This window comes from Panicum hallii, chromosome 9, assembly GCF_002211085.1.
Source record: "Panicum hallii strain FIL2 chromosome 9, PHallii_v3.1, whole genome shotgun sequence".
In the NCBI taxonomy this organism is placed as follows: domain Eukaryota; kingdom Viridiplantae; phylum Streptophyta; class Magnoliopsida; order Poales; family Poaceae; genus Panicum; species Panicum hallii.
Genome location: NC_038050.1, coordinates 15,146,131 through 15,285,068, shown reverse-complemented (window position 1 = coordinate 15,285,068; position 138,938 = coordinate 15,146,131). Strand labels below are relative to the sequence as shown.

Here is a 138,938-nt window from a genome sequence, read left to right as displayed (position 1 = left end):
ATCCTCCCCTCGCAACACTCGCAGCACAATATGTGTGACCTCCGAACCACATAGCTCCCAATGATGTTGGAAGAAGTGAGCTGGGTAGCCGTCTGGACCTGAAGTTTGGTCGGGAACATTTAGAACAAAGCCTCCTTCACTTCCGATTCCCTGAACGGTGCTAGCAGCTTCTCGTTCATCGTAGGTATTACTTTTACAGGGACTGTACTCAAGATTTCCTTCATGTGCTCAGTTCCTTCTGAAGAGTAGAGCGTCTTGTAAAAATTGATAGCTAGTTCTCCCATCTCCTGGTGTTCTCCGTTAACTGCCCATCTGCCCTCCTCAGACAAGTAATCTTATTTCATTGCCTCCGTTGGCTGGATCGTAGGTGGAAAAAGTGGGTATTTTTATCTCCCGCCGTCAGCCAATGGATTCTCGACGTCTGTCTCCACATAATCTCCTCTCTATAGTTGAGTTCAACTATTCTATCTTCTGATCTTTATTTCAGCATGAGTTGGTCCTGATCTCTGTGGATCAGATTGAAGGTGTTCGAGCTCCTTCTTCAGCTGTTTTCACGGTCAATGTTGCCAAAGACCGAATTGCTCCAGCTGTTACACCCTCCGACCACCGCCGTCAGTTTTCTCTGCAATCCATCTAGCGTCGACGCAACACCTGCATCTTGCCATTTTTGCGAGACCATTTGTGAGAAATCAGGATGGGTTTCCCACATAAGTTCATACCTGAACCGCCTCCTTCCCCGGGCTCGTCGTCGCTGCGTCAGGTCCTGGTCCCAACGTAGGAGGATGGGTACATGATCCGATCCCGCCGCCGTCAGGTGTCGTACCGAGGCCAGCGGAAAACGCGCACACCATGCCGATGTGGCCAGTAGTGCCCAGTCCAAGCGTACGCGGCGGTAGCCACCACCAGCTACCCGCTTTTCAAATGTCCAGCTTCTTCCCTCGTAGCCGAGGTCGCAAAAGCCACACACGTCCACCATCTCCCGGAAACCCTCCATTTGAGCGTAGCTCCTTTCTTGCACACCAACATATTCCGGTCGATGTAAAACTTCATTGAAGCCACCAAGGCACACCCACGGATGGAGCGACGGTGACTTGACAAATTTCAGCACATCGCGCTCGCTAGTCTGTGCTTCCCCATACACACAGGTTAGTCTCCAGGATTCAGACACCCCGGCCGTCTGACACAATTGCATCAATGTGATACTGTGAGTACGGTAAAATTTCCACGTTGATATTATTGTTCTAGAAAATTCCTATGCCGCCACTACGGCCAGAACTACTTACAGCAAAAGCATGAGCATACCCTAGGGTATGTTTAAGTCTTTCCACCCATCAGCGGAGGATCTAATGTGGCGAGGTATGGCAACCGCCATACCTACGCACGGGAATGGGAGAAAAATTTTTAGACCGCCGCCCCTGCCCTGCCCTGCTCCCCCCGCGCCGCCGCCCTAAACCCCTGCCCTGCTCCCACCCGCGCCGCCGCCCCTGCTCGGCTGCTCCCCCGCGCGCCGCCGCCCGCTGCTCCTGCTCCCCCCGCGCCGGCCCCAGCTCCTCCCCACGCGCCGCCCCTGCTCCCCCCGCGCGCCGACCCCTGCTCCTGCTCCCCTCGCGCGCCGCCCCCTGCTCCTCCCGCGCCGCCCCCTGCTCCCCCCGCGCCGCCGCCCCCTGCTCCTCCAGTCCTCCCCGCGCCGCCGCCGCCCCCTGCTGGCCTGCTCCCCCACGCGCCGCCCCTGCTCCCCCCGCGCCGCCGCCGCCCCCTACTCCTCCCTGCGCGCCGCCGCCCCTGCTCCCTCCCGCGCGCAGCCGCCCCCTCGCCCCCCCCCCCCCCCCCCCGCGCGGCCGCCCCTGCTCCCCCCGCGCGCCGCCGCCATACCACGATTTCGTCGCATCCTCCTCCATTGTTTCCACCCATACTTTGCTAACTTGTGTCTCGAGAACACAGAGCACGGTCGGGGCGTAACACTTCGCGAGCTCACGAAGTTCCTTTACAATCGTGGCGTTGCCCAAGCCGCGATAATTCCAGCTTAGGCAACTCATTGCTCCCGGCGGACCTCCTCAAGAGAGCTCGCCTGTAGCTTCATCGGTGACTTGCTGCCATCACTGCTTGTAGTGCTTCTCCTCATCTTCTTCCTCTCGGACGGAGTCTGATATTGTGGTGGAGGAGGTGGAGTTGCAGCGCTCCCCTCGTCCTTCTTCCCCCCAGCCCCTGCTGTCGCCATGATCAAAAGATGCGGACAGAACCGATCGCGCCCCGATAAAACCCTAGCTGCCCCTCGCCAAGGCCGGGTAGCTGAGTAAGGTCAGCCCCTTGGTCAGCCCGAGCGAGGAGAAACACGGGTCGTCGTGGGGTGCAGCCGGTCCAGAAACCTCCGGTGGCACAATCGCCGGCGGAGTCGCCAAACGCTGGCCGTTGGTTGGTGGTGATGCGCAGCAGGAATGGGCCTGCTTGGTAGCGTAAAGCCCAGTCTCTCTCGTGATCCATGCATGACCTTCATCCCTAATAACAACCATTTAAGCCCATCCGAATGCGGAGGTTGTTGGGCTTTCTTAATTAGCCTGTTCCGCTAACTCTGGGCTGGCCCAACTGACAACTACGGACTTCGCCTGCAAACGTCGCGGGCTTACCCCTAAGTTGCGCTGTGAATTAGCAACTCCCTGACCATGATGCCTGGGCATGGCGGATGGCGGCGGCAACGCTTGGTTGTCTTCCAAACTCCAAGCACCAGCTGCATAGTCGAGCAAGCAGACGGAAAGAAAAATAGCTAGCTAGCTGACGGAAGCAGTCCTGTGATCCTGTCCATATTGGGCAGTGGACAGAATGCATGGACGAGCTCAAGATTGACTTCCCAACTAGGATCGGAAGTCTACTCTACTGCCGCGAGTCGATCTGCAGCTTAGCTAGTAGATTACTTCCTCTATTTCAAATTACAATTCGTTTAGTAGATTATTTTCTCCGTTTCAAATTACAAACTATTAGATATATAATTTTATTTTATATCTAGACGTCGTGTATATCTAAATAGCTAGTAAAATATATGTACCTAAAAAAGTTAAAACGAATTGTAATTTGAACGGATGGAGCAGTAACTAGATACCTAGATTTCCTCTCGTTACTACTAGTATATTTATACCCTAGTCGCCGCACGCAAGGGATCGAGTTCGCCGGATCGATGTGGAACTGGTCAGAAGAAGATCGTTACAGACTTCGAGGTCAACTCCCCCACGCTTCTGATCGAGGCGGCCCGGTGGTGATGCTCCGTTTACTTATTAAATTAATTATACGATCTGCTCGATCAGAGTCGGGAACGGCAGCCGTTTCCCGGCTGTCATGCTACTGCCAAGTGCTAATTCAGGATTATAGTAGTAAATACGAATGTCTACGGCTGGAACCTCGAGGTCGTCTGATCTGCAATGCCAACGCCGCTGCTACTAACACTCGAGAGTGGCCGTGTGAACGATCCTTATCGGTGCATTCCAGTGGCTGCGTCGTCGACCGACTTCTAGACATGGAGAGTTTATGTACTCTGCATAGGAAAATCACCAATGGCGTCCATGTAAAGGACAGCTGCGGTGTGCTGAAGAACTGGATCCAGCTCTAGTAGTCATGCTATTAGGATATGATAGTCCCAATCCACGGTATCCATAGATGATATCTATCCTGCCATATCAGCAAGGCATTATGTTTAGAAATCACGTCTCCAACCCATAGTTTCCTAACTCTGATACGTGTGGACCCGTAGTAAATTCTCTTTCACCTTTCTCTCCTCTCTAATTGGGGACCAGGTTACTCAGTTGCATGTTCTAATGGCAATGACGCATGGTAACCTTGGAGACGGTCATAATGGTGGTAGTGGCGGTGGACAAGGTGGTGGGCGTGGATCTTGATGGAGCGATGGATGCTCATCTCTAGTTCGTCCATTTAAAAATAAATGGGAGCCTAATATACTCTACGGTTCCAAATATGGGTGGTTTGGGTACTGACATGGTCTACAATTTTACCATTTTCTTTTTGCGGGTACCCAACCCAACGCTTTAAATTATGATTTTTATAAAAATGTACAATTTTGAATAATAAATATATTATAAAGTGTTTTCTATGATCAGTTTAGTAACATCAACGACCATGCATTGTGAGTCTACGTAGCTTTTCATATACTGATGGGGCGAAGTAAGAAATGTTGTCCAGATAGAATCTTAACACGATAGCATTTGGGATCATGTTGTTCCTAGCATATTGTATGACTTATGCTATTTTCTTAATGCTTATTTTAGGCTTTTTGTATCAAGAAATTAATATAGAAATCAATTGTTCTAAGTGTAGCGTGCAATAAATGCTTGTTGGTGTTCTACGAATTGGAAAAACAAACTAACAAGCAAACTCGTCAAATTGCCATCTCAAAGCTTGGTCATCGATCCATTGTATTTCTAGCACACATGAATCAAGAGGTCCATTTGTGCAGGATACTAGTAAAATCGAGCTATATCAAGCGGTGGCGGTGTTGCTTCACACATATATTTCTAGCCGTCTATTGCAAAATTCGTAATCTTTTGTACGCATCGGGTTTCTATACTCCCAAGTCTCTGCAGATGTACGTAGCCCGGTAGCCGTGTGCGTGGTTCGGTCGCCACTTGCTACGAGCCTACGACTCACGCATCAACAATATCGAAGTCAATTACGAGTACTTCGAGGTCGCTTCTGCAATGTCAAACCAGCTTGCAGAATTGTACCAGTACTGATTAGTGGATGCTGGGGCCAGTTCCTGAACATGCGTTTAAGACGTACATATCCATAGTCAATCAAGTTAAACTATTTAAGTCTCATTAGTGATGATCATATCTCATCACTTGTTTTTTGCCCTCATGGTCGTTCAGAATGTAAAGCTAATAACGTACAGTGCAGTCAATTGCATTCGAACTCTTCCGCTGAAGCTTCATCAATTTAAAGATGGGATCAATCCTCAAAAATAAAAAATGAAAAATAAAGATGGGATCAAATCAAGCACTTCCGTCACTTCTTGATTGAAATAAAGCTAATAACATATACAGTCCAATCAACACTATTTTCCACTTATATACTCTCCACTTGATCCTCCACTTGATTGCCAAATGAACTTGTTGAGTCTATATCACCAACGTGCTATTAAGATAACAAACCAATGCGTGTCTGGGGCACTATAAATACCCATGCAAGCTAGCTCTCGCTCAGCACTCATCACATCTCACACTCTTAATCTCACACACAATGGCAGGCACCAAACTGGTAGCCCTAGGTTTCATTGTCCTCTTAAGTATGGGATTAGCTAATGCTGCGAGGGTGGCTAGGTACTCTAGTGCGGGAGGAACTGGTACGGGAGAGGGTGGCGGCGGTGGATATGTGAATGGCGCTGGCTCTGGGTCCGGTAGTGGTGCTGGATCTGGTGAGAGCAGTTCCAGTGGTGTGCACGCAAGTGCAGGAGGCGGAGGCGGAGGTGGTGGTAGCAGCTACAATGGTGGCTCTGGGTACGGTGGTGGATCTGGCTCAGGTTATGGCTCTGGCCAATATACTCAAGGCTCGTATTATGGCTATAACGGTGGGTATTCTAACGCCGGTGGTAATGGAGGTGGTGGTGGCGGAGGACAAGCTGGGGGTTACTACGGGTCTAGCGGCCAAGGTGGTGGCAGCGGAACTGGCTCTGGCTCTAGCGAAGCTGGTACATACTGGCATGGACCGAGTTATGCAAATGCTAATGCCAATGGCAACGGTGATGGAAAAGGAACAGGTCAGAATGGTGGCAGTGGCGGCGGTCAAGGTGGTGGATCTGGCTACGGTAATGCAAACCCCTAGAAGTTCCACATTCGAGAAGATGGAGCCCAACCTATATGGTTTTTGCAAATGTTGTTATATTAGAATTTGCTTTTTTTTATTTGTATCGTTATGCATGTGCTACACTGTATTAAATCAATAAAGGGCTCCATCATTGTACAAGTAAACGTAGAAATATGTATGCTGGCATGCAGCTTATACTGTCATACTGTGTGACAGGTGGTTGAGACTATTGTTATCCATGTGCGTATCCACCCTCTATCTGTATGGATCTTTCTGAAGTAATATAAGTAGGTCGATCTCCGGGAATATATATAAGTTTCATTGCAACATATATAACATTAAACGATAGGGTTCCATCTCCATTTAACAGCAAACTGATTGTTGAAACAGACAAATTACTGCAAGATTACTTTAATTGCAACCCAAATTATTCACTGCATTGCACGGACAAGGAGCCACAGCCTGAACGTTCCCTGGCCTGCATCCTTCGTGCGCACAAGATGCTTCTATTTGAGCCATTGCCGAGGGTTTTGTGTGAATTTGTGATTGGGTAAAGGCGAAATTCTAATCCTGAGAGGCTGCCAGTGTAGAGCTGTGGGATCAAGGCAAAAAAATTGTCCACCATCCCCATTCACACGGCCATGGCAATCAATATCTTAACTTGGGCGATGTTCCAAGCTTCTGTCTCAGATGGTACACGTTCTTTCTTCTGGACCGACAGATGGCTTCATGGGCAATTCATTCATTAATTGGCTGGCTCCTTGTCCGTGCAATGCAGTGAATAATTGGTACAGAAATCTAGGACTATGGCTCAAGGCCTCCACGATGGCTAGCGGGTGCGTAACATCACTGGCGGTGGCGCCCTCACAGTACAGGTGCTGGTCGACTATCTTCATGTCTGGGAGCTCACCTATCTTTCCTTCTCCGCATTGACACCCCCGACGGATTAATCTAGAACTCCACTGGTTCTGCGTACAGAGCTTTTTTATTGGTCAGGTGCCAATTCTTGGTGCCAAGATCTTATGTAAGATTCGTGCACCAGGCAAGGGCAAATTTTTTGGTTGGTTGGTCCTGCGTGATTGCTGCTGGACAGCAGAGTGATGGAAGAGGCACAACCTACAAGATGGCGATAGGTGTGCCCCGGGTCGCACTTTGGTGTGCTGTAATCAAATCAATTTTCTTTTCTTCACGCTTCTTTCTTTCATCCTCCTCTCTAAAGAGAGCTATATAAGAGCGGACAGAGACCCCCTTTAAACAAGAGATCACCCGATCACTACCTAAGACAATATAAACCACACAGGATATAGAGTATTACGCTCTCGGCGGCTCGAACCTGTCTAAACTTTATGTTCTTTGCACCTTCGAGTTCCTGATCTCGGTGACACCCTACCTATAAACTCACCACCTCGGGGGTATCCCTCGGTGGGCGTGGCGGTAAAACACCGAAAGCTAGGTACTCCAGTGCGGAGCAACTGGTATGGGTACAGGAGAAGGTAGCAGTGTTGGATATGTGAATGGTGCTGACTCTAGATCCGGTAGTGGTGCTGGGTCTCGTGAGAGCAGTTCTAGTGGTGTGCACGCAAGTGCAGGAGGTGAAGGTGAAGGTGGTGGTAGTAGCTACAATGGTGGCTCTGGGTATGGTAGTGGATCTGGCTCCGGTTTTGGCTCTAGCTAGTATACTCAAAGCTCATCTTATGGGCTACAGTGGGTAATCTAACGCTGGTGGTTATGGAAGTGGTGGTGGCGGAGGATAAGCTGGAGGTTACTATGGATCTACTGCCAAGGTGGTGGCAGCGGAACTGGCTCTAGCTCTAACGAAGCTGGTACATACTTGCTTGGACCGAGTTATGCAAATGTTAATGCCAATGGTAATGGTGAAGGAAAAGGCATCGGTCAGAATAGTGGTAGCGGTGGCGGTCAAGATTTTGGATCTGGCTTACGTAATACAAACCCTTAGAAGTTCCACCTTCGAAAAGATGGAGCCCAACCTATGATGATTTTCTTTCAAATGTTGTTGTATTAAAATATGCTTTATTTTATTTGTATCGTTATGCATGTGCTAGTTTGTATTGAATCAATAAAGAGCTCCATAAGTGAACAAGTGAATACAAAAATATGTACGCTGGTATGCATCTCATATTGTGTGACCGGTGGTTGAGTGTCATACCCGATTTTAATATAAAACTGAATGCAAATATATGTATGCCACGATCAAGTTCCATACATATAGTGACTTCATCAACGAATAATCATCAACAATATCACGAAAAGAGACTAAAAGACCATAAAAAATTATTAGAGTTATACAGCTTATCCGAAAAATGAAGTCTTCAGACTTCATAGGCAATCGACCGGGGGTTACGTAGGATTAGAACTCAGCATCATCTTCACGAGACTTCAAATCAACTTTCTCTTCTGGTTGGTACTCAGCAAACGTTGGGAATTATATGACATAAAGGCCAAAAGTAAGAAAAGGCTGACTAGCTTACTGCGATAAGCAATTTTAGTTGGTCATATTTTATTAGCATCTGATTACTAAGGTATAAGTTTATGCAAACCCACGTTAATACAGAGAGAAGAGATACAGCATAAGCATATCTAAAACCATAAATATGGTTCACGATTTAATTCATCTTCAAAACTTCATTAATTCTGTGAGGGTCCAAGCCACTTGTAACCGTGAGCACGACTGATATATCAGTTTTCACTCTGCAGAATTGTACACTTTACCCACAATTCGTATCTTCCGATTTGCCCGAGGTAGGTAGCCTTTTAAACACTTCTGAGATGAGCGGCAAGAGATTCACTACGAGAACTTTACAAAGATTCCCTAACTTATGACAATCAGTTAAGATTTCAAGTCAAAGCGATCATAACTCTCCCTAATGAGGAAGTGTCTTAGCCAAGGACCACATATCATAAAACCTCAAAAGGACCGAGCTGTACCCCGATAATGTAACCCCTCTTGCCCTTTTGGTAAGATTGTCATAAGCTAGTGTTTCTAATTAATCAGCCAAGATAGAGCCACATATAGTATTGTGGTTGCACTGTTTTCCTGGGTGATTCTCTATATTCTGATTAAACATATGATCTTATGATTAATAACACAAATTACCCGTGAACATGAAGTAAAATAGGTATATCATTATTTAGGTAACCAACCGTATCCCAAGAGTATAAGCAACTAGCATAACTACCCAACAAGAAGATTAAAACCCAGATTGATAAGGAATGATCATAAAGACTAGATATATCCTTAATTAGGATCCATCAGGTTAAGACACATGCATGCATAAAGAAAGTTGTATTTATTATGATTATTAGGATAAAAGAATGATCAAGGAAACACTTGCCTTTCTTCCAAAGAATTGCTGCTCAGAGTTTTAAATTCTTGTTCTTGAAACTCTTAATGTTCAAAGCTCTTGGATCGCGCTCCTTCTAACGTCACACAAGCATCGGATCCAAGCATACAAGCAAACAAACAAACAAGAACAATTAAGAATAGATACACCAAATAAAAAGAAAGCTTAAAAAGAGCGTACTAAAAGATAGGCCTTGTTTCTACGGTCATGAGAGCGCAAGAAACGTGGAAAACAGAGCTACGGTCGAAAAGAAACAGCTATCGAAGATTTATGTTATAAAAGAGAACAACAAAACTATAAGCTTCATTTATTTTAATTTAGAAAATAAATATAAAGGATGTTTAAAAAAATATCCTTTTTATAATTAACTCATTTATATTTTGCATCTGTAAAAATGAAGTAGAACTTAGTCAAATTTTATTTATAATTGTCAATGTTGAAATTACTTTAATTAAATAATTAATTAGCAAAGAAGACTTGTGAGAATATCTGAGCGTATAACTTTATGGTTCGTGTTGAACTAACAAATTATAATTGAAAATATATTTAAGTTGGTATTAATCAAGTTAATATTAATTATGAAAACCGGAATAAAGACTTAATTAGATTTTATTTAGAAAAACTAGATGAAAGAACATTGATCAAATTAAATTTATATTTAATTTTAAAATAGAAACTATGACACAACAACACTACTGTACCATAGCTTAGGATTTTAGAAGACTAACGGAAAATAAACGGATTAAAATGGATCTTAAACGAGGAACTATACATAAACAAGGTTGCAAGGACCCATACGCGTTTAACAGTAGACTTTAGGGGCTAGCTGCTGATTTTGGCAAGACACAGAAAATAATGCTTGCAAATAAATCAAGAGCTACGTTAGATCCATAAAGGACCACGGTTGGGGATGGGTTGAAAAGATGCAATAGATCTAGGGGATTTTCTACGATATTTGCAGGACACAGGAAAATACACTATAATTACAGATTTCACCAGGGCCTAATCTGCAAAAATCATGGAACAACACCTATGGAGGACCTGCGGGTACTGTAGCATGAAATCTCGATGTTCTAGGGCACAGGAGAGTGTGGGAAGATGGGGAAAAGAAAGAGGAGAGGGAGGGAGTTTCGTTTTACCTCTTATCGGCGGTGGGGAGGCACCGGGGCAACCGGAATCGACGGCGCAAAGAACGGCGACGTCTCTGTAAAGAAACAGGCAAGCAGGCCTGTGCGGCGGCATTTGGTAGGGCGATGCAGGGGGTTTGGCGCATGATGCAGGGGCAGCTTGCGCTCAGGGCCGAGTAGGGAGCCGCAGCAGCAGGCACGCAGGGCCGGCGCTTGGTCTTGGCACTGCCGAGAAATGCGCGGGGGCAAGCGGGGACTCGGGTGCTCGGTCCAGCAGCAGCACTGCATCCTTGCGCGTGGGCGACGGCGTGCTGCGCGAGGTGGAGAGGGCACGAGGGGGCGGGGCAACCGCGGTGCAGGGGCCCTCGGGCGCTCGGCTACATGGGCGGCGGCGTTATGTTCTGCTCTGTCGACCTTACATGGCCACGACGCTACACAACGCGAGGCGAGCAGGGGTGATGTGCGGGAGGGAGGGGTGGGGAGGCGAGGGCCGGTGATGGAGGGGAGGTCGTAGGGGTCCGGCCTTCTTTTTTTCTATAGGGCCGAGTGATGGAGGCGGGTCTGGACTCTGTTTTGAGTTCAGGTTGTTTACCAGAGAAAGGAGATGGGATGTCTAGCAGGTCCCATGAGTCAGCAAGAAAAAGAGAGGTTGGGAGAGGGGAAGGAGAGAGGAAACACCTCTCATCGAGATTTGAGTGACGAGCGAGTTCGGGTGAGGGCTGACAAGAGAAACCGGCTGGTCGAAGCTGAACGGGCCAGTCGACAGCATGAACAGAAGAGAGAAAGATGGATCAGGCACGCTAAATTTTTGCGCACACACCGAAGACAACAATGTGGGCCAAAAACAAGAACAGGCTGGTTAAAAACAGGCCGTTCGAGACCACAACTAAACGAAAAAAAAAGAGTGATCAGCGGGATGAACCTTTTTACTGGGCACGAATGACCGGCCCTGCATAGTATGCATGCTAACGACTGCAGTAAGAGCCATTCGGTTTCGAGACGAAGTCTGAACAGGCATAACAAGTCAGCAGGCCTAGCCTACAGGTGGGGCACGGGCACTCGAAGAGCGGCACATGCGTGGTGTGACCTCAGGGAGAAATTGAGACGACATGCCCTGGCTGTCACGGTGAAAATAAAAGGGAGTGGTAGAGGGATGACAATTGGGATCGCGACGTCATAAAGAGAAACGACAAGGGAGAGGAGCGATTGGCTGCCCGTTGTGTGGAAAAGAGAGAAAAGTAATTCGCCGAGAGAATGATAAAGATAGAGGGAAAAAGGCTGGGCGGCGAAGGGCATTGAGTGGGGTCTAGGGTTTAAGAGCGACAATGCTAGTGGTCGGTGCCGACAATGATGAAGCATCATCAGAAAAACACTGAAAACGAGCCACGAAATATTGTTTCGAGTGTGAGTTGATCAGAGAGAAAGATTAGAAGATGGGGAATTCAAATGGGTATTTTAGGGTGTCGGATACGACAGAGTAAAAAGGGAGGATAGTTTATAACGGCTTGGTCTATCTACAACAAGAAATGAGGAATAAAAGAACGAGGTAAAGAAAGGGAAACGGTTTGGGAGCTTCCTCATAGGAAAAGCTTCAGGTCTACTTTGTCAATGGAAAAGCGACGAACGACGAGATTGTCCTCGGGGTCGAGCTCAAACTTACTAGGGTTTAGGTTGGATTGGAGCAAACCTGGGTTGAATCCAGTCCAAGAAGAAAAAGAAAACAGATTCATTCTCCCATAATATATTTTTCAGGCTTAAAATAAATTAGAAAAATCTTGATAAATCATTTAAATACAAAGAATATATCCCAAAGAATCCAAAAATTCTAGGGAAATTCTGAAGAGGAATCCAAATAAAATATTTAGGACTCATGAAAAAAAATTTAGAGCATTCAAAAAAATGGATCTAGATCTAGAAAAATAAGAATAATTGCCAAAAAATCTGAAAATTTTTAGAAAACTCTATTGATAGATGAACACAGCCAAAAAGATATTGAGACTATAATATTATCCATATGCCTATCCACCCTCCGCCCGTATGGATTTTTCTGAAGTAATCTAAGGGTCCTATTCCACGGGGGCCGACGAGCTCGTCGCGGAGCTTGCCTCGCGCAGGCCCGGTGCCGTGTCCCGCCGCACATCGTGGTCACCAGCGCTGGCCCCCTCAACCCCAAGTACCCGGCGCTCGCGGACACAACCCTCGAGGAACATCGACGCCATGCTCGCGGCCGGTGAACGTGCGTGGCGTTCCTCGTGTGCCGCGAGGCGGCCAGGCGCATCGCGCCAAACCGCGGAGGCCAGATCGTGATGTTCTCCTGCCGGGGTACGCGGTGTACACGGTGACAAACGCCGACGTGGAGGTGATGACGAGGATCCTCGTGACCTGCAGGGGCAGAGCCAGGATTTTGACTTGGGGGCAAGTGAAGACCTCTTAGCATATGTGGCTATCATTTGCGATCTGAGTGAGAAGGGTGTGGCAAGCTAGCATTGTTTGATGGATGTGAAATCAAAAATTAATTTTGATTCCATCCAACTGCCCTCAGTGGAGTCGGCCCTGCTTGACCATTGTTTCAGTGAGGAGGAGGTGTGGAAGACCATTTCAGAAATACCGGTCGACAAAGCTCCCGATGGATTCACTGGGCTGTTTTACGGGACGACTTGGCCGATCATCAAGGCTGACATTATGAGGGCCTTTCGTGCTCTTTGGGCCCTAGATGGCAGAAGCTTATACCTAGTAAATCAGGCTTTTATGGTGCTGCTGAAAAAAAAAGGATGCTGACTCGGTGGGGGATTTCAGGCCGATTAGTCTCATTCACAGTTTTGCTAAACTGTTTACTAAGGTGCTAGCTTGCAGATCCGCATCCCAACTGGGCCGTTTGGTGCAGCCGAATCAAAGTGCATTTATACGAGGTCGCTTAATTCATGAAAATTTCAAAGCTGTCCAGTTAACAGCGAAAGTCCTACATCAGAAAAAGAAGCCGGCTGCCCTCCTCAAAATTGACATATCCAAGGCCTTTGATACAGTCAATTGGCGATTTCTAATTGACCTCCTTCAGCACATGGGCTTTTCTAGGAGATGGCAAATTTGGATATCTTTGATCCTATCAACGGCAAGCACCAAGATTATAGTGAATGGATCCCTTGGCCGTCGTATTTGTCATGCTAGAGGTCTTCGTCAAGGTGACCCATTATCCCCCTTGCTTTTCGTGCTGGATATGGAGGTGCTCAATTCCCTTCTCAAAAGAGCAGATGCTTTGGGCCTCTTGCTGCCTTTGGATGACAGGGTAAAGGATAGAGTTTTCCTCTATGCTGATGATGTGGTGCTTTTCATTCGCCCACATCAAGATTTGGTCGTATTCAAGGCAATCTTGGAAATTTTTGCGCGTGCTTCGGGGCTGAAAACAAATCTGGATAAATGCCACATCTCACCTATTCAGTGCAACCTGGAAGATACTGTCTCCCTGCTGCGCCACTTTCCAGGCAGATTAGACCCCTTTCCAACCAAATATTTGGCTGTCCCACTGTCTCTAAAAAATTGTTAAAGAAGGACTTGCAACCGTTGGTGGACAATGATCGCCTCCCCTCCTGGAACTCTGGAAGTCCAAGCTCCTCAGCAAAGCCGGCAGGGCTGTACTCATCAAGTCCGTTTTATCAGCGATTCCGACGCATACCGCCATGGTGGTGGATCTTCCCCCTTGGGCAATCAAGCAAATCAATAAACGAAGGAGGGCTTTCTTATGGAAAGGTAGCGATGAGGCGAAAGGAGGGAACTGTATGCTTGCTTGGCCCAAGGTCTGCCGGCCGCCCGAGCTTGGTGGCTTGGGGTTTTTGGACCTCAAGCTGTTCGGATACGCCCTGCGTAATGAGGTGGCTATGGATGAAGAGAACTGAGGATAACAGAACATGGTCCCAGCTTCCTGATAAATACGAGGACGTGGTGCTGTCCATGTTTCAAGCGTCCATTTCCATCGAGTTAGGTGACGGTACCCACTCTCTCTTCTGGACTGATTACTGATAGGTGGCTTCAGGGACAATCCGTCAGGGACATTGCCCCATGTCTTTTTGAGGCAGTTGGGCCTCGCATCCAAAAAACAAGAACGGTCGCTGACGGATTACATTCTGATTTGGGATCACACCAGGGCCGTCGTCCTGCGTCCGGGGATATCTGATCGCCTCCTTTGGAAGTGGACAAGTGATCAGACTTCACAACAGCCTCAGCTTACAGAGCTTTTTTCATTGGACAGTACTCCATCCCAGGGGCAAAAATCCTTTCGAAAACGCGCGTTCCTGGCAAATGCAGATTCTTTGGATGGTTGGCGCTGCATGACCGTTGTTGGACGGCCGCCCGGAGGAAGCGCCACAACCTGCAGGACGACGATACTTGCGCTTTCTCTGCCAGGAATCTGAAACCATCACTCACCTCCTGATCGGTTGCTCCTTCCCTAGGGAATTTTGGTTTGCTGCCTTACAGTCCATGGGCTGGCAGAGCCTAACGCCACCCAGCGACTCCTTCAGCCTTGCTGATTGGTGGGCGTCGGTCAGGAAACGTTTACTGAATCATGATCGCAGGAAGCTGGACTCCATAATAATTTTGGTCTCCTGGATACTCTGGCTTGAGCGCAAACAAAAGAGTGTTTGATAGGCAAGCCAGATCGTCTCAACAGCTCCTTTCACTCGTTGCAGATGAGCAGGCCCGCCGATGGCACGGTGCAAGTGGGGCTACTGCAGCGGGCCTCCAATTTTGTGGGGCCCAACACTAGTTAATTATCTGTTAGCTAATTAGCTTTTAGGTGAGTAAGAAGCAACGTCCTTTAAGACCAAATCCGCTCACAAGCGGACATGCCACATGTAGACACCACAACCCATGCACACCTGCTGGAATTTGAAGTGCCCGACGCCTCACCGCCCTCCGCGGCCTTGTGTGATGCTGTGCTCGTAGCATGTAGGCATCCCTCCACGGCTTTGTGTAATGCCGGATGTGTCTATAGCACGTAGCGAAGTAGACGTCCCACCTTAAGACGGTTCGACTTCAAGGCAGCCACGCACACATCGGACGTCGCAGCCTTCTCACCGATTGTCGCGTCGCCAACGCCATCTCGCCGAGCCCTTACAGCCATGCCCTATTGTAGATCGCGCTTTGGCACTCTTATCTTATTTTTAGTTATCAACTAAGATGCGGGGCGCTAAATTGGAGGTTAAAAGATATCGATGAGAAAGATTCTTCTTTTACTTTCTTAGCATCTATGCCTATTGTAGTTTGTATTGAAAAAAATCTTATTGTAGTTCTTAGTATTATAAAAAATATAATGTTTTCTTGCAAAATAAAGAATATACTATTATATAATGCAGTACTCTAAATTTTAATTTTATATATTACCTTTCCCTAGTATAGGGGCCTCCTTTGGTATTTCGTACTAGGGCCTCGAATTGTAGGTACATGCCTGCAGATGAGGCAATTCAATGGGGCCTTGCAGGCTACGCTCATGTCGAGAACCTTGCTGTAGCTCTAGTTCGCCGGCCGGGTCGCGCCTTAACTCAACTTAAACTTATTGTTTATTTTGGTCTCGGTGGGTATCTGCCTCTGGATACCGTAGACGTGTCTGTACTCTAAACTCGTTTGATTCTCCTCTTAATCAAAAGTTGTGGAACTGGCTACATAAAGCTCAATAACTAAGCCAATGAGCAAGCATAGTAGTTAGACCATCACTATTTTTTTTCCTTCATATGATATTACTAGATATTTGCTAAAAATTTGCAGCCTTGGGAGGGGCCATATGGCCCCTGCTGGCCACCCCCTGGCTCCGCCCCTGGTGACCTGGTCATCAAGGAGGCGCACTTCTAGGGTGGTACTACACCTATTAATAGTTTTCAAGATTGAACTTATCTGGTATCAATTATAAGTAGAGGTAGTAATGGATCATGGTGCTATTGCTATCTTCACAATCTAACTTGATTTTTATATATTTTTAACTCAAAATTATATAAAATAAGAACCCGGTCCTTTTTAGTCCCGGCCTTTAAATTATTACTATCCCTAATTATATGTTGGCAAACTGCATAGTTTTATCAGTGGTCGGTGGAGATGACCCAAGTAAAAAATATGGCGAGTGGGAATCTGGTCTTGTCTAAAGAGAAACAAAGATACCCCCATATTGCTTATAGAAAAGGGGAGAAATTGTTACATATTCAGGGGCTACTAAAGTTTCCACGAGTGAGAACCACCGAGTGGTGCTCAGTTGGTCAGCTACAACAAGTGGTAAGCCCACCCAACAGACCCAGGTTGTGATCCTTGAATTGAATTTGCGCATTTTTACATCCTTTGGATCATGCATGCACCTGTCACAAGATAGAAATCAAAATAAGTATCCCTGATCTGGCATTTGTTTTAGATTTGTATAAAACAGATGCCAAATCAATTTGGTTCCTGCTAACTGGTTGTGCTCTGTCACACCCTGTTTTAACAATAAACCAGATGCATCTTATATGTGCGCCAGGATCAAATCACACATATGATAGACAATATAAGTGTATATCCAAAACAATATCATGATGAAAGAGAGTATTAAAGTACTTTATTGCATGCCCGGAAGTCTTAATCTTAAGAAAAAAATGAACGTCTTTAACTAGCAGCGAAACTTCAACTTCACGGGCAGATAACTGGAAGACATACGCCTAGAACTCTTCAAAGTCTTCAGGGAACTCCAGATAATTATCTTGTTCCGAGAAGCATTGATTTTAATAAAGCAAGTGTGAGTACACTTATGATTGGTACTTAGCAAGTGGAGTAAATTATATCACATACAAGGCCAATTTCAAGAAATAGCTGAAATGGTTTGACTGCGATGAGCACTTTTAGTTGGTCAAGTTTTATTTAGCAAGCATTAATTAAGTGTAAGTATATACCATAAATCCTTAAGTAAGTAAAAGAGAGGTAAGTAACAATAACATAAATAAAGAACATCAATTTAGATCATCTTCAAGTTCAATTATCATATGGAGGTCCAAACCGCTCTTAATCGTGAGCACGGCTGATATATCAGTTACACTCCGCAGAGGTTGTACACTTTGCCCACAACTCGTATTTCCCTTGATGACCTGATTTGCAAGGCCCTTAAATACTTCCAAGGTGAGTGGTATGAATTTACTATAAGGCCTTTACAAAGATTTCCTAACTTATGACAATTCACAAAGGTCTCAAGTTAAAGCGGTCATAACTTTTCCTAATGAGAAAGACACCTTAACTAGGACCATATCATAACCTCAAAAGCACCAAGCTATACCCCGACGATATAACCCCTCTTGCCCTTTCGGTAAGATTATCATAAGCTAAAGTTTCTAATTAATTAGTCAAGACCAGAGCCACGTAGTATTGTGGTTACACTGTTTTCCTAGGTGATTCTCAATGTTCCAATTAAAATAATAATCTTATAATCAACACCATAAGATATTTCAAAACATGAAGTAAAATAAGTGTAGCATTGTTCCCAAGTTAACCAACCATAATCTAAGTAGATGAGCAACTAGCATAGCTACAGCATAAAGTAAACAATCCAGCTTTAATCAAGAAATTAGAATAGAAACTAGGCACATCCTTAGTTTGGAATCCATCAAATTATAGACTCATGCATGTATATAAAATAAAGGTGTGTATTAAGACTATTGGGACCGAGTATGATCAAAGACCAATTGCCTTCCTCAAAGCACTGCTGCTGCTCAAGGGCGTCTTCAAAGCCTTGGTCTTGCGGATCCTTGAACTGCGCACCGTCTATCGCACCACACAAGTTCAAACAAGCAAAAAAGTACAACAAATAAGAAATAGTACACCAAACAATATAAACAGAACAAAACAAGATTATAGAGCTACTACGCACGTCGCAAGGATCGCGTGAGCGCAAGAATCGATGAAAAGGAGTTAAAACGGAGAAGTTACGGTTAAAACATGATTCCAGGGGCTTATTTGAAAAAGATTTGAAACTAAAAGGGCTCTGACCAAAGAAATCGAGGACTAAAATATAAATAAACCTAAAACCTAGGGTTTAGATTGGAAAATAGAGAGGTTTGAACGGCAGGTTCTATATCAGAAAAGTTCAGGGGCTAAGATAGAAGAAAAAGGATGTTTTTTAAATACTTTTGAACTGCAGCAGACTGCAGGTTGATTCTAATAAAATCGAGGGGCTCTTATGCAAAAACACCTAGGGTTGACCAGTACGGGGTTGGTCTGACTCGGGGTAGATCGAATCTAGGCCATCCGATCTAGATCAGACGGCCGGCGGCAGGTGAGGCAGCTCGGGCGGCGGCGTAGGGCTAGCAGGTTTGGCCTAGGAGAAGGAGAGCGAGAAGGGGAACTCGAAGGCGGGCTCAACCCGGCAGGTTGGGGGCTGAGAGGTGGTCGGCGGCGGCGAAGGGCGACAGGGCGTCGGTGAGGAATCCTGGGCGCGAGAAGGTGAGAGAGAGGGGGAAAAGTGGCCGGCGGCGGTCCTTACCTCAAGGCGAAACTCCGGCAGAGGTTCGTGGAAGCAGGGAAAAGATGAGGTGGCAAGACGTTGGGCGGCCGAGGTGCGACGGCGGCGAGTTCGGCGCGGCTAGGGTTTGGGCGATGTAGAGGCGGCGGCTGCGACTTGATGGGGGCCGAGGGGCGCGGGGCGGCGCTTATAAAGGGGCGGCTGAGGGCCTTGGCGTGCGGGCGAGGTGGTGCGGGGAGGCGGCGTGGCCGCGTTGGACTCGAGCTCGAGTCCAGCTCGGTCGAGGGAAGAGGAAGGCCCCGACAGGTGGGGCCCACATGTCGGCGGCAGAGAGAGAGGAGGCAGGGCAGGCCGGAAGTGAGAGCTAGGCCGAGAGAGGGGGCGGCTAGGCCGGATTGGGCTGGGCCGTGTGGGAGAAAGGGATGGGAGAAGAAAGCGGGAAAAGGGAGTTGGGCCGGGCCAAAAGAAGGAAAAGAGGGGAAGGAAGGAAAACATATAAATTCATTTAAATTTACAATTAGAGAATTTAAATTAAACTAAAAGACACACAATAAATAATGCAATGCGGTATGAATGGACAAAACTTAGGTGATCTTATATTTCCTTTTATGGCTAGGTATATTAATTTATCATTCACGATAAATGTTCTAAATTTAAGATAAATTAAATAAAATCTTAAGGAGCCTGAAAAATTATTTTAGCCTTCTAAATTGAAAATTAGAGTGTTACGTGCTCTATCATAAACTAGGTGAGACTGCGCGCATTGCTGCGGGATTTGAGGGACCTGGCTAATGTATGGCAGCCCATAATTTTGGTAGATCACGCCCGCTTCACTTTTAGAAAGAAGGGCAACTCTGCATGTTCAGATTTTCTTTTCTCACAAATTTCTGCACAGCCCGTACAACAAAACAATACAAAATAAATATGCAAACCTCATTTTTACTCTTCGTTATCCCGGTGGGTGTGTGCATGTGAGGGGGCAAAGGAGAGAAGAAAAAAAGGACGAACGACGTAAGCACATGCATGCATGCATACGTGAGGGGAGGAAAAAAATAGATAGCTGTATGCATGCACATAATTTCTAAATAAAAACTGTAGTTTCAAAATCGAGCATTGAAATCAAAATTCGATTACACAGTTGTGTTTGTTTCAATAAGAGCTTCAAAACAAGAACTCACACCACAATATTTTAATAATATATTTTTTCAAGAGAAAATATATTTTAGTGTATTCTAATTTGTTTATGATGTTTGCAAAAATTGCTTATGGGTTTACAGAATGTTGCTTCACACGCCTAAATTCAATTAAGTGGATATTGGTGTTCATGTTGGGAAGATAGATTGTCTGGTGTGATTAGTGGATGAGGGTAAACAACTTTATTGTGTAGGTGAATGTTTATTGCATAATTAATAATAGGCAACTTTAGCATATCGGTTGAGCATTTTAACTAATTTATTTTGGTATATTTGCATTATATATAAAGCAATTTATGTGTTTTTGAAAAATATTATCGAAATATATATAAGTGGAGTCTTGTTTTGAAGACCTCTTCGAAAGAGACACAATTGTTCAATCGAAAATCAAAATTTGAATTTGATGGATGATTTAAAAACTATAAATTTTAAATTTTGGAACTTTTTGCATGTGTCTGCTGGCCCACTATGGTAAACACTGCGCGAGGTGGATGGCAAATTTAGATTGCCATGTAATAGCGCAAACACACGACCAGCCGGAATAAAGTCATTACCTACAAATAAACGGTTGCAGTTTATAAAAGAAAAGACACTGAACTTACGCTGCACGAAAGAAATCAGAGTGTTCTGACTTCTGAATAATAACAAGTCCATATCTAAGCAGTATGGTTAACGAGAAACGTGTTCACTCGCAGAAAATCCTACCCGCCATGGTATGCTCACCTCGTACGTCCACCAACCTGCTGCCGATGTCTCGGCGCAGCCAGCCAGCCACCCCGGGTGCGACCAGTCATGCATGTCAGGGAAAGACTATGGGGACGTCTTAGCAGTAACCTGGATCGACCGAGTCACCGAAACAAACACATGATGTCACACCCTGTGTCACGTTCCACCCGGGCCGCGCTTGCCTAGACCTCTATGATTCCACGGGCCACGGCCATCTCGCAGCGTGCGTGGTGCACGGCAAAAACTCGAGCTGAGACAAAAACGCAAGCACAAGACTAAAGTGCCTTGCCCACACCGTTGAGGGGATTAAGCCAAGCCACCAAGCAGGTAATAGCCATGGCACTCAAGTTCTTGTATAATTATATATAGGGAGAGAATCCCAGGCTATTAGCAAAGCCGTCTGGACAAACATTCAGCATCCTACAGCATCAGAAGACGTACCCACCTGTCTGTCAGTCTGCGCATTACATCATGAACATTTTTAAGTGTCTCTTGTTTAACTCTTTCCAATCAAACTTCCACTAGAAAAAAGGCCGCGAACTTTGCTCTGTCCAGTGTGCACCAACCGTCCAGCTCCTCTCATCATGTACGTCATCACACGAAGGAATCCACCTTGCGATCATGTGTTATCAATCAAATAAATATTAAAAAACAAGCGGTCGCAGCCTCCACGGACCGTGACTCGTCACTCTCCCTAACTCCATGCCGTCTCTGACGAGAGCCGTGACATCCGAGCACCTACAGAACCTTGTAGTATAAACCCACGGCCGTCTCGCGCAGTAGGAGCACGGCGAAACTCGCGCCCAACACGAATACACAAGGGACGTAAAGCAAATCACAGCGTTCGCCGGCGGACCACGACGGCAGCGAAGTCAGTTGAGCAGCTTGCCATGGCAGCAGCGTCGTCCACCGCGCCGCTCCCGCTCGACGGCCGCGTCGCGCTCGTCACGGGCGGCTCCCGGGGCATCGGCCGCGAGGTGTCGTCCCACCTCGCCGCGCTCGGCGCGCGCGTCGTGGTCAACTACGCCTCCAACCCGGCCAAGGCCGACGAGCTCGTGGCGGAGCTCGCCTCGCGGGGCCTCCGCGCCGTGGCCGTCCGCGCGGACGTCTCCGACCCGGACGCCGTGCGCGCGCTCTTCGACCACGCCGAGGAGGCGTTCGGGTCCCCGCCGCACATCGTGGTGGCCTGCGCGGGCATCCTGGACCCCAAGTACCCGGCGCTGGCCGACACCGCCGTCGAGGACTTCGACGCCACGTTCGCGGTGAACGTGCGCGGGACGTTTCTGGTGTGCCGGGAGGCCGCCCGGCGCATCCCGCCCCACAGCGGCGGCCGCATCGTGACGTTCTCGTCGTCAATCGTGGGCACGCTCCTGCCCGGGTACGCGGCGTACACGGCGACCAACGCCGCCGTGGAGGCGATGACGAGGATCCTGGCCAAGGAGGTGGCGGCGAAGGGGGTCACCGCGAATGTGGTCGCGCCGGGACCCGTGCGCACCGAGCTATTCCTGGCAGGGAAGGACGAGGCGTTCCTGCGGAGGGTGGAGCAGCAGTCCATGGGGCGCATCGCCGAGACCACGGACGTGGCGCCGGTGGTGGCGTTCCTGGCGAGCGACGCCGCGGCGTGGGTGAATGGTCAGGTCATCAGGGTTAATGGCGGCTTCGTCTAAGCGAGGGAGGTGTTCAAATTCGATTAAAGGTTCCATCCGCCGTGTGTGAAAAGTTTAAATTTGACCAGTATATGAGTGTAATAAGTTAGTTTTGTCAAAAAAATATTATACTATGTAACTCTATCCAAGGTGTTTTCCTGTCGAGTCTGAGTGGTTTGCTGCTAGTATCGAAATTCTGTTTCGAAGTGCATCTGTGCATTACCTCATAGTTTGTATACTCTACTCCTGGTATGCAGTTTTTTTCCGGGAAAAAACCGAATAAAAACTGAATAATGAGTTTTTTTTTCCGAACCAACGAATAAGGAGTAGACTGGCATACTCTCTTAGAGCAGCTCCAGCGTGTGTTTTCTTGAGGATGCTTGCATGAGAGAGAGTGAATTGATGGGGTGCAACACGCTCGAGCGGAACTTTTTTACTGGTGCTATTGTAGCACCCAGAGCTTACTTGAGCACCACAGCTAAGGAATTAAAAAGTGATCATGTATCAGAACTGGACATTACACTGGCCTCACATCTAAAGAGATGCTTTGAAGGAGAGTTTTTTTGGAGATATTTTAACAAGTTGTGGGACCCTACCTAGACCAAAACATGGTGCAAAACGTTGGAGAGGATTTTAAAATTTAGCACCTCCATGATGTGGCAGTTTGTAGCACCCTCTATAGATTTATATGCTAAAGTTGCTCTTTATTCTCCTCCCTGTTTGGATATGGGAACAAAGTAGGAACAATTGAGAGATTTAATTCACAATTTAATATTATTTTGAAGTAAATTGTTCTTGTTTTTTTGTTTTTAGGGATTTCTAGAGTCCGTTGGATCCGGGTGACTAAACTTTACTCCCGTTACATCGGATGTTTGGACACCAATTAGAAGTATTAAATATAGATTAATTATAAAACTAATTGTATAAATGGAGACACATTCACGAGATGAATATATTAAGTCTAATTAATCCATCAGTAGCACACGTTTACTGCAATACAATATTACCAAATCATGGACTAATTCGGCTTAATGAATTCATCTCACAAATTAATCTCTATTCATGCAATTGATTTTTAATTAACCTATATTTAATACTTATAATTAGTGTCAAACATCCGATGTTTCAGGCCGGGATATCAAACCCCCCCCCCCTTCGTGACCAGTAGACATGCCTTCCTCCCTTTTAGCTTTCTTTTCTCTTTTTTGTTCTTTTTCATGTGGACTGCTGTCGCTAAACATTCCAACCAGCATAATTTATCAGTGAAAAATGAAATTTGCACGCTATGAGCAAAGTACCAATAATGAAACCGAATCTTTTTTATAGTTAGTGGGGCTATGAAAGCCCAACCGAATAATTTCATACAAAGCGGAATGTACAAATGGGGCAACTATCCCGCGGCAGTCGTCACCAAAAATAACAATAGCAACAACCTTGAAGCAAATTCGAATTCTATATTCTAAAACTAGAACAGATTGGTGGAAAAAAAATCAATATGTGCTCGTTGCAAAACCTCTTTTCTTCAAACTTCCAACAGGGGAAACCAACCACAACCCAAAGGGAAGCAGAGCGCCCAAAATGGGGGAAGGAGACGGGGCGACAGTCGGCTTCAGGCTTCAATTCTTCATGAGTAAAGTGCATCGACGGTCCTTAAACTTATCGCGTTGTGTCATCCCGGTCCACGAACTGTCAAATCATGCCATTACAGTACCTAATTGTTGTTCGGGTCTCATTAGAGGTCCTAACGGGTCTAAACCCGTGTCCCCGCATCTACATGGCCAGCTTATGTGGCCGATGGGTAGAGTTTTGCACAGTAACCCCTGTGTTTTTTAAGTCGCGTGCATGGTCGGCCATCCTATTATCTTCTTTCGTCCTCATCTTGAAGCCGCCTTCATCCCCGCCGCCGCTCCCTTTCCCCTTCGTGAAGCTCGCCGCCAGGTCGCCATGTCAGGGATGTCGAGCTCGGCGGCGGCTGATAGCAGGCGTAGGCTGAGACCCGATCTCCTCTCCTAGGTTGCCTGGATTGTGGACGCCACACGGTCGCCGAGCGAGTGGTCAAGATCGACGACAATGGTAACAAGGAGAGAATCTTCTTCAGGTGTCCTGGTGGGAGGGTAAGGGTTTTGTGTTGGAATGGGTTTGGTTGCTTGAGGTGTTATCGATTTGATGTTGATTTTTGCTTGTTCTGCAGCGTGGCAGTAGATGGCAATTTTACAAGTGGGAGGAGGAGTATGTGGTTGTGGTGGAAGATCTGAAGAGGAAGGAACGACTGAAGAAGGAAGAAGAACTCAAGAAGGAAGAAGAACTGAAGAAGATATCTAATGTGACCACCTTAGAACTTGAAAGCAAGATCAATTAGCTTATAGCCATAGGCAATGAACTGCTTGTTTTAGTGAAATGTATTGCAATAGTTTGTGTGATAGGACTGATGTGGAATGTGTATGCTGCCATGAGGGAGTGCAATTTCACTGATGTAATGCTCAATCTGAAACATGATTAATGAAGTGGACCATTTATGCAGACATACTTGACAACCATAATTGTGCAAGCCATACAAGTTCATAGCATGTTCACAGCATGTCACCCACACATGTTCAGAGCATATCACCCATACATGTTCATAGCATGTCATTCATACATATTTAGACTTCAAAAGGAAGGTCACAAAATGGTAAGATATAAAAGAACATGTCTTGAACTCTTAGCATGTCACTCCTTCTTGGTTGTTGTTGTCTCCTTTTTGGCTGCTGCTGTCTCCTTCTTCTTTGTTGTTGCTGTCTCCTTCTAGTCTCCTTCTTCTTGGTTGCTGCTATCTCCTTCTTGGCAGTTGCTGACTTGCTAGTGGTAGGGTTGGCCTTCCTATAGTGCATCCTTCTCTGCCTTGGATTGGGTTGTTAGAGATACTGGTCTTTGGACAGATGATTGATTGGATATGATGAACTTAGAATCTGGAAGTGGCCCAACAGGTTACAGTAAAGAGAAGCCAATATTGTCCTCCTGAGTCATCTTACTTAACATGATGATGGTGGTGCTTGCCTGGGTCATTGTCTAACCAACTTCTGTAGCAATGAATTCCTGCACATGAGAAAAGTTGCATGAGAAAAGTCAGTGCAATACCAGGGTTATTTTGAATGATGTGCTTAGCAGCATATGTTACCTGACTAATATGCTCATTGGTAGTAGTTGCCTCCTCTTGTCTGGTACCTTCCGGAGATTCTGAAGCTGCCTGCATAGCTTGTTGTTTAGCTTCTGCTGCCAATGTTACTCTGGTAGTTGCAACTAGTTGTTTGGCCTCTTCAGAAGTGAAACCCAGCAAGGTTAGCAAGGTTACCATACAGACCGCTCTCTGGATTACTTCTTCTCAACTTTTGTCCATAGTCCCACAACATGTTGAACTTCTCAACTTCATCACTATGTATCTTTTTCATTATCAACCTTCTAGCCCTAGCCAACTTACTTCTAGAAGGAGTTAGGTTCAGGTCTCTTTGTACTGTCCTTCCAAAACTAGTAATACTCATCTTGTCATTGATTCTGAAAGACTCCAAGTACTTTTTGCTAGCCACTTGGATGTGCACTTCCTCAGGAACTATTCCTTTTGACAAGTGTGTCTCCCATAGTATGTCTTCACCACAAATGACTTCACCCTACTGTCCATCGAAGCATACAGATTCCATAGGCATCCATCTGCACAATGTGCTTTCAATCTTATCTTGTCATTCCTTGGCATCTTGATTTCAACCCTATTCCTTACACTGTATTCTGTAATTGCCTCTCTTAGCTTATGAACAGATGGGAATACCAGACTAACAGAGAATGTGGGTTTGTTCATATCCTCATCTCTGACTGACTTGAAGTTTATACTGTCACCTCCACTCTCTTCATTTGGTATGTCCAAAACTTCCTCATCAGTGTCTTCATCTGTTATCTGTTCAGGTCTGCTTGTGTGAAAAGTCTTGGGTCTCCCTTTGGTTTTCTTGTTTCCTTTTTCTAACAGTCCCTCATCCATATCACCATTAATAAAATCCTCAGAAAGATCATCATCATCATCCTCCAGCTCATAATCACTATCCACAAAGTCATCATCTTCACTATCATTGTCAGAAATATCTTCTTCTCCACCAGCATCTACATGTTCCTCAGTTGATGCTGTCATATTCTGTTCCACACTTATGTTCCTCAAATCAGTGTAGAACACAGCGAGCTTCTCACCGGCTACTTTGTTCACAACTTCAACTTTTTTAGGGCTGAAAACCTTTAGCAAAGAAGCCACTGGATTCACTACAATATCATCCCAATCAACACCCCCAATATTGTCCTTATGATCAAAATAAACCATTAGATTCTAGTACCTATACACTACAACAGATATCACATTAATGTCATGATCCCCTGCAATCACCCTAAGACCATCTTCTAATATCTTGCGTGGTAAAAGACAATAAACCTTCAGACTTGGGTTGGTTGGATAACCCAAATACTCATGAAAATCGTCAAACCATAGAAAAGACTATGTATCTGTCTCCATATAATCAAACCAGTCTACTTTCTCATCCACATATGACAACAGGTGACTATAACCAACAAAGAAACCGTCATGGTGCAGCTTGACGGTGAATTCCTCCCTACCCTCACCTACATTATGCGCAAAAAGAATCACCTTGGTTAAATGGCCGAAACCTTAGCACTAAACCCAAATCGACATCCAACCTAGCTAAACGAACATCATCCTACTCCACCAATGCACCCAAACCCAATTTCAAAGCCTAAATGGTGGGCGACGATGACGAGATTAGGCCTTGATCAACTCACCGGTGCCTCTCCCTTTCTGACACAATCGCGCCATCATCCTGGATCGTAGCAGGGGCGGACTTCTCCAGCGCTCACAGCGCCGCCACCTGATCCTATACCCTTATGGTATATCCAAGGGTTACATTACCGGCGATACAGCATTTATCAGTGAGATCCGGTAACGATAATCAGTTGAAAATCGGTGAAAAATCGCCAAAACCGATTGGTAAAGAGACCTAAATTCAAAAAAATGAAATTCAACAATTTATCATCGATAATCGATGCAAACTGAACGATTTATCGCTTCGCCTACTGAAAATATGTTTTGGCAGTGGAAAAAAAATAAAGGTTTGATAGCATTTAATTTTTTAGGTTATGTATTATATTATATTAGATAAATTACACATACATGCATAATTTTGCATATAGAATTGCCTAAGAAATAAACATGTTTACATATTTTGCCCATAAAATTGCATAAAGCACATGAATTTGCACATATATACAAACCACGAAGTGCATAGTTCATATAAACAAACGAGTGCATAGTCCATACAAACTTCATAGTTCACAGAAATAAAAGAGTGCATAGTTCATACAAACCTCATAGTGCATAGAAACAAGAGTACATAGTCTATACAAGCCACATACAAACTTAGCAAGCACATAATCCATACATGAAGGCATTCGGCATATCAATTTAATCATTCTTCGGTCTCTTCGATTATCGACGCCACGATCAACTCCCTCGCTCCCAGCTGCAGCATCATCGATAATTGCCGCATATATATTGATTATCGGCCTTAATCGTACGAAAATCGGCCTTAATCGCATGAGTTAGTGGATGGTAACGGGTAGTTAGATAAAAATATTTTTTTCCTAAGCAAACAATTGTTGCTTTCAATATGTGACAACATTCTGGAATCAAGAGAAGGTCTAGTTTTTTATAAAAATAAGTTCTCTACTTTTTATAAATTTTTTTAAATTTTTGAATTTTTCATTGAAATCTAACGAAATTCCAGTCGATTTACGTTCTCAGCTAGCATCGGTAACGATAAATTTCACCGATAATCACGATTATCGAGCGGTTTTGTATTCCCTGGGTATATCCTGGCACTGAGAGCTGCTATCACCACTGACTCCGCAAGAGGAGATGGAAGAGATGGGAATGGCCAGAAATGAAAGAAACGTAAGGAGACGGATTTTTTTGCATTTCCTTTTGGTGACTTGGATGTCCAGATTCATGTTAACTATCCTACCTGGCAAGCTACGTATGCACTAATCTCTGGTTTAGACCCGATAGGACCTCTAATGAGACCTGAATAGCGATTAGGTAATGTAATGGCACGATTTGACAGTTCGTGGACCGGGATGATACGGCGCGACAAGTTCAACCACAACGCACTGTACTCATTCTTCATCGACCGAAACAGAGTTGTGGAGGGTCACACCGACAGAGGCCATGGAGAGCTCGCCGCCCACCATCACCATCCAGGTCAAGTTCGCCGGGCGGACCATCCCCGTGGAGGTCCCGGCCGCCGCGACCACCGCGGAGCTGAAACGTCTCCTCCAGCCGCTCACCAACGTCCTCCCCCGCGGCCAGAGGCTTGTCTGCAAAGGCACCGATCCCCAAACCCTTATTACCTACCTACTGAGGGCGCCGATTATCTCCGGTAGTTGCTAATCCTCACTCCCTTGCGCTCGCAGGTAAAGTGCTTCAGGACGCCGCGAGCCTGAGCTCGATGCAGGTGGTAGACGGATCCAAGGTCATGCTCATCGCCTCGCAGGGTCTCCATCAGGGGGTACGACATCAACCTCCTCGATCTGAAATAATCTGATTCATGATGTTTATAGGTGAATTCGTCGGAGTTGGGTGCAGTCCTTAAACATGTGCGAAGGTTCGATTTTGGTCTGTGCTCAGGATTGCTAGCTGGGACTGGGAGCAGATCTGAAGTTTCTAGTTGTTTTTCTCGAGCATGAAGTTTTTAGATGTTAAACTTGTAGTGTGTGTTACCGACCAAAGATAACTGCCTTTATTTCAACATTTGATGCCTTTGCTGTTAATGTTTGGGATTGATGAAAGTAGTTGTGAAGCCACATATTCTACCATGAAAGGATTGCAATGCTGATAATGTTACAAGGGAGGAAATGGAAGCAGGGGACAAATGTTAAATATTTGATATGACTTACTTTTCTGTGCCTACTCTCAAATAGGATGGCCCCATCACAAAGAATAGCAGCAGTTCTGCAACAAGTGTAGCAAGGACCTTGAATGTTAAGGAACGTCAAACACAAAAACCAGAGGCAGTTGTTGGCAAAAGCCGAGCTGAGCGATGGAAATTGACGGGCGTTGTTGCGCTGCATGATTGCGACTTGAAGGTATCTGATTATAACTTGTTTGATTCACCTTTATGACCCTGTGAATGCATTCTAGCATAGCATTATTGTGATTTTTAATTTTTGGGAGATACCACATCTACAGATAGTCAACAAAAGTGCACCCTGTATATTGGTTCCAAAGAAACATGTCTCATGTTTTATTACTGCCTTTGTACCAAACAGAGCCTAGATGAAAATAGTCTAATAGCATACTTGCTTGAATTATTTTATAAATTGCTGCCCATGATTAGCAGTCTGACTTGTGATTCGATGCTACTATTCCCTGAACCATTCATCATTCACTACTTCAGCCTTATGGAGCTTGAAGATGTTAATTTTTTATTACCTTATATTCTCATAATAATTTATCACTTAAACATAAGTTACACTTTTTTGTGGATGTTTTTCCCTATAGGCAGTGCCGGAGGAAGTCTGGGACTGTGGCCCCTCAGTACGGATATTAGATGCCAGCAACAACTGTATCAAGGAAATTCCGCATAAAATCGCTGCTCTTAAATCTCTAAATGTAAGTTTTCTTTCACACTGAATGAATTGAGTTGTTTTCTGCTTCCGCAAGGAACTATAATTGTAACTTATAAGTGATATAATTATATGTTGCAGAAATTGCTCCTAACTGCCAATGATATAGATGATGGGAACATCAGCTGGGAAGGTCTATCATGCCTTCAAAAATTATTAAACCTGTCTTTAAGCCAGAACCGGTAGGTCAGATTCTGAAATTCTTGTCTTGTTGTTCATAGTAATCTATGAATTATCTGTGATGTTGCCAGTGGATATAAACAACTTCTATAATTATGTTCTTGAAAATTATTTTTTCTCTTGATTCTCAGTGTTGCTTTGACTTGCCCACTGTGAGCTAGCTATTGACCTATAGTCAACCAATAGCCAATAGAAAGCTAGATATTAACCAACAACTGTCACATGTTGACAAAGAAGAGAGATTGCATATTAAATATTTGCGGCTTGTAGTTTTTTTCTTGACGTTTGTAATACAATGCTGGAGGTGGGAAATATATCTCAATGGCTAATCTGGTGATGCTTGATTTCATGAATTTTGAGGTTAAATGGGATGATGGCAGCATAAAGGCTACCTTTCAAATTTGAATTGTCTATTGACTGTTAAACTTCATGACCTCGCATTCATTTTCACCTATGAATTCGCCATCATTAATAAAGAATTGTCAGTTGACTCTCCTGCCACCAAGATCCATATATATGATCACCTACATACAAAAAGGGGATATTCCATGGTTTATCTCCTCAATGTTATCTAACATGATCTCCAACCTGCATATTTTTGGCACACATGGTAACAAGACGATGTGATTATTCATTTTTTTTTATCTTGCAGACTGGTTAGCTTGCCGTCGACTTTGGGCTCACTGACTTCTCTGCGTGAACTTCGTATTGCAAGCAACAGGCTTGATAACTTACCTATCGAAATAGGATCGCTGAAGCATCTCCAGATTCTGATAGCAAATAACAATAGGTTGTCCTAGAACTCACCACTTGTTGGCTTGCAGCACCTTACTAAGTTCTTCCACATTTTGACATGTTTATCTCGTACCATGTTTATTCTATCTACTGCTAAACAAATGCTTTGGATCGAGAAGCAATGCAAGATTGCCGAGATGTGTGATCATCTGAGACTGGCATTGTTTGTCAAACATGATTAGGGTTGAAATAACCAGTGATAGATCAGCGTCTTGATTTTGATACCAGTCTGATGACAGCTGTTTTTGCTAGTGCCCATTCTATTTTAATACAATTAGTTATATTTGCGCTGAGAACAAATTTTTTACAATGAAACAAGGAAAAATAACATGGTCAGCTTTTGGTTTTTATCACATTCTTAGCTAGTGTACACATACCGGTAGGTTGTGACTGGTTCTATCATAGAAAAAAGTTGGTACAGGGAGAAGAGAACATCTTATGCGTCCCAAAAATAAAGTTTTTTTATAGCTTCTTACGGGAACTACATTAGTAATACTTTGTGAAGGAATTAAAACTTAAATTTATGGTGAATGTGACATTTGACTCATTTTCGCTTGTTGGCAGGATAGCTACATTGCCTTTATCTATAGGAGATTGTGAATCTCTCACTGAGGTATGTTCTTTGTATCATGTATTACCCATCCCTGCTTCATATGTTTTCCAGAGAACTATTTTGAACACATACCTATTTTTAGTTTTCATTGGCAGTATATATCATCCAAATCTTGAATTCAGGTTGACTTCTCATCAAATCTCTTAACTGAACTGCCAGAGGCCTTTGGGAAGCTTTATAATCTCAAGGTGTGTGACTTTAGCTATATGCAAAAAGCATGTACCTTTTAAGATATATCTCATCACTAACCTCAAATGAGGAGCTGAAGTAACTTAATGCGGTATCTTAAGTTGATAATATTGCAAATGTCCCATTGTCAGATTGCAACAATGTTCACACTATAGAAGATACCACAACATACTAATTGTCCAACTGCAACAATGTTCATATCACTGGTGCATAAATGAATATAGAGTTATTATTATTAAGTCTAGTGGATAGCAGCTGCTCCATAAGATGCATGAGATGCTAACTGGTGTGGATAGTTTCTGCATGAAATTTTGTGGCGGAACTAGGCTGAAGGTTGAACATCTATTTTCTTTGTTTCATAGTATTTCATTCAAAGAAATGGGTTTATGATTTGTCAGACTAACACAAATCTCTTGGATACAATTATTTCATTACACCTATTAGCGTGGATTGGTTTAGTTTTAGTTTGCTGAAACATCTCTGATGCTGCTTCTGCCTTTTGTATTATTTTGTTGAAGGAAATGTTTATTCCCTACGTATGTTTTATGCTTCAGATTTGTTTTCATTTTGCTTGAACGATGACTTATTGTTCGTTATTGTTGCACTGAAGCGAGCATCGTGTAACATTCTTTATATGAAATACCTTTTTTTCAATAGGTTTTGCATCTAAGGAACAATGGCCTTACATCCCTGCCTTCGACGTTATTTAAAAAGTGTATGCAGCTTATTACACTTGATCTCCATGGAACAGAAATCACAAATGATATTCTTCGGCAGGTACCATTTCCTTAAGAGTCATGTCTGCCCGTCAGTATGCATGTTTTCATTCACACTTTACTATGTAGTATAAATTCTTTCTTGCCATAATTACCCTATTACGTGTCTAATATCATCATTTGTACTAGCGGCCTAGTAGCTACATGCAGTTTTTCTTAACCCATTTTGACAAGTGCACTAGTTTGGTAGTAGGCTCTGCTAGACATTTTCTAGTGGTAAACGTCAATTTCACCTGTTCCGATTTCTAAACAGGTGGAGGGGTGGGAGGAGTTCGACGAGCGTCGGCGGCAGAAACATCAGAAGCAGCTAGACTTCCGTGTTGGCTCATCTGGTGTGTTCGATGAAGGCGCCGATGATGACAACAGGCGTAGGTAGTAATTTATTGCCTGTTGGGAGCAAGATCGTCTGCTCTGTATGAAGCTTTTGCCCCGGATAAAACAGAGTTTTAGACCTTGACATGAAAAACTTTGTTACTCAGTCACAGGATAGATGTTCTTAAGAAATGCATGACACTGCTGAATATTTTTTGTAGCACTCAGCCTAGACCAAAAAAAAAAATACCGTGCCACATGACAAATGGTCTCTTTCAGCTCATACAGTGAACACGCCAGGATCCTAGGGAATCATTGCCATATCCCAAACACAACATCATCACTGTTGAACGCCTGGCGCACTCACGCGACGCCACCGTTGACCCTGATTACCTGGCCGTTCACCCAGGACGAGGCATCGCTCGCCAGGAACGCCACCACGGGCGCGATGTCCGTCGTCTCGGCGATGCGCCCCATGGAATTCTTCGCCACCCTCTCTATGAAGGCCTCGTCCTTGCCCGCTAGGAACAGCTCCGTGCGTACGGGCCCCGGCGCCACCACGTTCGCCGTGATCCCCTTGGCCGCCACCTCCTTGGCCAGGATCCTCGTCATCGCCTCCACGGCGGCGTTGCTCGCCACGTACGCCCCGTACCCCGGCGGGAGCGCGGCGACCGTCGTGGACGAGAACGCCACGATGCGCCCGCCGCTGTGAGGCGGGATGCGCCGGGCGGCCTCCCGGCACACCAGAAACTTGCCGCGCACGTTCACCGCGAACGTGGCGTCGAAGTCCTCGACGGCGGTGTCGGCCAGCGCCGGGTACTTGGGGTCCAGGATGCCCGCGCAGGCCACCACGATGTGCGGCGGGGACCCGAACGCCTCCTCGGCGCGGTCGAAGAGCGCGCGCACGGCGTCCGGGTCGGAGACGTCCGCGCGGACGGCCACGACGCGGAGGCCCCGCGAGGCAAGCTCCGCCACGAGCTCGTCGGCCTTGGCCGGGTTGGAGGCGTAGTTGACCACGACGCGCGCGCCGAGCGCGGCGAGGTGGGACGACACCTCGCGGCCGATGCCCCGGGAGCCGCCCGTGACGAGCGCGACGCGGCCGTCGAGCGGGAGCGGCGCGGTGGACGACGCTGCTGCCATGGCAAGCTGCTCAACTGACTTCGCTGCCGTCGTGGTCCGCCGGCGAACGCTGTGATTTGCTTTATGTCCCTTGTGTATTCGTGTTGGGCGCGAGTTTCGCCGTGCTCCAACTGCGCGAGACGGCCGTGGGTTTATACTACAAGGTTCTGTAGGTGCTCGGACGTCACGGCTCTCGTCAGAGGCGGCATGGAGGCTGCGATCGCTTGTTTTTTTAACATTTATTTGATTGATAACACATGATCGCATGGGGAGTGATGACAAGGTGGATTCCTTCGTGTGATGACGTACATGATGAGAGGAGCTGGACGGTTGGTGCACACTGGACAGAGCAAAGTTCGCGGCCTTTTTTCTAGTGGAAGTTTGATTGTAAAGAGTTAAATAAGAGACACTTAAAAATGTTCACGATGTAATGCGCAGACTGACAGACAGGTGGGTGCATCTTCTGGTGCTATAGGATGCTGAATGTTTATCCTGACGGCTTTGCTAATGGCCTAGGATTCTCTCCCTATATATAATTATACAAGAACTCCTACAAAAATGTTAAGAGATATTTTGCAGGTTGGGACTTGGGAGAACGGTGAGGAGGACCTACGCAAGCAGGAGGATACTCCTTCCGTCAAAATTTACTTGACTACACGTATTTCGAAATTTAAACCTTGTATATCTCATTTACATATGTAACTAGAGTTTATGTTTATGAGTAGCAATTTTATATTTCAAGAGACTAAAGTAGTATTGGGCTTGAAACATCACCTAAAATTTTTTGGGATGTCTAATGCACTTAGAAGTTTCTAAGCTACCTAACAACCGAATGTCACGACGGCATGACGATGAGGAAATTATTGGATGTCTATTCACTCTCATGTGCGTCGCCAGGCACTTTGTACCCCTGGCTCGTTGCCTTTTCCTCCTCTGCAGGTGAATGGAAGAAGGAATTCGGAATGCCGTGAGGGCGCAGAAGAAAAATGAAGATGGAGGATGAAGGCAATCTTTCTGGGTTGGAGTACATGGTTAAGCATAGGCCTATGCTCGCCGGTAAAAAAATAGTTATATATTATCCAGGGAGGATCGATATAACTTTGACCAAATTTATACATATACTACAATTTTTTACAGTATGTGACTAGATTTTAATGGAAAAAGGTGTCTTTTCCGGTCACAATGACTAGCATTGTCAAAATCTTATTGCAGGCTAGTTTTTCTAAATGGCTTGTTATTTCCAGTTTTAGAAATAAAAGGGTTTTCAAACCTTATTAAAGGCTAATTTTCTCATATTGTTTGTTCTTCTAGTTTTGAAAATAAGCTTTTTCAGGTTGTGGGGTGAATTTTTTCAATCACTGCCGGATTTATTGGTCGGGAACATTAAATAGATATTTAACAACATGATTTACTTGGGAGAAATATACCAAGAGCGAGGTGGGGCTTCAAAGTGTATCAAATTCAAGTTTTTCACTATGGTGAATTTACATGCGCGCTAAAAGGGGGGGGGGGCATACCGACCATGGGGTGGAGGGCCCCTTAGCGCCCCTCATCCATGCATAAAACAATATTACTTTTTACAGTTTGTTTGTCAGTTATAAGGTGTTATTTAATCTAGGAAAAAGTTTATTTTACTCGCTTCAACAATTCACTTTATCCGCTTAACCCCCTGAGTAAAATTTAGGCTCAATTTACTACCCCAACAATTCCAATTAGTCCAAGCTACCCTCTAATGATATTTATCTTTTTTTGTTTCTCCACGTACGAATTGAATTTTAAGTTCAAATTTTGCGAGTAGATAAAGAACATGATGTCATATGTTAAAAAATACATTAAGAATTTTTCATGGTTATTTTCATAATTTGGGAATATTTAACACGAAATTTATCAAAAAATACAATTCTTCATGGAAAATATTCATGAAAAAAATCATAATGCATTTTTCTAGCATAGGGCATCATATTATAAGTTACATTACGAAATTTAAAGTTCAAATTACACTTGTAAGTGGAGAAATAAAAAAAGAGAAATCTCATTAGGGGGTAGATTGGACCAATTGAAATAGTTTGGGGTAGTAGCTTGAGTCTAAATTTTGTTTAGGGGGTTAAGTGGATAAAGTGAATTGTTGAAGGGAGTAAAATGGACTTTTTCCTTTAATCTATGTTGTCTCTATGTATGGATTAACTTAACAATCAAGCCTAATATGATAAAAGTGTTCCAAATACTCACTATTTCGCTAGTGCTCACTGTACGGTCTCCACTGTCGAGGCCAGTCCAATATCCATATTGTGGCTAACAAGGTAGCTTATCTTCTTTATTTAGAAAAATTAAATACCTACAATAATTTATCAAGAAGATAGATGCTAAATATGAGGGTTAAGAAACTTAGACAAATAGAGCACATAAAGTAAAAAAAATTCTAGTCATTATACCTTGGTACGTGCCCACCCATGAACAACCAGTGATTTTGTACAGCTAGGTCGCGGCTTGCAAAATTGCATGTACCTAGTGATTTTGTATTGAAAACAAAAGGTGTAAGATGTTGGAAGTAACCACCATCAAGGCACATGCCCCACTTAGGTTCTGAACTTGTTTTTTATTTCAAGAAGCCAACACAAAGTCTATACACTAGTAGGCACTCACTTAATTTTTAGGCTAAGTTTGTCCCTTACTACCACTAAGAGTGTAAAGAATACGAGTTCATATACCTCATTTGACATGTAAGCCATGTCTGGGTCGCTCATAATTGGCGACAACGTACCATCATAAACGAAAAATAGGGTGATTTTCTTCATTTTTGCCTATCATATGATCTCATTGAAGGCACATAAAGTGAAAGTGCATAGGTTTAACCTATAATAAAAATACGAAACATGTTAAAAATGATTCTCCAGTAAACACACATAACAAGCAGGCACAAAGTAGAAATAACAAAATAAAGTTCAAGAGTTAATGACTTGTACACATGTTTACTGTATATAAAATGTGTTTTAGATTTTTTGATAAATGGTAATTTAGAATTGAACAGTTATAAGAAATAATAGCATCTTGAACCTGTTGTCCAAATTAATTTGTTTGCAAGGTCCCTTGATTAGAACTTTGAACGGGACAGGAACCATCAAAGGGCCACGAGCTGGATTCGCTTAGGCCATAGCCATGGAAGAGTGTTTGAGTAGAAAAAAGTGTGCAAAAAGTTAGATGTACATTGATTATACTAATTTTGAGGTGGACCTTCCTCTTAGGTGACCACTGTTTATCCAAATAGTGGTCCACCACTACCTAGTAAGATCACAGATAAAAAACGACAGCTCTGCAAACCGGCACGAGTAAAACTTGTTTATCCAAATAGCGTGGTCCACCACCACCTAGTAAGATTAGAGATAAAAAACGATAGATTTGGCAAACCGGCACGAGTAAAACTTGATTGGACCATTCGAGTGAGGATGACCTACAAAAGAGGTATTTTTTCAGAAGAAAAGAGTGCTTTATTACTCAGAACGTTCATTACAAACCCGAGCAATAATCTGCTCAACCCAAATAGAGATCGCGAAACACCACATTGCGGACTGCTTTGTTCGCTTTGCCAATTGTGTCAGCTCATGAGCCGCACCATGACTCTCTTCTCGTGTGGACAGTCTTCCACTCTGGAAGCCTCTCGTCTACATCGAGCGCCTCCTCGATGGTACACCGAAGTCGTGATCGGAGCCCCTCGCGCTTTCCCAGCATTGCCAATCATAGAACTGCAATCAGTTTCAATGATCGTCCTTTGTTGACACCATTCCGCAGGCAGTAGAAGACCCGGCCTCCTTTTGGCTGTTCCCAGCAGAGTGCGGCAGCGGATACCCATTGAAGGACCGCTCCAGCGTGGACCCCGCATGGATAGGAAAGATGCTCTCCAGCAGTTTCTCGTATAACGTTGCGGAAATGAGTGGTCTGTGGTCCCCACGTCAAACTCTTCACTGCTGCTCACCCCTCTCCCTGGTCCCTCCACCACGTGTCGCTGCAAGAGGCCCTCCCCACCGATCCGATACAGGAGAGAGGCAGCGCCAGTTTGGGGTGCGTCGGAGGCTGTCCGGATTTTCGGAAGCTGGATCGGTTGTCTGCTGGGTGCATGAACAGTGGCTTTCAGCACCCTTTTACCGCATCGGATGCCGGATAGGTTCCCTGCTGGGAACAGCCTAGACCTCCAGATCCCCTACGCCATCCCCGTTCCTCTCAAAACGCCAGGCAGTGAAGACGATCGCTTCCATGTCGTCCCTAGCGACCACACCAATTCCTCCCTCCCCTGAGCTGCTGTCAAACACTCCATATACGTTGATCTTAACCCATTCTTCCTTTGGCTTGATCCATATAGAGTATCCTTGGTCTTCTCTCGATCTGCTTTTTTCCTGCAACCGGAGAGTCACAAACAACACTTTTACCTTTCCGATCGAAGACAGTTTGCTATTGTTGGACACTACACAGTTCCAGCCAGTAGTTTACATAGTTCTATGGTTTATGACTAGTGGTTACATATTCCAATAGAAAGCCACATATTTCAGAATTCAAACCTTCTGACTTCTGTATATCAGTTTACATAGATCTATGGTTTATGACGGGCGGTTATATATTCCAATAGAAAGCCACAGTTAGAATTGGACTTGAAACATCATGCGAATTTCTATTTTTTTCAGAATCCATGATGTATTAAGTAAATCGGTTATGGTAAAAATAACTCACCAACGGACTACAACCGCAGAAGAAATTTGGTCTCCAAGAAGGACATCACATTCCCTGGGAAGGGCAAGGCTAATCAAAGCAGACTAAACCATATTAGATGAGAAGGTCCACTGGACTGTATCCGAAAAGGAGGACTTTCATGCGATAGCGAAATGACGTTGGCTCCGTACCGGATGGCAATACAAAGTCATGGGACTCGTTAATGAAATAAAGCCAATTCAAAATGGATGGAATATATAGCTCAATGCGATGGAGGGAAGAAAGAAGGGTTCCCCCGGACCCTCTCCTCTGCTAGCAGCGCTCCACTGTCATTGTCTTCTGGCACTACTGTGTACTTCTTCCCACTAACATTTCTGGCCGCACTCCTCTACCCATCGTCCGGCTTGTGGCACATTGCCACTCTAGCGTTCGTTGATACCCACGGCTGCTGCATGCTAGGTTTCCAATAAATTAGCTTACACACTTTTTAGTACTTGAGATTCGTACTATAGCAGATTGGGTGACTAAGATGAGGTAGGGAGCAACCAAACTATTAAATAAGTATCTCATCTGTAAACTAACCATAAATAAATATCTGACCTCCGTAAGATGTAGAATCAGCCTATTTGAATTAGACTTCCCAGATTATTAAATTAGTTGTAAGAAAATGTTGAAATACACATTAGGCGTGGAAAATCTAGGTAAGATGGGGAAACAAGCCATAAATAAATATATGACCTTCACAAAATGTTTAAGTATCCTATTCAACATGTTAAATTATATTATTCAAAATGTTGAAATCGGATTTCCATATTGTTAAATCTGCATGAAAGGAATTAAACAACGTTGGCGGTGGAAAGTTAATGAACTGTAATTATTGAATTGAACTAGATGGATATAGGTTGGAAGATCCAGAACTTAATCATTATGTGGAAGAAGATGAATGCGGAGTCCCGGTTTGTCGGAAAACATGCGGAGTCCAATGGCACACATCAGGTCGACCTATCATGGAGAGAATCGAAATGCCATAGAAGTTAGAAAACAACGCCGCCCCCATCTTTCCCCAAGCTACAGTGGCCACTAGGCGATTTGGAAGGCGATCTTGGTTTTCCTGCGTTGATCCGCTGGCCCCCTCTCCTCCAGCGTTCCTCTAGGCGACGGTGTCGAGAGGGGAGCCCGGCCCCTCGGCGGGAGGACCTTGTATAGCTGTAGTCAATGTAGGTCTACTAGCTTGTATTTCCCGGCGATGGCTTCTTGGTTGTCGTGTAGGGTATGCTTCCTCCTGCCCTTCTCCGGTGGTGGTGGCGGCGGCGTCGACGCCATCCCCGTGTTGGTCGTAGGAGGCTTTTGTTCCTCCTCGGGCTCTCTGATAAAGACACTGGTGACGACGTCTTCTCCGGTAGGCCACGGGTGAGGTTACTCAGGTTACTAGTTCTCTCCCTATTTGCGAATGCGGCGGAGATTTGGTTATCCCCTTTGGTGGATACTGCTTCCGGATCGCCTAGGCATTTGCCGGCGTTTTGCGGATCCACTGGGTTGCTAGCGATGGTCTCCATAGCTTGCACCTGCAGATTTCTTCCTCCTCCTAGCGCGGCAAGAGATGGCCGATGTGCTTTCAGAGGCACCAGATGCGTCGCAGCGGGTGGCCGGCGGCGTTGGCTCATGCGGCATGTCCAAGGTTGGAAGTCTCTCGTCCAGCTCGTGGGAGGGTTTGGCTCCGGTTCTGGCGCTTGCCATCAGCATCGGCCATCGGAGAGGCTAACGAAGCTGAGGACCAGATTGCGCTTCGATGTATTTACCTGTTTCTTCAAGGTCCTTTTCTGTAAAACCGGGGATGTACTGTGCTCCAAATCAACTCTGCAAACCTTTTACAAATTTACCCTCTTCTAAGTGGTTTTGACTTCCACGCTGGATCCACTCGCCATGTCAGCATGCTGACTTATGTGGCCCCCACACGTCAGGTCATCACCACCCTTATGTATCCACGGACGGCCGCGTGTGCGTGGTGCTGGTGGCGGCTCTAGGGTTTGGGGACTGAGTGCCGGAGTGGAGGATTATGGCATCGGAGTGGAGTTGGTAGGGGACTCAGCGCCATATGGCAAGCTCGTGGAGCTCTAGCAGCTTGACGGGTCCGCGGGGAAGTAGGGGGAGGGGTCGTCATCCGCTCCCATCCCGTACAACTTGGTGGTGCAGCAGTGATGGTTGAGGAAGACAAAGGAAGATCACTGTATTGAGAGCAGAGCTGGAAGCACTTGCAAAACAAAAGGAAGAAGGGAGTGATGCTCTACAGACCGGTAAGACGTGTGGGGCCCATCTTAGTTAGCATGCTGATATGACGAGTGGATCCAGCGTGCCAGTCAAAATAATTAAGACTCAAGACCACTTAAAAGAGGGTAAAGAGGTGCGGTGGCCATTTGTAAACGGTTTGCAGAGTTGAGTGGTCAATAATTTCTACCCCTTCGAGAGAAAAAACAATGCCATAGAGGTCCTTCCATCCAGGCCCAACGCAGCTCGTCAGATCCCCGAACAACAGGCCGAAATCACAGGTCCGCGGCCCACAACACAGTCACCAGGCCGGCCGGCCGGCCGATACACATCTTGCTACCGCCGGCCGCGTGCCCAGTGAAAAAAACCGGAGTGGTAACCTCCACTCCACGCCCCCTCCTCGCTCGCGTCCTGTCGCCTTGTCGGCGCCCCACCTCCGGCCCCCCGTCTCCAGCCAGATCCCCTCCCCCTCCTCACTCCCATTCCCGCTCCACTCCCAATCCGAGCCCAGATCCGCCCGAAAATGCTGGGGCGGGCGGCGGGGCTGTCGGCGCCGCGGTGGCGCGGCGGGCCGCTGGACCTGCGCGCCGCGCTGCGCTCGGGGGGCAACCTCCTCTTCGCGCTCTTCGTGGCGGCCGTGCTCGCGTTCACGCTCCTCGCCGCGGTCCACAGCCCCGACGACCCGCTCCTTCACCCGTCCTCGCACCAGCTCACCGACTTCCTCACCTCCGCCACGTCCACCTCCACCTTCCTCACCGACGACTCCGTGCTCCGCACCGGGGAGGACTTCAACGCCTCCTCGTCCTCCTCCGGCGCCACCGCCGAGGCCGGCGTCGAAGCGGAAATAAAGGAGGCCGTCCCGTTCATCAAGCTCTCCGACGTCGCGTCCGAGGCCGAGAAGGCGGAGCCCGAGGCTGAGCGGGCCGTCACCGTCGACACTGATGTAGGCACGGGCGAGGGTGCGGTGGCGGCGGCCGAGGAGACCCCTGTCACCGAGGCGGTCTCCTGCGACACGGAGGCGCCGGTGGACTGCACGGGGGACAGGGACCTCTTCAATCTGCTCATGCGCACGGCCATCGAGCAGTTCCCCGATCTCCACTTCTACCGCTTCGGCCGTCCCGTGGCAGTGCCGGATAGCCCCATGGAGTGCGACCTCGCCTGGCGCTTCCGCCCCGCCGCTGACGCCATCGGCACCGGCCGGACCACATACTACAAGGACTACCGCCGCTTCACGCTCACCCGCGACGTCAACACCTGCACCCTCGTCGTCAGCAGCGTGGGCGAATACCACTCGGGTTTAGGCGCCAAGCGCAATGGCAAGCGCAAGGGAAAGAAGGGGAAGAAGGGCAAGCGTGAGGCACCCGTCACTGACTTCGTGCCGGCCAAGACACAGGTTAGGCTGGACGAGAACGCTGCCAACAATGAGGCTGCTGGGGCTGTGGCCGAACCAGTGTTTGTTGTTGGTGAGGCTGTCAATGACAGCTTGCCAGTGGTTGCCTCTGAGTCTGATTTCAGCCGCGGAAGGTACCTCATTTACATGGGTGGCGGCGAGAGGTGCAAGAGCATGAACCACTTCATTTGGGGGTTCTTATGTGCTCTGGGTGAGGCGCAATTCTTGAACCGGACTCTTGTAATGGACCTCAATGTCTGCCTCAATGCACGGTATACTTTGAGTGGCAAGGATGAAGAGAAAGATTTTAGGCTCTACTTTGATTTCGAGCACCTGAAGGAATCAGCATCAGTGATCGATCAAAGCCAGTTCTGGCAAGATTGGGGGAAGTGGCAGAAGAAGGATAAGCTGAAGAACTTCTATACAGAAGACATCAGGATGACCCCGATGAAACTCAGAGACGTCAAGGACACACTGATCATGAGGAAGTTTGGGAATGTTGAGCCAGATAACTACTGGTCACGTGTGTGTGAGGGTGAGACTGAGGGAGTGATCAAACGCCCATGGCATTTCTTATGGAAGTCCCGTCGCTTGATGGAGATTGTATCTGCCATTGCCTCACGGATGAGCTGGGACTTCGATTCAGTCCATATTGTGAGAGGGGAGAAAGCACAGAACACACAACTATGGCCAAACCTTGATAGAGATACCTCTCCGGACAGTCTGCTTATGACACTCAATGACAAGGTTGGTGCTGGCCGCTATTTGTACATTGCTACCAATGAGCCCGACAAATCGTTCTTTGACCCACTTAAGGAAAAGTATAAAACACGCTTCCTGGATGATTTCAAGGACTTGTGGGATGAGAATAGTGAGTGGTTTACTGAAACTAAGGAGCTGAGCAACGGTAAGCCGGTGGAATTCGATGGGTACATGAGGGTCGCAGTTGATACTGAGGTGTTTCTGAGGGGGAAGAGGCATTTGGAGACATTCAATGACCTTACGCGCGATTGCAAAGATGGCGTGAATACATGCCCAGCTTCCTCCTGAACATCCGATGGGCTAAGGTGAGCTGATATTCTGAAATATTATGCTTCACAGAATATTGCCAACATTGTTGTTGGTGTCTCTTAAGCACATGCCTTGTTGTAGTTAGGTAGGCAGTATCAGCTTTCTTAAACCACTATTGCTGATTTTGTGTGTCCAGATTACATTAGTCTGTTGAGTTCATGCATTGGACTTGTGCTGAAACAACTAGTTGATGGTACCTGCAGATGTGCTTTGTATCTCTTCTATATGGCTCATCAATTTTTGTCACCACGATCATGTTACCTTCCATTCTCTAAATATTATGTGTTTTGGCATTTGCTGTCTTTGTCTATAAACATAAATCCAGTTCGGTTACTCTAAACACAGACATCAATATTCAGCACACCTGTTTTGTAAATGATCAGTGCTCAATAGTCATATGAGGATTCATACCAGTTCTTTTTAGACAATGTGACTAATATCATTAAGAGCATCTCCAAGAGTCCACCTAAATTTGTTCTCCTACTTTCTCATATAGGATGCCATCTTAAATCTTTATCTCCCACAGCAGTTCTTTTTAGACAATGTGACTAATAGTACCATTTACGAGCATCACCCAGAGTGCACCTAAATTTGCTCTCCTACTTTATCATATAGGATGTCATCCTAAACAAATGTCCTTCCTAAATCTCTCTCCTGCAGCAGTTCCCCCATATCTCAACCTCCTATATTTTGAATGTGCTGGAGGGGGAGGGGGCGCTTGGGGAAAAAAAAAAGCACGCTAGGGCCCGCGTGAGGAAAAGGGCAGCAAGGGCAGATATGGTGCCAGGCAGATAAACCTAGATTTGAGAGGGAGGGGGAGGGGTGATTTAGGATGTCATCAAATATAGGAGTTAATTTAGAGGGACCGTTGGAGGGTGATTTTTCTCCAAGAATCTTAAAATTTGTCAATAGGAGGTTTAATAGGGGGACTCTTGGTGACGCTCTCACCCTTTTCTTTAAGGTGAGTGAACAATGTATTTCTATGTGTTTCTTGTGAGTGCTGCAAAACAGGAAACCTTTCTTTCGTGAGCTGGAAACTAGAATCTTGTGATGTCCATTTGGTTGCATTCATCGTGCATTATAGCTGTATACTTCCCTTGTCCATGTTGCATCTGCATTGCTCCTTTCTTGCCTTCTTGGCAGCTTTCTGTTAGCTCTAGCCTCTAGCCGATGCACACATGGCAGTGCCTTCCGGCCGTCGTGTGCATGTTCAGCTCGACGTGCGTCGATCGCGTGGGAGTGAGTCGCAGCCGCGGCTGTTCGATCGTGGCGCTGGGTGTGGGTAGGAGGCCAAACCAACAGACCACGGTCTGAAGATACAGTCCTTCAGATTCAGCGCTAGGAGTCAGAAAACGCTGCCCCATCGCAGCACAACGCCAGGTGCTCATCGTGTTCGTGTGCGTGCTCATTGGCTGATATTGGAGGGATCCGATCCAACGAGGCGTGCACCACACCATGCACACACGGAGCAGAGTATCATGGCAGCGGCACCATGCGGGTGCGCCCCACAGCCCACCCCCAACCGAAGGATCGCCCACATCCGGAACGAAAGCGCCCGCACGACACCAGCCGGCCGAACGGCCCCGGCGCCGTGGCTGGAGCATCCGGAGGTCGGTAGCTCAGAACAGCTGCCACGCCGACGGAACGGCTTTGGGCGTGATCACGGCGGCGTAGAGGGCGCCGCGCCGCCGGAAGTAGTAGCATCCGAGTGCGATCCGGGCGTGGTGAACGGCCTCTATTATGAAACATCCGCTTTAATCTCGCCCCCACCACCGGCGGCCGTCGATCGGGCCGATCGACTTGTCATCATCTGCTACCCACATCCACATCACATGCTGCTGAACAACTGGAAAGAAATCAAAGAACCTATCCGAGCTCCCGGTACCGAGGTCAAGATTGAGAGGCGGAGGCCTTTTTCAAAAAGAAAAAAGAAAAACGCTTTTCAAAAAAAAAAGAAAGAAAGAAAAAAAAGGAAAAAAGTCCATTTTACTCCTCTCAACAATTCACTTTGTCCACTTAACGCTCTAAATAAAATTTAGGCTCAACCTACTATCCCAAACTATTTCAATTGGTCCAACAAATGGAATTTAAACTTTAAATTTTGCAATGTAACTTATAATATGATGCCCTATGCTAGAAAAAATATATTATAATTTTTTTCATAAATATTTTTCATGCATAATTGTATTTTTATGATAAACTTCATGTTTAATGTTCCAAATTATGAAAATAACAATGAAAAATTTTAATATATTTTTTTAACATATGACATCATGTACTCTATCCACTAACAAAATTTGAACTTAAAATTCAATTAGTACGCGGAGAAAAAAAGAGAAATATTATTAGAGGGTAGATTGGACTAATTGGAATTGTTGCGAGAGTAAATTGAGTTTAAATTTTGCTTAGGGGGTTAAGCAGACAAAAGTAAATTGTTGAAGGAAGTAAAATAAACTTTTTTCAAAAAAAGGTCAGCTTGAGAGGTGGTTTGTAGTGCCATGTTTACCCGACCGCGGCCGCTCGTTCATCCGATCGTCCTCGTCCACCTCTCGCCGTTCAATTATAATTTTTGTTGGTTTAGGCCTCTTTCAAATTGTAGCTGTTGAAGCGGACTGCACGTGGAGTTGTGGTCCAGCAGGTCACGATTACCAGTCATCGTCATCCCATAATGATAATAATATCATATCTGGGCATATCCATCAGGGTGGACATTTTTGCAGGCGCCGACCACGACGCGCGAACAAGCTACCCGCCGCATAGGCGGGGCACTTGAATGGGGTTGGGTTTGGAGCGCCGTCCGCGCCAACAAAGAAATCTCTCGGCAGCTAGCTAGCTCGCAGATGGTCCGGACGACCTTGCGTGCATGGGTGTTGAGATGAGACTGCGACAGGCCGCCCGGTCGGGAGGGTCGTCGTCCAGTGCGGCGGCCTGGTACCAAGCTTGAGAGGTTGTTTGGATTTTTCAACTAAATTTTAAATTTTAGTTATAGATGCTAACTAGAGAACTAAATACGAGTTAACTATAAAATTAATTGTATAAATGGAGACTAATTCACGAGATGAATCTATTATATCTCATTAATCGCATATGTTTACTGTAGTACAATATTTGTTAAATTATGGACTAATTAAGTTTAATGGATTCGTCTCGCGAATTAGTCTACATTTATACAATTAGTTTTGATAATTAATCTATATTTAATACTTCTAATTAGTATCTATGGGACTAAACTTAAGTCCGGGGAAACAAACAACTTCTTAGTTTCCTTCAGTGGTTGATGATAAAAGAAAACTTGAAGCGAGGGCCGAGCTAGCTTCAGGCGTGAAAAACCGCCTTGGTGAACTGCTGACTGTGATTCGAGCTCCGCTAAACTCGGCGGAGCAATTTCTAGTTAGGTGATGAAAGAGGTTTGAGTTTCCTTTTTCTGCCAAAAAAATAATTTGAGTTTTCTAAATTGTGGCAGTAATCAATAAAGCCACCCTCCACAGTGTGGAAGTGATGTCCAAAAGTAAATGGAACCCATGACCAAAAATAGGCAACCCTCTCGGGGGCTGCAGTGCGAGAAGTTTATGAGGCATCGCTTGTGGGATCTACCAATAACAAAAAATCGTTTAGAAATGGTAAAGGATGACACAGATCAGTGCATGAAAGAAGCAGCTGTTTTTCTCCACGAGCATCGATGCTTGTACGTGCACCGCTTCCGTTGTTTTTTTGGCACTGGCGGTCACCGAGTATTGGCAGCTGCAGCTTGTGAAGCGACGCTCATGTTTTCTCTTGTTTTGGAGCATCACTCGGACCTCGCAGTGTGGAGGGCCTAAGCTGGGTGGCTGATGAAGCCACGGTCAGCACTCAGCAGCTCGTCAAGAGTTGATGTTAAGGTGGCACCACTCGTGACTTCGTGTGACCATAAAAAACTGGAATGCTCCGTTTCTGAGACCAGATCAGTCAAACGATCCGCTCCCTGGCCGGCACAACTTCCTGGACCCTGGCGCGCTGGCCCACATGTCAGCCACTCTCCCGTACCCGGTCGCCCCCGTAGCCGCAACGGGGAGCCCGCCGTCCGCGGTAGTTGGGGGCGTGCGCGCGCGGCCCCCCTGCTCCTCCTCCGCCACTCCCCGCTCTAGCTCCCCCGTCTCCGCGCCGCCGCCTATATAAAACTCGGCGCCCCGTGCCGCGCTCGCCTCCACCCCCAGACACAGCCACCCGCTGCAGTCAAACGAGGCAGCGAGAGAGAAGCGGCGGAGACCACCACGGAAGGGAGGGAGCGAGATGGAGGCGAGGTACGCGGCGCTGCGGCGCGCGACGGAGGAGGTGGCGGCGGTGGACGCGCACGCGCACAACCTGGTGGAGCTCGGCTCGGCGTTCCCCTTCCTCCGCTGCTTCTCCGAGGCCGAGGGCGACGCGCTCGCGCACGCTCCCCACTCCCTCTCCTTCAAGGTACGCCGCCGCGACTCCCGGCCGCTCCCCCCGTGCGTGCTCTCGCAGGTCGCGACTACCTCCGTACTGCTGGGTCCTCTCCGGTACCAGTTTATTCGAAATCGTGGCATTAATGGCAGGCTGGGCTACCGTGCTAGATTTTGTCGGTCACGGTGTTCGTTGCTAGCAGATTTTGACAATTTTGGAAGTTTTTGATCTGCTATATATGTTTTAAATACAAACCCCCGAATCTATTTCCCTGAATTTCACTAGCACTTTGGACCGGCTCTAAAAATGATTTAGAGAGGTCTCAAGCAGTCATGTTTTTTTGCATTTGCTCATACTAGTGCTGACTGAGAAAGAAGTGCATCTAGTTGGTATTTGAGGGTAGGTGCTGTGCCATGGCGCTGATAACTGATAAATGAAACAGGTATGTAAATTTACTGCAACTGGCGGCCTGTTTTAGCTTTATATGCCGAGCTCGTCGTTTTCTGCAGCGCGCCATGCAGATGGCAGCAGCTTTATGGCCTGCCTTGCCGTTGTGCGGTGGGAGTGGGACACCGCGACGTGGTGGCCGTGTAGTCATACGCCTTTTGCCCGTTCCTTTGCCTTGTCATGGATCATGGGTGGCGGAGTGGGGGCGGCGTACCTGGAAACTGGAACGGTGTTGTTGCAGCTGCTGCTGCTTGCTAGGCGCATGACGAGCTGCCGGTATCTTTGGCAAGCTTCTTGGTGCTGGCCTGGAATGCCCAGCCCAAGCGTCCATGGAGTCATGTGATGTGGGCCATTTCCCCGCCAGTGGCTACGGAGTCGGTAGACCTTTTTAGCTTTCTGCCCAAATTGTCGTTGTCCTTGCCATGGGACTACTGTAGCACTTGTACTGTAGTGTTTTGTTGGATTTTTCTTTCTATAGCGTATGGGGAGATCTAATTCAGGGCAGGTGGCACGTTGTTGTACTCTGCAGTTGTTGACTTGTTGTTCCAAGTCGCCTAAGAGTGCACTTTCATAGCTCATTACATCCTTGGAACCTCGTGAAATGCAGAGAAGCCTGAGGGACATCGCTGCATTGTACAACTGCGAAGCCTCACTTGAGAAGGTGGAAGAGTTCAGGACGGCTGAAGGATTGAAATCGATCAGCTTGAAATGCTTCCAAGCTGCCAACATATCTGCCATCCTTATAGATGATGGCATAACATTTGACAAAATGCTGGACTTGGAGTCTCACAAGGCCTTTGCTCCTGTAATTGGCAGGGTTCTGAGAATAGAAAGGCTAGCAGAAACAATCATTAATGACGTGAGTGTATTTCTCTTGTCTTTCTCTTGTGAAGGTATTAGTTTTTTTTCTATTCACAAGTTTTTGTTACTAAATGGCAAATGTTGTTTGGAAAGAATTTACTTCTTTTTTAACAAAATAGCACAATCATTTATTATAGAACTAGTGGACCTATATGACATTTTGATCCTGGAATTATCAGATCCTGACAAAATACCACTTTTTTTAATGAGCAATGTTTAGTCAACTTGCACAATTACCATTTTCAGGAGTCATTCAGTGGATCAAGCTGGACACTGGACTCATTCACTGAAAGCTATGTAGCTAAGCTGAAGTCATATCCTCCAGATTTTCCAATACCCTTTTCGGACCAATTGGATTATGTTTCTTTATTTCCTTTTGATTTAGGAATATCCTTAACATATCACTCACAGTGTCTTCCCAAATTGTTTCATTGAAAAGCATAGCTGCATATAGAAGTGGCTTAGAGATCAATCCCAATGTTAGCAAGACCGATGCAGAGGACGGCCTTCGAAAGGAGCTAACAGGTAAAACCCTTTTTCTTGTCATGGAGATAAACCACCTAAAAAAAGGATCACACAAATTTTGCAATTACATCCCTCCATGTTTTTCAGGTCCTAGGCCGTTTCGGATTACAAACAAGAACCTGATTGACTATATATTTACCTGCAGTCTTGAAATTGCTGTGTCAGTCAACTTGCCAGTGCAGATTCACACAGGGTGACGGCATTTTTGCTCCTAGTATAAAAGCAATGTTATATTTTTGGTTGGTTCAATATCTCAAATACATACACTCCTATATATTTTTCAGTTTTGGAGATAAGGATCTAGACTTGCGAAAGTGCAACCCACTACATTTGCGTGCTGTTCTTGAGGACAAAAGATTTTCTAAGTGCCAAATTGTTCTTTTGCATGCTTCTTATCCATTTTCTAAGGAAGCATCTTATCTTGCATCTGTTTATTCCCAGGTATATCATCATTTTATCCTTCTGTATATATTTTGGTGTCATGGATTTTAACCATCCTAAACAAAAAACAATCAGGTCTATCTTGATTTTGGCTTGGCAATTCCAAAACTTAGTGTTCATGGAATGACATCATCACTGAAAGAGCTGCTGGAGCTAGCTCCCATAAAGAAGGTAAATCATCATCTTGTGAATAGCAGTTTCTAGAAGAGTTGTCGAAGTACTGAAATAAATCCACATTTTACCTCATGATCCAGTGTTGCTGACAGCCGGAACTGAGTCTTATCCTCCCTTCACAGTTTAGCATATTGTTTCTATGTTACTGTGCACGCACTCTACACTAGTAGGACTAAGCGTAAGAGACACAGAAAATGCTGCAATAGCAGGAAAGATTCCAGAATTCAAGTTCTGATAATAGATACCTCCAGTTAGATATACTGGGCTAGATTAATTTCCCCAGAATTGACTGGGGCATGTTGTAAGCAGGCCTTCTTACTCTGAGTTTTAACTACTTATAAACAAGTTATGATCATTCTTTCTGAGTAGAAACTCTTGATTGTTGACATAAAACTTTAGCAATTAGTTATACTAAAATTATAGAACTCATCCAAATCTTCTGAGTTGCCGCATAAAGTAATATAAGCCAGACATTTTTGGCCATCTTGTTTTGGTTGTCAGATTTTGAGATACCTAGAAGTATGTATCTTCTAACTGCTAGTGCTAGTGCGCAACTGGTTCCTGCCAGTAGTGGTTCTTTGATCATAACAGAAAGTATCTATTCTGGAAGCTGTCTATAGAAATCTGGTGATGCCTAGTCAGACCTTCCATCTTAGGCATTTTAGGTTTGAAAGTATCTTGTTCAACCAATACATCTAGTTTACTGATGTTAGTCCTTTCGCTGATATTCAGAATCATGTCACATTACTCCATTTTGATGCATTCAGTACTTTTAGAGTATATTTGGTAGTATAGGAAATATACCGGGAAGGTGTCTTGCCCTTCTTGTACCCCCTATATATTCGCCCTCGAGGCTCAATGCAATACAACCCACAATTTATATGCAGTCTATCCTTCCTACAAGTACAAATATCCTGATATTCAGTATTTCCAATTTTGAAGGTACACTTTGCTTGGTATCTCTAATTTACAAACATTTTCAGGTCATGTTCAGTACAGATGGATATGCTTTTCCAGAGACATATTATCTAGGTACATTCATCATCTTAACTAGTTCATAAGATGATTGAGTAGCATTGCATGTAATTACAAATGTTAAATATCTACTCAGAAATCAAGGTGCGTGAATGGCAGCTTGCATTAGGATAAACAAAAATACTTTTTGACTAATAACAAAGGGATTAGAAAGGAAACTTTTGGTTCATGGGTTTTGATCTATAGATATGTTTGCAATGGTGTGTACTTCAAATCATGGAATGGTGTACCTAAATATTTGAGTATATATTTAACATACCGGTTTAATGTTTCATTTGTTAATTAATACTATGCTGATTTATAGGTGCAAAACGGGCACGGGATGTTGTTTATCATGCCCTAGCTACCGCATGTGAAGATGGAGACCTTAGCAGTCAGGAAGCCATTGAAGCAGTTGAGGATATCTTTAGAAGAAACACATTGAATCTGTACAAGTTAAATGTTACCAATGGATCAATTAATCATGAAACTGCCATAGCTGGTGGCGGTGTGTCATCATCTTCTGTTGAGGAAGACGTTCTCTTCGTTCGGATAATCTGGAGTGATGCTTCTGGCCAAAATAGATGCCGTGTAAGCATACCTTTTCCGATCACATACCACAATCAGCATGATGTGAAGTATAGATAACTTCTCATGGTTCATGGATCAGAAGTTATCTGTTCGTTTTTCCTTAGGAAATAAGGTTATCAGTTCGAATTTTTGTCTTGCACTGTCATCTGCTCCATATACAGTTATACTGTACACAGTTGTTATAATGAACGTTGTTACTTTTCTTTCTTTGTTTAGTTTTGCTTCTTCTTTTTTTCTTTTTCTTTTTACAAAATATGCCGCCAACTTAGTAACTATGTAGCAAAAGTATATTCTTAGAGTTGCAAGTGTTCTTCTTAGTCTTGAGAAAATAAGATATCATATTTTATTCATTTTTCATGGAATTTTGCTTTCAGGTTGTGCCAGCTGGACGGTTTTATGAGGTTACAAGGAACAAGGGTGTTGGTCTGACTTTTGCGGTAATGGGAATGACTTCATTTTGTGATGGGCCAGCAGATGGAACTAACCTTACTGGTGTAGGCGAGATCAGACTTGTACCAGATATGCCAACACTTCTGAGGCTCCCATGGTATTTCTGATTGTTTTAAACATTTCCTTCAGTACCTTTTTAAAACAAACTCAGCTAATCTAGGAGGAACAAGGTAGCATTGTAATTGTAAACATAAAGAAAAAGGCACCCCAATTTGTGTTGAAGAGGACTTGAACCAGGGTATGTACACCCACATTATCCACCAACTGAACGAGGCCCAGTTCCTTCAGTACTTTTCATTCTTATTTGTTTTATTGTCTTCCCAGTCTTGTCTCCATATCATTAGTATGCTGATTTACATTCTATTTCTATTCCTCTCTCGTATGTATACATTTGAAGTTCCTGTGCCATTTATATTGATAACTGCTAAAGAATAACATTTCTTAAAATATCAAGGAAGAAATGCAGCAATGGTCTATTGCAGGGGCTCGAGAATAACATTTCTTAAAATATCAAGGAAGAAATGCAGCAATGGTCTATTGCAGGAGCTCGAGGAGTTTCTTACCTCCTCACCCTAGCACCTCCTGCTACTTAAATGTTCTGGTCTAGTGTTTTTGGTCATGAGTGTCCCCTTCTGTAAGAGTCTATTAACTTGTTCTTAGGGTGGGTTGCAGACCCTTCATATCTGTAACACTTTGGGGATCTTTTCCCCTTTTCTTCTTAATATATTGATGCGCAGCTCTCCTGCGCGTTCGAGAAAATACAATGGCAGTCTCATTCCTTCACTAATAATCACTAATCACCTAATATATTATTATGAAATAAAAATCTAAATTATGTTATAGCTCTAAATATCAATTGCTACATCATGGCTAATAGTGTTCTACTTACTTGTTTAGGTGGCATCAATTCGCCAAATGCATTAAGACGTCATGTGTTATGATTTTTAATAATATATCTATTAAAATTGGCTTGACTATTATAATATAAATTTTCTTGTCTCAAGGTCAAGTCGTGAGGAAATGGTGATGGCTGACATGCAAATAAGGCCTGGAGAAGCCTGGGAATACTGTCCTAGAAATACCTTGAGGAAAGTCACTAAAGTTCTGCTAGATGAGTTCAATGTGGTAAGAATAAATCCACACTTTCTCTTGTCAAGATTTTCAAACGCCGTTTTGGTCTCATAGATCTAAAGTGCATTTGTTTTGGTATTTACGTTTAGTTATTTATCCTTTCAGACAATGAAGGCGGGTTTTGAAAATGAATTTTTTCTTCGCAGAAAATTAGTAAGGTAGCTTTCCCTGACTCTAGTTCATAATGAGAATATTAAAAAAAAATTATTCTTCATGGGATCCTAATAGAAAACTCTGCAGTGATGGAGTTGAGCAGTGGGTTCCATATGATAATACCAATTACTGCTCAACTTCCGCATTTGATGGCGCATCATCTATATTACAAGAAGTATATTCTTCTCTCAAAACTTCAGGCATTGTGGTTGAGCAGGTAAGTGATTTAAATTTTTGTGTGCAAAATATCATTTTAAAGTACAAAATTTGATATCAAATTTATTGGTTCATTTGCAAGATTTATGATTGTTTTTTTATGTTTATCTCTACGGCTCCCCTCAAAAAAAATGCCAGTTGCATGCTGAGTCTGGAAAAGGGCAATTTGAGATAGCCTTAAAGTATATCTTGTGCACTCTTGCGGCTGACAAATTGATATATGCCCGTGAGACTATTAAATCAATTGCTCGAAAGCATGGACTGCTAGCAACATTTCTTCCAAAGTAAGTTCATGGATCGACATGGATATGTCTGCCCATTTCAAGTTTCAACATATTATAGTTAGATGATGGGGACCAACTTCGTCTTTTTTCAATGATCATAGACGAAAAGTGTCAAGTGAAATTAAGTTAATGATTAAGTAGTAAACAGAAACAACTTATATACCAGCTCTGAAGAATGGATTTATCTGTGTACATTATTTTGTGCCAGTAGCAATATATGTGAACAGGTTGGGCAGGCAATAGAAGGTTGGAACTCTTTTGGTACCGATACTTGGTCAATACTGGATCACCAATCATTTGAAACTTATGTATCTGGTATCTGATCCTTCCTTCTGCTTCAACACTTTCCAGGCCTGATTTGAATGATATTGGATCTGGTTCTCACGTGCATCTGAGTTTGTGGGAGAATGATCAGAATGTTTTTATGGGATCAAGTAAAGATAATTTTTATGGAATGTCAAAAACTGGAGCACAGTTCCTTGCTGGAGTGTATCATCATCTTTCATCAATATTGGCATTTACTGCTCCTCACCCAAACAGGTAATGTCTTCTATTAAAGCTTCTAAGTGTTTCCTTAATTAAATTAAAATTTGGATAACTTGATACAGTGTTTGTTTCTCACATAAGCTGCATGATATTTACAAGATGTCTATCCATGTATTCCTTCCTTATAATCTAGAGGGCTTAATTGCCAGGATATTGATGCAACCATTTCAGATCAGTGTGTTATGTGCCACTATTTAATAATCATGTTCGCTTGATCTTTTGTGTATAGCTACGATCGGATTCAGCCAAATACATGGAGTGGAGCTTATCTATGCTGGGGGAAAGAGAACAGGGAGGCTCCATTGAGAACCGCATGCCCTCCTGGTGTGCCTCTTGATTTAGTCAGCAACTTCGAGATCAAATCCTTCGATGCATGCGCAAATCCTCACTTGGGTCTTGCTGCCATCGTTGCTGCCGGCATTGATGGCCTAAGAAGAGGCCTTAAGTTGCCTGAACCAATTGGTATGAATGTCGTTTACTGCCTGAGTTTTTTATTTTTGGCCATGGTTTCCAAATTTTGGGCTTCGCCCATGACATTTGGAGACAATCCTAACGATCAATTTTGAACCTTTGGTCTGTTAAATGTTCACTATAGAAGTATATACCGATAATACACGTTTTCTTTTTCCACATCATATGTCTAGAAAACACCATTACTTAAATGTGCCCACCAGTCACCACCAGATGCAAATGTCTCATGTGGCTCGTGTTGTTTGCAGAATCAAACCCTGCAGATTATGCTTCCAAACTCAAAAGGCTACCGCAGAACCTGCAGGAATCCGTAGAGTCGCTTTCTGGAGATAAGGTCTTGCATGAATTAATTGGTGATAAACTTGTCACGGCCGCTATAGCTATACGGAAGGTCAGCATTGTTTCATATCTTCATGTGTTGCTGTTCTTTCTTGTAGTAAGATATTTTGGATTTGCTCACCATTCTGCCATTTTTGTGTCCTGCAGGCCGAGATCGATCACTATGCAAAGAATCCAGGGGCATTTAACGATCTCATCTACCGGTACTAGGACAAAAGAACGAAATGAGGGGCTACGTTCTTTTAGACGTGGCAAGTGGTTTAACCTCATGACCAACTGAGAGACTACGTGGAAGAATAAATTTTGTTTGATTTCGAACCCTCTTGTCCATTGACTGAACTTTCCGTTTCTCGTACCAAATAAATGTTGTGCTAATTTCTGGTGTGTGCTTGGCACAGCATCCTCTTTGCATCCACCTCGTTCTGTCTCGTCGCACAACGCCCTTGATTCTCTTTGGTGGTTTTATGGCACTCACAAGTCACACCTCATGACGGCCATTTGTTAATAAACTTAACCCTAAAATAATCCCGGCCGCTCAAATCTTTCTGCGTGTCCCTGTAGCGGCCGTATGATCAGCAACGCAATCCATAATCTGCAAGCTAAACCAAGCAGAGCCTAAGCCTGGCTATAATCACCGGGATGAAATGAGAATTTGAGATATGGAGAAAACTGACTGTTTAACCCTACAACTAGTACCAAAGTGGAAAGTAACGAAAGATTGTGAAAAAGAGTCAGCTGATTCCATTTCAAGGGCCGCAACAAAACTGCTACACCAAACTGGATCGAAAAAATTGAATAACACCGAAAAGAGGCCGCACGTCCTTTGTACAAATCAATTATAATCACTACCCAAAGGACCCCACAAGCTGATTCTTTAACCCCCTTTTTACTCACAGACCATGTAGATACAAATCATTTACAGCAGAACATAAGGGCAGCTCACACGAAGACGACCAAACGTGCCGCGTGGATCGGATCATCTATTGGCAGCATCCACCACCGTGCTTTGCGTGATTTTCCTGCTTCTGTTTGAGGATGTTCCGCTTGACAACGGAAGAAGACCCTTCCTCCAGGAGACTTGGGACATCGAGAATCTGCATCATAATATATAGCAGATCATGAGTTGGTTCATGCAATGCGTAAACTAGGTTTTCAGCTGGAAAATAAGCCATCTGCGCTCTTCCACATAAACTGAAGAACAACAAGCCATCATGTTCCCCATAATGAATTTCAGCTAGCCATGTTCCTAGATGCATTAACATGCAGGTATATTTTGCACTTGCTTCGTTAGCAGTCTTTACACCTCACCAAGGATTAAATTGAGTTATGCATCAGCATGCAGAAAGAATCATACGCGAGTATGTGACAGTTAACTCTGAGAAATACAGTTTTTGTTTGATTACTTAAATTACTAGTTTAATCAGAACACAACAAATGTCACAAGCTTCGGTGTAAGTAGTGCTACAAATTATAGAATGAACATGGCAAGATTGGCAAATACATGCATTCAATTCAATATTGCAGGGCCAGGATAGAGCCACTTTGGGGCCCCATATGGCAGGACCAGGATATGAGCCCCCAAACAAGGCTTATGTGAATATTATATGGTGCTTTAAAATCCTACGGAAAGAAGCGCTCTAAGCAGATAACGTTATTGTGCCTACTATCAATCTCCAAGCATACCTTCAATGCAAGTTCTTCAAAACATTTCTCAACATTTTCTCGTGTTTTTGCACTGCTCTCGAGAAATAGACATCCAGCTTCTTCTGCAAAGGCAAGGCCTTCTTCTCTTGTGACCATTCTTTCATCATCCTGCAAGATGATGCCATCAAAATCAAAAATGAGAACTGTAGTTATTCTCCCATCAGTTCTACTTTCTAGAGCTACTAGCCTATGAATGTTAGGGGGTAAAAAGGATTAAAGAATGTTTAGATACCATACCACTACTTGTGTAGCAACAACAGGTTTATAGATTCTTAGATCAGACCACAATGTTTCCAGAAAAGCAAATAACAATCAAGTTTCAAGCAGAGATGGTACCTTGTCAACTTTGTTTCCAACAAGCATTTTTATGCAGTCTTTGTTTGTTGAGTTTGCTTCTATTTCCTTAGTCCACACATCAGCCAAATTTGAGAAACTCTCACGCTTTGTTACATCATATACTATGATGAAATATGAAGTCATTAGACCTTAAATAATTTTGAAGCACCAAAAGAACAAGATGAAGGACTGGCCTGAGAAATTCAATAGGCAAATTTTCCACTAGAAGTTATGACAATGCATTTCTACATCATTAATATAAGTGGGATTCAGATTCCATGAATGCAACAATTAGAGCATGAAAATAAGATATGGACCAAACACCTGAAAGCTCTCTAGACTGTTCACCATTAAAATATATCATAATGTATTAATGCATTGTCTATCTATCCCCAGGTATTCAGATCCCATAAATGCAACAGGTAAATGATCCATGGCCACGCAATCATTTGGAATTGTCATCCAAAGTTCAGTAAGAGATCCAATTCATAACATGATGAAAAATTACAAATACGATATGTCTTTCAATTGCAACAAACAAGATATGCTTCCCTGCAAAGTTGTGCATGGATACACGTGTTGAACATTATTTACAAAACATCATGGAGGTGATTTTTACTGCCATGAAAGGAAAACATCATACATCCCTGGACCAACGAATTTGATGAATTCATACACGGTAATCTATAACTACTGTACAGCATCAAGGCAAGATATATCATTAACATAAAGAAAGCATAAGGTACTCATTGGTGATGCATGTAAAACCCTCAACATTTAACCTAGGTTAAGATATTGCAACATCAGATGACAGACCTTATAGTGAGCTCATTTTTTTAGTCATGACTCTATGGCATATTTCAATGATATGACGTCAGGGTGACAAAAATGACACTAGTGTGATAAGACAATATATTTAAGCAATCAACTTGTAGTAAACATATTATATTACCTAGAATAATTCCCTGAGCACCTCTGTAGTAAGAACTAGTAATTGTCCTAAACCTCTCCTGGCCAGCTGCAAAGCAATGGAAGTATGGAACATAAGTTTTTTGAATATTGAAATGTCAGAAAACAACGTAACATAATTAACGCTGTTAATAGATAACTCAGAAGCCTTCAAGTTCTAGCAGTAGTACTATAGTAGATACAGGTAACATGGTGAGAGCTACTTTAGAACAAAGGAGTGGGGCTACAACAGAACTTTTAATATTGATGGAACCTAGGGTGGCAATGATTTTGGGGATGTAAGGGCTAACATTTTTTTTAGGCAGACATGGCGAAACGGCGAAAGTAGCCAGATATTTTAGGTGCAAAGCAGCACGGTGCAGCTAAAATCTGTGAATAAGAAACCCCAATGGCCATGATGTAAGGGTAGGTACGAAGAAAGAATCCAAATATATTAGCTGAAAAGCAAACTTTGATTCTCAAACCACAAACAGTAATGAGAGCAAAGAAGGGTGGAAGTGTAAAAGGTGTAGGATCAGAACTATTTAGCCACAGAGGGTGGAATGTTCAACAAGTTCTGACTCAAATACACAACTGTACGCAAAACAACTTTCTAGCATTGTGTATTCCCATCAGCAATCAGATATATAATAAGAAATACCAAATTATATGCTGCATAATCAAAGTGCATGCTTACCGGTATCCCATATTGTCAACTTTAGTTTCTTTCCACCAACTGTAAGGAACTTGATTTTAAAATCCACTCCTGGCAACAAGTGTGACACAGAAGTCAGCCGGCATGCCGTTTGATTAGATAAAAGTATGACACACCACAAGCATGCAATGCAGAAAAAACCTGAAGTGTCAATTGGACTTGCAGAGGCAGGTGTAACTGCCACCCTCAGTGGATAACAATAACATATAAGCTACAATGTTAGTTGATATTTTCTGAAACAGCAGGCTGCCAGGAAATAAGGATAGCAACTCCTATTTTAACATATGTGCACGATCAGATATTGTATAAGCTGTGGACTCTCTTTTTAATATTGACATCATGTTATACAGTTAAGATTATGAAGGATGCCCTATCCTTCTAACCTTTTTATTTGCAGGGGAAACAGGATTGTTCTTTTAAAGCATTAGTGATATAATAATAACATAGCACTGAGAGAAGGGAAAGTACAATCAGGGAGCTAATCTAACCAACATAGTTCATAACTAGTTGTTCATCTAAGCTAACTTAGCTACCAGTGAAATCACAAGGCCTAGTGCACGGTACAGCAGTAGCAGCATTGGCGATTTTTTCCAACTCCCCTCAACGGACAAGAAAGGTGGAACCATTGCAGTAACTCCCCAGTACAATCAAGAGCAGAAACCAGCTCCAACATTAAAAATGGTGGAAGTTTTTCTCACTAAACTGATCCAAGTCGCTCGTGCCCCTTAACCCGCCACCTACTTCACGCTCCTGGTCGAACCCACGGTGACACCGAAAGGGGAGAACAGGCGCACAAGGCGGATCGCCCCACGGGCTAATTTAATAGAGCTAGAGCAGCGGACTCGAATGATTAAAAAAAACAGAGGCAATAATTGAGGCGCGCTCCCAGTTTTCCTCCCGGTGCGTGTGATGGCGATGACACAGCGGAGCAAGCTTCCTGGTGAGCGAGAGAGAGACTGGCGCACGGACGGCGCCTTGATTTCTGCGTCCACAGCTAGCTTCGTTTCGTGCGCCCGGAAATCCTAGCGTTGTACCTCTGCTACGGCTACGAGCGTACGCTGGGCTCTACCGCTCTAGGTCTGGTCCTGTTCTGAGTTTTGACACAGCAGCAGCTGAGCACGCAGTCCCGCGCGGCTAGCGCTAGGCCAAATCGGAAACGACTTCGATCGGCGCGGTGGGAGTGGAGGATCGCAGGCGTGGCGGGTGATGGACGGCGTACCGATGGTCGGTGCGATGTCGTCGTCGAGGTGGGATGCGGCGACGAAGCTGACGAGGAGGCTGCTCTTGCCGACGCCCGAGTCCCCGATGAGGAGGATCTTGAAGGAGCACTCATGCCCGCCGCCGCTGCCCCCGGCCCCCGGCGACCCCATCCCCCGTTCGGCTTCCGCCCCCAACTTACCCCTCGGATTCCGCCCGATTCGGTGGTGGCGAAGCGGCGCGGAGAGGAATGCGGGGCCCCGAGGCGGCACGCAGGAGGCGTGGCGGGGGATAGAGGCGCGGGGAGCAGGCGCGGGCCGGCAGCGGGCGCCGAGGAAGGCAGGGAAGGGAGCGAGGGGGCAGCTGGGTGGACTGGTGTGTTGTCGTGCTGGCTTTGACCGAGGGGGGGGACGGCTGGTCCAGCTACTTATGGGCTTGGCGGAGCAGAGAGCGTCAGGGAAGCGGCGCGCGGAGCGCCGCTCGGGCCCGTCCGGGCGAAGCCGCCGAGTTGGCAAGGGCGCGCGGGGGGGCACAGGCCAGGCGGTTTTCGGCCGTTCTGCGGTCCGCGCGGTGCGTGGGGTGGTGGGGGTACGTGGACGACGCGTGCTCCGCCGCTGCCGGCCACGGGGACTCGGAGTTGGCTACGCTACTCCCGGTTCGGACGGAGGACACCTGGGCGAGTACGGAGTACCCGAGCTACGTAGCATGATGCGCCGGTGACGGCGACGGGATGAGGCGCGCCGGAGTTTACTAGTAGCACGGGTCTACGGCTGCGTCCCAATCACGCGACACACTCACGCACCTGGTGCCGTGCGCCCCCGGCACGTGGTCGACGCGCGTGATCGCGACGCTCGATCCGCGCCCGGCCGGCGGCCGGTCACCAGGTCCGAGCAAACAATACTGCTGGGTGCTGCTGGCTTGTAGTACGTACGCGTATTCAATCATACTACCTGTATCTGTCAGCTTAGTTCGTTATCCGGGGCATTAGATGCGATTTCGCGACTGTGTACACGCAACGGCGCTGGCGCGATTGTTATCCCTGCGGTCAGTACCACGCCATGCTCTATGGAGTATGCAGCTAACTTTACATCTCGTACACCTATATACTTGTTTGGAACGTATTGGTACAGAATCTACAACATGCGTGTGCCGTGTAATATTTCTTACTCTGCTCCCCAATTGTTTTATCATGTTCTTATCCAACTTCTTCTTTACTAAGATCGCCCATGTGTTCATTTACTAATATCACCCATATGTTATCATTTTTAAGCTATCTAACTTTTACATTGTCCCACAATTTGTTTTAATAGACATCATGTACCAATGTTACCACATATATGATGTATTAATATACCAACCACTAGTATATTTTAATAAATTTTATGAATAATAATAAATAGTATTTATATGTACCAATAAATTCCAAGTGGAAGAAATTTCATGAATAATGTTATAATATTCATATGAACCGAGGAGTTCCGGTTCAGCCTGGGCATTCGGTTTAACCGAATCGAACTGATAGGTTCTTCGGTTCTTGTAACAAATTCTGTTACCAAAGAACATGAACCGAGCAATTTTGGATTTGGTTCTTTCGGTTCGTTTTGATTATAACCAAACTGAACCCAACTGCATGCAGCTCGGCTTGCCGGAGATGAGGGGGAGACCGGCTAAGGCGAGGGGGCTCGCGCCGGTCGGGGTGGGCGCCTCCGCACCGCACCTAGGCCGGTGGCGCATGGCGCCCTGGAGCCTGGAGGGCCACCGCCAACCTCCGCACACCGCACCTGGGTGGCTGGTCGCCTCAGCCGGTGGCGCGTGGCGCCCTAGAGAGGGCGCCCACCCGGCGGCTCTGGCAGGTGGCAGTGCAGCCTAGCAGAGTGGCAGGCAGCAGTGCCGGATCAGGAGGTGGGTGTGCGTCGCGTGCGGGTGCGGCGGGCGGTGGTTAGGAGAGTGAGAGCAAGACGGTGGGGGTGCTGGGGCGAAGGAGTAGCTAGGTGTGAATAAGGTAAGTAGGCAGCCAGGCAACTCGCCTTATATACCTAGGGTTTCTCGGAAGGGTTATTAGACTGGGCTGGCATTTTTTGTGTTATTGGGCCTATGTTTTGGGTACTTTGGGTACCCGAGGTCCAGAGCTGAATAAACCGATATTAATTCGGTTCTTTAAAACTAGGAACCGAACCAGTGACTGAATTATTTGGTTTCAGGTATTTCGGTTCGGTTTTAGGATATTTTGATTCGGTTCTCGGTTCTTCATTAACTTGCCTAGAACGAGTTCTAGTTGAAATTCACTTATGTACAACCGACATAATTCAAATGATTTTGAAATGCTTCCCAACGGATCCGTCCAGGACATCCATATCATATCCTCAACTATGTATAGCACGGAACCCCAAAATACATATGCATATGACGTGGCAGAAAGTTTTGTACACCGGGATATAAATCAAACGAGGGTAGGTATAGCACACATCCCGATACAGGATGGACGGATCTGATAACACCTCTCATAGCTGCAAGGTGTATAGAATCTTAGTTTATCGGAGACGAGTGTACTTCCAGGTGAACCCATAATAAATACTATGGGTTGCTCTCACAAATCACAATGCAACAAAAACAGTAGTAAAACACACTACGGTTGTCAGGGGGTGCCACTGCCAGTTCGACTAGGGCTCCGTTTGGTCGGCTTTTTGGCACTGGCCGGAAAAGCCTGACCAAACGGGGCAGACCAGGCCTCCAGCTTTGTCCAAAAGCAGTTTCTTCGTAATAGAAATCTTGCATCCGGCCCAACGGTGCTTTCAGCGGCTGTGGGGGAGAACTTTGTAAAATTTACCCGCGCCTGCCACTCGTAACTGGATATCGGTTCTCGATTCCCCACCCGACGAAAAAGAACTCTGCGTGCGCACCTAGCGAGCTCCGCCGCCGACCACCATGCGAGTGACACCGAGGGTTGGGCTCGAGGTCACCAGCGGCAGCTCGATGCGGTGGTTAGCCAGCCGCGGCGGGGGTTGGAGGAATCGGTCGGGGAGGGCGCGGCCGTAGCAGATTTGACCGGCGGTGGAGCCCTGCTTTGGTCGGCAATGGCTTCTTCGGCGACCCCTCCCTCCCTTCTCCGGCGACCCTCCCTCCCTCCCTTCTCCGGCACGGGCGGGCGCGGGCGTCGGCGCGATGCGCGAGCGCGGAGCAGACCACGCGGCGGTTGTCTGAGCGCGGAGATGAGCCTGCGCGTGAGGTGCCGCGCCGATTGGGATGGGGAGTAGCCATGGGCGGAGGGCCCAATGTGGCCCAGTATTGCTTGGGCAATACCTTGGCCTAGTCCAAGAAGGGTAGCACTTAGCAGGGCTTAAAAAAAAGAACTTACCTGCTCGCACGCCGCCCCGTCGCCTGCACGCCGCCTCCGCCCGCACGCCGCCAGGCGCCCAGGCCGCCTCCGCCCATCCGCTCGCACGCCACCACGCGCCCAAGCCACCGTCGCCCGTCCGCCCGCACGCCGCAGGGCGCCACCGCCCATGCGCCCGCACGCCACCAGCCGCCAGGGCGCCGCCGCCCGTGCGCCCGCACGCTGCCAAGCGCCCAGGCCGCCGTCGCCCGTCCCAGATCCGGAGATCCCCCGTTCGGCTGTTCCCATGTCCGGAAACAACCAGAACCAGGGGAGGGGAATTGGCCAAAGAACCAGAGGTATATTTACCATTTGCCAGCAATTGTTGATTCCATTCCATGGGTTTGATTTCGGATTTGCTGTAATGTCTAATACATATTGTTGTTTGATTACAGGGATTTACAGCTATTTTACTTGCAGTGGAGTAACATTGATTACAAGGATTTCTTTGAGTATGTAACATTGATTGTGAGTAGCACTAGTGTTTCTTGCAAAAGGAAGGATTTATTGTTGCATAAGCATCGCTTGAATCTCTTATCTAAGTTGGAGAGTGGAGAAATTTCATCAGGGAGAGGCAAACAACAAGCAACAACATTGTCAAGACCCGGAGATACAAGATGGGGATCTCGTTATAAGACTTTGCTTCGTATTGAATCAATGTGGGATTCAGTAATAGAAGTCTTAGAAATTGTGCATCAAGATGAGCGCAATCCATCTGGTGCAGGTGGCTTTGTTGGAAAAATAGAGTATTTCAGCTTTGTGTTTATGATGAAGATGATATTGCAAATCCTCTGTATCACAAATGAGCTTTCTCTTCTCTTGCAGAGGAAGGATCAAAACGTTGTCCAAGCTATGTCATTGGTTGTGGATGTGAGAACACGTTTGATTAATTTGAGAAGTGAGGGTTGGGAGCCATTGTTGGAAGAAACCAAAACATTTTGCCTTGCAAATGATATTCCAATACCAAATATGTGTGATGCTGTGCCACGGTTTAGCCGATCAAGGAAAGGTGGGAGAAATAATATCACTCAAGAATATTTTTATCGTGTGGATACCTTCCATGCTGCTATAGATTCTATCACCACAGAGTTTGATCATCGCTTTAATGAGCTATCTTCAGAGTTGCTTGTGTGTTTTCCTTGCCTTGATCCAAAAAATTTATTCTCTAAGTTTGATGTGGAGAAGCTTGCTCGGATTGCAGGTATCTATCATGAGGATTTCTCTTTTGATGACCCCAAGACTATAAAAGATCAACTAAGAACTTTCATTATTCATATGCGAAGAGTTGAAGAATTTAAGGCTTGTTATGATCTTGCGAGTCTATCAAAAACAATGGTTCAACTTGAGAGACATATTGTGTTTTCATTGGTCTATCGTCTCATTGAGTTGGCATTGTTGTTACCAGTGGCAACCGCAACGGTTGAAAGGGCCTTCTCGGCTATGAAAATTATTAAGACTGATTGCGCAACAAGATGACCGATGGATGGTTGAATGACTTGATGGTGTGCTATATAAAGAGAAATATTCAAAGGACTTAATCTTCAACAAATTAAAAAGGTATTTCAAAATAAGAAAACTAGACAAATGCAATTGCCTAGGTCTTCTAGACCTAGACGTAACTAGAGGTATTTTTTATTTCACAAGTTTAACATTTTTTTTAGATTTCACTGGACAAATGCAATTGCCTAACTCATATTTATTTATTTTTCAGATTTAAGAGCTATGTAGCCTAATGTAAATGGATAATGATCACGATGATCTCTTTATAAGGTATTTTCCACTTTCATTGTATATTTTTTTATATTAGTTTGGTCTAGATTGTGTTGTAAATTTTATCCTCTTCGCGTTAGCAATACCTTAATTTCGTCGCGTCCTCCACCGCTGGGAGCAGCGTTGGGCTGGCTCGGAGGGATCCTGTCTTTTCTCGGCCGTCCCGTGCCCCTGTCCGCCGGCACCCCTGTCGGCATCATCGAGCTTCCCCATGGCCGCCCCATCGAGCTCAACCTGCCATGGCTGCTCCTTCCCAAAATCAGCCGCCATCTCAATATATTTGACCCAAAATTCCGCATCAAATGGTTGCTCCATAGCCCGAGATTCGATTCCCCCACTTCCTAGGCCCTATCTCTCCCTCCCCCCATGCCGATTTGAGGTCCCAAGGTCGTCAATGGCGCCTGGTAGGGAGGAAGAAAGCATTGAAATATGCTTTTGCAAAAAAAAAACCCTCACAATAGTTTGTACTTAATCATAGTATTTTTGTGTCTTAATATTTGTCCGAAAACCCCCAACACTTTATACAATTTTAACCTTTTCATAGTTGACAGCCCGTAGCAGCTTCGTCAACTAAATGCCTTTTAGCATTTCCACAATTCACACCTTATGGTAGTTTTTTCATAGCTCATAGCTCCTAACAACTTTTTCTTTACAGCCACAGTCCAACCAAATACACCTAAAGTGCTGCGTAACAACTAATATCAAGCGATTGAGGAAAAAAAGAGCTCGACCGGCTTTTTCTTTGTTATTGGTGAACAGGGAGGAGGAGCCATGATACCATGCCATGATGGACAATGCGTCACAGGAGGGATGATTTGGAAAGAGAAAGGCGCCCCGTTTCGTTGGGCGATCATTTTCGGCTCATCAAATCGGATTGATCCGGCAGCGGTGGTTCTGCCGCCGTGCGTGCGCGGTCGAGGCCCCATCATCCAGCACCAACGCCACCGCTCCACCGTTGGCCGGATTGGTCGTGGCAGTGTACCGCAAGTGGCTGACAAGAAAACAAAAACAAGTGCCGCCGCAAACTGCACAATGATCAGCTGTGCAAAGTTGCCATCTCTATTCTTCTTTTGAAACAGCTGTGGAGAAAAAAAACCAAAAGAGAGGGGGAAAACTGAAGAGTTTTTTTAAAAAGGGGATTAAAAAAAATTAAAATTCGAAAAAGGGGTGCCAGTTGGGAAAATTTAGAGAAATGGGTGCCTCCCGCCCGCTGAACGGGCGGGACGTGTGGGGCCGGGCACTTCCCGCCCACCCAGCGGGCGGGAGGTCCCCCGAGGGCCTCTTCGCAAATAATTTCTTCGCGAAGAGGTCCCTCGGAGGGCATCCCGCCCAACCAAAGGGCAGGATTTTGTGCTGAGGGGCATCCCGCCCTTTGGACGGGCGGGAGGTCCCCCACCGGCTATATAAGCCCCAACCAGCCCCGAAAATTCTATTTTATCCAGCAAAAATCAGAAAAAAGAGAAAGAGAGGAGAGGAAGAGAGAAGAGGAAGCGGCGAAGCCCTGTCCACACGTCAATTTGGAGATATATTCTCATTCTAGCCGTATAAGTATTTAAAAATAACTATAATTTAGGAAATATTTCTTAGAGTAGTTATGTTTTGAATAGTTTTTAGCATTTTCATTTGTTTTAGTATAATTTATAGTCTGAATAGTTTAGAATCTGTAAAATATAATCTGAGAGTCGCTGAAATTTAGGATCGTCGTTCGTTGTGTATTAATATGCAGTATAACTAGTTTATTAATGATTGACAGATATGTAATCAGATTGGACACACGTATAAACATTGTCCAACCAATGATGCTGGCCCCAGTTCTGCTGAAGCTGGCCCTACAGGTGATGCTACAGATGGAAGACCTCCGGTTGCATCAAGGAGTGGGAGACGTCACCGATCGAGTGCTAGTACGTCATCAGGCATCATTTAGTTGTAATTTTATTTGAACGTTGTTTACTCATATGTAATATTTGCCGTGTTGAGATTGTATCGGACCTGGATGCGTATTCGTAATATTTGCCGCATTGACTGAAGACAGAATATTTGGATTCATGTATTTGTAATATTTGTAATGTTTGTTATCATATTGTTTTATTTTTAATGGCTTCATGTATTGTACTATCGTAATATTTAGATTCTACTTTGCAAAACGTTATCATTTAATTATCTTCGTACGAGTTTTAGATACCGTAATCTTTTTCGTAAAATTTAATTAAAATTTTATATGCATACACAAGAGTATGACGAATAAATTTTGTATTTGAAAAAAGTCTGAATTTCAAATAGTTTCTGAAATATAAATTCTAAGAAAAAGTGTAACAGAAAACATAGGGAGAGAGAGAGAGAGAGCGTTGGGCTGCGCACGTGGGTTGGTTTTATTGGAGGCACTTGTTTGAGCTTGCTTTCATTTTCAGCGCTTTCATTGTCTCGTGAAAAAAAATAAAGGCTGAGTGAGGCCTCCCGCCCACTGGCCGGGCGGGAGGCCTCCCGCCCACTGGTCGGGCGGGAGGCCGGCTTCAGGGATCTTTTCGCGAATGAGAAACTTTTTTTATTCGTGAAGAGGCTCCTGGAAATTTTTTTGGAGCCTCCCGCCCGATGGTTGGGCGGGATGTCCATTTCCGCCCGTTCAAAGGGCGGGAGGTACCTATTTTCCTAATTTCTCCCATCCGGCTCCCCTTTTTCGAATTTTATTTTTTTTATCCCCTTTTTTAAAAAAAGTCGAAAACTGAATCCTCAGAGAAGCAGCTGTGGAGTGCATAAAGTTTCGAGTCAACTGCTCGGCCCATTCTTTGGTAGGTATGGTTCGGCCCGTATATTCATGGGCTGCCGCGGACAGCGCCATGCCCAGATTCATTCTATTTCCGCTTGCTTCTGAAACGATCAAATTTCTGAGAACCACGCCAGTCCTCCAGAAAAACAAATGAAGAAGGTAGAGAGCTAGTTATACTGAACTGCTTGGCATTCATATTCCTGTAAAATCCCCAATTTCTGTTTTGTACACGGTCATGGCCTAGAAGAGGCTCATGTAATTCAATTCACTTGCTCCAGCAGTGAGCCATAGCAAATACAGTGAGGCTATTGGCAGTCGGCACGCGGTGATTCTCTGAACATGCAAGCGTCCGGTTCCAACAGTGTCTCTCCTAGTCCTCTCCTGCTGTGCTGCAGCCAGCGCGCCTTCCCGGCAGGAACCGCGGGAACAGCAGCGCGCTACAGCTGCATCCTCGACCATGATGTCGCTGGTGATGGACTGACATGGACGCTTCGGGCTTCGACTGAACCGAACCTCCTCGACTTCTGTGCCGTCGTGGCCTCTGCTCAGCGCGCCCTCGTCTCCCGGGTGTTGTAGGAGCTGCACCCGGGGCACTTCTGCCCCAGCACGTGGAACCGCACGCTCGACGTCGCGCTGCAGTCGTTGCACAGGATCCACACCTGCAGTCAGTCGTCACAGCCGCGTTCAGCTTCAGCAATCGGCATACAATGTGATGGAGCGATTTCAGAGATAGAGAGCATCCGGTCTGCTGCTTACCATCTTCGTCAGGTAGATCTCAGGCATCGGCGTCGCCGCGACCTCCTCGTCGAGCTTCCGCCACGTGTCGGTCATGTCGCAGGCGGACCTCGAGCACACAGGGCACGAGAAGCTGCGAAGATCAAAGTCAAAAGGGCTTGAGATCATTGCAGGCATAGGTCGTCAGGTGAAGTTGTCTCTGAAGGACGCGAGGAGCTTACTGATGGTGCGCTCTCATCTCGTTCATGCACTCCAGATGAATCGTGTGCCCGCACTGCAGCACGCTGATGTCCTTCGTGGAGTCGAACAGATACTGTGAAGGAAGATAAGATGAAATTTTCTCAAGATCACGAACTGCAGAGTTCAGAATGATTTTTTTTCTTAGAATCATAGAGTGAACACACAGGCCACTCACCTCAAAGCAGACAGGGCAGTTGTGATGCATTGCTCTTTCCACGCAGCGGTGAGAGTCCTTTAAGACGTTGCTGTAGCAACACCCTGTCAGATTACAACAAGGGAAACAGGGGAGTTGGTGAAATCCTTGTGGCGAAACAGGTAACAGTATGAACAGAGTATTAGCAGAAATGATTCCACGCAGGAAATTACCGCATTTGTCGCAGTGAAAGAAGTTATCTGCACCACCAGTTCTGAAAAAAAATATAAATAGCAAATGTTTCAGAATTTTGAGCATAGCCGTAAGTATTTTTGGACAAAAACATAGCTCTGAATTTGGTACTTGCCTGCATATGCCACATCCATCACAGTGGTATTGGCCCTTTGATAGCTGGAACATAGCAGTATGTCTATCAGATTGGGAAGCATGGTTTTTTTTTACGAAGTATAGCACGACTATTTCCATATCTAAAGCCTATTAATATGTCAGGAGGAACTAAAAAAAGTCCTTACATCATCGTCGAAGAATTTGCATATTTCACAGAAGTACTCCCCCATGCAGGCCCCACAGTTAGAACAATTCTGTTGCACCTGTCAAAGCAAATGAACATTTTTCATGCAACTAGTACAACCAAAAGATACATTTTCTCAAAGCACAACTGTAGTAGGTTTTGGTTAGACAACTTACATCCTGTTCTTCAGAGCAGAGAGTGCAGATCACCTGTAGAATAGTTTCAGTAAGTCCACAGTATAAGGGGAACCGAATTCAGGTGAGTTTAGTGGCAAAAGGAAACAGCCACTGAAATAGTTGTATGATGCATGCTATGTCTATGTGACTCATATTTAATTATTGTCTTTAAATAAAATAAAAAGGAGAATAATATTCCATCTGTCCAAATAATCTATATGTATTATCAGAAAACTGTTCGAAATGGCCACCGAATTTGTTACTGTATGGAAATGGGATAGGACATTTATCGCCAGAATTCGAATTCTTTAGCCAATCTTTTATTTTTTAGGAAAGCAATCGTATGTGCGATGTGGACCTCATATACACTCTAGGCTTCAAAAAAAGAATCAAATATGATTGCTTTATTCCTATCTTTCTTTTAGAGAAGTCACCCCTACCTATTTTCATTAAATAAATCAAAAGAAAGAGTGTGAAGGATTGCATTTGCAAATCGATAGCTAATCCACTGCTATTAATCCAGGACAACTGTTGGCCACATCACTTGGTCTGGATAAGGTAATGCAGCAGCAATCATATTCAGGTCCTCAATTATGCAGTACTCAATCAGCTGAGTGCAGTTAACTCCTTTCAACTTGATGGTGAAATATGCCTTTGTCCTCTCTCCCTTCCTTGCTCCTCCTTTTTCACTATCCCCCAGCCGCCTTCCTTCTAATGGCACTCTTGCATGGGCTTAAAAAATCTTGTGGACCACAGTGCCCGCCGGCCACTAGGTGCCGGTCAGGTTGCAGCAGAAGTGGCCAATATTTTAGAGACAAGTGGAGCGTTCAACGGAAATATCAAGAAGGAACGATTCCCTAGAGCACTAACCTATGTGGCCTTATCTGATTCTTTTTTTTGAAAGACTCCTTATCTGAAAAATGGGTGAGAAAAATCTTGGGATCCATGGAGATATCAACAAGCTACTGTGCTGACATTATCTGAAGAAAGGGGAGAGAAAAAAAATCTGAGGACGGGCTGCTTTGGATTGAAGAGGCAACGGTTTCTTTGGATATTGGCATTGGACAAGAAGCGTTGGATTTCCCAAAGAGGAAAGAAACATGATTGTGCATGATGAGGCCAAAATTCAGAACAACTTCAAAAAAGGAAAGACAGAGCAAATGAATACTCCCTCATCCCAAAAATATAAGCCTAAATTCAGAAGAACATGAAAGAAAAGAAGGAGGTAATGATGAAAACTGAAGCACAAGATTAGCGAAGGAGCACCGACCTTTTTTATTTCGTGACGAGGGATCTCGTGCCGGTCGCGCGGGTCGACCTCGAGCGAGTTCTGCGGCAGAGAGCAAATCCCAAGGTTTCAGAGTTTTTTCTTTCTTTCTTTCTTTTTTTAAAAAAAAATCGTCTCCGAAGCCAAAGCGACAGAAGAAGCACGGTTGGATGCAGAGCGGATAGGGGGAAACGAACGAAATCGACCAATCAAAATGGGGTGGACCTTGGCGTCGTTGTGGCAATGGCGGCAGCCGAAGACCTCGCCGCAGCAGGGCGCCACGACCCGGCACCCACGCCTGTAATGCTCGCAGCTTCGGTCCCTGGAAGAAACAGAGCAGACAAGGTTATTTTACTACACCTTCTGCAACAAAAATGCTCTCTCGATGGATCCATGGAATCGAGTTAAATCGCCCTTGCTTGCTCGCTTACCCGTGCTGCTCCGTCCCGGAATCCATCCGGACGCGCCTCGCCGCCGCCGGTCTGGTTCCTTCCTCCGCGCCGGAGGAAAGCTGCGCCGCGGCGATGGCGAGAGCCGGAAGCCGCTCGTGGCAGCGGAAGCCCGGTCCGGGAGACGCTCCCGCCCGCCCGTCCGAGCAGAGCGCGCGGCGACAACGGGTGCTCGAGGAGAGCCGTGAGGGCGCGCCCCGCGCGGGCCGGCCCGTTTTATAGTTGAGGGCCTGGACCCTGGTGGTGCCTGCCGCGACGGCAGGGGCGGCCGCACGCGCCACGCGCGGGCGCGTCGCGTGGACGGACGGGCACACCTCGTTTTCGGCGCCTCGGCTCACGGAGTGCGTTTGTTCACCGAGTTCCTCTGCAAAATTAGGGATGGGAAGGTGAATGCGGATATTCGAAATATTCGATATTCGTATCTATTTAAATATTAATATAAATATTCGTAATCGAGATAAAGTGGATATATTCAAATCTAATTTTTATTATTATTTTTTATCCAATTCTATATCTACTATTCGTATCCGTTTCCAGTAATACTATTTAAAAAAATTATATTTATTTACTATAACCAATATTATTAATTTTTATAATAAAATTATAAGAAGATTAAGTTTACTCGTAAATATTCATATTTTATCTATTTATGGTTGCAATTATCTAATTTTATTTTTTATATATATTTATTTATTAAAATATTTATTGATAATTAAGCTATTTCTAAGAAGCTATCTTTGTTATATTGTCATACTTTAGTATGTACATATAATGATTTTATAGTTTAAAACTACCAATAAAGAAAATAGCTAAATGGTATCCTATATATTGAGTAAATATCCAAATTTGAATTCTAATTTGAGGTATTCATTTTGCATTCGTATTCGAGAACATTCGATTTCGTATTCATATTCGAGTTAAAATATGGTAACAAATGCAATTCGAATCCGATTTCCGTACGTATGGGTACCCCTTCCATCCTTCGGCAAAATCACAGCCTCGGAAAAGAAGGCAAGTGGGACGGCGGCCTGGTTCGGCGCACCTGTGGGCTGGGAAACGGTCACTCACAGCTGCCGCCGGGTTGAATCGGAGGCGTTGACGGCGTCAGCAGAGAGAGAATGAATAGGAGTACTCGTAATCATGCAAGCTGATGGTGGGCGGATTGACAGCGGCGGCGGCCCACGGGATGCCAGGCTGACGCCGGACGCGGTTCGGCACCGCAAGTCGGCTGGCGGATGGGGGGACGGGCCCGGGGCGGCGTGGGACGTCAAGCAACTGATCAGGCCGCCAGCTCGGCCGCGAGGCTTATCGATATCCCATCCCCTCCCTCCCGTCGCGTGTGGACCAGCGGATGGATCGGCTTGGTTCGAGTTCTTTTCTGGCATGCATGCATGTGAGAGTTCCGCTCCGTTGTCTTGCGTTCCCTTTCGACTCGAGGAGATCATAGGCAGCGAGTGACATCTCCTGGATCTATCCAAAGTGAGAAAAAGGTTCGCAGAGTCTATCCGGAATGTGCCTTGGCGAGAAGGAATACCTTTTCTTTTTAATGGCCGGTATTTCCAAAGCTGAGGAAAAATAATGCCTTTCGATGAGTTCAAGATCAGAAGAAAAAATAACCGTCACCATTGTTATCCCCGTCGATGGCCTGATTTTTTTTAAACAACAGGGGGGTTAAGGTTAACTGAGCGCACTTAAAACATTCTTGTTCTAATGGGGTTACAAGACCGGCAGCTGCCGTCATCTTCAGAGGACTAATCAATGCAAGGAGCACTCACTCACCTGGCACGGGATAACACCAAGCATGATGAATTGATGACCGTGCCTGATTGAGTCTAACTGTGATCATGGAAATCTGCTTTGCTCATGTACGTGACACGTTAGGCTGTCCGGTTGGAGGTTAATGACAACGATTAATTCGTGACGATGGATCCCACAGTCACTGACAAAGATTTTAGGATCTAACCAGTGATATTTGAGAGATTTTCTTTTAAAAAAAATCCCCCAACTAAATTCACATAGTACAATTACCATGCGGCATAAGCTATAATAGTTTTACAGGATTCTACTTCTCGTTTCAAATTATAGGTTATTTTAGTAAATTTAGATATTTAGTTTATTTATATACGTAGATATAGTGTATATCTAGATGAATAATAAAAATTATTTATCTTAAAATTTCAAACAATCCATATTTTTGAACCGAAGGAGTAGGCATCAAGTTGGTTTAATTGGTTGAGAAACTATAATAACTGGATTTAAGCTTCCATCTTCAAGGTGTTGGAATATTTGGGCTAGGCCCATTTATTTGAATGACAAAGTAAGAATTAATAGGCCCACGAGTTAATGCTAGAGAGTTATGATATGGTTAATACCGTGTGGATAATTGAAGAGAGTAATGACTGGGTTGTAAATGGTGATTAAAATAGAGAATTGACTGGTAAATGGTGTGACCTAATGGCCATTGTTGTGTCCAGATTTCTCTCCTATCATATGTATAAGGAGTCAGCCTCCTCTCATTCAAGTTGGCTGAACACTTTGCTATTCATGCCGAGGAGACCTCTCCCCCTCTTCTTCCCTTTTTCTGTTGTTAACATCCTCATCACTAGTGCTGTGCGCACAGTTCTGACGAGAGTAAACCTCCGTGAAAGTGCATTTGGTCCCCTAAGCGGGTTTTGGTGTTGATAACATACAAAATTAAGGACCTAATGAGTTTATCGAGTTTTGGACAGGTTAAGATTCAATTAAATAAAAAAAGCCAAATTTGCTTAAAGGATGGTGTTGGACTTAAAGGAAGATCTTTACTTATTTTATATTTTGAGTTTGAGTTTAGGAAACACCGTACTATTAAGAGGGATGCGAATGGATAGCATAAAGGTATCAAAGTACTTATTTGATATGTTGACCATCAAGAAGAGACACAAAATCACACACTTATGCACCTAGTTTTCTATCTGTTTCAGTGTGTGTCGGAAGTTCGAACCCTAGATTGGAAATTCCGACACTTGTCGGAAGAATCCAGTTTCTTCCGACAAGGGGTCCTCGGCCAGCTGTTTTAATATTGTCGGAAGTTCCGACCCTGTGTCGGAAGTTCCGACAATCACTTAACCAATGCACTAACGGCTAGTTTTTGGAGCTTGGATATTTACACCCCCTAAGCCCCCTTCACTTGCTGCTAATCTAACCCGAGATAAAGAACTTCAAGAGCATTTACTACTCCTCCCCAATTCCTCATTGAGCCAATCCTTTAGTTGATTTTAGCTAGGGCTTGAGTGAGAGTAAGATTGAGGTGTGAGACTTAACTTTTTAAGTGAAAGGGCAACCAAGTTCATCTCAAGAGCACTTGAACCATCTTCATCCTTTGATTCATGTTGGTTACTCTTGAAACTTGCTTCTAGACGGTTTGGTGTTGCCCGTAGAGCGTCCTCTCGTATGTGCGCCCCGGGAAGTTTGTATTACCGTATCCTTTGTGGATTTCATAGTAAGTGTTTCAATCCTCCTTTGTGGTTGATTGAGCGAGGTAAAGGGTTAGTGAAAGACCCGGCTCTTTGTGAGCTCCTCAACACAACAGAGACGTAGCTTTATTAGTGGAAGTAAACTTCGGAAACAAATCTCTTGTGTCTTGTGGTTATTGCATTTATTTAGTTTCTATTGACCTAAAGTTTGTTTTTTGCCGATCTACGTACTCGAGTTGCTGTGAGATCATCTGCAGAAGTCTCTTTGCAAAGATCATCTGCAGAAGTCTCTTAGTATCATTATGCAACTTTTGATTCAGTCAGGTTCTGTAGTTTCAAGTTTAACTTTGAATTTCATATAAAAATTTTAGTTTTGTCGGAAGTTCTGATCCAGTGTCCGAAGTTCCAATATATTTAATTCCTGCGAAGAATTTTTTAGATTTTTCAGGTATGGCTATTCACCCCCCCCCCCTCTAGGTATCACTAGGATCTTTTCACTCCGAAACCCTACACACTAAAGGTCCTGCACGGGATAGCGGACAATCAGAATTTTGGGAAGCGTTTTCACGTGACTGCTCACCTTCTCCCATTCGACTACATCCCCTTCAAGCCATACGACTACTTCTTGAAGTTGTGCGACTATTTCCTCAAGACATAGTGCTCCAATCGACTACATCCTCCAGCTGAACGACTACTTCGTCCTCGAACTGTATGACTTCTTCGTCATTGAACTGTACGACTACCTTCAGACATACGACATCTTTCCAAGTGAATATCAAGGTCGTCCTGGCTACTTTGAGACGGTCCTCTGCACCGCATCGACTCCGTTTGACTACATTAAACAATCAATGTCCAATACTGGGAATGACGCAACCGGTGTCTCCGGCACCGCTCCCGCCTCATGGTATTTTCCAAATACTCTCTGGTCTATCCTTTTGTCTTGTTATGTGGTAAAATTAACATGAACACAAGCATATGGTTTGTCGTCACAAGGTCACTAATTTGGGTTATGAATTTGCTAGCAATATTCGGAATTAAAATATACCAAAATTTGCCTATTTATCTAACACAAGGTAGATGAGCTCTTTTTTACAGCTCCTTCTAAAAATATGGTATGCACTCCTTCGTTTAAGCTTCCGCCCATTTGTACCAGATTACCAATCATTTGAGAGGAGCGCCATCAACAACAGTGCGTGCACATTGTTATCTCCGCACGCACATACTGCTGACTCGACAGGTCTGAATAATTAGCCCCCCATCTCAATGATTGCCAAGCAGCAGCAGCATGTACAGACAAGGTTTAAACCTGTTACGTCCCATTCCCCCTCCGAGCGAACTATATTTTCAGGGATCAGGAAAGCATCCCCCGATTAAGTCCACGATTCCGGCCGTGAACGTTGCTCATGGAACCTAAGAAAAGGTCGCGTGCATTGCCGCTACGAAACCACTGGGCAGCGGCAACAACCTCAGCTCCGACGCGACGGCATGGCGGAGGTCGCATCCCTGACCTCCGCGCACGCGGCTGATGGCTTCTGCTATGCTCCTCCGCTCCATGGGCTTGGTCAGGTGGAGGTCCATCCCGGCGAGGATGGTCTTGCGCCTCCTCCTCCACGGCGTGCGCGGTCAGGGCGATGATCGGAGTGCGGACCCCGCAGCGGCTCTCCGCCTCGCGGATGCGCCCTGTCGCCTCGTAGCCGTCCATCACGGGCATCTGGCACAAAGAAGAACAGATCCTAGTAATCAACAAACATCTCAACGGAAAATATGATTAGCAGGTAGTTTGATGGCAACTCACACAGAGAAAGAGAACGAAGTGCTCTAGTACAGGTAAAGAGAAAATGTTTTTTTTGGAAAAACTAAAGAGAAAATGTGGATGCTGTAAGATCCTTGGTGAACATAACCTGGCAATCCATGAGGATGACATCGTAGGGAGTGGACGCTGCATCCGTCTCCGAGCCAGCTGCGGCCTGCTCAAGAGCAGCTTCGAACATGCTGACAGCCTTGGCTCCATCCTCTGCCACTTCGACAGTTGCTCCTAGCTGGTGCAGTATCTTCTTCCCGATCGTCTGCAGAGCCAGAGTGTCCTCCACCAGTGTTGCCGTCAGGACTAGCATGAGACGGGTGTTGGGCGTGCGGCTTCTGGATGTCCTCAGGGCCTTCAGGAGAGCGTGCAACCGAGACCCGTGGATTGGCTTCTGCAGGACAAGCAGGTCGCAGCATGTACTATGCCTGAACCTCCTCAAGTCACTAGAAGAGGTGTTCGCATCAGCGAGACAGATAACTTTGCATGGAATTCGATTTTTGGTTTCAGCAAAGTTCATCTCTGAGCACATGTCCTCCATTTTTGCGTACGATGGGCAGCATTTGGGAAACCGTATCTCTGGGCCTGAAACAGTAGCCGTGCGGCATCCAAAACTGTCTGATGATGCCCTTGCAGGAGAAGTGTTGACACGGCACAGCTTCTCAACGGCAGAGGCAAGGAACTCGAGCTGTGGGACTAGGCAAACTTTAACCCCAAGGTTCTCCATCCAGGATCGAAGGATTCTTCGCGTTTCATCACCATGAACAAGAAGCACACAGTGGACGCCGTCAAAGCTACTAGCTTCTCTGAAGGCTGAGGCTCGGATGCAGCTTTCGCTTGTTTGGATCGTTGGGATCGAACTGCCTTCTTCTATGTCATGTTGCTCGTGGATTCCACCCATCTTCATGAACACATTGAACGCAACACAGGTTCCAGCTTCACCATGCTCCTTGTCCTTGACGAACCTGTTATTAACGGTATATGTCAGGTAAAATTCAGCAACTTCATAAGACAGGAATGGTATATCAAATCGTCAAAGACATCTGAAATATGAAAAATTTGAGCAGGGAAAATAGAACTTACAAAAGATTGAACAATTCCAAGCCCCAAACCAGTTCCTCCTTGCCCTTCTTTGACCTGGACATAGTCCTCAAACACCAACTCTCTCTTTTCCTTTGGGATCCCAATGCCAGTATCATCCACTTCAAAGTAGAACTCAACCGAATGTTGATCATGTCCATGGATTCTTCCAAAACGTCTGCTAGGCTGAACTCGACCTCGTCCAGCTGCATCTTCCCTGATTCAGCCTTGCTTGTGTCTAGTATCGAGTTAAGATTCCCTGCACAAATCACATTGAATTGCACAAATCAGTGTTGAGGGTTCCACTGATTATCTATCTACAAATAATAACAGTTGAAAGTATGGGAAGTTCCTGCTCACCGAGCAGTATGGATAAGATCAGACATCTTCTTATGGAGAAGTGGTATACAAGGAGAACAGTTTCTAAAAAGATGGGAGGCATTATTTTGCCACATCATGAAGAAATTAAAGGAGCAGAGTTTCAAAGGATATGCATTATTTCAAGTCTCGGGCATTCCATGCTTACATGCTATTGCCTTTATCACTAAGATGGGTCAACCTTTGGAAAAATATATTGACTCATATTATTTAGAGCAGCATATGACAATCTTATCCCTGCCCTTACTGATAAGGATCAGTGGCTGCAATCAAACCATGGTTTCTTCATGAACCCACCACTTCTAAAATCTACTGCTGGTAGAAGAACGAACTAGAGGTTCAAGGGGTGCACTGAAGGCAGCACAAGACACAAGAAAGGGCAGCATAGATGTCCTATTTGTCAATCATATGGACACCATTGGCACACATGCAAAGATGGTGAGCCAGATGACATAGCAGCCATGCTAGCTGAAAAGTAATGCATTCCAGATCTGTTTTGTTCTAATACATTAACTTTTTATAAATATTGTTCTAATCATTTGTTGCTCATGCAGGGGGCCTCCCAAGAAGAAGAAGAAAATAAATGAAGCTGCTCAAGAATCAACTGAGGATAGTATTGTACCTGCTGCTTTAAGACCCACAACTATGTATTTCCATCCCAGGTGAGTTCAATTCAACGAGTCTGGTTGTAATTCAAATCTGAATTCCATTAAAATATATTAACACATCTGTTTTGTGATGCAGCCAACGATTCTCCAGCCAGCCTGAACCTGAAGCACTCTCCATTGACTATCCTTTGCCAAGTTCTTGTGGAACACCACAGCCTGCTCCCTCCCAGCCAATAGAGAAGAGAAAGAGAGAAGGAAAGGCAGAAGGGAAGGCAAAAGCAAAGAAGCAATCTATGGTGCCAACTCCACCTGAAAGCCCTGCAATGTGCACCAGAAGCAAAAATCCAGAAAGCCCTGCAATGTCTACTAGAAGCAAGAGAAAATTTTACATTGAATGTTCAGCGAATGCTCGCTCTATTTATTTTGCTACTTCTTTGCCATGAGATCTGCATGATATTTTGTATGAGAAACTAATACTCAATTGAGAAACTTTGTACTCAAGTGTCCCATTTGATTGCATGATATTTTGGTATGTATGGTACTGGAGAAAATCTGGTCTATATGGTACTCGTGTTGTTCAGCTTGCTCAATCATTCTGGTAGCAAATCTGATCTCCAATTATTCAGCTTGTTCCATATGCTATTTCTTGTCATATTTTTATTTTGCATGTGATCAGCACAAATATATATATTGATAATCATCATCGGACAATTTATTTATTTATCTTGAGCACGAAATTATATCTGCAATGGCATCCAAGGAAAATAGCCAAAATATACTTCATGTGGTTACAAGGGCAAATGGGTCTTTTCCAAGGCTACTTGCCAGCAACATAACACCTCAAACACGGATGTGGCATAAGGGATAAAATTTTAGTTCAATGACACGGAGGGATTTTACAAAATTTTATGGCACCGAGGGAAGCTATACAAATTTCTGTGGCACTGAGGGAATTTCCCTCAAGGTTTGACATTACTCAAACCATTTACAAGGAACTGTGGTATACTTTTTACACAATCCGGCCTGAAATCAAAGAATTGCTGAGCCGAAGCAAAAAAAAAGAGGGGGGGGGGGGGGTGTCGACCCTTGTGAATCCTAACACCCTCAATTTGCCGTACACCCTTGTTAGTTGACGTCCCAAAAGGATCACTCGTTAGTACTCTGCATAAGCTCAAACCACTGCGCAGCAGAAAAAAAGGATACATGAGTAGGGCATCTACTTGCTAATAGTAAATCAAAAGAGCTAAAATGCTACGAGTACTTCTTACCTGTCTAAGCAGGTCAGCCAATGTGCGAGGAAGCGCTTCAATGTTCTGTAGCATAACATAGTAAGGGAACGGAAAGGAATCCATGTATTTTTTTAGTTTTAGTTCCTCCCCTGCTTTAAAGCATGCTTCCTGGAGATTCATAATAGAATCCTCAGGGCTATCCAGGAGCACATACGCGACCATCCTCTTTCGGTTTAGCACGTCTCTGACATGGCGCCTCAAGTTTTCCTGCTAGAGAGCTTACTTCAGAACCGTAGGGGGGGAAGGTGGGTATTGGAGCTACAGGCAAAAATGGACGACAAAAATAGTTACCTTTTCATGGAACTTGCCATCGGATATGATTAGTATCAGTTGCTGCAGTGGATTTTGCCCTGATGGTGTCCGTGCCTTTGCCACGGCGGTATCAAGCATTGTGTTTAGATGCGTCAAGAGATCAGAAACTGGTTGGTCCTCAATTTTGTTATCTTGCTCAAAGGACAAACTAGAGATCATCTGTAACCAGAGCAGGAAAGACAGGATCAGTTGTGTAAGTTCCAAAATAAAAAGTTAGGAAACTAGGGATTTATCAAGACAAATGAAACATATGTTAGGTTCGCCGACTTACGTTGACTCCAGCTTCACTACTGAATATCTGATCAAAATCATGTAAAATTCTAACATTCCCCTTCTTTCCAAAACTTGCAACTGCAAACTGTCCAACCTCAAGCTGTGACATAGCACGGCACACTGTGACTAATGCCTCAATAGCAACTTTTCCACATTTGCCCTCAGACATACTTCGTGAATCATCAACGGCAATAACCACTTGGTAATTCCTTTTATTCGGTTTAGTTCGCCGCAACCATATCTTGTCCCTTCGGAAATGACTTGCAATATATGGAATAACCTGAAAAGGTAACAGCAATGTCACATCATATAAGGGAACATCACTTTAGAGGGGAAAGGAAAACATTCATGAAACTCATTGGAAATAAAGTACCTTCTTCATGTTTATTCTCTTTCCAGTTCTATAATCCCCTTGAAGCTTACTTGCAAGAGTTGGTTCCATGACCAGTCGCAATTGCTCAGCTAGTTCCTGGGACAATTTCATAGTTGCCAGTTCGAGATTTTTCCAGCCTACAATAGCCCTTTCCGTTTCTGCATCAGGTATGTCCAGATCCATCTGAGTACACAATTCCATGTCAACAGTTAGGTCATCAGGAGCTATTTTGTCATCTGCTAGGGATCGTTTGAAGGAAACAAGATTTTGGAAAGAGCTATATTTTCCGACTTCAACTAAATCTTGAACGGGTGTATCAGTTTGAATCTCTGGGTCCTCTAATTCGTTTACATTTTCAGACTTGCTGGTAAGTGCCTGTGAAGCTTGAATATGAGGCACCTCAGGGTTATCAGGTGTTCTCTCCTCACTTTGTTCTAATTTCTTGACATGGCTTTCATCTTCCATGAAAGAATGTTTGATTTGAGTTTCATCACTGATCTGATCAGCTGTTGCAGCACCCAATGCCTGAGAGGTGCTCTGCTCACCCTCAGGGACATAACGAAACTGAGTAGCGTTCTCATCATCACTATGATGACCAGAGTCTGGTGGATGATCCTGGGTATCAGCTGAGACTCTAGCTCGTTCTTTCCAGTCTTCCATTGCATCTCCAATACTCCTGAAAGGATTTGCCTGCTTGATGTGCGATTGTGGAGCCTCATTTTGCACATCAGGCTTGGAGTTGGATAATCTTGAATCATCACCAGAATTTGGCAGAGATATTTCCATATTCGGCACTTCATTTCCTGAAAAATTAACTGAAGGAGCAACTGCACCATTCATATCGCTACTGTTGGCCAAATTTTCTTCAGATTCTCTGTTGTTATCTACTTGCATATTCTCAGGCTGACCTTGTGAAGGATGCTTAAGTGAGTCAATCTTATCCAACTGTTGTTTATCTATGTTACTTGGTTCTGTGTTTGCATCTTCAACATGGTCCCCTTCATTGTCTACTCCACTATCACCATGCTGTGCCATATCCCCTAACTCCATATCATCTGAATCATCTGACCTCTGGTCTCCTTGCTCCACCTCTTCTGAACCAATGTCTTCATGGTCAGCATCTTCCTCATCAGGTTCTTGTCTCTCCATGTCAATATCCTTGGAATCATTGTCTGGTTCAGGGAGTTCGGGTCCTGTTCGGTCATCATATGCATCTGCTTTGTCCATGACTTCCTCAGTATTCAGATCAGTTTCCTCATTTGTAATGGGTTCATCTTCAAAATCATTACTCTTGCCTTGCTCATCATTATCCATTTCCATGTGATCTTCCTCCTCAACAGAACCATCATCCTTAGCTCTCAATTCCCTATCATTCTTCTCTGTCCCTTTGACTGATGAACCAGAATCGTATTTCTCGGTTGATGTCTTAGGATCATCATCTTCATCCTTGTCCCAGGATTTCTTGCCAACCACTTCACTTGAATCACCAGTATCACCCATCTGACTATCCAAGTTCATGTCTTCCTCATCATCTTCACTACCTGAGTCCTTGCCCTCAGGATCCTCAGAAACATCAGATAATTCTGCATGAAAGTCCTCTTTCATTTCAATTGCATCATCATCATTTTTAGGAGTTTGATCCGGCTTTTGCGCAACATCCTGCTCAACATCAGGAAGGTTAGCGGCAATGAAGCTGAAATTGTTACAGTTAGAAGTATATACTTAAAAACACTAACCGTCGCCATGTCCTCAATTTGTGATGGATCATCTATTTTAGAGCTCACACTCTTTCCACCATCCCCATCACCCAATCCAGTTCCAGTTTCTATTGCACCTTGCTGTTCATCATCAGCATCTTCTGATGTATCTTCTGTGGAACCAAATCCCTCCCCGAATAGATAAATGAAAAGGTCCCCAAGTGCATCAGTAATTTCAGCAGTCTGAAACACAAAAAGAAAGGAAATTAGAGAAATAAAAGCAAACATTATTTTACCAGCCCAAAGTTTCTCAAGACATGAAATACTTACTGTTCCGTGTGCTTCTAAAAGTTCAGAAAGTATCCCTTCTGCTGATGACAGTATTACACCCAGCCAAGCATGAAGATGCATTAGGTGGGCCTCTATACTGGAATGTATCTCAGGTTTATGGTCAGCCAGTCTCTTCTGTTGGCAAACAATAAAAAGTCAGATGGTATAGCCCAAAGTTATACAGATAAGAAAACATAAGGTGTGAGAGGTGAAGGAACAAACCACTCTAATACAAAGCTTTTCACTGGCATCACATATATGGCTTAATTTAAGATTCATGGTATATGACTGAAAAACATCTTTCCATGATGTGATAGTCCCCTCTAGTGAATCTTCAGCTCCATTATTGCATATTTCAAGATCAGTTAACTTTCCTAAAACACTAACAGCTAGCATGAAAGTTTCCTCTAAAATTCCTTCATATGAAGCTTCAAGCTCTGGTAGGACATCAGAGCATATTCCATGATTGTCTTCAACTTCTCTGGGGTTCTCCATTGCCATCTTGCCCTACAACAATAATGCTTGTTTAAGCCAAAAAATTTCCGTACCAAAGGAAATGCCTAGTCGAATAAACATGTAACATGCAATATCTGGATAGGAGTAAATTCTTTAACAAAAAGAAAAGGAAAATAGTGATCTTGTGTTCCAATCAAAAGTAAAAAAGAGGGGACATGGGCTATATTTCCCACTTCCACCCTACTTTTCAGAAGAATGCCCAAGTGCCTACACCTTCTTCCTCACCTCTACCCTTTATTCTCTTTTCTCTCTCCTCTCCTCATCCATCACAAGGACAAGGTTGAGCTCTTCATTTTTTTTTCAATGCTTGTGACACCAACGGAGTCAAGGCCGCTTGGATGCAAAATCTGTTTTCGTGCAGCCTGAGAATATGCTGCCCTAATGCAGAAGCAGTCGCTGCCTAAACGTGTGGCACCTTGAGCATCCTTACACTTAAGCCCGGCTGCTCCCATGCAGGGCTTGCTGTCATAGCGGCGCGAGACAGGAGGCAACAATAGTCCAACTGCCATGACTAAAATTCAAAACAGCCTGATCTACTGCAAGCGTCCCACTTGTGATGCCATCACTTAGACCTTTCGCAACTACGGTGTCTGCCTGTACCACTCAACCAAGACACCACTGCCCAAGCGCAGGCTTCACCAAAGCACCACTATTCGTGGCACCACATTTGTGTGAGCACCGGTCATGCTCTAACCCCGTGGTGCTTGCATGCGCCTCGCAGCTGCAATGGAATGCAAAAGCCGTCCAGATCCAATCCCAGATGGTCTCTGCCTTTTGTTTCTCAAATCTTAGACAGGTATATCTGTCATTTCAGTATGAGCTGCCTATTTTGACAATGGGTGACCTTTACTATGTGGATGAAGTGGAAAAGGACCAAAATGGGATACCCCTAGGTAGATATGCAGTTCACAAATCAAAAAAAAAAAAAAGGAAACAAGCCTAAAATGGGAAGACTGAAGTGTCTGTTGGCATTACTGTTAACATATGTAACAGCACAAACCTTATCCAGCAATTCTTCCAGACGAGATATAAGAACTTCCTTAACGGATCTCATTGAAATTTCTTGCTGGCGCATAACCCGCATATCTTCTCTTAACAAATCTACAAGCTTGCAATTCTGAGAAAAAAGTTCCTCCATCTCTCTTGTAGCAAGAGGCACATTTTTATGTGCACCAGCAAACATATTATTAGATCCAAGCAAGTATTTATCTAATAAATCCTGCAAGGGAAAATATATTCAATAGACACATCACTGATAAATGTAAAATGTTTTGCTTAGTTGTATCTGCTTAATGTTTACCTTAGATTCAGAAAATCTCGAGATAAATTTTTCAAGAAGAGTTGACAATGCAGCAACTTCTTCAAAGTTGTTACAAGAGGTATGGTGGCAATCCTTAAAGCTTCTAAGCAACAGCTTGGTGTCCGTGGTCATGGTCAGTACGCTGTCAAACAATTTCTGCATTAAAATAGCAAAATGTGTCAACAATGGAAACTTGCAAATGACCCATCAAAATTGTAAAACTAACTTAAGCAGAAACCCTACCTTTTGCTGCCACATGGAACTCAACAGCACATTTTGGCATGATGATAGAGATCTCTCTCCTATAAAGAAATAATGTGAAAATAAATTCTGCTAATTGATTTTTAAGCCCTAAATTGAAAAGGTATAGTCGAGAAATACCTCCAGAACCTAATAAGAAAATAGCATTCTGAAGCTGGTTCAGCTGATCAAATAGTTTATAAGCAAAATGCCTTTGTTCAGACAAGATAGTCAACAGATGATTCATAAAGGATGTGGCCCTGTTAACCTGTAAGTTGCTCAAAGCATAAATGCAAAATTGATAGATCTTCATCAATTGTATCCAGATACTAAAAACAACAAAGAAGAACTGACCTCCTCTAGACCTAGATCCTTGTTGAACTTCAAGGAAACTTGTCGAAGTTGTTGCATCATTGCCAAACAGTTAAAGTATTTACGGTTTGCGTGCTTCCAGTTATCTGTGGTCAATAGTGTGCAATGAACAACGCTAACATCTTCCAGCTCTTTCTGCGAGCTCACTTGCTGGAGTAAATGTTTTGCATCATATGACTGCTCCAAAAACAATGAACTTGGTGCAGAAAGCTCATCTCTCCACTGAAAATAAGGTTAAAAAAATTTGTGTTTTGTAAAAAGCTCTCCTTTTCGGCATAGAGTAAGAATGTCAATAGACTGGAGGCATGCTTTCAGTTACAGAATTGTATTATAGAGCTATAAAAGCAGGGAAAAGGGAATTTTGTTTTATGGCATAAGAGTACCTCATGACCCATTGGCCTGTGCTTTGTTAGTCCACATTCCTCAAGAGTTTTGAACAGATTGGATAGAGCTGCTTTCTTCTGGTTCTTTTTCCCATGCTTCAGTGTATTAGCAAAACTAGCAGCCCCACATATTCTCTCAAGTGCGGCCCAAAAAAATTTCAATCTGTCATTGAGCTCAATTTCATCTCGTCGGTTGTTCACACTCTGTACAACATCTGCGTATTCTGTAAAGAGAATAATACGGATAAAATCAAAATCACACGAAAGATGGAAGAGCTAAATTTCCCTTTCATTTTGGGAGAGAGAGAAGAGAGGAGGGGGGGGGGGGGGTACCTTTGGCTGTAGGAACTCCAACAACATTTGTATGCTGCAGCGTTTGCAGCGATAAAGAAGTCTCACTTGCCCACTTGTCATACCACGAATATCTGCCAGAAAGGCAAAAACAACATAAATATGTGTAATTTAACATTAAAAAATATGATCGACTTCACAGGACCACCTTTTGTTAAATTTTTCAGTGTCAACAGGAAACTGTGACTCAGGCCTCTGAGGATCAAGCCAACATGGAACTTTCCTTGCTGTGATTTCTTCATTCAGTAGATCGATGACAGGCTTCCTCAAAGTATCCTATTAAAAACACATAAATAGCTCATCAAAGGTGTTATTCAAAATAGCTAATGAATATAAACATGTCACTTTTTGAAGCGTACAGATGCAAGTATAGTTCTGACTAAAAGGAAGTCAGAAACTAGTTCAATAATAATAAAACTTTTTCTCCAATCTTACAGAGCATTCATGTTAAAAATAAGGACATCAAGTAAACAGTGCGGTACATACATTATTAAACTGCTGCAGAAGCCTAAAAATCTTTTGCCTAGCCTTCTTAAATTTGTCAATCGAAGCTGTACTATATGGTTCTTGCTCCCAGCTGTAAAGCTTGACCAGATCTTTCAAATTGTCCTCGATGGACCGTTTACCAGCTTCAATTTTCTCATGAACACTTGAGGAAAAATTTATCAGAACTAACCGTGGAGAAATTGAACAGGGAAATACTTAACATAGAGTACCGGGTGACTTACAGTGACAAGAACTGCATGTAGTAGCCAAACACATTGTACAGAATGTTCCGGATTTTCTTCGTTATAGTACTGTTGAATTGAAAAGATAAAAAATGTACATTTATTTTTAAAAAAAGGAAAAGAAAAAGTAAATGTGAGCACGAGGAAGATGAGCTAATGGGAAAAGTAAAATCATATCAGTATTTGTACTCAACCATTAGCTTAAACAAAGCAAATACTACTATTATTGTCGAAGGAATACAAATCAAAGTCTCAATCTTACCTTGAATAAGCACCCAGGCTAGCACCATCCGAAATCTCACCATGGAAAGCCAGAAGAAGATGTAAGCGTCTCTTGAATTCTCCAAGATTTGATGTTTGAACAAATTCTTCAACACTGAATTTGTGGACCAGAATTACATTAGAGAAAAGATACACTGCTAGGAAAGGAGGGCAAAACATATGCATACCTTCTGATGATAGACAAGTCCTCATCACTTGAAACACCACTAGTCTGAGTAAGTAATGCTCGCAATGGAAACCATAGCTGCACAAGTGAAAGAATATTCTGTTAGCCAAAAATTAAGCAATAAAAAATAAGCATGCATAAGAGTTATTAAAACTCACTTTTACAGCATCCATATCATACTTTTCCTGGACTTCCTCAAGCAGCAAAGGCCATGAATCTAACTCAAGCCTTTGCCATGAATACACAAGCAAGAATATAGGTGGAAGATGATCTGCAGCAAAAATGAGATCAAAACAATAGGACATGTGCTTTGCCAAACATAGATTTTTAAGATGTTGGGCATCTCACCACACAGAACCATATAAATCAAAAACAAATTATGATGCCAAACAGATTATTGATGAGAATTTTTAAAAAAATTAGTAAATAGACAGTTCAGGGCCTTTTTTAAGATGAAGCGAGGACAACGACATTGTAAGCTGCAACTGCGAGACATAGGTCAGTAAAGATTCGACCTTACCTTTTAGAAAGAACTTGGTGTCATTTTCCTGCAATGTTTGAGCTTTCCCAGCCAGCAGTTGCAATCCAAGCAAGGCCTTAAGAATAAGAAATATAAGAGAAACATTGAACAAGTCAGTACTTAACAGCATGTTAGTGTTACACACATTTATTCGATCTGTTACCTTCGAAATCGGAGTGCTCAGGGGCATCGCTAAAAGGGAAGCAATTGTGTCCAGTATTTTCATAAGACCTGGATGATCAGGCCATTCCTCCAAATATTTTCTAACTTTCTCTTGAAGTGTAGTTAATGGCTCAACCATTTTAAACATCACAGAAGGATTTGGGTCCTGCAATACGCAAAGCTTAATGCATGAAAAAAAAAACAATGGACATCAAGGTATAATCAATGATGCCATACCTTGTAGGCGTTATAACCATTGCAGGCAAGAGATGTTGCACAAGTTCGTCGATATTCCAGACAAACACGAAATAGATGCTCAGGCATGAGCTTCTCATCAAACACAGAACATGTTAATTCTGGCAGGTCTGGAAACATAATAACACAAAGTAAGCAAGCTATACAGACAGTGCTGTTTGAAATAGTAAGCCATAGTATTACCTTTCAGAATTCTAGTTCCCAGCTCATATGATTCGATAAAAGATTGAATTTTCTGAGCATCACTAATTGGGCATTTGCTAGGCTGAAGGAAATACAACAAGAAAATTGAGATTAGCTATTAAATTGTACAGAAAAATACATTTTACATAGTAGTCCCTTATTTATCCTCGCTATGTTTACTACATTCAAGATAATAAAAATTGGAGAACGCATTAATATGCATCATTATTCTCAATTTCTGTTAAAATGCATAAAATAGAATATCAGAAATGTGTTTTTTTTTGTTACTTTACAACCAATGATGAAGAAAAGGTGGCATTTCTCTGAGTTCATATTTATCATACCTTCTCAAAAAGATCTGGAGAACCAAACAATTGGTTATGTGTCATTACAATACATTTCAGAACACACTCTGGTATGGCATCCCAACTGTCTTCAACAACACCATTATCCCCATTGATTCTCTCCTGAAATAAATAAGACTTACATCAATATGCAAAGTGAAATAGGCATCCATAAATAAGAACTAGCATATATATAGGGATACCGTGATTTTAAAAAACTCCTGCTCTATTTTTTCTTCATTGTCTGGTACAATATGGTCTTCACTATCCATATCTGAAAGTAATGGCACATCTTCTTTAAAAATGTCTTCTATATTGATCGGCCGTGATTTGAACTTATAATACTGCAAATCATTATTTTCTTTAGCCTTCAAATGCGATTTCATGTCGATCCACATGCTTGTAAAATGATCAAAGGTGCCCTTCAACGACTGGCAAGAGAAACGACTGGTAAGAGAACCCACCTTCTTTCCCTTAAGGATTATAAATCATGAAGAGATGAATATAAAATACATACCAGAAAAGATGATGTATCCATGATAAGTGAACAACTGACACGATATGCTGTTCTTACTAGAAACATATGATGTATTGAAACTAGCATCTCAGAGTGGGACTTCTGCAATTAGTACACAAAACTTGTCAAAAGTCAGCTCCATAGAAACGAATGCGTGCGACAATGAAGATGAATGAAATTGAATAATAAAGTAGAAATTTGATGCACTAACCACTTTGTCTCCCACTTTACCAACATTCAACTGACTTGACACAACAGCAAGCTTCTTCAATACATCAACATCACCAGAACAACTGTTTTGGGTTGTTAGTTTAACACCAACTGCATAATCCGTAAGATCTGTCATGTCAGTTACGACCCTTTCGGTTATTCCTGAGGGAAACTGCATAAAAGTACAAATTGTGCCCTGCAGCAAAAAAGATAACAGAAGAATCATTAGCATCATAAAATCAATGAGAGTGTCATAAGCCAAGGGCCATTGTATTGCTTCTTTACAAGGGACTGAATGCCCTCTAATTGTTCTAAAAAACATCTACATCAATGTGGTAAGTATAGCATCGACATCAATGCATCACCAGCTATCATTTGATACAATAAAATGTATTTGTAAAAGGACAGCATCAATATCACCAGCTATTGTTTAACCATAGGTGGTGTAAAGCTAATCATATATTTAGATATATTGTTGATGGAAATATGTGGAAGAACCATACATAGTTCAACTTTTAGCTGCAAAACTATACATACCAGAACTCTTTCAATATCATCTTCTTTAATCTTCTTCAAAAACTCTCTCTGAAGAGAAGCAGATAGAGCCAATGCTAAGCCAAGCTTCATTTCATATACAGCAACTTGAATTGGTTGAATCAAATCAGTATACTCCCCATACTCTTCTGTCAGCCTCTTGATAAAGTTCATGGATGTTATCTGCAACAAGACAAAGGCAAAGTTAATCAATACATCAGCAGCTACTGAACATCAAATGAAGAAAATGATGTTAGGTGGATAGGCTCTAGCCAAAAGACATCACAATCAGTACACATATATCAAACCTGCCAATTGCAGACTCTGTCAACCTCTAGTTGCCCGGCTCCATTGCAGTTTAAGTTTGCTAATAAATCCTTGCAATCGGACAGCCGGTTCTCAAACTCAGAGCACGCAGCAACAAGACTCTTGTGCTTAGATTGTTGTGGTCGAAATACAACCTGCAAAACGCCCACATGGTTAGGTACACCAGTTTTCAACCCCAGTTCATGCATGAACAAATTGCATCAGGCAGATGATCCCTCATATTGGATATGCAGGTGAATCTCAGACATACAAACCCCAACGCGACCATGGCCAGAGCAAGGGAAAATAAATTTAGAAAGTCTATAACTATCATCATCCACAAATTGGAACCTAGTATCTAGACACGACATTCACTAACAAGTTGCATTGATGTTAGCACGGAACATAGAAAATTAGACTTGTTCTGCTCGTCTTATGCCTAGAAAATAATATTATACATTATTAGAGGAGTATAACCCATTAGAAAAGAATTAACAACAAATAAGTTTGAAACTTTTGTAGAATTCTGATGAGTGATGAAGTTACAATTTACATAATGCAAATGCAAAGAAGTAAAACTAAAACCTAGAAACGAATAGCAATAAAAGATAATTGGATGATAAACAATTGTAATAGGACCTTTGCTCGAATGCCTTTCTCTTCAGTTTCCAGATCTTGCAATAACTTATAATCGTGACTATCTTCAGGGGAGCTAGAGCCAGCCAATTCCTCACAATCATGACGAACCTGTAACAAAATAGCTTGCATTAATTTGCCAGCCGTCTTCTCTTTCTTGAGAGAAAAAGAAAATCATAGATGTTTTACCTTCCCCTCAAGCTTCACAAGAGAAATTTTTTCAAGGACATGTGAATGAATGTATGCAGATTCAAATGCAGGATCTGGACTGTATGAAGTCAACAATAACCGGAAGCGCAACATTCCAATACGCATCCAGGCAGCCCCAGTATGCAATAAAGAGTCTACATGAAGCAAAAGTATAAATCATCAAGTGAGATGCGCAAACTATAAGAAACAACAAATAAAGTGAAAGCAAAAAAAAATATATAATAAGATAGGCCTTTCTGCATGGTGAGGAAAAACAAGTACACAGTAGATGTAGGTCGCGTTAATCATTCAGGATATCCCGCAGCTTATGCTACAACTTTAAAACTAAAAACATTAACCAAATCAATAAATGAATGGCATTTACGTCAGCATAGTAACACAACGAACGTCCAACATAACCATATACCACCAAGGGAACAAAGTTACTTTAACTGGCAAATCAATCTTTTGTGGAGTGGAAATAAAATGGAATACCACATGAGTAGGATGAATAGCAGAATAAGAACATATAATCATATATTATACCAACAACTTTAGGTACTTTAAATGACAATCAATCATGTGAAGTCTAGAAAAAAAAAGAATACCACGGGAGTATGATGAATACAGATCCATAAGCAATGACTCTACGAGTTCATCAGATCCTGCGAGTGAAGCCAACACTCCATGACTAGAAGATGATAGCAGAGCACAAGTTGTGCCAAGATCTTCTTTCTGTAACAAAGAAGTGTGTGTCAAGAACAATGCAAAGCACCAGCAAATATAGCTCCCAAAAAGATCACGAAATTACAAAGGAAATAGATAGCCACAAAGTTCAATAATTAATCTTAGCATATAGATCGCATTCATACACTAAATAAAGTCGGCCCAATTACTCCAAAGGATACAACAATACCAAAAGCCTACTGTTGTTTCAGCATAGCAGGTCAAAAGCCCAGATAAAGGAGGGGCTCCTATCCTGAAAGGGGGAGGGTTGCAATAGGCTTGATGACCAGGTTTTAAAGAAAACACCAGCAATTCATACAGAGATAAAATCCAATACAAGAACTACTCCAAAGGGTGCTTAATATATTACAAGAATAGCTAAAAGTAATCACAGTAGAAGGATGATGCACAAACCTCTATATAATTTTTTGTTTGTTGGAAGAGGACGGCCTCTAAGCGGTGGAAATCATCCTCCTTGAAATGATTCTTATGGGCAAATATAATCTGCGAAATTTTACAAGAATAGACAATTCAAGAGGGTGCTACAACACAAAATAAAGATAAATTGACTATTACCTGCTTGAAGAGAGAATCAGCAATAGAGTGGAGACTAGCAACAAAGTTTCCCACACACGAGACACCTTCCCAGAGGTTTCCAGATGAAATTCTAAGCATTAAACAATTCTTCTGGTAGTCCACCACACGTAAATCCTTTTGGCTGTAGAGACAGGGATAGAAGTTTGTGTGATTGCCTTACCCAACATCAGGTTAACTTTCGAGGAGATGCTCATAAACGCGAAGCAGAGCAAACGCTCTATTCGAGAGCCATTAAAACGAACTTAAAAAGGATGTTTCCAATCATGTGTATTCAACAAAAAAGAGAAGGGGGTTAGGGGAGGAGCAAAAAGTTTCAACAGACATACATAATAGTATCAATGGCATCTATTTTTGTCAAGTGTGCCAGGTCACAGGTTTCATCTTGTGTGACTGGGAGAATCTGAAAATGACACAAATCATATAAGAAAAGAATCATGGTTGTCATAATACAAATACAAATCTGTAGTTTATGACTTAGCGCAAGAGACCTTTGGGCTTCCTGAGCAATAAGTCCACAATGACGAGTGATAGTTGTACCACATTTCAAGAATAGAATTGGCAATTTCTACATGCACTGCATAACATCAAGTGTCAAGTTGTAAGCTACAATACAAAATGAGATGAGCTGTCACAAAAATACAAAGGTCACTTTTCTACCATTATCAACAGTAGCCCAGGCATCACGAATCCACCAAATCATCTGATGTTGAGTATACTCCAGTGGAGATCTTGAAGATGACCCCAGTGAGTAATTCTTAGCATAATTCAGCAGGTACCCAGAATTCACAATGATCTGTACAGTAATAGAAAAATTCAATCAATCCAAAAGATAGTAGTGTCTAATTTTTTGTGATTGTTTCAAATATAATGCATGCATGCATTTAATATCACCCACACTAGAAATAGTCAGGCCTTGTAGAAAAATATGGACAACAAATGAATAAAACGAGGTTCAGAAACCAGGATAATATTAAGAGACAGACCTTGTGAGCTTCAGAAGGATCTTTTTGTGCACATTTGGATAACCGTTTAAGTAATAGAGCATCCAAGTTTATGCTCTTCAAGTTGAGCAAAGGAAGACTTTCTAACCAGGCGGTGAAACCATAAATATTACATAGAATGTCAGAGGACACTGAGCAACAGGATTTTACTTCAGAGACTGAAGTTTTGGACGATAACTTGCTCCTCTCAAAATCAACCTTCCTACGAAGCCTCTACATGAAGAAAAAACAATAAAACCGTTATAACGGTAGGAGAAATTGTGTCATAAAAAATACACAGGTCCAAGAAAACCTGGTCAACGTCATCCAATCGGTCAACAATAGTTGACACATCTTCCTCAGTTTTAGTTGCAACAATAGCCATAGAGAGACCTTGACAGAAAAAAAAAAGGATCAGAAAGAAAAGTTGGAGTTAGATTTTCAAAATATTCCTGAAAAATAATTACCATCAAACAGATTAGGTCAGAGATATTTAGAAAGGACACCGAACATGAAAATGTGTTCCAGTGTAACAAATATAACCCCTCTCCCAAAAGAAAAATTAGGCATCCTTGGAATAGAAATATCAATTGGCATCGTTTACACAATATCTAATACAGTTACAAGAAGAAATTGGATAGATATGAGCACCTTCCATTGCAAGGCATCTAAGATCCTGATTGGCTGACAGCATTGCATCAGTCAACTGCTGTTTATCTGCAAGCAATAGATGGCAATACATTCTAGATTATGTATCTCAGGCATAGGTATTTATTAAGGAGCAATCAAAATGCATGCTAAAAAATACCATCGAGGTGTATATTCAAAAGATTCTTCTTTGGCCACACAGCTGCGGAGACGGCCACAATTGATTGAATTTTGTCAAATACCATGCTAGAGGATGGCACAAAAGGATGGCCACCATTGATCCACAAAGTTGGTTTTCCATATTGAAAGTTGAAATCATGGAGATTGTTGAGATTCACACTTTCCATCTGTACGAGTAAGATGTCATTTTGCAATCGCTCGGTAGTATCATAAACGAAAGAAAAGGATGATAACTTACCAAAAAGACACCGACCTCTACAGGGAACTTTAGTTGCAACTTCAGTATTTCTTTCCTTAAAAGATTCCAAACAACTGGTAGCCCCTCAAACTGAGATGAAATCATCATCTTCCATATCGACCTGTGATAATCAAGAATGCGAGAGTATATGTGCAGCACCTCCTGAGATTTCACAATCATCTTAAGTAACTCGCCCTCTAAGCATCTGAGGGACTCCAATGCTGGTAAAAATGTAGATTTCAGCACAGCAAGATCAGGAAATTTTGTCTCAAATTGCCATTGCTGCAACGTAAGGCGCAGCAACCTCAAACCATTAAAAGAATTGCAAAGCCGGTCCTGGTAAGCTTTAAGGGCTTCACAACCCGCCATATCTAGCAACTTCTTCGAAAGCAATGGAATAGGCTGAGTGACAATATTAGTCTTGTGATAGCCAACTATTACCCTGTAACATTCTAGGATGCTATGCCAAATAGGATGCTCGCTTTCTTGCTTGAGAATGTAGGCATAGTGCTCAAAGAAGTTGCAATAAGGCTGGACCAGGCGATGATACCATTCAAACCATTTGGCATACAGTTCATGATCATTTTCAGCTGATTGCTCCATTACCCAGTTTGCAGCAAAGAAAAGCATCTGATCAGCTAAATCTAAATCAAATGCCCCAGTTACACGAGTTTTGACACTCTGACCAGAAACTGTAGGGAAATGCAATTGCCGTAAGCTTGCAGTAGGAATAATAGACGGGTGCATGTTACTAACAGGGACCTCTTTAAAATGGCTTATCTGATAAGCAGCGTAGTGAGCACTCAAGGACTGTAAATACATACAATTTCTCTTGACACAAGTTTCTTTCGAATACCAGATGAAGTCCCTTAGTTTTTGCTCAATAGGCCAACCACCAGGCAACATCAATGAAAATCCAGAATTCAAACTAGTAGAATAACCATCAAAATCTGTCAAAAACTTAAATTTTCTCTCATCCACAATTTCAGATCCGTCAAAATTAGTCAAAAACATAAGTTTTCCCTCCTCAACAATTTTAGATCCATTAACTTCACCCAAAGATGGCAGGTACGTGTGTTCCCAACTCAAATGCAGGCTCCACAGGAACTGGTTTCCTTTAATAATAAGTTGTTGAAACAATTGTACCCATCGTGTGATCTCAAGAAGGGTAATATTTATACCAACACGTAAACCTTCAGCTTTTGCATACATATGTGCTTTACTCATTGACGATATCAGTTCCATTCTTGGTATGCCAGAAGAAATTAAAAACCTTATCACATCCTTCTTTTCACTATTCCCAGGCACATTGCTGCATCCCTTCAAATCCCAACTTTGGTCCATCAGAAAGATCTCAACTCCTCTGTTTCGCATGGCTCTTGAAACTTCACCATAGTTTGCATTGACTGTCAAAAACATTCGGAACTTAGGGTGGGCCTTGATAACAACAGGATTCCCATCAACAAGACCACATTCATTAACTACAATGGACCTTTCTTGCTCAACCAAAGAGTTTATCCTATCAAGTACCTAAAAGAACAAATAAGATATAAATAAGATAGTAAAATTAACAAAAGAAAACAGCAGGACAGAAGGCATAATATGTGAGAAGCAGAGAGCATACAGTAGGATTACAGAAATTTGCATTGTCCAAAACAATCCATTCACCAGATTCAATGGCCCTGATCAAATCTCCGGCAACCCATTCAAATTTAACTGGTTGGTGTGCAGTTCCATTCTGCTGCAAGTTGTAGATGGATTTCAGTGTTTTACACAGATCATCCTTAGTCAATGATATAGGCAAGTCAAACATTTCCAGATCACACTTCATCTGCTCGACAATTTCAGCAACCAAACTTAATGATGGTAAAGACGCATTCCCCCTCATTTCAATAAATGTTGATGTACGAACTGAAGAGTATCTTTTTTCAGCCACAAATTCAAACCATTTTGCAAACAAATCCTTCCTTTCCACAACAAGATTCTTCCAGTTTAAATCCATACTCAAGCTGAAATACACATTAACATAATGCTCAACCTGTGTTACAACTGCTTTGTACTGCCTAAAGAAGTTATACTGCTCAAAGCATCCGAGCAATTCTGACACATCAGTTGCAGAAGACAGATTCAACTCATTTAACGTATTTCCAGACAACTGAGCCAGCAAGCGGATTAATGATGTTTTCCCAGATGAATTTTGTCCAATAAGAATGCACAACCAGCCTTGATGGATACAGTGCATTGCAGCTTCAAGGCTATTAAGGATACCAGGAAATATGTTAAGTTGATTATTTTGCATTTTATATGATTGGAAGTTATTTCTTCTAATTGAGGCATTTCCAACAGTCAAGCAATGCGGATTGACATATAGCATTTTTGATTGATGAATGCTTGGCTTTTTCTCAAAGACCTCTTCAAAAAGCTCAACGACTTTGTGGCGATCATCTACTGTTCGCATTCGTTGCAGATAAACAGTATTTAGAAAGCAGTCATCGTTCAAAGTATCTGGACAACCTGCTACTATCTCACATGACCTGATAATATCACGAAGATTAAATTCCCAAGGAGAACCTTGTTGGCCATACTTCCTATGTACCATGGTATCCATGTGCAGTCTGTTATTAAAGCGAATAAGATTTCGGAGGAAACTTTCAGATATCAATGGATGGTATCGTGATTTACAAATGAACAAATAATCTTCCTCCGATAACTCATCAACATAAACTTTGGTAAACCGGTTCAGAAAGGACTTGGGAAGGCCTTTCCTGCCACCACCTTGTGATGAAGGATTCTGGCATGCAAAGATACGAAAGGACGGTGGGCACTTATAGGTTCGACCAAGCTCAGGTATAAAAACCTCAGCACGGTGGTCTAAAATGGCATTGAGACCTTCTAGGACGGATTGCGGGGCGAGATTGAGCTCGTCCAACAGAACCCAGCTTCCATTCTTTAAAGCCTGAAGAAGAATACCATCAGACCAGGAAAATTCCATTCCATTCCTCCCTTCAGTTGGCAGGTCTGAACCTAAAAGATCCATCATGTCTGTCTGCTCAGATAGATTTATCCGCACAACATCATGACCCGAAAGTCCAGCTAGTGCAACAATTAAGCTTGTCTTTCCAACTCCAGGACTACCTTCCAGAAGAAGAGGTTTAGGTAATTGCATACCACGTAAAACTCGCAAAACATTCTTACTGGTGGTGGGCGCCATAATTTCAAAGCCTTGTTGCTTACAAGCAAACTGACCTTTAGGAATATAAAATGGTGAAATGCCGAAATGACCTTCCAAATAATCATGATCTGTATCTCCTTTTCTCATATTTTCACCCCAGCCATAATTGTTTAGATCATTTAGATACGAGTCTACATTCTTCCCCTCAACCTTCTGTAGCTCTTCCAGGAGGAAAGACAAGCAAGTACTTCTCATGTCAGTAGCCTCAGATTTAGAAACATTCACACCTAATGAAAGCCCATCAAGTAAAATAAGAAACAGGCCATGTATCAACGCTTGTTGCGGCCCAAGATTTTGCTCGGTAACATTTATAAATGAAATCCAGGACAGCAGGTCCCGTATAGTGAGTGTTCTTCCGATGTCCAATTGGTTGAACCACTTCCAGAAGTTAACGATGCAATCTCCAAAGCAAGATAGCTCGGCCTTGGTGAACTTCGCTAAAGTAATGTTCTTAAGTTCATCACCATCAGTAACAGCAGGAACCCACAACTCAGTGAATCGATTTCTCAAAGCAGGAGATAGCTCTTTCTTTCCATAGTCACCACCTGGGTTCATTGTTGCAAGGATGAAGAAGTTTGGATGTGCTGAAATCTTCTCTAGCTCTGAACCACCTTTCTCGGCCAGTGACTACGGCAATAGAAGACATGCATTTAATAAACTGAAGTTTAAAAAAATAAAATGAAACTATTCGACAAAATCTTCTGAATAAACATGAATTGCATCAGATTAAGTGTAAGCATGATGGGATGAACAAAATGTACACTAATTCGGAACGGCGCAACTAATATCTGACAAGTTAAGCATTTACCATCAACAGGTCATATTAGCAAGCAATATTCCTTTGCATATTGGAAGTTGTAACTGTACAAAACAAGGATGCATTTCCGCATGCTTTTACTTTTCTAAAGCGCATTTATCTAACTAATTATTTATACTACTCCCGCCATTCCTAAATAGATGCCACTTTCAGATTCCATGCAGTCAAAAGATTAAAAACTAAGCACCAATATAGATAAAAGTATTTATACATTTTTAAACAAAATAGGCCTATCCTATAATGACTACAGCGCATAAAGAGGGACTTAACACTTAGAAGGGAATCACCAAAGGGAATGAAACATGGATAGATTTATCACCAAACCTACCCCCATATATGATAACATATTTAATAAGGTATAGCTAGAAAAACTAAAAGTCAAAGGTATTCTGGGGAGCGTGGCAGTGACCTATCTCCTAATGGCATCTACTTAGGAATGAAAAGAGCAACAAACTGGAAGTATTTTTTAGAGTTACAACGGATAATTTACCAGTATTAATAAGGGTTTCTACTACTAGGTTGCACTGCAGATCACAGCAATGCCAAACTGGCCCAAGCACCCCTTTAAGTCATGCATCTAAGCCCAATTCTATCAGCTGTGCACACACACAATTTATGTCTAAACTGAAGTATAAAGTATGTCCCCAAAAGTAGGTAAAGTCCCAAATTTATCTATTTGGCACCAACCACAGTTGTACCACCACCTGTAGTTGGATCAATCACGCCCCAAAAATTGCAGTTCTGCTCCTGTTTGTGTGACCTTACTATTCTCGTGTTAATAAATAGTAAAGCATTATTTGAACATTTTCAAATAGAAGGGAGCTTTTCCTGCACGAGGTTCTAGTCCCAACCATCTAATCTGCAGTAATATAAGCAGAACAGCAGGTTAAGGATCTCGCCCCAAATTCCCTATGGATGTGCCCTCCAACATTTTCACATAACCCTTTGTCCTTATCATAATTCACTATGCATTTATTCTGACTGATGCAGCCCGGGGTGTCTTTGTCTTAATAAAATGAAATCGAGGTGTACTTCTATACAACAACATGCATGACATTAAGAAGGACAAAGGGTTGTCAACGAGACGCCAATCTGCAAGCTGTAGAATTTAATGCTAATATCAAACGAAGTTTAAAGGCTTAAGCAGGGAGAACACAACTAAACTATGGCAGTTCTGACATCTATGTAATGCGCCCCATTTGAGGGTAATCTATATGAGCAGGTTTAGAGCAGCAAAGCATAAGGAAACAATATAGCAGCACTCGGCAACAAGATCCAAATATAACCAAACAGGGAACCACCACAGTAAGGGTTTACCCTACTGTTTCCCCTCAAAAAATAAACAGACAGGTTAGATTAAGTCTAGTCTTTTAAGAACAAGATACAGTACCGGTGTTACTGATGTTTCTGTACTCGGTATTCAAACATAAGTGGCTAATGAAAAAAGAGCGTACCAATTTTCTTTCAGGTTCTAGAACACTGTTCAAGCGTTCAAGCACACTGTCATCAGCTAAAGAAATTTCATCAATAAGGAAAAGATCACCATTCTTCATTGCTTGAACAAGAGGCCCATCCTGCCAAACAAAAATTGCCTGCCACCTCTTTCTAAGATGCATCAGATCCAACTTAATTTGCTCCATAGTGTCAAGATCTCGAGCTGGCACCTCCGGGAACAGATCTTTTTCCTTTCTATATCTGTCAAGTATTTCATTCAGATGACTCATGACACTATCAGCTCCAGATATGTCAGTTTCAAGTGGCTGTAAATCATAGAAAAATTAGTAAGGCAACTTTGAGATATCTATACATAAGCTATTTCATAATGCCCCAAGCCAAGACCAGAGAAATACCATATCCCCTGCAACATAAACAAATATTTTCATCTGTTTGATTTTTGCAACAAGATCTTTGAACTCAAGTGCTATTCTTGACCTATCACGTATAGGACAAAATCCCTGCATGTAACAGCATATTAGCGCCACGTCTTTAAAGAGCAGAAAGGTAACTAGCAAAACAGAATACACAGACAAAATTTAGAAACAGCAACGAACCCCAATGAAGTCTGATGTTTCAGTATACTGATGGCAGTTCAATATGTGTAACCTCGATCCAAGAACAGCACTTAGGACCTGGCAAACAGTTGTTTTCCCACCACCAGTCTCACCAACAAGGAGGACAGGTTCACGCGATCTGTAGCAACGCTCAATAAGGAAGTATAGCCTCCACATACTTTTTGTCCAAGTGATACTGCAATAAATTTTAGAAATATATTTGTATCAGAACGGGACAAGCACATTGTATTCAAAAGTGCACAGGAACTCACTTTCCAAAGCATTCTTGTACTCTCAGTCTGATAGCATCAAGAGATAAGTTATCTTCACGGGTGACTTCCTGCAAAGACAGAGAATCCAGCACTTAAGTTACCTTTTCCCTTTCTGAGCAAATTTTTCACCACTTTCCATTAATTAATGCCACAAAAGCCATAGTCCAAATGATCTGGCATTATTATAGTATCAAGATTCCAAATGTGTTGTGACACACAAGAACCTCTACCCTAAGGTTATCATCTCATCATGGATAAAATGACTCAGTTAGGTGCGTTCAGGAAAATAAAACGATACAGTTAGGGCACTGCACAGGAAAACAGTACAAAATTGTCAAACTGCAGAGCGGAATAGAAGCCGTAATTTAAAAAACTACAGAAGTAAGCAACTAGCTTCCAATATACTGCCTCCATTCTATTTTACTCATTTAGGACATGTGCCAATTGCATCTTTGACCGTTGCCTTTTCTAAGCTAGATATAATCATCTGGAAGAATTTCCATGACAAATCTACTGATATCATTTTCATGTGACAAACCTTATGCATATCATTAGTAATAGAAGTTTGTAAGTTTGACTGCACGCATCACAGAACATCTATTTGAGAACAGAGGGAGCATATCCTTCCGTTCAATAAAATTATGATCATGAATGTTCATTTTTGGATGATACATTTTCATCCTTCATAGGCACAAAACAGAACCATTAAATTACTAGGAAGATATCAAAGAATGGTGAACATTACCAAGTTATATAGATCAGCTATGTTGAGTTTTACACGTAGGTGACGCTCCAAAGCTTCTTGAACAACAGTTTTCTCATTGTCATCCCTTAACCTCTCTGCCAGAAGTAAATAACCATCTTTTGCAAGTTCTTCGTATGACTTCCCTTCAAATGTTCTGTACCGACTGGCCCAGCGAAATAGATCTCTAGGCGTAATGAAACCATGTTTGCCAGCAAACACTCTACTATTTTGTCTATGTGTTTGCAAATCCTTCATAACATCAACCATTTTTTTGGCGTAACTGGGAGCAATTCTACACCGCTGCTCCAAGATTGTGACTAGCTCATCTTCTGGTATTTCATCAACATGCACTTCGATGAAACGATTGCGGAATGCACGAGACAGCATTTTACGCCCTCCATAGAGCATGGGTGGATTTTGTGTAGCGAAAAGCATAAAATTAGGATGCGCAGGTATTGTCTCTTGCAGCTCTGGCACAAAGAGCTCCCTATTGTCATCTAACAGCCGATTTAAAGCTTCCAGGACATCAGATGGTGCAAGATTTAGCTCATCCAACACAATCCAGTGCCCCTCACGCACAGCCTTCACCAAAGCACCCTCTTGGAACTGAAGCTTCCCTTGACTGTCAGTGACATAAGTACCCAGATATTCTTGAAGATCCGTATGCTCATGGTTGTTGATTCGGACAAATTCATGGCCAGTTTTTGCAGCAAGATACCTCACAAGACTAGTTTTGCCACTTGATGTTGGCCCTTGTAGAAGAACAGGATACCTTTTAATATAAACAGCTCGGGCAAGGTTGACTATGTGCTCAGTGACACTGTTGGTTAAAACATAGCTCTGCAAAAATTCATCCGATACACAACCATCTATCTGCACTGGCTTTTCAATGAAGTAGTCGGCAAAATAAATGCTAGGTGGCATTTTCCCATCTAACAGAAGTGAAAGTAGTAAGTTCTTAATGATTTTTGCACTAGGGGCATCCAACATTGTAAGAAAGAACATACAGAAGCCATCATAAAGGGCTTTCCTGAAACCAAATCTTTTCTCTGCACTTTTTATGTAACCTAGCGCACGAGAGAGAGATCTGAGACTGAATTGAGGCTTCTGATTAGCTCCATCCTGCAGTCTCTCCTCAGATTCCTTTTTTGCCGCTTTATAAAACCGAACAATACCATCTGTGACTCCATTCGCAGCATTCAGGCCATCCAAATATTTATTGACAAAAAGACGTAGATCATCATCATCCATAAGATCATCAACAAAGTACTCTGTAAAGCGGCTCCTAAAAGTGTATGGTAGGTCTCTTTTTCCAGCGTCAGTTGCTGGATTCATGCAGGCAAACATCCGGAAGCAAGGATGACGTTCAACATAATCAATATCACCCCTTTCAGCCAGGCAAAGTGTCCCCTTCTCTCCATCCAGTACAGCACCAATTCTTTGAAGTGTCTCTGGAGGTGCAAGATTGACCTCATCGAGCAAAATCCAATGGCCATTCCTTAAAGCTGAAACAAAAGCACCCTCCACAAACTGAAATGACATGCCAGTTGAAGAACCAATTTGTCGGCAAGCCACATTCAACCTGGAAGAAAAGGTGTCCCAATCAGAAACAACCTGAGCTGGCAAAGCCCTTTTTCTCTTTGAACCACTTGAAGACTTAGAAATCCCTTCAATTAGCTTCTGGGCCTTCTCAACACATTTTGCCAAAGTGTGCAATAGTTTTTTCCAACTCTTTTCCATTACACACACATCACAATGGCGTAGAATAGCTTCATTGTCCTGAATAAGTGAACGATTTGGTCAATAAATATCAAGAGAGAAGGATTTTTTTTCTGTATGAATTTGTGTAGCTAAGATTAGATTAATCAGATAAATGAGTTCATCTAACACCGAAATCCAATTTTTATTACACTTCATTCTCAAGCCCTCTCCAGACAGCAGGCATGGAAGGATACAGACTTACTATAAGTTAAATTAGTATTCCCCCTGCTTTTAAATATATGACGTTTAGGACAAGCTAATTAGTTCCTTTTACGAACTAATTTTGCCTGTCCTAAACATTGTATAATAAAAATGGAAGGGGTAGCATTTTAAATTTATCGAATAAGCAAGCATGCCAACTTTTTATCAATATTAGAGCATATAGGCCAACCCAAGAAGTTACTTCCAGATAAATGGTAATATAGGCCTAGGAAGATTTTAGTGTAGAACAAGCAATAGCAGCACCTTTGCAGGAAAACTTCGACAAAATAGATCCTTGAACTCTATGTAAAGAGGAAAGCATATTGACCAAGCATCTGTCGGCTTGAATCCCCCAAGGAGATCAGAAATATCACTTTGCTGGCTTAAGTTCTGAAATATAAAGAAAAATATCAGCTCAATATAAATATAAATGGTGAACATTGTGAGATGAATACAAAAATGATTTGCATATTTGTCACTGCACATCCTGGACTTTCAGCGTTTGCCACTCTGACTATGACAAATGTGTAAAACTGTGGCACTTGCATCTGAAGAACAATCTATTTCTAGTGGCAACTGATAAGAATCAATTTTACGAGGCAAGTATGTAACTGTTCGAATAGAAGATTATGTTACTGATCAACCATACCACCACAGTCAGGGGTCGTTTAAGCCAGGCAGCAAGATTCTGAACAATAGTAGTCTTCCCAGTACCAGTTTCACCAACAAGAAGGACAGGCTCATTGAACTTTATTGAACATGCAACCCTCTCAAGCACTTCTAATGCACGCCGAATATCAGCAAAAGGCCCCTTCTGGATCAATGCCTACACATTCGAAACCAAGAGTTACCAAACAAATGAAAGCCTGACAAAGATGTATGTATTAAGTAAAGCATGATTATTTACTGGTTTGTCGCTGCACTGCAATGTAACTCTACCAACTTGCAATTCAGTATGTCGAGCCTGTAAATTAGAAGTCATTGACCATATGAAAATTGAATAAGACATTTTTTGAAGAACAAATGAATAAAACCATGCCTGGATAATGGGCTTGTCAGTGCGTTGCACAGTTTCTCCTTGGTAAGGAACACCTAATATTCTAGCAATTTCTCCTGCTACATAGAACCTTTTCTCCGGAGATGATAAGGAGCCAGCAAAAATATCAACAGCCTGGATTAAAAGAAAAAGGAAAGAAAAAGAGATAAAGGTGCATGAGATGCCAGGAAAACCGTGAGTTATTACATGTTTGTTCGCTAAAATCGTAATAGCATCATGAAGCTTCTCACAAACCATTGTTCCACAAAGACAATAGTAAGAGAACTCACGTAAATTCTCCCATGTTGAACACAGTATATAAATATAGGTTTTTTAACATTTACAGGCAGATTTTTAGTGGCAGTTACAGCAACGTAGTATTCATATGCAAAATTATTAAAAACAGCTCCTTGGGCGTTGGCTATAGTGCCATGAAATTCAAATTTAGTTCCAACAATAATAGTGGTCTCCATGATGTATACAAAGTACTTCATAAACCCAGCCTTGAAAATGAAGAGCTATAACAATGGCTCACTTCCCTAAATGCTCTATTTCAAAAGCAGAATAACACCAATTTCGTGGAAGCAGGCTTTCAACTATTCGCATCATAAATGCGTTATTTGTATGCATCTTTTTAGAGCATATTATGGCGAGATACTTTGATATGGAGTGGTTTCGAATGTGTAAAGCCCGGAAGGGAGCTGGACAGCAAAAACTTGTGGTAGAACGGCACTGATGAAGGAGAGTGTTGGAGGTAGAAGGGGAGTAAGAAGACAGGGGCATTGAGATGGCTTAGTAGATTTTTTTTCCTCGAACCCGCAGGAGAGTTGCGCGTCATTGTATTAATAGGAAGAAACGCGGTCCGAGTACATGCCGACTCCACGGCCTAGGTTAGTTTTTTGTTACATAAGCGCCGGGAAAGAATAAAAACATCCTAGCTAAGACAAGAATCCTTAGCCTAACAGAACCCCCAGGGCCTTCGCTCCGGCCAAGACCCATAGGCTTGCCTGTTCAGTGACCTCTTACAGCACCAACTGAGGCCTTGGGAGACACCCATCGAACACGCAACAGTTGCGGTGCTTCCAGATCGACCAGGCCTTGGGAGATGGCTTAGTAGATTGCTTAGTAGATTGGATCCGTAGGGTCAATGGCTGCAGCATACCCTCCAAACTACAGAGAGATAAATGACTACTTCTGAAATAGGGCCCCTAATAAATTAACTAACAATATCTCTAAGAAAATTACAGGATAATCATTCAACTAATTACATCCATGCTAACAAGCCATATGTATGCCTAATAGTAAACAGCAGCTACTAGCATTTTTTTAATTAATGTCATATACTGTAACCAATATAACGGGTTACGTCCAATAGGTACTCCATTAGAAGGAATAGAAAACAACATACCTCATGATAAATTAATTTGAAACAACTGGATGCAAATCCCAGACCCTCAAAATTGAGATCAACCCTTAATATTCTCTTGCACCATTTGAGCATATCCCTACAATGTAATATAATTAAGTATACATTATCATAGATTCTAGGCAATATGCTGTAGGAATGATCTATGCACCTTAAAGAAAATCTGTGCAGAACACCATCAGATAAACCTCCAGCTATGTTGGGACCACCAAACTGATGAGATCCCAGAGAGTTGACCTTTTCAAAGGTATCTACATCGCAGACAATGGGTTAATTACACAACTACACAGCAGATAAAACTATACAAGTTTAGACCTACCAATGAGCTTGGAGGAAATGGGCCCCAAGCTTGGGTAGCACCCTTTAATTATATTAACCATGTCACTCCGATTAGGTTCTCCCACCATCACTTTTCTCCACAACGCACTAAACGCGAGTCTCCCTGTCCGATAAGGGACAAATAAAGCACATGAATACATGCTACCATTTTGCACCTTAAAACAAGGGAAATTGCAAGAATAACAAATTTTATAGCTCTTTATGTGGGATTAAAACTTGAATGGCCTGTTCTTATCATGAGTGTTACTTATGCAATTTTTTGGTGCACAGTTACAAGCAGATAAATATTGTATTTTTGTAGCACGCAATACAGAAAGACTACAACATCACATACAATTAAGTCCAAATGAACAGACCTTCCAGCGCATGAGAAACATCGCTATTTGAAGTCGTGATGGTAGCAAATAAACGGAAGCTCTCAGCAACTTCCACAGCCTGCATTAGACATTCCATGACTAGTAAGAACCGCAAGTATAGTTGCACCCATGAAAATTTACATAGGCATTTTCCAAATACAAATAGAACTAAACGCAAAAAGCTTCATGTATGGTAAGAAATCAAAATGCCAAACACATATCATACCTCTGCATGACCAACTGAAAAGGCACTCGAACCTTCCAGTAAAGGTAGTAAGATTGATTGCACATCACTGGGTGCCTTGTCTATGTCTTCAAACACAATCCAAAACCCTTTGACAATGGCCTACTCATCATAAGACGAAAAAGGCATTAATATGTATAAAAATGACTCTGACATGATTAGGAAAACACTACTCCGATACAGACCTGTGTAAGCGAACCGGGAGCCCATTTGAATTCACCAGGTTTCTCTGTGCAAACATAACTTCCTATTAAGGTCCTACCATCCATTTGCTCATCCATGTGGATAAAAAGTACTGCATCAGAGCTAGGGGTTAGCACATAGTGGAAAATATGCTTAGATGATTAACAGTGTAAACAAAGATGACTACGAATACGCATCGAAGATTAACGGGGATGACAAAGTGGTTCCAAAAACTGCGATGATAAGCAATAAGCTTACAGTGGATAATGAAAGATGAAACTCAGTAAAATGAATTTTTGTGAAAAGCTGCAAACCATGGGCTAACTTGTTAAATGGCAGAATTTAGCAGAAACTTCACCCACAGGAAGGCAAATATTGTGAGGGGTCTACTCGGAAGTGCACTAATTTAACAAGGTAACCATACCTAACTCAAGAGGACTTCCATGTAGATAATTTAATATGAACAAACAGTGAGGTAACAATCCAGCCAACCTTTTTTTCTTCTGCTATAGGACCTACTGAAGCTGATGTCATCATCTAACAAACCCATTTATTTTTTCTCTATTGACAAGTGCAAAACATGCAAATAAACAGAGTGTCTTCTGTACATGTACATACTAAAATCTGGCTGGGCATGCTCCTCTGGAAGATCATGTATGAGGCAAATTTAAGTTCAGAAACTAGTAAACAACAGTGTGCTACTGTGCTTCACCGCACAATTAAACAGAACAAAATGGTATGCAACATATCTTATTCTTATGAGGCCATATCCTTTAATACATATAAATATGTGACCCTAAACCCTATCAGTTGGATAACCTTCAGAGTAACTAGCATAAATCTTCATAAACATAGACAGATACCTCGATTTCCACCTATCCGGGCCAGCTTATTAATGAGTGCAGTTTTCCCAGCACCAACAGGACCATAGAGAAGTACAGGCCACTTCTGGCTAACTGCCATCAAAGCTACCTCATAACTCTTTCTTAAAGTGGCAGTAAGCACAAATGGGCTAACAGAGAAAACAATCACGAGTAAGTGTACAATACGAATAAAGAGAGAAACATGAAAGAATGGGAAAATGAGGGGAATTGCTCACACCATTCATAAATTCCAATGCTACGATCACTGCCTGTTGCAATCTCTGGCCAATCTGACAAACAATCAGCCAAAGTAGTAAGCCCATCCACAGTACTTTTCGAATTCCCATCTTCGTTTTGAAGGTACAAAGAGGCTTTCTCTAAGGAAGTGTCAATGCAAAACTCTTTCCATCTAAAAGCATAACAAGTTGTTATCAAAGTATTGTTGTGCTCTCCATACAAAAGAAACAACAGCAAAAGAAAGAGAAAGTAAGAAGGAACCTCAGGAAACATTTAAATGCTTCATCTGCTCCCAAACCAAAACTTTCAATGGCCATATCACTTGCTTTCAGAACTACCATAAGAATTTGTATTGTGCACCATCTCAAGTCTGATCCAACACTATCAAGTGAGTTGTCAACTAAACTATAATCAGCAGTACTATATACAAGGTCTAAAAAGCAAGACCAGTCCCATTGTTCACAAAATACTCTGGGCTCCAGTTGTAGAAACCGATATGATACTCGTGTGGCATCAAGAAACAAATGTAGTTCCTGAAAATAATCAATATAAATCACATCATCACAATGTAAAACAACAAATTTAATATATCAGCAGAGATTGTTCGATATGGCCACTCCAAAGTGCAAGTCAAGATAATATAGTCAAATGATGAGCAGGTAAAAATAGGAAAATAATGGTTTGCAAAAAAAACGTGGGTTTTCTTTCAACCCATGGTATAGCTCAGGAGCTATCATCAGATCATTTTTCCATGCTCCAGGATCCATACTAGTAAGAATTTATTTCGTTTCATGCCCCATTAACTTAATTCAGACCTGTCCCTATCTACTCAACCCTACCAGGGTCTCCCTCACTCTCCATCTATTTCCTCACCTCCACAATTCCCTCTTCCACCCAATCAATGAATCAAACAATAGCGGCGTCCACAAGAAAAAAGCAAAACAATCTGAATGCTAACTTAATTAAAGTCAGCATGTAACATGAATAATAAATAAGTACTCAACCAACTCCAGGGTCAGAAGGAACAAGTGTGCTTCCTAGTACATAAATGTGCAGGAGTCCCTGCCACGGAATGATTACTTAAGTACTTGCATTTGTTTAACAACTGCATAATTTACTAGAAAGAAAAGCAGAAAACTGATTATGCTGAAATAAAAGAGAGTTTTAGAAGCACACGTGCACGATTGATGCAACATAAAATAGGAAACATTCCTGCCACAAGCAAAAGGAAATGAAAGAAATGTGTTAGCTCATCCTGCACCAGCTCATCCTGCACCACTCATTCCTCAAAATGACAAATTTACAAGTGTGAATAGTAACGGTAAAAAACAAAAAAATAACAAAGTGTAGCAAGGGTCCTCTGACTCGAGATCAAGTCACTGAAAAGGGCAACAGCGACACTACTTAGCATGTTGCTGGGAGAGCATAGAAGCATCAATTGACCCTATGCAGGAATCCATATGTTTATGAAGAAATATACCTTGTTCTTTTTTGCTTTTGTGCGTGCAGATATCTTGGTGGGCAGGTTTAGGATAAGCAATAATAACTATTGAATTCTAAAGTAGTAGTAAGTTACAAAGCAATTAGGTGAATCGTATAGTGGAGAAGAAGTGATACAACCATGTATTTGGAACATGTGAATAAGTAGTACCTTGGAAGAAATTTGCGACGGGAAACTTGCAGATAGAAGCCTTTGGAATGGTGGTGGAGAAAACTTGAAATAGCTCAACACAGATCTGCCACAAAAGATAATGGTAAGCTAATTGTATGCCATAAAGCTCCAAACCAAATGTGTGTTACTGTACATTAGCATAGTGGGCAGTGGGCACATGTGAATTTAAAGCATATAGCTCAGATAAGAATAGATTTTAGTTCTGCCAGAAAATTACAGCATCTACGAAAACAGCGACCCTTTAATCAAAAATTTGTTATAGTCATGTTTGGATTTCTTGCCCACCCAAAATATTGCCCGACTGAAAAAAAAAATCCTTCTAGGGAAAACTTGATTCCACAGACACCAGATGCGCGGACTTAGGGGGGTGGCGGGGGTTCAATGTAGCCATCCCTGTCCAGCAATATTGGCCTTCATAAAGCAAGCTTGAAAGACAACAATACAAAGTTTAAGCACTATGGCGTACACAACCTAGAGGTTATTCTTCTTATGCCATTTTGTGATGGCTAGTGTTTAACTTTTGGTACTACTCCCTCCATTCCAAATTATAGTTTGGATTTTCTAGATACATAGTTTTTACATGTATCTAGACATAGCGTATATCTATATGCATAGCAAAAGATATGTACCTAGAAAAGCCAAAACGACCTATAATTTGGGAGGGAGGGAGTAACTTAGAACTCCAAAAGAATACATTAAGTAATAAACACGGTAAGTTGCTGTGTTGGAAACTGCTACCCATAGAACACTGCCTTTGTTGACATAGCCGAAAGGAATTCCAAAATACACTTTAGGTTCGACAGACTGAAATGGTATGGTTGTTCTTGTAGGACACAGAGAAACTTTGCATAATGGAATTTTTTTTTGTCCCTAAACCGGGCTTCGGAGGTCTACGCTAGGATCAGGGCGGTCACCACTCAACACATGCTGATCAGAGTCATTAAAATAGGCAGATTGCAGTAGCCGCAGCCCACTAGGACAGCTATCTCTATAACATCAGCTGTGAGAACTGGCCTAAACAAGTTAAGCCTGAGCAAGTTGAACCACCACATGCATAACAGTGGTGTCGTAGAGCCTAACATGAGATGCATCCTTCAGGCCTCGCAACAACTCCAGCCAAAGGCAGAACAGATAATTTCCAAACATTCTCTGACCTGTCTCAGCAGGATATACTACTTTCATGGAAGATGTAGCCTACAGTAACAATAACAAAGTGGGGTGTCGTAGAGCTGAATGAAGTCGTTAAATTGTCTTTGAGCAATAACCACAAAACTACAATGCCGTAGAAATCTGCACAGTGTTTCTATGCAATGAGAAAGACCAAACAATCCCACAAGGCAGAGATGAACTTGCAAACAGAACAAAGTCAAATTCAAAAAGAATTGCCAGCTTTTCTACATCGTTGAGACTACAGGAAATCAATTCAAATTGAATACTTGGTTGTGGAGGTGACAACATTTTCATGGTTCAGTCTGTTAAGGCAAATTAAACATTGTACAGCAAGCGATTTTCATTATTTTCTGCATGATACCAACAGATGATCAGTGCTTAGTGCCTAGCAGAAAGCTAGTTGTTGTGGTCAATTGAGCACACGAAAAAATGGCGAGTCTGATTTTGCACCGAACTACAAGCTAAGGAACAGGTTAATTGCACTCTCCAAGATTTAATACTGTCAAATTGTGAGCACGAACAAGCAGAAAAGTGGCGAGGACCGGACCATCAAACGCTTTACCTGAGCAAGTAGGGGGCGATGTCGAGAGCGCGCGCTAGCGCGAAGCACGCGAGCTCGTGCAGCCGCATACCCCTGCCCCTGGAGAGGTAGAACTCGACGACGCGGACGTCCCCCTCCTCAGCCTCCTCCTCCATGCGGGCGGCGTCATCGGCGCGGAGCGCTTGCGGTCCCGCGGAGCGGAGCAGCGCGACGGCGCGGTCGACGAGAGCCGGCGCGAGCGGGAGGAAGCAACCGAGCACGGCGACGGTGTAGCGCGGGTGGAGCAGCGGCTCGGCGAGCGCGGCGGCGACGTCGTCGCGGGCGGGGGGCGCGGCGGCGGTAGACGAGGCGAGCGCGTAGAGGCGCGGGTCGGAACGAAGCGCGGGGCAGCGGGCCAGCAGCCGCGCGGCCGCTGCGACCGCGGAGAAGCTGCCGTCGAGCGACATGGCGCGCGGTGCGGCAGCGGCGGGCTGGGAGCGAAAAGAGAAGGACGGTTTTGGGGGAGCGCATGTATATATCGGGTGGCTGTGGGTTTAGGGTTTTAGGGCGGCGGTGCACGGGACGGGGAAGAGGGAAAGGGGGAGAAAGAGAGGAGCTGGTGCGGCGACTCGCCTTGGTGATGCCCTGGTGTGAATCGGTCGGTTACTCTGGCTGGCTCGACCGTAGGTCTTTCATCTTTTGTTTGGGTGGACACGGTTGGAAAAATATGTTGAATGCGTTTAATTTTTTTTAGAAAATAAATGAATGTGTTTCCTTTTTAAAGAAATTCATCGTGGTCTCTGATTCAAATAACAGTTACATATGTACAGTAATAGAGTTTAGTGGTTTTCAACACAATATAACTTATAAAATTGGTGATTCAGATGAATAGCGGCTTCACTAGCTAATGCATGAGCTATAAGATTAACCTCGCTTATATAATGGATGTAAGTTATTTAAAAAGTTCTTAAATACAAATATCAGGATACGTTGGAACTGTGACCGTCGTAGAAAGTCTCCCATCCTTCATGGTTTCAACGACTTGTATGCAATCATATTGTATTAACATCTTATTGCCTCCCATATCATCAAATAGAGACCATTGCAGAGTGTTGTGGCTACAGTTGTTGCTACATCCAAAGCAAAATCAATAAAATGATTAGATGCTGCAAAAGAGTTACCATGGTCATCCCTAATTAACAACTCAAGTGGTACCTTTTAATGTGTCCATATCAAAATTTAGCATTGGCATTAACCGAAACAAAACCTTTAGATGCTTCAACCAACAGCTCTTTTTTCCTAATTTCTTAAAGCTCAAATATAATATTATAATTAGCAACCAAAACTTGAATTGACATTTGCACTGTTGGATGGCGCCACTATTTTTCTTTCATTCATAAAATATCATCTCGCAACCAGAACACGAGCGCAACCATTTAAGGACAAACTCCCACATGGATTTATTTCAAACAAGCATTCTTGTTTTTAAATGAAAATCAAGCGTAAAAAATATTAGAACTCATCACTACCAGAATCTGCATTAGATGATATGACACACAAATTAAATATACATCCCGAATAAAGATCACACGGCTTAACTAGAACCCTTAGCCGAAATCCAGCAAAAACTCGTATCTTTACACCTAATACATGCTCTATGTCTACCCATCCACCAACAAAATATACTACTCTTAGAGATAGATATTTCGACTTTAGGTGAAAGCTAGTAGATGGAGAAGGGTGGGGCCCACATGAACACAACTTGGTCCAATTTTAGCTACAATTCAAAAAAATTATAATCACATTGCATATGCCATTGGAGTCTTGTATTTCAACTAGATGTGAGCTCAGCAAGGCTTTGGAGTAAACTGGATGTTGTGAACTAAGTAGGGAGAAAAGCAATTGAGTAGGAAACATGAACGATAAGGATTTGAGAATGACAATGATATGGAGCGAGATAGAGAGGATGAGAGGGGGAGGAGGGGAGGGCTTTATATAAGGTGAGGGTTAGAAAGAGATCGACAAGGAAGGAGATGAAAAGAAACGGAAGGGATATGGTGGAGAATGAGTGAGGTAGATAAGAAAGCGAGCAGAGAAAGATGGTTAGTATCGTAGAATGTATCTAAGTCTTTCCTAAATGTAGACTATGCATGCCATCTAATAAGCTTAATATTTCAAAGTCAAAAGAGTGATTGGCCTACAGAAATAAAAGATTTATTCTTGTTTGTTTTGTACTCTAATTAGAACAAACATAAACTAATTGGATAGAAAAGGAGCGGAAAAAGATCTATGGATTAGACTCCCTTTCTTTCTAGGGTTTGTATTATGTAATACCTTTAATACGTTGATCAAATTGGTCACATTGTAGGCTTTTGTAATATATAGGGAGAGGGGGAGAGAGGGAGGGATGTGGAGAGGAGAAGGTGAGGGAGTGGGAGAGGAGCAAGGGGAGAATAAGGAATTGAAAGAGAGGTTTAGAAAAGAACAATGAAAGAGATATAGGGTGATATGGAGAAGGATACATGAACAACGGGTGATAGGGAGAAGGATACATAAACAGGGGATATGAAAAAAAATGATAGTATTGCAAGAATACATCTAGGTTCATTCTGAAGGCTAATTTATACATGTGTTGCACATTAAGGGGCCTTTGGCATCGCTCCAACCCAGCTCCGCTCCACTCCGCTCCTTGCTTCCCGCTACTCTCGCTTCTTGCCACTCTGGCTCCCAAAAATGCTATCTGGTGGCGCTTCTTGTGCTCCAACTCCAGAAGATGACGGTTGTTTTAGGTTCAGCAACCGGTAGGTGCATAGTGCAACAAATAGCAAATCAGGTTCTGTACCTCTCAAATTGATCTCGTTGGGCCTTGAATCGAGCTCTCCTTCTTGAAATCAAGTTCCTCCTTCCTCAAATCGATCTCACCAAGCAGAGAATCGAGCTCCTACTCCTTTGAATTGACCTCAACGAACCACGAACTGAGCTCCTCTTCCCTCGAATCGACATCCAGAGCCATGAATCGAGCTCATCCTTCATCGAACTAGCCTCTCCTCCCATGAATTGAGCTCCTCTGGCCGGAGCAGGAAGATGAGCTTGAGCAGGGCAGGCAACATCGGCGGAGGGTGCCGCTAATGTGAGGAGGAACCCACCTCGTGGACTCCTGCGACGTGCGATAGTGACATGTTGGAGTCAAGCGGCGAGCAGAGAAGGATGAGCGGACGCCGGGGATGAGCAGCGGACTAGCACCTGCAAGGCTGGGGACGAGCAGCAGCTTGGCATCGACGGGTGCGGGTGTCGGGGACGAGCGGCGGTCGGCACACGGGCGGACTGGGCGAGTGGTGGCCGGCGTACACGCGGAGCAGTCGATAGCCAGGCATAGCAGATAATCGGCGGGCGAGCATGAGCCAGGCGGAGCGGATAGGGATCGGTGGGGAGCAGGTTTTTTCCGCTCCCCACTTGATGTACAAAATGCGAATCGATTCGCTCCGATTCACGGGAGGAGCGGACGCCATTTTTCCCGTTTGGCAACGCTCTACGGAATCGAGCGCGGAGCGGAGCAGCGGGAGCGCTGCCAAACAGGGTGTAACTCACCTCAATGAATTGTTTGAATAATGTTATTGCATTGACATACCACACATGCTCGATGTGGTAGGGCAAAAAATATCAATACATGATGTTCTATTTTGAATGTTAATACTTTGCATGGCAACTATTTCACATGGTGACATGGATAATTTTCAAATTTTCATGTGAAATGAGAACAATAGATCAAGATCAACGTTGGGAGCTAGTTGGACCCATTATACATTTATATGCATATCTTTGACACCTTCATCATTCTTGAAGTGTCTCACCAACAACGTGAATACGGACTACATTTTTTATTTAATTTCTATACTTATAATTAAGATGAATGGAAACAAATAAATATGCCACTTGTATCATATTATGGTATAGTAGGGACAATTTTAGCTGTTAATTTACTAGTGTTTCCGAAATACGCCACCTTACCATATTTATATGGTATTAGTACTATAAAGTTATTATTTTACTAGATTTTTCGAGAAATATAATATTCTTATTTACTAGGTTAGCAAAGCACGTGTCTGCAGTATACATCGCCCGCCAGTTCAGTTTTAAAAAACAAAAAATTTCCTGGACGAGTTCCCCAAAAACATCAAGATTACCAGATATCGATTAGTGTGCAGGCCGGCCCATGGACCATTATTGTCTGCTGCAACATGCAAACTCTCCTCACAGCCCGGCCCAGTCTCTTACCTCCTCTCTGCGTGCAAACTCCGGAACTGGAAAGCAAGCGAAGGCCCTGGCCCGACCCGGGAACCTCAACTAAACCTCACCTCGCCACCGCCGCGAGCGCCGCGCCCCGTCAATAATTCACCTCCGCCGCCACTCGCCGCCCGCCGCGCCGCCGGCGCCACCCAGCCATGACGACGCGCATCGCGCCGGGCGTGGGCGCGAACCTGCTCGGACAGCACTCGGCAGAGCGCAACCAGGACGCCACCACCTACGTCGGCAACCTCGACCCGCAGGTTAGGGTTCCCGGCTTCCCGCCCCACCTCGCCCCCTCTCGTTACTCCCGCTAGTGCGACCATATAGATCCCCGCCTTCCCTTCCTAGCGGGGTTTCCGTGTCCATGCTGTGGTCGGTATGTTTGTCCTCCGTGTCCATGCTGCGGTCAGTAGGGTTGTCCTCCTGTCCCTACGGTTGAAACCGGCCTGAGGCTGGTAGTATCCGTACTACCTTGTGTAGATGTAAATCTCAGGCGGTTTCGCACAAGTGTTTTGCTTAACTCATAGTTGTTTGCACTGGTTGCTGAATTAGTGGGCTCCACCTCCTTAATCGAAATTGCCCTCGGCACATCCCTGTCCCAGGATTGGGTCAGTGGGTGTTAAGAGCGCGATTCAACTGTGATGGGCTGATGATAGGGTAGTTTTGCAAATTGGGCACATTTTCCGTGGTCTCATTATATGTCATGAAAATTTGAAGCATATTTCTAGACCTCTGAATCCTAGATGTACAATATACTGCCTATTTGTGATATCGGAAATTCAGAATGAATATGGTTGTTCCAAGTCATTGTTCAAATTTGACTCTTTTTTTCCCCTGGCAATGTTGCCTGTGGTTCATGGTTCTATCCGGGTATGTTCCCTGTGTTATCAGTCGGAAATAAGAAGCATGTGAAGTTCTTCATGAGCCTACAGATGATTTTAGCTCCTTTTTATTGAAAAAATAAACCCTGGAACTTGTGATGTGTTTGTGCAGTGTACACCCATATATTTGATATCTTCAGTTATTCAGTATTATTACATGCATGCACCAGTGCTGATAGTTCTCTATTATCTGATAGGTTTCTGAGGAGCTACTATGGGAATTGTTTGTCCAAGCAGGCCCTGTTGGTAAGATTGTTCTTCTTTTTCTTGAAGTGAGAATATTTGATGTATGTCGTGCTTCTTTCATGCCCTTTGATATCATGTGCGACTCTTGTCGTAGCAGTTTCTTTCAGTATCCTTTTGTTATTCGTTTTTTCTTTTCGTTTTTGGGTTCTTATGGTCCATTTTTAGCTGCCTCTTCTCATAGTTTATGGATTTGAAGTTATAACATCTTATGTCGTCCGAATACATTTTTTGGGGGTTTGGCTAATGAAGTTTCCTTACTTTCATATCTAGTTAATGTTTATGTCCCAAAAGACAGAGTTACAAATCTACACCAGGGATATGGATTTGTAGAATTCAGAAGCGAGGAAGATGCAGATTATGTAAGTTTATGATCATGCAAAGGCATTGTTTACCTTTGATGTTCTCTAGCAGTCATACCTAGATCAATTAAACCAGGTATGCATTGACCTAAACTGTTTGCTTCTCGTAGGCCATTAAGATTCTGAACATGATCAAACTATACGGAAAGCCCATAAGAGTAAACAAGGTATGTTTCGTTCACTCATTTAATCATTTGACTAGGAGCATTTGAGCATCATTTGAATGTGACATGATTATGTTTTCTTGTTCCAGGCTTCCCAGGATAAGAAAAGCTTGGATGTTGGAGCAAATCTTTTTATTGGCAATCTTGATCCAGTAAAAGCTTAAATCCTACTTTATTTTATCAGTTCCTCATTTGTACATCAATTACTGACTAATGGTTTCCTGTTTCCCTTGTCAACAGGATGTTGATGAGAAGCTCCTCTACGATACCTTCAGTGCATTTGGAGTTATTGTGACTAATCCTAAGGTGACACAGATTGCCTGGGTTTTAGGGATTATGTTGTGTACTAATTTATAAATTTCTGCTTAGCCGAACAATAGCATCTGATTATGAGGAGCGGTCTTATGTAAACCCCAAGCAGTGAGAGTTATGCTTAAGAATAAACTAAGATCACTACACCTAGTTCAGCTACTTTCTAGCAGGCCTTGGATCATCTGAACATCAGTATAACCGTGTTTAGTCAATTTCAAATCACTTAGTGATTAACAGTTCACCCCAGAGGTTGAGTGAGCTAAAATCATGTGTATCATTATACCTTCTTACATTGCACGTAAATCTGTCTGTCTATTCTTAATACCATTCTATGTATGTGTGTTCCTACATTAACTCACCCTATCAATTATCCTGAGTCTACAAAATAATAATAATAACTTTAAGACGGTTTTAGGAATTTTACACCTCTTCTGTATACACTTCCTGTTATTTTGTGAAGTCTATCACAGTAACTTACTGGATCTCCCTTTTCTTTTCATGAAGATAATGCGAGACCCTGAAACTGGAAATTCTCGAGGTTTTGGCTTCGTGAGCTATGACTCCTTTGAGTCATCTGATCAAGCTATAGAGGTAATGTTACTATCATTGTAATCTTCTGTGTTTCAACTTGGTGGTTCTATCATTTATTTTAACTGTTACCTTTTCTTCTGTGTTTTCCAGGCCATGAACAACCAACATTTATGCAACAGGCCAATCACTGTTTCTTATGCTTATAAGAAAGACACAAAGGGAGAGCGTCACGGTACACCAGCAGGTAATATGTTTTGAAATCACATCTTCTGGCGATCAACGTGTGTTGCTATGTATATTCCAAGTCAAATTTCCATTCTGGATCTGGAAGTGATTTATTTTTATTTTGCAGTAATTCACATCTTGAAGCCTTGAAATTTTAGGTTATAACAAGAAGTTAACCTTATTTTTCTGTTATTTCTGTTATTATTATGATTATTGCTGAAACTAGGTCCATAGTTTTATATATTAGGTTCCCATTCAGTATCTTACAGTTGAGCAGAAAGCAGGAATATGAATGTTGCAGATTTTAGGAAACTATATGTTTGTATTTATCATCTATATTTTAGAAGTTATGCTTGCTTTATCTATTGTGGCCTATACCATTGTCGGCTGTCTACATCTGAAATTCTTGAGCTAACCTGGTCAAATCTTTGCAAATATCTTTACAACGCATAGTGATCAAATCTGTCTTTTGCTGTTGACAGAGCGACTGCTGGCAGCAAACAACCCAGGATCTCAGAGGAATAGGCCACACACTATGTTTGCAAGTGGTCCACCGACCCAAGGACTGCCAAATGGTGGTCCACCCGTGCCACGGCCCTATGTCAATGGCACAGTTCCAGGACAGATTCAACACATTCGGCCACCGCCACCAGGACCTGTTGGACAATTCCCTCCTCCGATGCAGATGCACGGGCAGCCTGCTTGGCCTGCTCCTCCACACAGTGCGCCACCCCCCATGCCACAACAGCTCCAGTACAGGCTTCCAGTGAGGCCACCGCCACCAAACATGATGCCTCCTCCAGTTGGCATGGTAAGGCCGCCGCCACCTCCCGCCGGTATGTCAGCGCCACCTATGTGGATGCCACCCCCACCCCCGCCACAACAAAGTGGTGGAATGCCCCCACCTCCCATGTCCATGCCACCACCACCTCCACCACCTTCTGGCTAAACACAAACAGGGAAAGGTACCATCCAGTTGGTCCATATGCACGCCGTAGCTGTAGGCTGAGGATGTTGGTGCTTTGGTATATCGCCATGTAACTTGCAAACACTAGGTGAAGATGAGAATTTAGCTGACAGAGATACAAACTCTCAAGGTTAACAGTTATTTGTGGTCTGGCGAAGATGAATGAATTTTTGTGATTATATGTACCATCTTTTTTTGGTCTCTGATGCTGTGCTATGTTTAGAACAGTTACTATCCGTGGTCTTTCACAATTGCATTATTGAAGATGGAAATTGGAATTGGCAACCAAGTCCTTGTTGAATGTGATTGTAGCCAGCTTTTTGCCCAATCACGGTTGTCATGCACTGATAGGAGCTAGAGAAGAAGTTCGAAAGGTGGTGCCAGATTGATTCAATGTGTTTGAATTTATAGTCTTAATCTGATTTAGACGATCTGAGCGCAATTCTGATAAATTCAGATACCATAGGTTTTATAGTCGACTTAGCAGCGAACGTTGAAAACTTGAACAAGTGTGATTGGAGGAAACACCATGCCACAATGTTGTATTGCATCACTTCGTTGTTCTTTGTAAGCACAACATTTGTTGAACTTGCGTTTCTTTTTCACAACCACTCACAGAATCATAACGTCCGCGATAGAGATTCCAGAGAGGTTAGAGTTAGTTGAAGTTTAGAATGAATCATCCCATTCCCTTTTGTAAAGAACTACAGTGACTACATTCCATGCAATATGCCCCAGCCATGTGCAATGCTGTGGATGTTGTGGTCTTGTGGACACATCACTGTTGCCTACCTGACTACTGACTACCTCCTCCCCTCCCTACTACTGCTTCCTTTTCCCCTCCCCTTTTCCTACTACCTTTCCAATTGAATCGTAACAAAGCATCTCAGCCGAGCGCGCGTCACAACAAGCGCAAGCATCCGAGCGCGACGAGGGTGATCACCGAAGAAGCCAGCGGCAGCGTCGACAGCGTTCTGCGTCCCCGACCAGCGCCGTTGGCGTAGACCATCCCGAGGTAGCCGTACCCGTCGCCGCCGCCGCCGCCGCGGCGCCCGTTCCCAACTCCGGCGTAGTTGATGCCCGCGTACCCGGTCTCCGCGGCGTCGTTCCTGCGAAGAGAAGAGGCAGCAAATCCAGAGGTCAGAGGTGAACCACGAGGGTAACGAATGTTCTGCAGAGATGCGAACTGGATGCGAGTTGTAAGACTACGCTTAAGTGCCGGTGAAGCTGAGATCTACCACCGCTGTCGCGGGCGAATAAGAACTCGATTCCTGAGGAACGTGGTCTCAGAGAGCGTGATGAACCGAACGGCGGTAAAGGTCTACGGTTTTTTTTTTCTTTCTTTCACTAGATGCACCCTCAGCCATTGGGATGCGGTGGGGACGCAGACGTGACCGAACCCTCGGTGCTCTTTTCGGTTGGCTCGTTCCCAAAAGGGCCCTTGTGGTAGAATCAGAATTATTCAACTAGCAAGTAGCAGATGTTGCGACAAAGAACACTATTGAGATCCAGAACGCAAAAAATATGTCCGTCCCGTTTGGTATAGCTCAACTTCTCCTAAAAACGGCTCCTGATGAAGCAGTTTCTTTCCCGAAGGCTTCAGTTTCTCCGGCGAAGATGAAACTATTTTTAAAATCGTTTGACGAAACGTGGATCTGCGGTAGCGGTAGAAGCTGGACGAAACTACGATTTCCGGCTTCTCCTCCCCAGTATAAGTTAAAAACAACTTCACCAAGTGCTTTATGGATAAAACTGCTAGAAAAATACATCTTTGGTATAGCTTCATGTGAAGTTTTTTTAAACTCTTCAAGAAGCTGTGTCAAAGAACTACCGTACCATGTAATGCTCGGCTCGTGTCTGCTGCCTGTTCTGATGGCAGGCCTATGACTGTCTGAATAGCCCAAAATGACAGCTGATCTGGTCGACTAAATCATGCGCCTCCAGTGACAGTGCTCTCACAGAGCATCCTAGCGCTACCCCAGAGGCCAGAATCATAACCAATCTCCAATCATACCGCCGAGACCAGCCTCTACTCAAGTGGCAACTATGCTGGCCTTGAGCACAAGGTCACACCAAACAGGGGGGCCAAGACGCAAAGTGACTAGACCACCAGACAGGTTCAGAAAAGGGCGTCCTCTGTTTATGCGAGAAAGCGCAGGATCCGGGGACAGAACCAGCGACCAGTGGCGCGCATGTGGAGACGAAGACTGACTACGACCGCCTACCGCACCCATGCCCCGCCATACTACCCGGCGGGCCACTAGCATTTCTTCTCGCTCGCTTCCCGGTACCACAGCACGCACGCCCCTGAGCGGGCGACGGCCTTTTTGTCTACGCTCCTTTTAGCCGGCGCACCGATGTCTGACAGGAGATCAGGAGTGCAGGAGTCGCCTACTACTACTGCTGGTCTCCGCTGCTCTCTCTCAGCTCTCGCGCAGGCAACACCCGCAGACCAGAGCCCGGGGATGCAGCATGTCGATGACTCAGGACTCCAAAGGCAGCAACCCAATGACCCATGATGCCATGAGACTGGGAAAATAAAAGATATTCAAGTTCAGACAAGATCGCTTCGTTCTGGTGTTTATAGTTAACCCGCCGCTGTCCCAGCAGGAGCAGTATTCTAGTACGCCGCTTGCCTACGCTACTCCGTTTGTACACTGACTGAACTGGTGCTCTAACGTGGTACGGTACGGTACATTCTAGGTAGTTTAATCCTCTGCCACTGCCAGGCCTGATCTGCCTCGACTCTCGGCTCCTAGAACACTAGTACTGCAGCCTCCATTCAGAGGAGCACGGCCGGCGGGCCGGGTTAAACTAGTTCCGTGCACAAGCACGACCGGCCCCCCGTCCGTGGCCAACTGGCCATGTCGAACGCGCATCCAGTGATCTTAGATTTGCAGGCTAGGTTTGCAGTGAGGATTCTTCTCCACGGAAATGAGGGCAGGGGCGAGTTCCGCCGGAAATCTCTCTCTCTCTCTCTCTCGCAGACCGATGGGCCGTGATTCCGCGCCGGCGAGCACGGGGGCCCCGCAGTCCGGCGACCGGTGGCGCCGTTGGAGGAAGTTAACAAAAGCGCCCGCGTTATTAAAAGACGCACCCCCAAGGGCCAAAGCGTCCTGCGCGGGCCCACGCGCCAGCGATCAAGGTACCCTCCATGTGGGCCCCACCCCACGAGACATTTCGCCACCAGGAGAGACTGATAGCCTTCGCTGACGCGGCACCAAAGCGGCCGCACCTGGCGCCGGCGGGCGTGGACATCCTCGCCACGCATGACGCGACGTGAAATGCCATGGAACGTGAACCCGATCAAGACCAGAAGAGGCCGCGGGAGCTCGGGGGTGAGGGCAGGGCAGGTGCGCCGTACCTGGGGTCACCGAGGACGCCGGCGTTCTGCGTGAGCGCGTCGACGAGCGCCGAGGACTTGGGGTCGGTGCTGGAGGCCTTGTCGTAGATCTCCTCCATGCCCTCGCCGGAGGGCACGAAGAAGGCGCCGTTCACCATCATGTCGCCCTCCGTCCGCCAGTTCCACCCGGACCACTGCCCCTCCGCCGTGTCCACCCGCTTCGTCACCTGCGCCGGCCAAAAAAACAAACCCAATCAATCACGAGCGCCGCGCCGCCGCGTCCAACCCCCCGTGCCACGCCGCCGCGCGTGCGCGCTCCTCCGCCCAGCCAGCCCAGGACACCGGCAGTGGTGGGGTGGGTGCCAGCTGCTCGCACGCGCCTCGGATGCTCCCTGGCCGGGGCGGGGGCCCCGGTTGGGCAATTGGGAAAACATGACGCGAGGCGTTTGTTTCGAAAGCGTGAGCAGATGCTCCGAAACATTCCCCACAGCCCATGATACCAGTTTTCACATGGCCATTACCACCAACGACATCTTTCAATCCGAATCGTATAAAACATGTCAAATTCGCCGCAGAAAATGTCTAAAACGGGTTAAAACCTTTTGCAGCTCAAATGCCTGTCGCAAAACACAAACAAACACAAGTTTGGGGCTCACACCGTCACAGGCAGAAACAGCAGCCACCCAAAAAAGGCACTGGAAGACACAGGCAGGGGCAGGCAAGCCGAGCAAGGCCGTCCGTGCTCTGCTCGCCAAGCGACGAACAGAGGAGAGCAGCGCGGGTGCGAAACCCAAGGCCGCAACGGCCGGAGCAGCAAGCAAGAGGACAGCCAAGAACACACACGGCACGGCAGGGGAAGCAAGCTCGCGCACCTCCTTGGCGTTTGGGTCGGCGGGGGCGATGTAGCGGTTGCCCTGGCTGTTGATGGTGGGGCTGGCGCTGCCTCCGATGGCGTACATCTCCCACGAGGTGTAGTCGTTGTTGACGATGTGGAAGTAGCCCCTCCGGCAGCGCGGCATCCGCTGCACGAGCCCCGGGCCGAAGCGGTTGAACGCGATGGTCACCTGCATCGCCGAGTCCGGCAGGTACGCGTCGCTGGCGCCCAGGAGCATCACCTCGTCGTGGTGCGCGAAGTAGCTGTTGGAGACGGTGATGGCGGTGGAGCCCATGATGGCGTCCACCAGCCCGTCCGCGCACCGCCACAGCGCGCAGTGGTCCACCCACACGTCCCGCGCGCCGAACAGCGAGATGCCGTCGCCGTCCGACCGGGTCCGCCACCCGTAGTGCGTCGGCGACGACCGCACGTTGGCGTTCCCGGCGGGAACGCAGTCGTGGACGTGCACGTTGTGGATGATCACGTTCGACACGTACTGCAGCGTGATGCACGCGCCGCCGGCGCCGATGTGCACGCGCGCGCCGCGACCGTCGATGGTCTTGTAGCTGTTCACCAGGAGCTCCTCGTTCAGGCGGATGGTCATGTCGGCGGCGAACACGATCCAGAGGGGCCCCTCCTGGATGGCGGCGTGGCGGAGCGTGCCCGGGACGGGGTTCACGGGGTCGCGGTCGGAGGAGTCCGTCACCACGTACAGCGGGCCGCCCTTGCCGCCCAGCGCGTTGCGGCCGAACCCGAGGCCGCAGTCCGCCAGGCGCTGACGGTCCTGGCGCCAGTCCGTGCCCGCGCACCGCCAGCAGTCGTCGATGGGGTTGCCCGTCATGCACCCGCCGCCGCCGGCGGCGGCCCCGGCCTCCTGCATCCGCCGCCGCGACGAAGCCACCTTGCTGCCCATGCCACCGCATTCCGAATCAGCGAGCGCTTAGTAAAAAGATTACGATTTTGCGGCACCAAGGACTCGAAAGACTCCGTACCTGTGGAAGTCGGCGACGACGGCGGAGGGGTCGGGGACCGAGGAGTTGAGCAGGGGAAGCGCCGAGGTGGTGGCGGCGGCGAGCAGTAGGAGGGGGAAGAGGGCAATGCCGGTGGATTTGGGGGCTCCAGCCATGGCTTCTTGGCGGATTAGATGGGCCAGAGCCAAGATGCAGCGGATTTTATAGCAATGCAGGACAGTGGCAGCGGAGTGAGGGTAGTGGGGGCATGGATTCGGACCCTGGGGTGACGGCTCCTGAGTTTTGCAGCTCAGGATTGGGGGCGCCAATGGCAATGGGGGGAGTTTGCTGTGGGGCAGTGTGAATGGGGAAGGGGGTGAGCGGGCTGCGGGGCGGAGCAGAGGCGGGGGAGGCCGGGAGAGGGAGGGGTGAAGAGAGAGAAGGAGAGGGAGGTGATTTGGAATCACCTGGGGGAGATTGCTTCCTTGCTTGCTTGTTAAATGACGAGAAAGGGAAGGGTTTGAGGATGGAGAGGGCGTGCAGTGTAGGACGGAGATACGAGAGACTATTCTTTAAACTCTGAATATCGTTAATTTACCTGAAGCCTTCCCTCATATATATACACTCTAACTAAGTTTACAACTTTGGTAAGAGCCTGCAAGCAACCGGAGTACGAACAGCACTTCTTATCCTCCCTTCCTTCTGTACTCAAAGTCCGCACAAAAGATGGTAGGATGGAAAATGTCCGTGGACGAGCTAGATCGCTGCAGCACAGTTTCTCTGGTTTTCCTGGATGACGCGATCCATTCCTTGTGCGGTAGAATTGTTGGTTTCGATTTTTGGATGTCTTGCTGGGTGGAACGAAGAAAAGCATAATCTTCGAGAGGGAGAATGGCGCAGGATCTCCTCTAGGTTTTTGAAAAATCAGGCCACTAAAACTAGCCCCTGCAATATTCAGGGAAAAAGAACGCTATCCCCTGCGCTGCTCCGTTTGCCGTTGCCCGTGTGCACGCTCGCACGCAGCCCTGCGTAGGGAAATTGGCACGATGCCGTTCAGCTTCACCCCAAGAATTGCAGTTACCATCGCCGTCCACTGCTGTCCACTTGACTGGCTCACGGGCCATCGCCAATGGATCGACGCTGCTGGCTGCTGTTATCTGCTCTGTTCGGAGTTCAGACTGACAGTCTGAGAAATACGCTGACTTTCTCGTGCTTGGGGAAATCTGGTTTGCAGCGTCCATAGTGTTACGTGTAGGCTGAGTATGTTTGCCGCCGTAATCATCCCAGGATCAGGATTACCACGCCCCGCAAGAGACCCCCCGGTTCCGTGCAAGCGGGGATTCCTCAGAGGCTTTTCCCTTTCGTCTGCTCACGCTTACTTTCCAGAGCCCGAAAGCCGTCGCCTAGCATCCGCCGAGGACCAAGAATCGGCGGCGCGTAAGCTGCAAGATCCTTTGCCTCCGTAGATTCATTCATTCACCAGACCAACGCAAAAAGGAGACATCCATCCATCCGTCCATGGGAATCGGGGCAGGATGGACGTTTTGGGTGCTTTCCTTTGGAGACTGACCAACGCTTATCCGCTTGTGAGCTTTTTTTTTCTCACTCTCTTTCTGGGTTCCTGTTCGTCCGAATTAGCTGGCCTTCGTTGCTGGTGAGTTGGAGATGCGTCAGAGAGACATTTCACCATGAATTCAGCATGCTTTTTTTTTTTTAAAAAAAAAGCCGGAGCGCTGCTACATATAAGAAGGAAGTAACCAAGTCTTACAAGAGGTTTTGTATTACATGGGAAACCAAACACGCTCAAGAAGAAAAGAAGACATAATCATGGTAAAACTAAAACAACACCCATCTCCCGAGTACCACAGGCTGCCGCCTTGCGCAAAGCTATGTCTTCCAATATGAAGCCAAACGCCTATCCTGAATTAACAGACTTGTTGCCGAAAACCCTGCGATTCCTCTCCTTCCACAAATTCCAAACGACAAGCATGAACACAATAGCCAAATTTCTTCTTTGTCACCCCTTGAAACTCTCCGGATTCAAGTGCCACCAATCTTTGTCTTAGTTAGTATTCTAGTATTTAGTATTTTATCCTGATTTTGTTTGAATTAAACTGGATTTATTTGATGTGTCCCATAATTCGACAAATCATGCCTGCCATGGCCTTCAGCTCTTCCTTTTAAAGTGTGTAAACCTTTGCTCGATGTTGGACTACAACAAAAGTACAGCACCACGAAATAATCGTGCCTGTTGAGGAGGCTTCACGGAGCATTCAAGATATGTGGGCAATCAAAGATTTAAAATCTCAGTCGAATGTCCAAGGAACGAAACCTGGCCGAAATTCGCTCAGTTCGTCGATTCATGCCACGATGACGCGAGAGCCGTCTCTTCCTACCTCTTGTAAAACTTCAACGTCCGATATGCAAGGAATGGTGATGATGCTTCTGGACACACATTTGTACTCCGACTTGTGACTGGACAAATAAAGTGTTATGATAACAAATAAAAATTATTTTGTGTGTAAAGGGGAATGTTGCAAGCGATGGAACAAAAAATTCTTAGAAAAAGTGTTCCAAGCAAGAAATAACTATGGAAAATGTTAAAAAGAAAGGAAAGATAAATTCTAAGGTAGAGAAAATATATTAAATAAGAAAGATGTTTTGGTAAATAAAAATAAACTCTAAGCATCAAAATGATGTTTCAATAAAATATAAAATGTTACGAGCACCTAGAAAATTGTTCTAAACAAACAAGAAAAAAAAGTTAAGAACAACAAAGACAAACGTTCCAGTCACAAAATGAAACTATTCTTTGCATCAAGAAAAACAAGTAAAAATAGAAGAAGCATATGGATGGTATGAATTGTGAAAAAAAAAATAGAGGGTTGCAACCTGGTGACAAATATCTACAGGAGGATTAGAAGTAAAACGAGGAAAGTAAAAGAAAAGGAAGGAAAAGGAAAATAGAACCAAAGGCGACGAAATGAAAAGGAAACTTGAAATGGAAAAAAAAGGAAACACGGACCGCAACTGTGGCGCGCGCGTCCATCCCCACGCTCTCAGGCAATGGAAAAATTCCGGCGCGATGCGTTTGCTGCCTAGCTGTTTGAAGTCTCAAACCACGACTCGAGTATTGATGCAATCGTGGTGAACACACAGACGTACTCGTCTTGCATTGGTGCGTGCGTGCTTTAACTGCTCATGTTTCAGCCAGATATACGTGCACATCTTCTTCAGGCTCTCAGCAGATACCTGAGATCTGGTTCTGCAATTTGCACGGTTGCGAGCCGCGGCAACGTAGGGAAAATCTATTTATCGCGCACTACTGACGCGCGAGCTATCGCAGAAACGTCCTTCCCGTCTTTGTTCATCTTCCTCCCCGAGCTGCGGCGGTCGGACTTCGTGAACGGCTGACGGGGGCGCCGGCGGCCGGTGGCGGTCGGAGGCGACCAGCCGGTGGGCCAGGACTAGAACAAGGAGCTCGATGTTGGAGTGGAGGTGGTCAGCGGCGATTGCCCGAGGGCGGGGGCGCACGGCGTCTTCTATTGGAACGTGATGAATATATTCCCTGCAACATATCCATTGTCCCCTGTGACACGACACCGGCCGTGGAAGAAGCTAGCACACGCCGGGATCCGACCGTGCTTCCAAACCATGTCCTATGCGTAGGGGTGGTAACGGATCATAATTTTAATATTCTCTTTACAATCTAACTTGACTCTTATATATTTTTAATTTAAAATTATATAAAATTAAAGCTCAGCCGTTTTATCACGCTTAGGCTGTGCGAGATCTTCGCCCGCCTGCCAGGGCGGTCCGGCTGCTGCAGCCGCGTGCAGGTCGTGGCACGCCGTCCGCGACCACGCGCCCGCGGGGCATCCCGTCCCGTCGTCCTCTCGTGGTAGCAGATCGAGGAAGCCAACGCCACGTATCTGCACCTTAGCGTCGACCACTCCGCAGCCGATGACGGTGACCATGGCCGGCGACGACACCACTGCGGCGATCCCGATCCATGTCACTTTACCTCGCCACTGCACGCACGCCCAGCGCCGAGACCATGGGACAGGGTCTTGTGTGTGGAGTTGGATACGTACGTCGGGGGCACAGTTGCGGCGATCGTTCGGGCAGCACGTCCCGTGCGCCGTCGTCCCTGATCCTGTTGTGCGGTACGAAGGGTCCCGCTGCCAGGTGCGCCTACGATCACGGCTACATCACCGGTGGTACGACCTAGACTCCGCAGCAAGAGGATTGACGTCACATCGTGGATGCTCGAGGACTATCTAGCCCAAGGTTGACGTCACATCGTACTGGTGAATGAAGCAGAGGATCCGTACCGTGCACCCATCGGTGCACTCCATCCACCGTCGGCGCTCGATCGGGCTGATAGGTGCCGATGATTGAGAAGACCAACAATGTTCAAAACGGATTAAGGTTCAAGCCGAAGCTTAAAATGTACTTTAAAAGGACAGCAATGCACACTGGATTTCACTTCTCTGCGACCGTTTAAAGATCTTGTAATAAATTTCTTTTACTTTGCTCAGACCCGATCGTGAAAAAAAACAGCAATGCACAATAAAAACAGATCATGATTCATGGCTCAAGACCCTGCCTTCTATTTTCTTCGATGTCTTTGCAAACATAGTTTTTAGTGTAGTTTTCAGAGTATTTTGAGTCACAGATGTTCCTATCTTTTGGCCAAATTTTCAGTATAGCACTATTAATTTCCATACCGGTTGGCAAACATACCACTCTATACTATAGTGCTGCATTACTATTTTAGTATTTGATTCGTTCACCGTTTTTACATCGTCTTGTACTTCGTAAAAAAACTCGCACTCGTCAACTGGTGCCGAATGACCCAGTTAAATCACAGCCGTTTATCTTGCTCGAGTGGCTTGACTCGAGCCGTCCGATCTCGGCACCCACCACTCCAGTTTGAAACGTTGTGCCGCTCCCCTTGCGCCCTTCCCCCAAATAGCCGTTGCCTCCCAACTAGCCGTTGCGCCGCCCCTCTTCCATCTCCAACCCCGCGGCCACCACCCAAAAGCTCCCAATCTCCCGATCTCCTCCGACCATCTTCTCTCTCCTCCCCGATTCCTCTCTCCCTTCACCGTGTTGACAGAGAGCCAATGGAGGCCGAGGCGCTCGTCCTCGCGCCCCAGCCAGCCGTCTCGCCCCCGGCGGCCTCGCCGGACAAGAAGGCGCTGGCGGCGGCTCCGACGTCGGCTCTGAAGACCAGGGCCACGAGGAGGAAGACGCTCTGCGACATCACCAACCTGAGCAGGCGCGAGCCGGCCGAGGTGCCGAATGAATCGGCGTGCCCTGCACCGGAGAAGCTCGCGCAGCTAGTCAAGGCAAGATCGCCCATCCACCATCGCGGCCTCCTGATAGCTATATCTTGGCGTGTGGCTTACCTCGCTCCTCTTCCGTCTCCTCTTTTACGAAAATTTTGTATCTGTTTCAGGAGAACGCGGATCTCGTGAGCCTCATCGCCGAGAGAGAGTAAGTCTCTGCACGCTGCTTTGCCAAATTCTTCCACCTGTTGGTCCCCTGTGGTGACCGGTTGGGGATTCTTGTTGTGCGACCGTTTGGTCTGACTCGATTCGATTTTGTTGGGTTTCTGTGCAGCGAGATCATACAGTTGAGCGGGACTGAGATTCAGAAGCTGCGGCTCGCCAACTGGGAGCTCGCGCGGACCAATTCCCAGATGATGGCGGTATGTTCGTCACCTTCTTTCCCCAATTTTCAGCAAGTGCCCAGTTCTTGGTTGAAGGCTTTACGGCTAAGCATCTGTCATGTGGCTTATTTAATTGTTTATCGTCTTAATTTTGCAGGAGCTTAATCTTGGAAGAAACAAGGTAAGTGCACTTTGATAGTCTGATTTATCTTCAGATGCAGTGGATTGTTCATAACATGTCCAGCAAGAATCTGAGTCCGGATTTCTTTTCACTGAAGTTGAAAGCGTTGCAACATGAGCTCGCGTGCTCAAGAGCCGCCCTTAAAGCGAAAACATCTGAATTGGAGGTGCGTCGGATCTAGGACACTAATTATTTTCTTGTCAGCTTCATATCAACCTCCTGCTTTTTCTCTTGGATGCAATGCTGACCCTCGTGTTCGTGCTCCAGGACGTAAAGAAGGCGATGCAGCGGCGCAACATTCACACCCAAAGGACGCAGCATCTGGGGCCTGACAAAGTTGCGCAGACCAAGGATGGAGACGTCGTCGACCCGGAGCCCGCTTCGGAAGCAACGCGTGCCGGAAGCATCCAGAGGTCCGGGAACGCCAGCAGGAAACGGATGCTGCGATCTCGATGTAATCCCCGATCCTCCGTTGCCCGTGACCGAATTATCGACTTCGTCTGAATGCCTGACTGAATGGCCAATGTTTTCCAGCTCTAGGACCTGCGGCTTCGACGAAACTGGCGCTGCCGAAGGATAAGGAGACCTCGCAGAGACGGTAAACACCAAGCTCAAACAGAAACTAGCACCGACGTTTTGGGTAAAACAATTTGGCAACTGAGTTTACTGAGAACATGCACCTCTCTGCAGGAAGTCCATGAGAGTGCCACAGCCGAGCGCCAGCTCAGAGGACTTGTTCGAGATAGAGGACGTTGAGGTCGCCATTGGCAGTTGCAAGATCGATCCAGATACTGCCTCTGGCAGTGAGAGGGCCGGGCACCAGTTCCAGCGTAGATCGTCTCTAGGAAGGCCGCTCCGGCAGGCCCGGGAACGAGTCACCTCCTACAAGGAGATGCCTCTCCATGTTAAGCTTAGGAGGCCCTAGAGAATGGCTGTTGCGATTTCCAATGATTACTTGCTGTCTTCTGCGCCCGCAGAAGTGCAGATAGTGTGTAGTTTGTCGTGTGAAAATTTGGTTGCGTTCGGCTTGTGTTATGTCAAGCGTTGGGGTGGTGGTGCTGTGTACGGGAAAATAGCTAATTTCTTGATTCTCTCTCTCTCTCTCTCGCAATGCGTAATTGAGGAGCTGTACTTCTTCAAATTCTAATGTTGATCTTTTTAGTGAAGATAAGAACTAGATCTGATTTTCCATAGTGATTCTTTTACATGGAAATGAGTGTTGAGTTCATAATCGGCACCAACTATTGCCCAATCAAATACGATCTGTGGAATCAATCAAGCACAATCTTCACTAGAACTAGTTCAGTTTACATTCCACAATGTGATGTTCGACCCTGTGGGAAGCAAAAACACATTCAAGCCGAGCCATCGCTCTGAACTGTATAGTTGGCTGATGCAAAGTGTTCTTTCACCAGAGCAAGAGCTTTCCCTCTGTGAGATATTTCATTCTTCACTGACTTGGGCATCTCAGCATAGCTGCGTTACATGCCAGATAGTCAGTAAACAGATGAAGTGGCATGCAAAAGAAGTACGAACTGTCGTATTGGAAGTATGAAACTCACGTTTGTTCAAAACCATCTGGCTGGAATACAGGGTCCCATCCAAAATCACTAGGCCCTCTAGCGGGTACTATTTTTCCCTGCAGAATGAGAGCCAGTCTTAAACATGACATGCCAAAAATAAAAAAAATGCAGATTTCATCAAAGTGTGATACAATCAAAGTACTTCTGCCTACTTAACCAAGTTAGTCATGCAGAAAAATGTTGGAACAAGGCTAAATAACAAATGTTATGTCCACAGAATACTGTGTGATACAATCACAGTGCTTCTGCCTACTTTAACCAAGCTAGCAGTTCTGTACTTTTCCCTCTTTATGCTACAATACTTGAAAAATCTTCTATTAAAAAAGGTTCCTAAACTACACTTCCAAAATGTAGCTGCGCTACACCACATAAAGATTCTACTAATAAATAAGTTAGACTTCAGGAGAGAACTTTATGAGCAAAAAAAAATGGCATCTTACCGCAGTTTTTCCGACAAACGTGATTGGTTCCTCTCCTGGTCCAAGAGCAAGAGAAAAGATGCACATAGCAAATGCTGATTTATCTTCATAAGCTTTTAAAAGGTTGTTCAAACCTATAATTGCAAAAATTGCACACATGAGGTAATTTGGCCAAACATGACAGAACCAGGAATAGGGATGAGAATCAGTTAGCTCTATAACCTTCATGGCCAATCTTCTCAAGAAACCACTTTCTGTTCATTCATGTATGCAAGATATCCAAAAAAAGGACATTAATAATTGGCATTGAAGGCTTGAAGATTAAGATACAGTTTGTCAACGAGTTATGTTGGCCAAGGATGATTATTAGTGTAACTTGGAGATAAGATCATAGTGTTACAATGCTTGCACAAGAAAATGACTTACATGTAGGGTCCTGCAACAGAAAGGCAGCGCATGTCAAACTATGAGTGATAAACATATTTAGAAGTCTATAGGAAGAAAAATGCAAATCAATCACCTGGTAGGCCTTTGAGGGCATTGAAACATAGGCACGTGTCCTCAACCAGTATGGGCCCATTCACCTATATATGAACAAAAGGATGCAGATTTAACCAGACAAGAAAGCTATTATATTGGATGTACATGTCGATGTTCAAGTGGTTTGAAACATGGAAGTACCTGAGATGCAGCCATTCTTGCTTTCTCTTTGGATATGTCCTCTGGCTCCCCTTGCAGTTCAGGCACTGCCAAACTCAAATTTAACATACAATAAGTACAAAAAGATCTTAAGTTCATTTTTTGACAGTGATCTTAAGTTCTCTAGAAAGAAAGAAAATAATGGCAATACATACAGTAATTAGAAGTAAGAAAAACATATTTACTGTTCATTTGTAAATAATTTGTATGTAGTGGTGGTGGCAGGGTGTGTGCGTATATAAGTTCCATCAGAATTTTTTAAAAAAAATCTAGAATTGCACTATTTGATTAGATGTTTCCCGATTCTGGAGATTTGGCAAACACTGGAGATCGGATCTCGATTCTCAGTGTAGGATGTCAGAATCTCAATTCTCAAGTGCAGGTAGCCCGGATTTCCATTTCCATGCACGGAACCGCATATGACTGTTCTACGAAAATTGTGTGTCCATCACTGATAGCCCTTGCCAATAATCTTAACAGTTGCAGTTGCTAATTCTTAATCAGTAGCATTAATCTCAGAACATTAAAGAAAATAATCATGAGGCTGTGTGAAGAATTCAGGTCATCAGTAACTAAACAACACATGGGTTACAACTTACAAGTATATTCAACCTGGAGGGCTTAATGCAGTCCCATCCGACCATATATCTGCATTTTCACAAGATGTGCTACCTAAATGGTTGCATGATTTGCCCAATTCTATCATACAGCAAGTCATTGTGCAACTCACACAAACCTTTGCCATTGAATTACTGACATCTTGAAAAGTGATAACACAAAAGGGCATATGGTGCTATCTATCCCGAATCTCCGGTTACTACAAATCCAAAGCATTCGGTGCCATCAGCGATATCAGCTGGTCTAATCTGACAAGACCACGCTCCCGCGTTAATGTTCAGTGTATGTCAATATCTCAATGGGCGGCTACAAAGGCCACGACACAGCTATTAAGCGACGCTACCCCACCTTCAATCACCCAATATTGGTGGAGCGGGGGAGAAGGCTGCTAGCCGTATAAGGCTGCAGACGTGGGAGCGCAAAAGATGGAGCGGGGGAGAAGGAGAGGAGGGTCTCACGGTCGAGCTTGAGCGACTGGAAGGGGATGGAGGAGCCGAGGATGGCGCGGACCTCCTCCAGCTTCTTGGCGTTGCCCGTCACGAAGGTCACCGCCTTCGGCAGCACCCGCGCCGCCGCCGACATGGCGTGGTGGTGGGACGTGCCCCGAGTAACCCCTGCTTCCGCGGGAGACGACGGCCGGGGCAAAGGTGCGGACGGGAGGGGGCGGCGGCGGCGGGGAGGGCACGGAGAGAGGAGAGTAAGGGCGCGTTCGGATCCACCCCCAAATAGCAAAACGTCAAATGGCAAAATTTTTGCTCCAGTCACATCAGATGTTTGGACGCTAATTAGAAATATTAAATATAGTTTAATTAAAAAACTAATTACATAGATGAGGACTAAATGACGAGACGAATCTATTAAGCCTAATTAATCCATAATTAGCAAAATTACGGTAGCATTTTTGCCCTTTTGCACTTTGGGGTGTTTGGATCCAAAAGTGCAAAAAAAGTGCAAAAGAGCAAAAGTTTTGCACTTTCTCTTTCTCTTTCCCATTCATCCGAACGCAGCCTAAGGGGAAGTGGGCCGTCTTTTTTACATTTTGGTTCTTTCCGCAGAAAAAATTCATATTTAGATTTTTGGACGAAGTATTTATACATTTGGACCCTACGGTCGGCGCAATGACCTAAGCCAAGAAGCTGAGGTGACAAACTCACGGTAAATATGACGTCTACGTGGCAGGGAGCTTGACGCCATGACCTATAACGCCAAGCCTGCTTTCAAAAATCCCACCCGCTTTCCCCTGCCGAACGCCGGGCGGAGGCGGCGGTGGCGCATGCACGGGCGTGGCCTCCCCACCAAGGGCGCCCAAGAGCCTCGCGGTGAGCTGAGCGGGGGCGCGAGAGCCGAGCCCCGGCCCCGAGGCCCGCGCAGGGGGCGCAGGCGGCAGCGGCGCCGCCGGTGACCGCGCCGGTCAACGGAAGCGGCGGCAGCGGCGACGGCGACGGTGAGGAGGCGGACAACGGTGAGGGGAAGCTACGGCAGCGGCACCGAAGATCCGAGAGAGAAGACGGAGGGAAGAGAGAGAATCGAGAGAGACGGCGGAAGGGAGTGAGAGAGAGAGCGCAGAGAGAAGAAGGAACCAGGAACCCCATGTGGCAGGGAGCTCGGCGCTCGAGCTCCCTGCCACGTCAGCGCCACCACTGCAGCCATATTTACGGGTCTGCAACCTCGACGTGATGATTCACGGCGCCGACCACAAGATCCAAAACCAAGAATACTTCCTCCAGAAGTCTAAACGCGAATTTTCTTAAAAAAAACCAAAATGCAAAAAGTAAGAAAAAATGGGCAGGTGTTCCTGCTGCGACCTAGATGATGCTTTTGTTCCGTCCGACTACTCAGGTCGAGCCACGTAGCCCTACCAGACTATCAGGGTAATTCTGCTAGTTACCGCCTTTTTTCTTAGCGGTAAAGTCAAATCAATCCCGCCGATCTGCTGGAGAAGATAACGAGGATGTATTTGGCACGTGAGGTGGATACAACTTTTTATTAAGAAAATTCCCTCAATGCTATTGAAAATTTAACTCTTCCATTGAATACCATTGAAATTTAGTTCGTTCCTTCAATGCCACCATTTCTAATTTTTCATCCAATCAATACCATTACCGTTATAGTTAAAAGAAAACAAACTGAAACATCATTAAACCAGGTCTGTCATACATTGTTATTCCGTTTTTACCCTCTCTAACCTTATCCTCAACACCACGCGCAACTCATCTCCAACCTTATCCTCTTGCTTCCCAGCGTCGATCCCGCTCCCCGCTCCTACGGCGACCTGCACCTCCCTGCGCCGACCCCGCTCCCACAGACGGCGCGCCGCGTCAGGGGGCGCGCGTGTGGAGCGTCGCGCTGCGTTGGGGGCGCGCTGCTCCAACGGAGCGCGGGCGCGGGCCTCTCGCGTCAGGCCGTTCTGCGAGGGGCGCGCGGCCCGTCTGCGCTGCGCCGAGCAGGGCTCCTCGGCTCGCGCGCGAGCATGCAGCAGCTTCCGCAGCCCTGAGCTCTGGCCGGCACGCAGCGGTTCGCGAGAGATAGGGACTCCAGGAAAGAGCCTCGACCACTCTACGGCACCGGGAGAGCGAACAGGCACGCGACCTGCTCTTCCATGCCCGCCGCCACGCGCGCCGTGGAACGGAGCTCGACGTAGGGAGCAGCGGCTGGCCGCGGGAGCGGCGGCGACGGCATCATGGTCGGCGCGCGCGGCCTGTTTCAATGCACGCAAGCACTCGATCGGCACGAATTAAAAGGCTCTAGCACCAGCTGTTGCTAGCTATGTGCCGGAGACGATTCATCTGGGCAACGTTTCTGCAGGTCTGTAACGCAAGCGTGGCATGCAAGAGACAAGAACTGATGACACTGTGTTTCATCTCTTTCCTACGGGGGTGGTATTGTCTTTTCACCTTCATTTAACAGCTTTATAACAACGCATTCACAGCAATGGTATTGAAGGGATGATGTTAAAATTTCAATAGCATTGAAGGAATGGGTTTAATTTGGATGGTATTGAAGGGATGGGTTAAAATTTCAGTGGCATTGAGAGAATTTGCCTTTTTTGTTTGACATGTGCAGGGAAGTAGGATGAGGAGTTCACTCGGGAGTTCTTAAATCTTAATTCATTGTTTGGTTCATGAGTTTGAGAATAGAAAAGTGCAACTTAGGGTGCGTTCGTTTCCTGGGGTCTAAAGTTTAGAGGGGTCACATCAAAGAGAATCTTGTCATTTAGAAGTATTAAATAAAATCTAATTACAAAACTAATTGCAGAACCCCAATGCTAATTCGCGAGACGAATCTAATGAGGTATATTAGTCCATGATTAGCGGATGATTACTGTAGCATCACTGTGGCAAATTATGGATTAATTAGGCTCATTAAATTTGTCTCGTGAATTAGCACCCAGCTGTGCAAAAAGTTTTATAAACAGATTTTATTTAATACTTCTAAATAGCAAGATTCTCTTTGATGTGATGGGTCTAAAGTTTAGAGGGTAGGAAACGAACATGGCAATTGAGGGAGAGGAAAGATGGGAACCAATGGAAAAGAAAGTCTCATCTCGTACCGCTCGTTGGAAAACGGGTTAGAAGCGGTGCCTATATTTCAATTTGAAGGGCAATTTCCACCCAATGCCACTATTCCTCCTCTGAGGTTAGAATAGCAGAAATTGAGCCCTCAAATTCCATGAATGTTCTAAAAGATTCCCATACTCATAAACCAAACAACACAGTTTAAAGTTCACATAAAAACTCCTATTCCTATATTTTAGTACTCCAACCAAACACGTTGCAAGAGAATTGATTGTTGGTTAGAACGGGCAGAGCAAGGTGTAGACCTAGCTATTTGAGACGCGGATTGTCTTCTACTAATTTTCCACCTCGAAAAAAAATACTAGGTATTTCCAAAAAGAAAGAAAGATCGGAGATAGATATAGGATACATACATGATGCGGTCCCTGTAGATTGGCTCTCCACTCTCCTCATGGTACGCACATGGTACGCACATGTGTGCATAGGCGCGTAGCGAGAGTGGTGTGTACATAATTTCTTAAAAAGAAGATAGTGGTGTGTGCTTTGGATTGGGTGCATTATGATCCGTGCCTTTAAGAAAAATTAAGGAATAAATATAGTATATTATGATTTGATGAGATGTGATAATTATGACTTGAGTCTATATGGCGCAACTCCTTTGCAAGATGATAAGGAATCACACAGTTTGCACGTCCTAATAAACCAAGTTATACCAGTCTCAAATCATCTGACAAAGCATCAAAGCAAGCAGTGTGATTATGTGAATTAATCCTCTTACGATGATTTTTTAACTATTAGACGATGGAGAGGTGTTTGGTTCGAAAAGGCGTCCCTGGGCACCGGCCGATAATGCAACCTTACGCTTTGTTTGTATACATAGTATAAAATAGAAATATGGATGATCCAAACACTGGTACATTAAATAGGTGAAAATGGATCACCTTTTGTTTCTAAGAGGAAGCCTAAAGTAGAACGGACAATCTACTGTCCATAATTCTTGCTACC

At 44.4% G+C, this 138,938-nt stretch overlaps 15 protein-coding genes across 18 annotated transcripts; 8 read left to right on the top strand and 7 right to left on the bottom strand.

Annotated features, from left to right (window-relative positions):
• The first annotated feature begins 5,209 nt into the window (after nt 1-5,209).
• LOC112876116 (putative glycine-rich cell wall structural protein 1) lies at nt 5,210-6,061 on the top strand. The gene has a single exon (XM_025940161.1). It carries the CDS (start codon nt 5,242-5,244, stop codon nt 5,821-5,823), a length of 582 nt encoding a protein of 193 aa, XP_025795946.1. The 5' UTR covers nt 5,210-5,241; the 3' UTR covers nt 5,824-6,061.
• Nucleotides 6,062-21,476: 15,415 nt separating this feature from the next.
• On the top strand, nt 21,477-22,464 carry LOC112877089 (NADPH-dependent aldehyde reductase-like protein, chloroplastic). The gene has a single exon (XM_025941296.1). The coding sequence runs from the start codon at nt 21,565-21,567 to the stop codon at nt 22,339-22,341; it is 777 nt and encodes a 258-aa protein (XP_025797081.1). The 5' UTR covers nt 21,477-21,564; the 3' UTR covers nt 22,342-22,464.
• A 6,038-nt stretch (nt 22,465-28,502) lies between these two features.
• LOC112876813 (plant intracellular Ras-group-related LRR protein 8) lies at nt 28,503-33,103 on the top strand. The gene is made up of 10 exons (XM_025940992.1): nt 28,503-28,727; nt 28,816-28,910; nt 29,323-29,487; nt 29,903-30,013; nt 30,109-30,209; nt 30,860-30,997; nt 31,567-31,615; nt 31,738-31,803; nt 32,462-32,581; nt 32,834-33,103. The coding sequence occupies exons 1-10, from the start codon at nt 28,571-28,573 to the stop codon at nt 32,954-32,956; spliced, it is 1,125 nt and encodes a 374-aa protein (XP_025796777.1). The 5' UTR covers nt 28,503-28,570; the 3' UTR covers nt 32,957-33,103.
• On the bottom strand, nt 32,973-34,117 carry LOC112876814 (NADPH-dependent aldehyde reductase-like protein, chloroplastic). Its single transcript, XM_025940993.1, has one exon. The coding sequence runs from the start codon at nt 34,030-34,032 to the stop codon at nt 33,256-33,258; it is 777 nt and encodes a 258-aa protein (XP_025796778.1). The 5' UTR covers nt 34,033-34,117; the 3' UTR covers nt 32,973-33,255.
• Nucleotides 34,118-41,369: 7,252 nt separating this feature from the next.
• Nucleotides 41,370-43,728, top strand: LOC112877018. Its single transcript, XM_025941217.1, has one exon. It carries the CDS (start codon nt 41,498-41,500, stop codon nt 43,412-43,414), a length of 1,917 nt encoding a protein of 638 aa, XP_025797002.1. The 5' UTR covers nt 41,370-41,497; the 3' UTR covers nt 43,415-43,728.
• Nucleotides 43,729-47,553: 3,825 nt separating this feature from the next.
• On the top strand, nt 47,554-55,897 carry LOC112874448 (protein fluG). The gene is made up of 18 exons (XM_025937765.1): nt 47,554-47,872; nt 48,894-49,145; nt 49,394-49,461; nt 49,557-49,672; nt 49,760-49,865; nt 49,957-50,113; nt 50,189-50,284; nt 51,271-51,319; nt 51,627-51,892; nt 52,267-52,439; nt 53,347-53,467; nt 53,579-53,631; nt 53,714-53,843; nt 53,981-54,126; nt 54,478-54,666; nt 54,902-55,134; nt 55,392-55,534; nt 55,630-55,897. Exons 1-18 carry the CDS (start codon nt 47,705-47,707, stop codon nt 55,690-55,692), a joined length of 2,529 nt encoding a protein of 842 aa, XP_025793550.1. The 5' UTR covers nt 47,554-47,704; the 3' UTR covers nt 55,693-55,897.
• A 303-nt stretch (nt 55,898-56,200) lies between these two features.
• On the bottom strand, nt 56,201-65,840 carry LOC112872844 (ras-related protein RABC2a-like). Its single transcript, XM_025935883.1, has 7 exons — nt 65,711-65,840; nt 60,405-60,938; nt 59,168-59,236; nt 58,475-58,540; nt 57,523-57,644; nt 57,166-57,294; nt 56,201-56,576 (listed from the first exon to the last, which is right to left on the bottom strand). The coding sequence occupies exons 1-7, from the start codon at nt 65,838-65,840 to the stop codon at nt 56,463-56,465; spliced, it is 1,164 nt and encodes a 387-aa protein (XP_025791668.1). The 3' UTR covers nt 56,201-56,462.
• Nucleotides 65,841-68,460: 2,620 nt separating this feature from the next.
• Nucleotides 68,461-72,000, bottom strand: LOC112875722 (E3 ubiquitin-protein ligase RZFP34-like). 2 transcript variants are annotated; one of them, XM_025939673.1, is made up of 11 exons: nt 71,804-72,000; nt 71,598-71,685; nt 71,376-71,435; nt 70,106-70,138; nt 69,931-70,008; nt 69,765-69,808; nt 69,631-69,671; nt 69,440-69,522; nt 69,246-69,337; nt 69,046-69,157; nt 68,461-68,948 (listed from the first exon to the last, which is right to left on the bottom strand). In XM_025939673.1, the coding sequence occupies exons 1-11, from the start codon at nt 71,827-71,829 to the stop codon at nt 68,835-68,837; spliced, it is 771 nt and encodes a 256-aa protein (XP_025795458.1). In that variant the 5' UTR covers nt 71,830-72,000; the 3' UTR covers nt 68,461-68,834. The 2 variants fall into 2 exon arrangements, with proteins under 2 accessions (XP_025795458.1, XP_025795457.1); XM_025939672.1 differs by having other exon boundaries at nt 71,598-71,694; nt 71,804-71,978.
• Nucleotides 72,001-76,274: 4,274 nt separating this feature from the next.
• LOC112872843 (probable histidine kinase 2) lies at nt 76,275-78,366 on the bottom strand. The gene is made up of 3 exons (XM_025935882.1): nt 78,158-78,366; nt 77,175-78,039; nt 76,275-76,984 (listed from the first exon to the last, which is right to left on the bottom strand). The coding sequence occupies exons 1-3, from the start codon at nt 78,364-78,366 to the stop codon at nt 76,625-76,627; spliced, it is 1,434 nt and encodes a 477-aa protein (XP_025791667.1). The 3' UTR covers nt 76,275-76,624.
• On the top strand, nt 78,308-79,708 carry LOC112877243. Of its 2 annotated transcripts, XM_025941480.1 has the most exons (4): nt 78,321-78,402; nt 78,488-79,007; nt 79,087-79,194; nt 79,277-79,708. In XM_025941480.1, the coding sequence occupies exons 2-4, from the start codon at nt 78,994-78,996 to the stop codon at nt 79,581-79,583; spliced, it is 429 nt and encodes a 142-aa protein (XP_025797265.1). In that variant the 5' UTR covers nt 78,321-78,402; nt 78,488-78,993; the 3' UTR covers nt 79,584-79,708. The 2 variants fall into 2 exon arrangements, with proteins under 2 accessions (XP_025797266.1, XP_025797265.1); XM_025941481.1 differs by having other exon boundaries at nt 78,308-79,007.
• Nucleotides 79,709-79,916: 208 nt separating this feature from the next.
• On the bottom strand, nt 79,917-112,684 carry LOC112877242 (midasin). 2 transcript variants are annotated; one of them, XM_025941478.1, is made up of 65 exons: nt 112,145-112,684; nt 110,392-110,476; nt 109,002-109,273; nt 108,742-108,912; nt 108,504-108,652; nt 107,643-107,752; nt 107,440-107,559; nt 107,214-107,292; nt 106,838-106,960; nt 106,670-106,769; nt 106,501-106,597; nt 105,096-105,227; nt 104,964-105,020; nt 104,706-104,882; nt 104,321-104,446; nt 102,095-103,873; nt 101,350-101,417; nt 101,078-101,273; nt 100,877-100,981; nt 100,481-100,786; nt 96,602-98,836; nt 94,978-96,507; nt 94,720-94,906; nt 94,563-94,628; nt 94,225-94,304; nt 93,915-94,145; nt 93,589-93,724; nt 93,420-93,505; nt 93,258-93,331; nt 92,911-93,052; nt 92,749-92,838; nt 92,217-92,343; nt 91,609-91,763; nt 91,423-91,530; nt 90,786-90,938; nt 90,481-90,660; nt 89,945-90,139; nt 89,734-89,835; nt 89,420-89,647; nt 89,217-89,339; nt 88,873-88,954; nt 88,672-88,799; nt 88,436-88,600; nt 88,273-88,348; nt 87,911-88,023; nt 87,754-87,830; nt 87,567-87,680; nt 87,305-87,373; nt 87,063-87,225; nt 86,725-86,852; nt 86,559-86,650; nt 86,226-86,449; nt 85,825-86,064; nt 85,612-85,738; nt 85,474-85,532; nt 85,231-85,386; nt 84,931-85,149; nt 83,637-83,921; nt 83,415-83,549; nt 83,124-83,327; nt 81,388-83,046; nt 81,013-81,294; nt 80,721-80,900; nt 80,409-80,636; nt 79,917-80,319 (listed from the first exon to the last, which is right to left on the bottom strand). In XM_025941478.1, the coding sequence occupies exons 1-65, from the start codon at nt 112,567-112,569 to the stop codon at nt 80,287-80,289; spliced, it is 16,143 nt and encodes a 5,380-aa protein (XP_025797263.1). In that variant the 5' UTR covers nt 112,570-112,684; the 3' UTR covers nt 79,917-80,286. The 2 variants fall into 2 exon arrangements, with proteins under 2 accessions (XP_025797263.1, XP_025797262.1); XM_025941477.1 differs by having other exon boundaries at nt 80,409-80,639; nt 112,145-112,569.
• Nucleotides 112,685-116,421: 3,737 nt separating this feature from the next.
• Nucleotides 116,422-120,275, top strand: LOC112877419 (splicing factor 3B subunit 4). Its single transcript, XM_025941726.1, has 9 exons — nt 116,422-116,649; nt 117,468-117,516; nt 117,787-117,875; nt 117,986-118,042; nt 118,129-118,191; nt 118,280-118,345; nt 118,856-118,942; nt 119,033-119,126; nt 119,590-120,275. Exons 1-9 carry the CDS (start codon nt 116,545-116,547, stop codon nt 120,054-120,056), a joined length of 1,077 nt encoding a protein of 358 aa, XP_025797511.1. The 5' UTR covers nt 116,422-116,544; the 3' UTR covers nt 120,057-120,275.
• A 360-nt stretch (nt 120,276-120,635) lies between these two features.
• Nucleotides 120,636-125,581, bottom strand: LOC112877417 (probable pectate lyase 5). The gene is made up of 4 exons (XM_025941724.1): nt 125,284-125,581; nt 124,290-125,196; nt 123,439-123,644; nt 120,636-121,183 (listed from the first exon to the last, which is right to left on the bottom strand). Exons 1-4 carry the CDS (start codon nt 125,415-125,417, stop codon nt 120,976-120,978), a joined length of 1,455 nt encoding a protein of 484 aa, XP_025797509.1. The 5' UTR covers nt 125,418-125,581; the 3' UTR covers nt 120,636-120,975.
• A 4,789-nt stretch (nt 125,582-130,370) lies between these two features.
• Nucleotides 130,371-132,288, top strand: LOC112877420 (shugoshin-1). The gene is made up of 8 exons (XM_025941727.1): nt 130,371-130,595; nt 130,706-130,743; nt 130,870-130,957; nt 131,076-131,099; nt 131,197-131,265; nt 131,367-131,553; nt 131,634-131,697; nt 131,790-132,288. Exons 1-8 carry the CDS (start codon nt 130,371-130,373, stop codon nt 132,022-132,024), a joined length of 930 nt encoding a protein of 309 aa, XP_025797512.1. The 3' UTR covers nt 132,025-132,288.
• A 30-nt stretch (nt 132,289-132,318) lies between these two features.
• LOC112877421 (inosine triphosphate pyrophosphatase) lies at nt 132,319-135,483 on the bottom strand. The gene is made up of 9 exons (XM_025941729.1): nt 135,434-135,483; nt 134,877-135,122; nt 133,783-133,847; nt 133,622-133,685; nt 133,528-133,537; nt 133,324-133,355; nt 133,123-133,235; nt 132,662-132,738; nt 132,319-132,575 (listed from the first exon to the last, which is right to left on the bottom strand). The coding sequence occupies exons 2-9, from the start codon at nt 134,998-135,000 to the stop codon at nt 132,455-132,457; spliced, it is 606 nt and encodes a 201-aa protein (XP_025797514.1). The 5' UTR covers nt 135,001-135,122; nt 135,434-135,483; the 3' UTR covers nt 132,319-132,454.
• Between the last annotated feature and the right edge of the window lie 3,455 nt (nt 135,484-138,938).

Bases quoted from the DNA above. Each gene is read 5' to 3' on its own strand.
- LOC112876116 (XM_025940161.1), top strand. From the start codon at position 5,242: ATGGCAGGCACCAAACTGGTAGCCCTAGGTTTCATTGTCCTCTTAAGT.
- LOC112877089 (XM_025941296.1), top strand. From the start codon at position 21,565: ATGGCAGCAGCGTCGTCCACCGCGCCGCTCCCGCTCGACGGCCGCGTC.
- LOC112876813 (XM_025940992.1), top strand. From the start codon at position 28,571: ATGGAGAGCTCGCCGCCCACCATCACCATCCAGGTCAAGTTCGCCGGG. The intron at 31,616-31,737 runs GTATGTTCTTTG...TCTTGAATTCAG, and splicing joins ATTGTGAATCTCTCACTGAG to GTTGACTTCTCATCAAATCT. The intron at 31,804-32,461 runs GTGTGTGACTTT...TTTTTTCAATAG, and splicing joins GGAAGCTTTATAATCTCAAG to GTTTTGCATCTAAGGAACAA.
- LOC112876814 (XM_025940993.1), bottom strand. From the start codon at position 34,032: ATGGCAGCAGCGTCGTCCACCGCGCCGCTCCCGCTCGACGGCCGCGTC.
- LOC112877018 (XM_025941217.1), top strand. From the start codon at position 41,498: ATGCTGGGGCGGGCGGCGGGGCTGTCGGCGCCGCGGTGGCGCGGCGGG.
- LOC112874448 (XM_025937765.1), top strand. From the start codon at position 47,705: ATGGAGGCGAGGTACGCGGCGCTGCGGCGCGCGACGGAGGAGGTGGCG. The intron at 54,127-54,477 runs GTAAGTTCATGG...AACACTTTCCAG, and splicing joins CTAGCAACATTTCTTCCAAA to GCCTGATTTGAATGATATTG. The intron at 54,667-54,901 runs GTAATGTCTTCT...TTTTGTGTATAG, and splicing joins ACTGCTCCTCACCCAAACAG to CTACGATCGGATTCAGCCAA.
- LOC112872844 (XM_025935883.1), bottom strand. From the start codon at position 65,840: ATGGAGCAACCATTTGATGCGGAATTTTGGGTCAAATATATTGAGATG. The intron at 59,237-60,404 runs GTACGCCGTCCA...ACTTGTTGCCAG, and splicing joins CGACATCGCACCGACCATCG to GAGTGGATTTTAAAATCAAG. The intron at 57,295-57,522 runs GTACCATCTCTG...ATCATCTTGCAG, and splicing joins TTGGAAACAAAGTTGACAAG to GATGATGAAAGAATGGTCAC.
- LOC112875722 (XM_025939672.1), bottom strand. From the start codon at position 71,829: ATGGATTCCGGGACGGAGCAGCACGG. The intron at 70,009-70,105 runs GTAAGTTGTCTA...TTGCTTTGACAG, and splicing joins TCTGCTCTGAAGAACAGGAT to GTGCAACAGAATTGTTCTAA. The intron at 69,158-69,245 runs GTAAGCTCCTCG...TGATCTTCGCAG, and splicing joins GAGATGAGAGCGCACCATCA to CTTCTCGTGCCCTGTGTGCT.
- LOC112872843 (XM_025935882.1), bottom strand. From the start codon at position 78,366: ATGCAGCTGGACGAGGTCGAGTTCAGCCTAGCAGACGTTTTGGAAGAA. The intron at 78,040-78,157 runs GTAAGTTCTATT...CGTTAATAACAG, and splicing joins TTGGAATTGTTCAATCTTTT to GTTCGTCAAGGACAAGGAGC. The intron at 76,985-77,174 runs GTTATGTTCACC...TCTTTGTGCCAG, and splicing joins TCATCCTCATGGATTGCCAG to ATGCCCGTGATGGACGGCTA.
- LOC112877243 (XM_025941481.1), top strand. The intron at 79,195-79,276 runs GTGAGTTCAATT...TTTGTGATGCAG, and splicing joins ACTATGTATTTCCATCCCAG to CCAACGATTCTCCAGCCAGC.
- LOC112877242 (XM_025941477.1), bottom strand. From the start codon at position 112,569: ATGTCGCTCGACGGCAGCTTCTCCGCGGTCGCAGCGGCCGCGCGGCTG. The intron at 106,961-107,213 runs GTCTGTTCATTT...CTTATCGGACAG, and splicing joins TGTTTCTCATGCGCTGGAAG to GGAGACTCGCGTTTAGTGCG. The intron at 86,853-87,062 runs GTATGTACCGCA...TGTTTTTAATAG, and splicing joins TTCTGCAGCAGTTTAATAAT to GATACTTTGAGGAAGCCTGT.
- LOC112877419 (XM_025941726.1), top strand. From the start codon at position 116,545: ATGACGACGCGCATCGCGCCGGGCGTGGGCGCGAACCTGCTCGGACAG. The intron at 117,876-117,985 runs GTAAGTTTATGA...TGCTTCTCGTAG, and splicing joins GCGAGGAAGATGCAGATTAT to GCCATTAAGATTCTGAACAT. The intron at 118,043-118,128 runs GTATGTTTCGTT...TTCTTGTTCCAG, and splicing joins AGCCCATAAGAGTAAACAAG to GCTTCCCAGGATAAGAAAAG.
- LOC112877417 (XM_025941724.1), bottom strand. From the start codon at position 125,417: ATGGCTGGAGCCCCCAAATCCACCGGCATTGCCCTCTTCCCCCTCCTA. The intron at 125,197-125,283 runs GTACGGAGTCTT...TGGCATGGGCAG, and splicing joins GTCGTCGCCGACTTCCACAG to CAAGGTGGCTTCGTCGCGGC. The intron at 121,184-123,438 runs GTACGGCGCACC...TTCTCTTCGCAG, and splicing joins GGCGTCCTCGGTGACCCCAG to GAACGACGCCGCGGAGACCG.
- LOC112877420 (XM_025941727.1), top strand. From the start codon at position 130,371: ATGGAGGCCGAGGCGCTCGTCCTCGCGCCCCAGCCAGCCGTCTCGCCC. The intron at 130,744-130,869 runs GTAAGTCTCTGC...GTTTCTGTGCAG, and splicing joins AGCCTCATCGCCGAGAGAGA to CGAGATCATACAGTTGAGCG. The intron at 131,100-131,196 runs GTAAGTGCACTT...TTTTCACTGAAG, and splicing joins TTAATCTTGGAAGAAACAAG to TTGAAAGCGTTGCAACATGA.
- LOC112877421 (XM_025941729.1), bottom strand. From the start codon at position 135,000: ATGTCGGCGGCGGCGCGGGTGCTGCCGAAGGCGGTGACCTTCGTGACG. The intron at 133,848-134,876 runs GTGAGACCCTCC...TGAGTTTGGCAG, and splicing joins CCAGTCGCTCAAGCTCGACC to TGCCTGAACTGCAAGGGGAG. The intron at 132,739-133,122 runs GTAAGATGCCAT...CTCATTCTGCAG, and splicing joins CGTTTGTCGGAAAAACTGCG to GGAAAAATAGTACCCGCTAG.